The 144,179-nt window shown below is 42.3% G+C and overlaps 1 protein-coding gene across 1 annotated transcript; it reads left to right on the plus strand.

The window, feature by feature from the left end:
- Positions 1 to 12,599: 12,599 nt before the first annotated feature.
- Positions 12,600 to 115,300, plus strand: LG04H6orf58 (linkage group 04 C6orf58 homolog). Its single transcript, XM_073627226.1, has 6 exons — positions 12,600 to 13,024; positions 20,387 to 20,473; positions 47,395 to 47,579; positions 83,919 to 84,052; positions 100,260 to 100,498; positions 114,400 to 115,300. Exons 1-6 carry the CDS (start codon positions 12,715 to 12,717, stop codon positions 114,558 to 114,560), a joined length of 1,116 nt encoding a protein of 371 aa, XP_073483327.1. The 5' UTR covers positions 12,600 to 12,714; the 3' UTR covers positions 114,561 to 115,300.
- The last annotated feature ends 28,879 nt before the right edge of the window (positions 115,301 to 144,179 follow it).

The following is a 144,179-nucleotide window of genomic DNA, read 5'->3' on the forward strand; positions in this document are numbered from 1 at the left end:
AATGTTGTGCATAAAATGCCAGGACAGTTCAAAACCCCCCAAATGACCCCATTTTGGAAAGTAGACACCCCAAGCTATTTGCTGAGAGGCATGTCGAGTCCATGGAATATTTTATATTGTGACACAAGTTGCGGGAAAGAGACAATTTTTTATTTTTTTTATTTTTTTTTTGCGCAAAGTTGTCACTAAATGATTTATTGCTCAAACATGCCATGGGAATATGTGAAATTACACCCCAAAATGCATTCTGTTGCTTCTCCTGAGTACGGGGATACCACATGTGTGAGACTTTTTGGGAGCCTAGCCGCGTACGGGACCCCAAAAACCAAGCACCGCCTTCAGGCTTTCTAAGGCCGTAAATTTTTGATTTCACTCTTCACTGCCTATCACAGTTTCGGAGGCCATGGAATGCCCAGGTGGCAAAAAAACCCCCCAAATGACCCCATTTTGGAAAGTAGACACCCCAAGCTATTTGATGAGAGGTATAGTGAGTATTTTGCAGACCTCACTTTTTGTCACAAAGTTTTGAAAATTGAAAAAAGAAAAAAAAAATGTTTTTTCTCGTCTTTCTTTATTTTCAAAAACAAATGAGAGCTGCAAAATACTCACCATGCCTCTCAGCAAATAGCTCGGGGTGTCTACTTTCCAAAATGGAATCATTTGGGGGGGGTTTGTGCCACCTGGGCATTCCATGGCCTCCGAAACTGTGATAGGCAGTGAAGAGTGAAATCAAAAATTTACACCCTTAGAAATCCTGAAGGCGGTGATTGGTTTTCGGGGCCCCGTACGCGGCTAGGCTCCCAAAAAGTCCCACACATGTGGTATCCCCGTACTCAGGAGAAGTAGCTAAATGTATTTTGGGGTGCAATTCCACATATGCCCATGGCCTGTGTGAGCAATATATCATTAGGTGACAACTTTGTGCAAAAAAAAAAAAAAAAAAAAATTGTCACTTTCCCGCAACTTGTGTCAAAATATAAAACATTCCATGGACTCAACATGCCTCAAAGCAAATAGCTTGGGGTGTCTACTTTCCAAAATGGGGTCATTTGGGGGGGTTTTATGCCATCTGGGCATTTTATGGCCTTCAAAACTGTGATAGGTAGTGAGGAGTAAAATCAAAAATGTACGCCCTTAGAAATCCTGAAGGCAGTGATTGGTTTTCGGGGCCCCGTACGCGGCTAGGCTCCCAAAAAGTCCCACACATGTGGTATCCCCATACTCAGGAGAAGCAGCTAAATGTATTTTGGGGTGCAATTCCACATATGCCCATGGCCTGTGTGAGCAATATATCATTTAGTGACAACTTTTTGTAATTTTTTTTTTTTTTTGTCATTATTCAATCACTTGGGACAAAAAAAATGAATATTCAATGGGCTCAACATGCCTCTCAGCAATTTCCTTGGGGTGTCTACTTTCCAAAATGGGGCCATTTGTGTGGGTTTTGTACTGCCCTGCCATTTTAGCACCTCAAGAAACGACATAGGCAGTCATAAATTAAAGGCTGTGTAAATTCCAGAAAATGTACCCTAGTTTGTAGGCGCTATAACTTTTGCGCAAACCAATAAATATACACTTATTGACATTTTTTTTACCAAAGACATGTGGCCGAATACATTTTGGCCTAAATGTATGACTAAAATTGAGTTTATTGGATTTTTTTTAGAACAAAAAGTAGAAAATATAATTTTTTTTCAAAATTTTCGGTCTTTTTCCGTGTATAGCGCAAAAAATAAAAACGGCAGAGGTGATCAAATACCATCAAAAGAAAGCTCTATTTGTGGGAAGAAAAGGACGCAAATTTCGTTTGGGTACAGCATTGCATGACCGCGCAATTAGCAGTTAAAGCGACGCAGTGCCGAATTGTAAAAAGTGCTCTGGTCAGGAAGGGGGTAAAACCTTCCGGGGCTGAAGTGGTTAAATTTCCCCGTATTTCCACATCCGTGATCAGGTCTGTATTGTTGGTAATCAGTAGATCTAGTAAGGCTTTATTTCTTGTTGGTGCGTCTACCATCTGACCCATGAAATTTTCCTGCAAGACATTTAGGAACTGGCGAGCCTTAGACGAATGCGTGGTTCTCTCCACCTAGTCTATGTCTGGATAATTAAAATCCCCCATTATGATAACACTTCCCATCCTTGATGCTAATCCAAATTTTGATAGGAGGTCCGCCTCCCCCTCCTCCCTCAGGTTAGGGGGCCTATAGCATACTCCCAGTATTATTTTCTCCTTAGCTTCATCCCTTTGGAGCTCTATCCATAAGGATTCCACCTCCTCCCTAGCTCCCATAGTGATATCTCTCACATTCACATTATTCTTGATATACAGGCATACCCCTCCCCCTTTTCTACCCTCTCTAGACATATGAGTGCTGCCAGCATTGCTGCAGAGGTAGAAGGGGTGGGGGGTCAGCCTGTCAGTACTCAGACCATACGCTGCACACTGCATCAAATTGGTCTGCATGGCTGTCATCCCAAAAAGAATCCTCTTCTAAAGATGATGACATACTGAATCCAAGCATGATCCCCTCCCTTCGGAGACTCGGCGGCAGGGCAGTATTTCAACATAACAACCCCAAACAGACCTACAAGATGACCACTGCCTTGCAAAAGAAGCTGAGGGTAAAGGTGATGGACTGGCCAAGCATGTCTCCAGACCTAAACCCTATTGAGCATCTGTGGGGCATCTTCAAATGGAAGGTGGAGGAGCGCAAGGTCTCTAACATCCACCAGCTCCATGATGTCATGATAATATAATAATATGTGTATAAAAAGTCCAAACACAAAATAAATTCAGTAGTGCAAATTGTGAATAATAAAACAATGTATCAAAGTCTTCAGACAATGTATCAACTTCTTCAGATATTGTACACAATCTTCAAATCCCTGCTGAACAGTAGGTAAATTTGACTGAAATATCTTCCACCACCACCACCTGTCACACATCCTACTCACCAGACTTCCATGACCCTTAATACAGGTAGTCATAAAGCACATATGGGTATATTCAGCAGGAGTTGTGCATGATCCCAATGTTGATCCCAGCGTTTAACCGGCCTCCAGATCTGGATTCACTTTGGTGTGTGTGTCCTGGAGGTCGGTTGAATGTTTTGCGCTTGTGAACAGCAATCTTTAAGTCTGACCATATATTTTCTATTGGATTGAGGTCTGGGCTTTGACTAGGCCATTCCAACACATTTACATGTTTCCCCTTAAACCACTCAAATGTTGCTTTAGCAGTGTGTTAGTGGTCATTGTCCTGCTGGAAGGTAAACCTCTGTCCTAGCCTCAAGTCACACACAGAGTGGTTCAGGTTTTGCTCAAGAATATCCCTGTATTTAGCACCACCATCCATCCGTCCCACAACTCTGTTTCCCAGTCCCGACTGCTGAAAAACATGCCTACAGCATGAAGCTGCCACCACCATGTTTCACTGTGGGGATGGTGTTCTATTAATGATGTGATGTGTTGGGTTTGCGCCAGACATAGCGTTTTCTTTGATGGCCAAAAAGTTACATTTTAATCTCATCAGACCAGAGCACCTTCCTCCATACATTTTGGGAATCTCCCACATTTTGTTTTTTGCTGAAAGTAATGGCTTTCTTCTGGCCGCTCTGCCATAAAGCCCAACTCACTATGGAGCGTACAGCTTATTGTCGTCCTATGTACAGTCTCTGCTGTGGAACTCTGCAGCTCCTCCAGGGTTACCTTAGGTCTCTGTGCTGCCTCTCTGATTAATGCCCTTCTTGCCTGGTCCGTGAGTTTTGGTGTGCGTCCGTCTCTTGGCAGGTTTGCTGTTGTGCCATGTTCTTTGCATTTGGTTATGATAGATTTGATGGTGCTCCTAGGGATCATCAAAAATTTGGATATTTTTTTATAACCTAACCCTGACTTGTACTTCTCAACAACATTGTGCCTTACTTGTTTGGAGAGTTCCTTGGTCTTCATGGCAGTGTTTGGTTAATGGTGCCTCTTGCTTAGGTGTTGCAGCCTCTGGGGCCTTTCAAAAAGGTGTGTATATGTCATGACAGATCATGTGACACTTAGTTTGCACACAGGTGCACATAATTTCACTAATTATGTGACTTCTGAAGGTAATTGGTTGCACCAGAGCTTTTTATGGGCTTCATTACAAAGGGGATGAATACATACGCACATGGCAATTATCAGTTTTTTATTTCTGAAAAATAGTTTTATGTATATATTTTTTCTAATTTTACTTCACCAACTTAGACTATTGTGTTCTGATCCATCACATATAATTCAGATTAAAAAAACATTAAACTAAAGGCTGTAATGTAGCGAAATAGGTAAAAAGCCAAGGGGGTGAATACTTTTGCAAGGCACTATCTATATATATATATATATATATATATATATATATATATATATATATATATATATACATACAGTCGGGTCCATAAATATTGGGACATCGACACAATTCTAATCTTTTTGGCTCTATACACCACCACAATGGATTTGAAATGAAACATCCAAATCAGGTGAATGGTGTAGGAATTACAACAGTTTGTATATGTGCCTCCCACTTTTTAAGGGACCAAAAGTAATGGGACAATTGGCTGCTCAGCTGTTCCATGGTCAGGTGTGTGTTATTTCCTCATGATTCCATTTACAAGGATCAGATAAAAGGTCCAGAGTTTATTTCAAGTGTGATATTTGCATTTGGAATCTGTTGCTGTCAACTCTTAATATGAGATCCAAAGAGCTGTCACTATCATCAGTGAAGCAAGCCATCATTTGGCTGAAAAAACAAAACAAACCCATCAGAGAGATAGCAAAAACATTCGGTGTGACCAAGTCAACTGTTTGGAATATCCTTAAAAAGACAGAACGCCCCGGTGAGCTCAGCAACACCAAAAGACCCGGAAGACCATGGAAAACAACTGTGGTCGATGACCTAAGAATTCTTTCCCTGGTGAAGAAAACACCCTTCACAACAGCTTGCCAGATCAAGAACACTCTCCAGAAGGTAGGTGTATGTGTGTCAAGTCAACAATCAAGAGAAGACTTCACCAGAGTGAATACAGAGGGTTCACCACAGGATGTAAACCATTGGTGAGCCTCAAAAACAGGAAGGCCAGATTAGAGTTTGCCAAACAACATCTAAAAAAGCCTTCACAGTTCTGGAACAACATCCTATGGACATATGAGACCAAGATCAACTTGTACCAGAGTGATGGGAAGAGAAGAGTATGGAGAAGGAAAGGAACTGCTCATGATCCAAAGCATACCACCTCATCAGTGAAGCATGGTGGTGGTAGTGTCATGGCGTGGGCATGTATGGCTGCCATGGGAACTGGTTCTTATTTATTATTTATTGATGATGTGACTGATGACAAAAGCAGCAGGATGAATTCTGAAGTGTTTCGGGCAATATTATCTGCTCATATTCAGCAAAATGCTTCAGAACTCATTGGACTGCGCTTCACAGTTTTAAGGGAAAGAAGTGGAATGTTATGCAATGGCCGAGTCAATCACCTGACCTGAATCTGATTGAGCATGCATTTCACTTGCTGAAGACAAAACTGAAGGGAAAATGCCCCAAGAACAAGCAGGAACTGAAGACAGTTGCAGTAGAGGCCTGGCAGAGCATCACCAGGGATGAAACCCAGCGTCTGGTGACGTCTGTGCATTCCAGACTTCAGGCTGTAATTGACTGCAAAGGATTTGCAACCAAGTATTAAAAAGTGAAAGCTTGATGGAGGATTGTTAATCTGTCCCTTTAAAAGTGGGAGGCACATATACAAACTGTTGTAATTCCTACACCGTTTACCTGATTTGGATGTAAATACCCTCAAATTAAAGCTTAAAGTCTGCAGTTAAAGCACATCTTATTTGTTTCATTTCAATTCCATTGGTGGTGGTATATAGAGCCAAAAAGTTTAGAATTGTGTTGATGTCCCAATATTTATGGACCTGACTGTGTATATATATATATATATATATATATATTTATTTGTAGAACTACCCCCACAGGAGCCGCTGGTGTGTTGTCTGGGTCTTCCCACTTAGATTCACACAGCTGGGTGCACACTCACATCCGCTCGTCTCCAATGACCAGTCTAGGGAATTTGTTTTTGCTGTTTTATTGGGGAACTTGGATAGGGTAAGGGATATAGTGGGATACTTCCAAATTGAACTATTCACACCGAGGACTCTAACTTCCTCTCCTAGTGAAACTTGGCTGAAGTCCTTGCAGAAGGCAGATAAAGACTTCTTCACAGCAGCAGCACACTGACTGCAAAACTGAGCAATGTCCCTTATTAAAGTAGTGGATAGTCCTGGACAAAGTTTTAAGAACATTAGCCAGTGTTTTCTTGTGTGGACCCTCAGCTGACTTAGAGCACAAAAGGGGATTCACTTTCCAAGGCTACTTAGGGTGTCTGTACTCACAAGGTTCCTGAAGCATCACCAGCAGCCTTCTACCAGACCAGATTCACTGAAGACTTTGTCAGCTATGTTAGGACCAGGTTCAGCCACACAGACTTCAGGCCCTCAGGTCACCCACCTGAGGCCACATGGCAGCAAGTGCCGGGGGAGGCAGTGCCTCTCCCCCAGCCTGGTGCAATCCTCTGCTAGGAAAGACTAGGAGCCCATGTGCTCCTAGAATATAAATACAAGCACCCAGCATGCCTAGGGGCACCTTCCTTTCCAATTGGCTGGGGCTGCATCTATATTCAAGTTGTTCATCTGCTTAGTCTCCACCTATAGCCCAAATTTTCCCAGGTTGCTAGAACACAGGGACACCCAGACAGCATAAGCAGCACCAGAGCATACTGAGCAGCAGAACTAAATGATCACGGTTTCTGTTAAGCAGACAGCCCACATAAAGTTACCTAGCTGCTCCTCTGTTAGGCAAAGGAGCCAAAAATGATTCTAACTACTCTAGTACATTTCAAGGAGGTGCTACATACTGTATATATTGTGATAAGGTGGGGTTTCTTAGTTCAGTAATAGGGCCAAAACAGTGAGTTTACTCCACGCCAGGGAGTATTTTCAGGGCATTCCTGACCACTTTTAGTTAAAGGAACGTCAAAAGCTCATACAAGTATATTTTTTCCCATGCAGGGGGTTCTCACCATCAATGCAACAAACAGCTTTACTGCTCCAAGTAGTACCTCTTGGTCCTCCTGACCCTTAGTACCTTTTGGTCCTCCTGAGCATCAAGCACATCCCAGTGTTCATGGCAGATGCTGTACCTCAGCTCTGCATTTTTCTTGCAGCTACCCAGCCTCTCTGTCTCTTATGGACTCTCTCAGACTCAGGCCTCAGGCTTAGGGCACCTCTGACCTCCGGTTGAGACCCTGTCTCTCAGCTTCTTTGCCTGTCCTGTCCTGTCCTAGACAGCCTGGTGGAAGGATGTACCTCTCATTTCCCTTACAGACACTGACCCCCTCGGGAGGGTGGGGTCCCGAGCTTTAACTCTGACTCTCGTATTAGTAAAAAAAAAAAAATCTATCCCATAGTTTGTACACACTATAACTTTTGCGCAAACCAATCAATATACGCTTATTGGGATTTTTTTTTACCAAAAATATGTAGCAGAATACAAATTGGCCTAAACTGATGAAAAAATTAGATTTTCTAAAATTTTTTTTATTAGGTATGTTTTATAGCAGAAAGTAAAAAATATTGTTTTTTTTTCAAAATTGTCTGTCTATTTGTTTATAGCGCAAAAAATAAAAAACGCAGAGGTGATCAAATACCACCACCACTCTTATGGCTTAAGAGTTTTGAGTTCCCAGAATTCCTCTTTACATCAGAGGACAGGGATTACCGCTGGAGAATCAGAGGCCAGGGATCATCGCTGGAGAATCAGAGGACAGGGACCCCTGGCAGGTCATTTGGCAGAGCTCCTCTCCCATCCCAGCACTGTATACATCTCCCCCCCCCCCACACTACACAGGGCTGAAATCACATTCCTTTACACACAGTCTGTCAGTCTTCACTGGGTGTATCTGGCTTTTATGTTGCCCTTCTGACCTGTGAAATTCTCTGGTCAGAACGGCAGTGTAGCTGCAGTAGGCAGATACACCCTGTGCAGATCATGGCTAACTGACTGTGTTGTAAAGGAATGTGATTTCAGCCCTGCGGAGGAGGAAAGGTATAGAGTGCTGTAATGGGAAAGGAGATTAGCAGCCGGGCATAGCATGCAGGGTGGAGGGGGTGGTCAGGGGGCAACTTAGATCTGGGAGGACAAAGCCATGTGACACAAAATCTGGAGCCTGCAGCCCTTCAGGGGCCCCCGAGGTGTTAAGGGATTTGTTTTAGCAATTTCTGAAGGTTTCTCTGTCAGTGTTGGAAGGTGTTGGGGGAAGGCCACCTCCCAGAGGTGTGTGTCTTTTCCCCAGTTGTCAGGGAAGTTGGGTAAGTAGACATCCCCGGGTGGGGGGGGTACAGAGAATCCCAGCTGGTGACTAGGAGACACTGAGCAGTGTCATACCTCACCAGTGACGTCGGTCCCATCATGGCTACAGGACGGCACTCTCCTCCTCTTGTCTCGCTGAGCTTGGTTACTATTCCATGTTGCCAGCACACAGCACAGACACTTCCCCATCCTGGGCTGTTCTCACCTCATGCTCCTCTCCATTCAGAAAATGGCTCACAGCTTCTCCACAGCCAATGGGAACAGAGGGGTGTGGACTGTGGAAGGCAAAGTGGAAGCCCAGTACTGGAGCATGGCTGTGGGGCCCTAGGGCAGGTCGGAGCTGAATTTTGTGGAGGATAAGATAATATGACAGGGAGGCTGCAGGGGCCCTCTGGAGCTAGGGGTGGGTTGTAATTGTGACCCCTGCAACCCCTTATGCTATGCCCATGGCTATGGTTTTCTATGTTTGATAGTAATCCTAAATTCTGAGATTTTACAAGTTATCGCTCTTATACTTGTGTTACATACAAGTGCTTTTGCAGGGTCCAGGACTCAAAGAGAACCCTGAGGTGTACTGTGCTAAGCATTTCAGGGTGTCCACTGGGGGATTGGCATCAACACAGAAAAAGATGAGAAAGCATCTATTTTTCTCCTTTTTGTGGATATCACTGGAAAAATAATACTGCAACCTCTATTAGCCTGTGACCACAAGAAGCTGTGGACATTCATTTAACAGTGCTGGTCTTCTGGAAGTACTGGCAGTCCCCGGGTTACAAACAAGATAGGATCTGTAGGTTTGTTCTTAAGTTGAATTTGTATGTTAGTTGGAACAGGTAAATTTTTCAAGTGTAACTCCAGCCAAAAAAAATATTTTTAAGTTTTTGGATAGCATAGGGAAGGGTTAATACCCCTGTAACGTTTGTTTTTCTGTCTGTGCCCCTGTTCAGAAGATTTCACCTCACTTTCTGTCCCTGTGACAATTGGATTTTGAAAATTTGGGGTTGTTGTGGAAACAAGGATTGCTGATGCTTTTTCTCATGATAACTCTTACAGGAGTGAATTTCCCTTCCTAGGGGGTGATTTCATTTCACTTCCTGTTGTCTCCCTCTGTTTGTAAGTAGGAGTCGTTTGTAAGTCGGATGTTTGTAACTTGGGGACTACCTGTAGTGATGTTTGCCCTTCTCCATTAACATCCTTGATTGTAATAAGGCTAAAAATCCCAGTAAGTCATCCTTGGCAATGAAAGGGTTAAAAACCCAGGTACACCATCATTATCTTGAAATTATTACCAGAGGATACAGTTATTTCTTACACTGAACTACATAGTGAATGTAAATATAATGCTAAAAGCACAGGTATTTGAAAGATAAGCAATTGTTTAGATGCATATTTGTAATTAGGACTGGAATCTCTTACAGAGATTTAGCTTTTCATGGTGCTCCTTTAAAGTGAATAGTTACTGAATTTACATTATTTTTTGGTAGAAAATTGTACATTTTTTATCTAGAATCATATTAATAAATTGCACAGTTTTTGAAGGTTACCCTGGGAAGTAGGGGACCTTCTCTTTCTTGCAACACAGGCTTGCTGTTTGAGGGCTGCTCTGAACAAGTGCTCAATAAAACACTGTAGTCATTTGAACCTAAAGGGCAACTGTATTCAGCTCTAATGCCATTCAAGTATTTTCATGTTCATCACAAGCAGTGTAAACACCACATGAAAATGCCTCCACCACACGCTATATTAAAAGCTGACAACATTGTCAATATATAAAACCCCAGAGTCTGGACTCAGACATGGCAAACAGACCTTAACATATGTCACCAAGTGTCTATTACAATATGGCTCATTCTCCAGCTCAAAAAGAGCATAGAAAAATACTAAAGCACAGTCAGTGTGTATCAAATGGGGAGAGAACATTACAAAAAAAAGCACCAAAGGTGACTGCTCATGTTGCAATTAATCAACTCTCAATCACATAATTGTCAGATAAGGCAGAATTAAAGCTGGCCTAAAGTGCATGCAAAAATGTAAAGTATAATAATAATGATATTCAGCCAAGTTGATTGGCAACAAAAAAGAGTATTAGATTCAGAAGCAAATTGAGCTTGATATATTAGCAAGCAGGCAGTATAGGGTACTCCCATTGAGTTCTAATGAGCAAAAAGATGTAATATAAGTTACTGACTAATTTCGGATACTCACACATGCTGAGGTATAGAGCTACAGTAACCCTCTCTTAGAAGGGAGTGCTAACTACTGTCTGCTCTGACTTACTAGCAGTGAATTGCTCTATCTGGGTTATATGAATTTATTCTAGGCAATTACATGTGAATGACTTTACTTCCATGGAATTAAGACTCTCTCCATATTATAATGATCAAGTGAGCTGGCCATATCTTTTTGCTCATTAGAACTCTATGCTTCTTCTATCTCTCCTTCCTCACTAGGCAGATTGATAACAGTGGGAGCCATTGGCTCCTGCTGCTGTCAATCAAATCCTATGATGAGGGAGTGGAGGGAATGGGGGGTGGCGCCAAGCCCCACTGTTTGTGTCTATCCCGCACAAGTGCCCCCATAGTAAGCTGCGTTCTATGTGGGCACTCGCTGAAAAGGAGGAGCCAGGAGCACCGGTGGGAGACACCAAAATAGGAGGATTGGGGCCGCTCTGTGCAAAACTATTGCACAGAGCAAATGAGTATAACATGTTTATGAAAAAAAAAATATCCTTTAGAATCGCTTTAAGTTTAGCAATCTTGGTCAGCAAATTCTCCAGGATGCACAAAATGTTTAGTAGCTATCAGGCCCGGACTGGGACAAAAAATAGGCCCGGGCATTTTAAACTGGGTAGTCCAATCCCTGGGGGAAGTAGGGCGGAGATGTGGGGCGGCGGTTCGTGGGGTGGTTGGTGACCAGATATTCATTCTGAGAGACATTCCAATACAGCAAAGAGACATCCCCATATAGCAAAGAGACGGCCCCAGACCAGTACACAGACAGCCCCAGACCAGTAATGGAATGGATGGCTTTGTAAGTTGTTGTTAGTATTTTGAATTAGAATTTTATTAGTTGGGTGATAATTACCAATAACCCATTCATGACGAAGGTAAAACAAATCCTAATGCCTGAACACAATCTTGCAACTTTGAGATGCGCTAGTAAAATTGCACATATTATCACAACTACTTCCATTTGGTGGTGAATGGTAATGGATATCTCCTGATTTTATTTATTTTTTATTATCAAAGGAAATATGGCCCAAAAAAGCCCCTGTTGATTGAAGCAAAACCACATTTGTTGTTTGTACCCATAGTAGGGCCCAGAAACAATGGTGTGCATTTTCATTTTTTTAACCCTACCTAAAACACACTGAGGGGATTTATCAAAACTCAAGCACACAGAGTCTGGTGCAGCTGCTCATAGTTACCAGTTAGCTTTTAACTTCACTAAAAATAAAAACATATGATTTCCCCAACATCAGGAATGGCGTTAGACTATCAGTGCTCAACCACTCATGGGAAATATAAATGATGAAGTTAAAAAAAAATAACCCGTAGAATAAACAATGACAATGATACAGACCAAAATTGGTGGGGTGGGCGGAGGCAGAGAGAAGACTGAACGCCGTGATCTGCAGGCTGTAGCAATTAAAAGAAAAAAAAAAAAAAAAAACTTTACCCACTTACTCCATGTGTTTTGTTGTTGGCACTATAGCTTGTGAGAGCAACAAAGTATTTTTTGACTTACCTAAAAAGGGGTCAAACACCTCTGGTGAGTGCACATGCACTTTTTAAACACAAGCGCTGAAGGATTTGGAAAATTGCGTTGGAAGATTTCTTGGTGTTGGGATTACATCACACTGGACTGATTCATTCATTTATTTATTCACTTATTTTTTGACTGAATTATATGGATGATTGTATTAACATATGGTTATATTTCTATATGAGTGCCACACCTTTATTGTATTCACAATATGTCATAAAGGGGACTATATTATCTAACTATTTTCCCTTCCGCAGCTTCTTTATTTGCACTTTTAATTAGGATTTAGGAAGGGAAGAGGAGAACGCATTGAAAAATGGACTTTGCCTGAAGGATAGGATCCATTTAGGATGCACAGCTAAAATATTTACATTTGAAAAGTGCACAGATTTTTAAGCAAACATACAGTATTTACTTAAGGGCACTAAACTTTCCTAGTCTGTGCAACAGGTGTATACAATGTGGGAAAAGCAGCAGGTTGTGACGAACCAGACTACAGCGTATAAGAGTATAAAAGAGCTGGGAGGAAAAGCTGTAAGCAGTTTACTGCTGATTGGATGACGTTACATGAGATGTTTAGGTTATTTATTCTATGGCTTCTCTTGAGTTTTGGAAATGCTGATCCTAACATTTCAGAACACAATCAAGGTTTTCCACCTAGATGGGATCTGGTTCCAGGCAGCCTGAGTGATTTTAAGATTCAAAATGGCAAAATTGTCATCAATCCCTGGGATTACCTAGAAAGGATGGGAATGTATAAAATATTACTGAATGCTACTGAGCCGTATCTGGATATGACGAAATCGGGAAACCAAAGGAATATTCTTTGGGGATTACCGCTGCAGTTTGGATGGCAGTTCCAAACAGGTAATTTGAGCTTTCTTCATGAGGATAACTTGGGATTCATTTCTGCGGAAATCCACGAAAATGTAATCCTAAATTCCTTAGAATGAGTTTACAATATTCACTAGTGTTTAACATAGGTAATTATTAATTAAATGCTTTCTAAATTTGCATTATACAGGTTGCATTGTAGAGGTTCAAGGTTTTTTTGCAGCAGATTGACCATAGATATTCTTCAGATTCATGATATGGAGGAAGATGCTATTAAGCATTTGAATTCTAGTGAAAACACAGCTAAGTAGCAGTGGGGTGGATTTACTAAAACTGGAGCACACAAAATCTGGTGCAGCTGTGCAAAGCAACCAATCAGCTTATAGGTTTTGTTGTCAAAGCTTAACCACTTAACCACTTCAGCCCCGGAAGAATTTGCCCCCTTACTGACCAGGCTATTTTTTGTGATACAGCACTGCGTCGTTTTAACTGACAATTGCGCGGTCGTACGATGTTGTACCCACACAAAATTTAGGTCCTTTTTTCCCCACAAACCGAGCTTTCTTTTGGTGGTATTTGATCACCTCTGCGGTTTTTATTTTTTGCACTATAAACAAAAACAAAGTGACAATTTAAAAAAAAAAAACTCAATATTTTGTACTTTTTACTATAATAAATATCCCCCCAAAAAATGTAAAAAGACTACTTTCTTCATCAGTTTTAGGCCGATATGTATTCTTCTACATATTTTTGGTTTGTGCAAGAGTTATAGTGTCTACAAAATAGGGGATAGATTTATGGCATTTTTTTTTTTTTTTTTACTAGTAATGGCGGTGATCAGCGATTTTTATCGGGACTGCAACATTGCAACGGACAGATCAGACACTTATGACACTTTTTTGGGGCCAATGACATTTATACAGCGATAAGAGCCAAAAATAGCCACAGATTACTGTATAAATGTCACTGACAGTGAAGGGGTTAACACTAGGGGACGGTCAAGGGGTTCACTCTGTTCCCTATGTGTGTTTCTAACTGTGGGGGGAATGTGGCTGACTAGAGGAGGAGAGAGATTTTTGTTCCTAATTAGTAGGAACACACAATCTTTCTCCTCTCCCCTGACAGAACCGGGATTTGTGTGTTCACACACACAGATCCCGATTCTCGTTCTGTCATGAGCAATCGCGGGTGCCAGGAGGTAATCGCGCCCGCCGGGCATGCGCATCGGCACATAGGGGATGTGACCCCCCCAAAACTGAAGGGCTCTGGTGCGTCGGACTGGTGGCAGGCTATATGTGATAAGTGGCACACTGCATCTGGTGGCAGGCTACAGGTGAAAATGGCACACTGCATCTGGCGTCAGGCAACGGTGGCAAGTGACACGCTGCATCTGACGCCAGGCAACTATGGCAAGTGACACGCTACATCTGGTGGCAGGCAATGGGTGGCACACTGCATCTGGTGGCAAGCAATGGTGGCAAGTGACACGCTGCATCTGGCGGCAGGCAACGTTGGCAAGTGACAAGCTGCATCTAGGGGCAGGTGACAGTGGCAAGTAACAAGCTGCATGTAGTGGCAGGCAATGGTGGCAAGTGGCATGCTGCATCTGGTGGCAGGCAATGGGTGGCAAGTGGCACACTGCATCTGGTGGCAAGCAATGGTGGCAAGTGACATGCTGCATCTGGCGGCAGGCAACGGTGACAAGTAACAAGCTGCATCTAGTGGCAGGCAATGATGGCAAGTGGCACGCTGCATCTGGTGGCAAGTGACAAATTTGATCAGTGCAACCTATTAACAGCTGTGTATATCTTAAAATGAGTGTGTAAATATTTCTCTGTAAATATTGCTGTGCAAACAAATATCTATGTGCAACTTGATATGCTAGTAATCCTGTATGGGTAAATATGCGTAAACGCATGCAATAACAAATCCTATATATAAGGTTAATAATTTCTATTCTCAGTAACGAGTAATGAAATAATCATTTCCATATAATCAGATGATAATAAGGATATAATAGTCCATTAGCTCTGAAATAAAGGTGTGAGAGTGCAAAAAGTGCAACAAAGTATCAAAAAAGTGTATATAAATATACGTAAACGCAGTGCAATAACAAATCTTATATATAAAGTAAATGATAGGCTAGTCTCAGTATATGAATAATGAGATAATCAATGCCATATAATCAGATGATAATAGCGATATAATAGTCCATTAGCTCTGAAATGTAGAGGTATATATAAATATACGTAAACGCAGTGTAATAACAAATCCTATATATAAGGTAAATAATAGGCTATTCTCAGTATATGAATAATGAGATAATCAGTGCCATATAATCAGATGATAATAGTGATATGATAGTCCATTAGCTCTGAAATAAAGGTGCAGGAGTGCAAAAAATATAAAAAAAAATATATAAATATACGTAAACGCAGTGCAATAACAAATCCTATATATAAAGTAAATGATGGACTATTCTCAGTATATGAGTAATGAGATAATCAATTCCATATAATCAGATGATAATAGCGATATAATAGTCCATAAGCTCTGAAAAATAACAATAAAGGTGCAAAAGTGCAAAAAGTACTTATGTGCAACAAAGTATCAAAATAAAGTCTTCAATAGGTGGTTGCCGATGTGCAATCTTCCTGTGTTCCACTTAGTGCTCTCTATATTCTTACCTCAATATGGGTAATAAACGCCACAGAGATCACTGTAGTTTGGGGCCCCCCCTAGGTCCAGCAACAAAGGATGATATCTCTCATAATGGTGTATTACGAATGATAGCTTCCAATCGGTCCATATGGCCGTTCATTCACAGCAAGTATAAACAGGGGTAAAAAGGAATCTCCCATAGTGTAGTATGTAAAAACTCACTAGTTTATTAAACAGCCAAATGGGTACTTACAACGATAAGAGTTAAAAACAGCAAATCTGTAATTTACACGGCATTACAGGCGCCTCTTTAAGTCACTCCTGGTTTTCTCACAGTCCGGTTACTTCCCTATGGATTGCGTCACATCACATGACTTCATTAGGGGATCCGGATTGATCTACAACGCAGTCACTTTATAAGATGAAACAGGAAGTGCTCCGTCAACCATTTTGTTTTATACCTGTCTTCAACATGGAAGCGGCCATTATTGCTTGGTGAAAAAAACAAACTTGATATTATATAGTGTTAGTATCGGCGCCATGTTGTTGGTGGGTAAACAAATCAGATAGACTGATGTTTTAGTGATACAGCCAAAGATAAAAATATATAATTAAAAGGATATATGCGTGGGGTATATCTAATAAAGATACCTTATCCCCAAAATAAAGATAGATATATGTAAATATATAACAAGCCTAAATTTTGTTTAAATTCATATGGGTGGATAATAAGTAAAAAAAATATATAGTTAAAAAAACGAAAATCATGTATAGAGGTGATGAATATAAAATGGTTTAAAAATTGCTTAAAAAACAATTAAGATCAAATTCCACATTGAATCCATCTGGCACTAAAGTACGTAAAGAATGTATCCATATGGATTCCTTTTGACTAATTGTGAGGGATCCTTATTATGTACCTCTGTAAAGTGTCCACTTACATTATGTTTTGGGAAGCCTTTATATATGTTTTGAACATGTTCCCTCATTCTAACCATTAGAGATCTTTTTGTTCTACCAACATACTGCAAATTTCAGCTACATTGTATAACATACACCACCCCTTCAGTGTGGCAACTAATAAAATCTTGAATGGGATAATTCTGTCCAGTGTGAGTGGATGTAAATTTGTTTCTTTTAATTTGCGTTTTTTTGGAATGTGGGCATGCAAAGCATTGTTTACAGGGATAAAATCCCTTTCCTGTAAAAAATGTATAACCGCTTGCCGGTGGAGGTTCCACAACATTTTTCACTATAATTTCTCTCAATGTCGGGGCTCTTTTATATACCACATTGGGTTTATCTGGCAAAATCTGCTTCAAGTGTCTGTGGGAGAAGAGAAACATTGGAAAGTTTCCTATGCCAACTTAAAGATAATGATAAAAATGATAAAAATATCAAACTGGTTTGGAATATTATAATTACAAAAACGCACTTTAAAAATATAGAGGCTAATAGTTATATATCGATGAATAGTTGTCATTTTAAACCTTGGCTATGGAACATTCCGAAAGGCCAATTGGTTAGGATTAGAAGAAACTGTACAAATGAAGAAGATTACAACTCTCAAGCAGCCTTCCTAGGAAATAGATTTTTAAGCAAAGGATATCCAGAAGATTTTATTAATAAACAAATTAAAACCATAAAATCAATGGATAGAATAAAGATGCTACAAGGTAAAAATCCAAATCAATGCAATATAGATGCCCCACCTATAGTTTTAGACTTTAATATCCAGCACAAAGAAGTGGAAAAATTAATAAAGAAACACTGGCACATACTAAAAAGCTACAGACACTTGAAGAAGATTTTACCAGATAAACCCAATGTGGTGTATAAAAGAGCCCCGACATTGAGAGACATTATAGTGAAAAATGTTGTGGAACCTCCACCGGCAAGCCATTATACATTTTTTACAGGAAAGGGATTTTATCCCTGTAAACAATGCTTTGCATGCTGACATTCGAAAAAAATGCAAATTAAAATAAATTAATTTACATCCACTCACACTGGACAGAATTATCCCATTTGAGATTTTATTAGTTGCCACACTGAAGGGGTGGTGTATGTTATACAATGTAGCTGCAATTTGCAGTATGTTGGTAGAACAAAAAGATCTCTAATGGTTAGAATGAGGGAACATGTTCAAAACATATATAAAGGCTTCCCAAAACATATTGTAAGTAGACACTTTACAGAGGTACATAATAAGGATCCCTCACAATTAATTTTCTGGGGCATAGACAAATATAAGAAACCATGGAGAGGGTCCCATAAAATCAGATCAATTAGTCAAAAGGAATCCATATGGATACATTCTTTACATACTTTAGTGCCAGATAGACTCAATGTGGAATTTGATCTTAATTGTTTTTAAGCAATTTTTAAACCATTTTATATTCATCACCTCTATACATCATTTTTGTTTTTTTAACTATATATTTTTTATATATTTTTTTACTTATTATTATCCACCCATATGAATTTAAACAAAATTTAGGCTTGTTATATATTTACATATATCTATATTTATTTTGGGGATAAGGTATCTTTATTAGATATACCCCACGCATATATGCATACACACACGCATACTACATGCACACACACATACATGCACACACATGCACACTAGAGTTGCCACCTCATCCCTTCAAACCCGAACACATATTGATTACACAGGTTCTGTGGCTGATTAAGGTGGTAATTAAACTTACTTGGTGCCTTATCTGCACTAAATTAGTCTCAGAACCTGTGTAATTCATATGTGTTCAGGTTTAAAGGGATGAGGTGGCAACCCTAATGCACCCACATATAAACATACATACAGCTTTTTAAAAATCATCAGTCCTTTACCCTAGCTCTTCCTGCCGGGTACTGCATTGTAGGGGGAGACAAAGAGCACAGCACACACTGTTTTCACTTTAGGTGTAATCAGCATGACGAGCTCCCTGCAGTGTGGATTTACAGTTCGGCTGAGGATCGGGGAGCTCCTCCCATTGAGACATACAGGGGGCCGTGACTTCTGCAACCCCTATACGTCCGCCACTGGCTGAACCTAATTACTCATTGGATGTCTAATAATGACTTTATTTTGTGTTTAATTTTGTATGCATACTGTTATCCTTTAAAGATATCACTGATTAATTGGAAATACCTTAAAATAGAATCTGTAAAAAAGTAAAATGTCTGTTTGATAAGGCTCTGATGGGAGTTGTTATTTCCTTGATTGTGTGCAGCACACTAGTTCTACAGAACTGGAAAAGACACCTAAGAATGGCCATCTTTTTTTGTTTCAATCAGCCAGAAAGCTGATTGAAAAAAACAAAACACAAAAACAATGGATTCCCCCAACCACACAAGTGAGGTGAATGAGGAATCCCGCTTGATGTCCTCAGCTGTCAGAATACACTGATAAGCATTGCAGCCAATTGGCTGCAGGTGCTGATCAAATGAAACATTTCCAACATTCTCAATCAAGAAAAGCTGATCATTAGATCAACTTCTCTCGGGCAGGAATGGCCATAGATGAATCAAAATTTGGCTGCTCTCTGCTGAACAGCCTGCATTTTGATCCACCTACAGTATGGCCAGCTTAAGTGAGGGAATGGCTGCTTTCATCACAAACTAATTACAAAGGTGTTTTCATTTGTAACATGTAATTTAATGGAAATATTTTCTTAGAAAAAAATATAATGCCCAATTCCTGGCTTTCTCTGGCTAGAATACTTTCTTAATGAGTGTTCAGAACAGCCATTAACCATTGCAGCCAGTAAAGTCAGGTTGCAATCAAAACTCCTGCCCTGCTTGTTTGTTCTGGGCTGTTTGCTTATTCAGAGTTACATTTGGTTGCTTATGGCACACGAACGTGTAGACCCTGTTCACTCCTGAGTTATTTTCTGCTTAAGGCTAGGTTCACACTGCTGCGAATTTTATTGCGAATTTGAGCCGCTGCGATCGCTCAAATTCGCAAGTCATTTTAATAACATTGTTTTCCATGAGTGCTGTTCACATCAATGCGTTGCGAATTTAACCTGCGTAAAAAAAGGGTCCTGTCCGAGTTTGATCCGTGTGCAATGCGAATTCAGCTCCATAGATTGCAAAATTTGCAGTAGAATCACAAGAACACACAAAGAATTCGCAATGCAAATTTGCAACGCAATCGGATCAAAATCGCGCTAAATTCGCACTGCAGCAGTGTGAACCTAGCCTAAAGCTTGTAGCTCTAAAATGCTCAGCAAGCCAAATCACATTTATTTAAATGGCCCCTGTTCACATCTGAGCGTTCTGTTGCCTGATGCAAAACGCCTTTTACTCAAAAAAGTACATGAGCTTCTTTTTGGCAGATTACAAGTGTTTTTGGCCCTGTAGACTTCAATAGAAACGCCTGACTTGAGTGTTTTATTAGCATTTTGTCATGCCTTTTCTGATTAAACAGCAGGTCTCCACCCCTAATTTCCTCCCCTCTCCTCCCCCTAGTGCTTTCTATTGGCTAAACAAAAACACCTGAAGCTGTAAAACGCTTGTGATATGCTTGTAAAACGCTTGTAATAAGCTTCTAAAACACTGGTAAAACACTTCTAAAAATGCCAGTAAATCGCTATGCTCAGCTGTGAATGCAGCCTTAGGTTGACCACCAGTGAATAGGACACAAGATACTAACCAATACTAACTGACAGATTTAAATATTTTTGTAATTGTAATTGACTGTTTTGTTTTTTTAATCAAACCTAGGACGTTTAATAGCTGACTCTGGGGCAACCGGTGGACCAAACACTGAGAAGATCCAGACATTAATCTCTGGGAGAAGTTGGTGGGCTTGTAAGTATACCTGTATATGCTTTTCATAACTTGAGTAAAAGGTTTTGGAATACTCGTATTTTAATTTGTAAAACGTTTTATCAAACAAAGATTTAAAAGATCAATAAATAATTTCTGTATAAAATCAAGGATGAATCATCATATGCTTAAGAGTACAAGTACAGATTTCAAAGAAAGTCCGTTTTGTTAAAAGAGGAGCAAAAATTACTTTTCAAAATTTCCTTTACTTCAGTTAATTATTTGACAAATAATGGAGATCAGTGCAGAATTAGTGTAGCCTGCTTAAATCTTCAAATTCTGCATCCAAAATCTTATTCTTGCCTGTGCAATTGAGCCACTTTGCAGTTCAGGGTGGTCAACTTATTAGAAGTCTACAGTTTTCAAATGTGCATGCTCAATTAATGAAAATATTTTATCTGTGGGGTGTGATGATTGTGGTGGGCCATGGCATGCAGGTAAATATATACCAAGGATGAGAAAAGGTGGGTTACTTTAGATCAGCAGGGATATACAGAAGGGATGTGTGCATCCTTTAACCTAAATCTATCCTTATACCCATTGGCGTAGCTATAGGGGTCACAGGGGGTGCCATTGCGACCCAGCCCCATGCTCCAGGGGACCCTTGTGGCCTCCCTCTTTTACACCTAGAGAGGAGGGGCAGCATATACAGTGGGGAGGGGAAGTATTCAGACCCCCTTAAATTTGTCATTCTTTGTTATATTGCAGCCATTTGCTAAAATCATTTAAGTTCATTTTTTTTCCCTCATTAATGCACACGCAGCACCCCATATTGACAGAATTGTTGACATTTTTGCAGATTTATTAAAAAAGAAAAACTGAAATATCACATGGTCCTAAGTATTCAGACTCTTTGCTGTGACACTCGTATATTTAACTTAGGTGCTGTGCATTTCTTCTGATCATGCTTGTGATGGTTCTACACCTTCATTTGAGTCCAGCTGTGTTTGATTATACTGATTGGACTTGATTAGGAAAGTCACACACCTGTCTATATAAGACCTTACAGCTCACAGTGCATGGCAGCAGCTCACTTGTGGCAAGGCACAGATCTGGCCAAGGTTACAAAAAAATGTCTGCTGCACTTAAGGTTCCTAAGAGCACAGTGGCCTCCATAATCCTTAAATGGAAGAAGTTTGGGATGACCAGAACCCTTCCTAGAGCTGGCCGTCTGGCCAAATTGAGCTATCGGGGGAGAAGAGCCTTGGTGAGAGAGGTAAACAAGAACCCAAAGATCACTGTGGCTGAGCTCCAGAGATGCAGTCAGGAGATGGGAGAAAGTTGTAGAAAGTCAACCATCACTGCAGCCCTCCACCAGTCGGGGATTTATGGCAGAGTGGCCTGACAGAAGCCTCTCCTCAGTGCAAGACACATGAAAGCCCACATGGAGTTTGCTAAAAAAACACCTGAAGGACTCCAAGATGGTGTTAAATAAGATTCTTTGGTCTGATGAGACCAAGATAGAACTTTTTGGCCTTAATTCTAAGCGGTAAGTGTGGAGAAAACCAGGCACTGCTCATCACCTGTCCAATACAGTCCCAACAGTGAAGCATAGTGGTGGCAGCATCATGCTGTGGGGGTGTTTTTCAGTTGCAGGGACAGGGCGACTGGTTGCATTCGAGGGAAAGATGAATGCGGCCTAGTACAGGGATATCCTGGATGAAAACCTTCTCCAGAGTGCCCAGGACCTCAGATTGGGCCGAAGGTTTACCTTCCAACAAGACAATGACCCTAAGCACACAGCTAAAATAACAAAGGAGTGGCTTCACAACAACTCCGTGACTGTTCTTGAATGGCCCAGCCAGAGCCCAGACTTAAACCCAATTGAGCATCTCTGGAGAGACCTAAAAATGGCTGTCCACCAATGTTTACTATCCAACCTGACAGAACTAGAGAGGATCTGCAAGGAAGAATGGCAGAGGATCCCCAAATCCAGGTGTGAAAAACTTGTTGCATCTTTCCCAAAAAGACTCATGGCTGTATTAGATCAAAAGGGCACTTCTACTAAATACTGAGCAAAGGGTCTGAATACTTAGGACCATGTGATATTTCAGTTTTTCTTTTTCATAAATCTGCAAAAATGTCAACAATTCTGTGTTTTTTCTGTCAAAATGGGGTGCTGTGTGTACATTAATGAGGAAAAAAAAATGAACTTAAATGATTTTAGCAAATGGCTGCAATATAACAAAGAGTGAAAAATTTAATGGGGTCTGAATACTTTCCATCCCCACTGTTATAGAAGCAATCCCCTCCAATTTCTTACTGCAGCTGCTGAAAGCCTGCTTCCCCTCCAATCCCTGATGCCTACATTCAGCAGCTAAGGGAGGAAAACAGAGGGGATTGTTTCATGTATATGCCATCCCTCCTGTCTGATTTATTCATCTCTGCTGGCCAGGGTAAAAACATTGGAGAGGTATTTGTAGATCTCATGGAGCAAAAAGCCTGGAATCATTTAGCACCAGAACCAGCCAAAGTTCTGCAATTCTTATAACTGGGGCTGGAAAAGAACCTAGGTTGAAATACATTAAAAGTTCAAGTTTCAGCCTTGTCTGCACTCATAAGTATTCAATTGGCTCTTAACCCTGAGTGATGCAATTTCTAAGGGCTTGCATGAAATTAAGACCTCCCAGACAACCATTGTTCCCTAAGTGGGACTTGCATACGGTCCATGAAGCTCTATCGAGGCCTCTCTTCTATCCTACAGAGTTGGTTACACTCTGCAATCTAAACCTAAAGACCATATTTCTAGTTGCCATCAGCTCTGAAAAATTGTGTAAGAGCTGTAGGTTTATGTACACGAGGAGCCTCACCTAACGTTCTACCCTGACAGAGTGGTCCTAAAACCTTCAGACTGCTTTATCCCTAAGGTGTATTCCTCCTTCCACAGGAAGTCAATTTGCCATCTTTCTTTGTTAAACAGGTAACCACATCCCCTAGATGATGGCCTAACTCTGAAGGCCTACTTGGCAGCCACCTCTTCATTCAGGAAAGCTGAAATCTGTGCTTGGTCCCGCATGCTTTAAAGTGGATGTAAACCCTCACATATACCCAGTGAAGTGAACAGCCTCAGATGATACACAGAGATGAATCAAATCCTCCTACATAAGCTTTACATGTATATCTGCTGTCTTCAGCTTTATATACTGTTTAGAAAGTGCACGTCCTGTTAGCGTTTTCTCTTCCTGATTCACCTGTGGGTGTGGATTCTTGCCACACACTGTGAGACAGCTGATTGGAGGAAAGGCACCCCCCCCCCCCAACATAGGCAGAGACTTGCAGAGCTGTGCTGTGAATAGACCAGCTCTCTGCTAATCTATTTATAGCACCCACCCTGACACAAAATTCAGGCTGCTTTTATCACAGTTGACGGAAAACTTGTCGTACATACCCGGGTGGCCCTGCCCCCTCTGACGCCACGGGAAAGCCATTGGGAAGTCCCCGTGCAACAGAGGGGGACATGGTCACCCGGGTACATCACCGTGTGGCCCTACCCTCAGTTATAGAAGAACTGTCATCGAACTTAAGCGTCATAGGGCAGGTGCCTCCCATGGAGGCGGATCTTTTTAATTTTTTTTTCGGTTCGTCGGCGGAGCGAGAGAAGAAGATGGATGGACTTCGTGGGACATTTTTAATAAAGGACTTGTCCCAAGATGTGTCTTGTGGTTTTTTAACATTTTGACACTTTTTTTGTGAAATGGTAACGGGTACAATGTACCCGTTACCATTTCAAACGGGGGGGGGGGATCTGGGGGTCCCCTTGTTAAAGGGGGCTTCCAGATTCCGATAAGCCCCCCGCCCGCAGACCCCCACAACCACCGGGCAAGGGTTGTGGGGATGAGGCCCTTTTTCCCATCAACATGGGGACAAAGTGCTTTGGGGGGCTACCCCAAAGCACCCTCCCCATGATGAGGGCATGTGGCCTAGTACGGTTCAGGAGGGGGGGCTCTCTCATCCCCCCTCTTTTCCTGCGGCCTGCCAGGTTGCTTGCTCGGATAAGGGTCTGGTATGGATTTTTGGGGGGACCCCCACGCCATTCTTTTTTTAATTTTGGCACAGGGTTCCCCTTAAAATCCATACCAGACCTGAAGGGTCTGATATGGTTTTTGAGGGGGACCCCTAGGCCATTTAAAAAAAAAAAATTGGTGCAGGATTCCCCTTAATATCCATACCAGACCTGAAGGGCCTGGTATGGAATTTTGGGGGACCCCCACGCAATTTTTTTTTTTAATTTTGGTTCGCGGTTCCCCTTAACCACTTTAAGACCGGGCCTCTTTTTGAGATTTGGTGTTTACAAGTTAAAAACAGTTTTTTAGCTAGAAAATTACTTAGAACCACCAAACATTATACATTTATTTTTCTAACACCCTAGAGCAAGGATATGCTAATAGCGGACCTCCAGCTGTTGCAAAACTACAAGTCCCGTCAAGCTCTACCTCTGGGTGTCATGCTTGTGGCTGTCAGAGTCTTGCTATGCCTCATGGGACTCTTAGTTCTGCAACAGCTGGAGGTCCACTAATTGCATATCCTTGCCCTAGAGAATAAAATGGCAGTCGTTGCAATACTTTCTGTCACACCGTATTTGCGCAGCGGTCTTACAAGGGCACTTTTTTTTTTAAAAATACACGTTTTGAATTAAAAAATAAGACAACAGTAAAGTTAGCCCAATTTTTTTTATATTGCTCTACCGATCGCGGCGATACCTTACATGTGTGGTTTGAACACTGTTTTCATATGCGGGCGCTACTCACGTATGCGTTCGCTTCTGCGCGCGAGCTCAGCGGGATGGGGCATGTTTAAAAATTTTTTTTTCTTACTTATTTTACCTTTTATTTTTTATTTTTACACTGTTTTTTTTTTTTTTTTTTAAATGCGTCACTTTTATTCCTATTGCAAGGAATGTAAACATCCCTTGTAATAGAAAAAAAGCATGACAGGACCTCTTAACTATGAGATCTTGGGTCAAAAAGACGTCAGATCTCATATTTACACTAAAATGTAATTAAAAAAAAAATGGTCATGTCTTGTCAAAAATGTCTCGTTTTGACGTCGCTTCCACCCTGCAGTGTCATGGAGACAAGTGGCGGCCATCTTCCCCTCAGTTGTCTCCATGCACAGCCACAGGAAGGATCCGATCCCCTCCGCTGCTGCCAATGGCTCCGGTAAGCGGCGGAGGGCACCGAATCTGCCGCAGAGATCACTTTTATCTTGTACCGGATCGCCGGCCGAACACGGGGATACCAGGGTTATGGCAGTTAGCTGCTGCCATAACGATATCCGTCCTCAAATTAGGGACATACATCGGCGTGCAGCGGTCCGGAAGTGGCCAAAGGGCCTGGTAATGGAGTGGGGAGGATCCCATGCCGTTTTTTTGCAATGACTTTTTTCTGTAATGCCGAGACCCGACAATTCATTATAGCCGCTAGTAGTTTTAAATTACTTTTTTCCTTTGGGTCTGGTTTGAATGTAATTTTTTGCAGGGACTGTTGCGCCACTTTACAGGCGTACTATAGACACCCCCCAGGTACGAAATGTAAAGGAATATTTCACTTTTATTGTTTCACTTTAAGCATTATTAAAATCACTACTCCCGAAAAAACGGACGTTTTTAAAACTTTTTTTTTGCATTGATACATGTCCCCTGGGGCAGGACACAGGTCCACAAACACTTTTTATGAAAATAACTTGCATATTAACCCTGAAAATTAGCACTTTTGATTTTTCACATTCGAGTCCCATAGACTTTAGCGGTGTTCGCGTGTTAGAACAAATTTTTTGTCTGTTCGCATGTTCTGGTGCGAACCGAACTGGGGGATGTTCGGCTTATCCCTAGTCAGCAATATGGTCCTACCAAAACTCCTTCATTATGCTTTATTGGACTTTATTGAAATGAGCTCAACTCACTACAGTAAAATTTGGAAAAAGTGTTGTGCAGGTGCATACCTACACTACTGATCATTACACATTTTTTCTTGCTCCCTCCAGTATGGTGAGTTAGTTCCCATTGTATGCTGTCATGATGTGCCAGGAAAGCAGAAGATTGAATACTCACCTTTCCATAATTTTCTGCTTTTCTGCTGCATATTCATGGCAGCATACAGATTCCAACCCAATTGGTGAGAGTTACAGAGAATGCTGCGAGCTGGGTCTGTCTTTGATTTGTAACTAACCAGTCCTAACAGGTTTCGGGGTCGGAGCCACAACACATTGTTTGCTGCCATCAGGAAGCACCAGGAAAGAAAAATTACAGAAAGATGAGTATACAATTTTCAGTTTTTTTAATTGTATCACCAATAGGGTCTCTCCTTTATGGACCCAGACAGTTTTTTCTCGGTTTCAGAATAAATTATGCAGTAAAAATGTCAGGACCAGGATCTGAACCCATGACATCTGCTGTGTCTGGCAGAAGATCTTCCTGCTGAGCAACCTGAAATGCTGTACAGCTTCTTGCCAGATACCTTGGACAAATGTACTTTCTATCTTGTTTTTTGTGAAGCTTGAACTTCTTGCTCTTCCCATGAACTTCCTATTTAAACTTTGTCTTTGCACTTCCCATTTGCCAGATTATTGAGCTCTTCTCCAGCCAATATTTTGCTCTTTTCATAGTTACATAGTTACATAGTAGGTGAGGTTGAAAAAAGACACAAATCCATCAAGTCCAGCCTATGTGTGTGATTATATGTCAGTATTACATTGTATATCCCTGTATGTTGCGGTCGTTCAGGTGCTTAGCTAATAGTTTTTTTAAACTATAGATGCTCCCTGCTGAAACCACCGCCTGTGGAAGGGAATTCCACATCCTTGCCGCTCTTACAGTAAAGAACCCTCTACGCAGTTTAAGGTTAAACCTCTTTTCTTCTAATTTTAATGGCCATGTGTCTTATTAAACTCCCTTCTGCAAAAAAGTTTTATCCCTATTGTGGGGTCACCAGCAGGGCTGTGTTTTGGCCTAGGCCGACAAGGCCTAGACCTAGGACGGCACTTTGCAGGGGGCGGCAAGGAAAGCCTCCCCCAGCATGAAAGAAAGTCCCCCCACCCGATTCCCGGCTCCCGCGGCCACCCCCCACACACATGCAGCCCACGGCGGCTGCCTTGCTGTAGCGGCGCTGCTGTGTATGGGTGTGCTTGGCAGAGGGTGGAGGGGCGTGTGTATGGGCATGCTTAGCAGAGCTTACGCCCCTCCACCCTCTGCCAAGCACGCCCATACACAGCAGCGCCGCCCGCTACAGCAAGGCGGCCGCCGTGGGCTGCATGTGTGCGGGGGGCGGGAATCAGGTGGGGGGACTTTCTCTCATGCGGGGGCGGCTTGTGACTCGCGCCCCCATAAGCGGCCGGTGACTGGCGGAGGTGGAGCCTTATGCTCCGCCTACCCTCCTCCGCACTGCTTTCCTTAACGCTTCTACTCAGCACTGGGGCGGGGTCTGTCAGTGAAGTCAGGAGGAGAGAGAGAGAGAAGCACAAGGGAACCCCCCAGGACAGCAGGTAAAGTCATTTAATAAATTATATCAGTATTATGGGAACAGTGTTGGCATTTGATGGCACAGTGGCTACAATTGATGGGCACAGTGGCTGCAATTGATGGGCACAGTGGCTGCGTTTGGTGGGCACAGTGGCTGCATTTGGTGGGCACAGTGGCTGCATTTGGTGGGCACAGTGGCTGCGTTTGATGGGGCACAGTGGCTGCGTTTGATGGGGCACAGTGGCTGCGTTTGATGGGCACAGTGGCTGCGTTTGATGGGCACAGTGGCTGCGTTTGATGGGGCACAGTGGCTGCGTTTGATGGGGCACAGTGGCTGCGTTTGATGGGCACAGTGGCTGCGTTTGGTGGGCACAGTGGCTGCGTTTGGTGGGCACAGTGGCTGCGTTTGGTGGGCACAGTGGCTGCACTTGGTGGGGCACAGTGGCTGCATTTGATGGGCACAGTGGCTGCGTTTGGTTGGCACAGTGGCTGCGTTTGATGGCCCAGTGACTACAATTGATGGGCACAGTGGCTGCGTTTGATGGCCCAGTGGCTACAATTGATGGACACAGTGGCTGCGTTTGATGGGACACAGTGAGGCTGCAATTGATGTCTTTTTTTCTGAATTTTTTAGTTTGTTTGCACCCCCCCCAAAAATTTTGAGCATCAGCCGCCACTGGCATGTGTAAAGTGCTCATGCATGCTAAAATCAATGCAAACCCTTTAAACAGTCCACATTTAGTGAAAGTGCATTAATATGCAGATCATGATATTGCAATAAAGTGCTCCAAGAATGCTGAAATCAATGCAAACTCATTAAAGAGGAGTCCCGCCCCCACCCCATGAAAAAATTAAAACTCAGCAGCTACAACTACTGTAGCTGCTGACTTTTAATATTAGGACACTTACCTGTCCAGGGATCCCGCAATGTCGACACCTCAGCCGATTTTCGGATTGGCTCTCGGGTTTTGCCACCCCCTCAGGGGGGGGTGCATGAGTTTAGTCAGGCCTGGGGCAGCACAAAACCTAAATACACCATTGGTCACCAGTATGGTATTTGCAAATTGAAATCATATCCCCTCTCAAGTGTCTCTTCTCCATAGAGAATAAGTTCAGTGCTCGAAACCTTTCTTCATAACTAATATCCTCCAGACCCTTTATCAGCTTTGTTGCCCTTCTTTGTACTCGCTCCATTTCCAGTACATCCTTCCTGAGGTCTGGTGCCCAGAACTGGATAGCATACTCCATGTGAGGCCAGACCAAAGTCTTGTAGAGTGGGAGAATTATCGCTTTATCCCTGCAGTTAATCCCCTTTTTAATGCATGTCAATATTCTGTTTGCTTTGTTAGCAGCAGCTTGGCATTGCATGCCATTGCTGAACCTATCATCTACTAGGACTCCGAGGTCCTTTTTCATCCTAGATTCCCCCAGAGGTTCACCCCCTAGTGAGTAGATTGCATTCATATTTTTGCCACCCAAATGCATTATTTTACATTTTTCTACATCAAACCTAATTTGCCATGTAGTTGCCCACCCCATTAACTTGTTCAAATCTTCTTGCAAGGTTTCACATCCTGCGGAGAAGTTATTGCCCTGCTTAGCTTTGTGTCATCCGCAAATACAGAGATTGAACTGTTTACCCCATCCTCCAGGTCGTTTACAAACAAATTAAACAGGATTGGTCCCAGCACAGAACCCTGGGGGACCTTACTTCCCACCCCTGACCATTCTGAGTATTCATCATTTATCACCACCCTCAGCACTCGTCCCTTTAGCCAGTTTTCAATCCATGTACTCATCCTATGGTCCTTGCCAACGGACCTTACTTTGTACAGTAAACGTTTATGGGGAACTGTGTCAAATGCTTTTGCAAAATCCAGCTACACCATGTCTATGGGCCTACCTTTATCTAGATGGCAGCTCACCTCCTCATAGAAAGGTTAATAGATTGTTTTGGCAAGAACGATCCTTCCATGCTGATTACTGCTAATGATACCGTTTTCATTACTAAAATCTTGTATATAGACCCTTAGCATCCTCTCCAAGAGCTTGCATACTATTGATGTTAGCCTAACTGGTCTATAATTCCCAGGAATGTATTTTGGCCCTTTTTTAAAAATTGGGGCTACATCAGCTGGTACCATTCCAGTCAGTAGACTGTCAGTAAAAATTAGGAACAATGGTCAGGCAATTACTTGACTTCCCTAAGTACCCTCGGGTGCAAGCCATCTGGTCCCAGTGATTTATTAATGTTAGGTTTCCCAAGTCTAATTCTAATTCTGTCCTCTGTTAGCCATGAGGGTGCTTCCTGTGATGTGTCATGAGGACAAACACTGCAGTTTTGGTTACTGAAGCCTCCCGATTTCCTTGTGAAGACTGAGGAGAAGAATGAATTCAATACCTTTGCCATCTCCCCATCCTTTGTAACCAGCTGTCCCACCTCATTCTTTATGGGGCCAATATGGTCTGTCCTCCCTTTTTTACTGTTTATATACTTAAAGAATTTCTTGGGATTTTTTTTGCTCTCCTCCACTATGTGTCTTTTGTGTTCTATCTTAGCCGCCCTAATTGCACCCTTACATATCTTGTTGCATTCTTTGTAAAGTCTGAATGTTGATGATCCCTTAGCCTTGTATTTTTTGAAGGCCTTCTCCTTTGCTTTTATATGCATTTTTACATTGGAGTTAAGCCATCCAGGACTTCTGTTCGCTCTTTTACATTTATTTCCCAATGGGATGCACTGGCTAATGCCCTTATTTAATATGCTCTTAAAGCAAACTCATCTCTCCTCTGTGTTCTTTGTTCCTAAGATTTTATCCCAATTTATATCTTCTAGCAAGGTTCGTAGTTTAGGGAAGTTGGCTTTTTTTGTAATTCAGTGTATTTGTATTCCCCTTATGTTTCCTATTTGTGTGATTTATACTGAAGCCAATTGACCTGTGTTCGCAGTTTCCTAAATTGCCCCGTATTTCTACATCTGTGATCAGGTCTGTACTGTTGGTAATCAGTAGATCTAGTAACGCCTTGTTTCTAGTTGGTGCGTCTACCATCTGACCCATGAAATTGTCCTGCAAGACATTTAGGAACTGGTGAGCCTTAGACAAATGTGTGGTTCCCTCCGCCCAGTCTATGTCTGGATAATTAAAATCCCCCATTATGATAACACTTCCCATCCCATTTTCACTACTGCTGCCATCCGTATCTTCACTATCACTCATTACTAAACTTGGTATGTACCTTGACTCCAACCTGCAATCATTCGTTACTGACCTTGCCTTGTTCCTCGACAATGATTCTGCTTGACCCCAACGTGCAACCTCTTTACGACATTTGTCTGGTTTACTGACTACTTTTCGGCTTGATCCCTACCTGCGATATCTGCTACTGGTCCTCAGCTTGCTCATCTGCTGGTGGGGCAATCCTGAAGCCCACGACCTGGTACTAGCATGCAGCTAAATCCATCTTCACCATCAGGATCTTTGCTGAAAACCCATAAGTGCTTAGACCCTACGCTTCGGCCCACAGCATCCGCCAAGGTGACCTGCTGGTGTACTTATCCTGTTGGTTGGTGGGAGCCTTTCTACTGCTATAGCTGCTAGTCTCTGAACATGACCCCTAAACGTGACAAACAAGCTCCTCCACAAGTGATAATGAGCTTAAATTTAAGTAAATACCTAATATTTTAAAACCTGCTTTCTCCTTAGGTTCTGTTTTTAATTAGTGTCAGTATTTTAACTGGTACTTGCTTGTTGACTAACAGGGATAGCTGCTGTAAAATTACATTTTTTGCATTGTGCACACAAATACCGGTACTTAGATTTGCAGGCTTGGAGCATGCCTTAAAGCTGAACAGAGTGTTACAGAACAGCATAATTTTCATAGCCAGCCTCAGGGCCAGCATAGTCTAGCATCACATATTTGGCTGTGGAATTTTTTCTTGTACTATGTGCTTGCCTTACATGCAGCAGCAGCATCCCAATCGATTAATTTCAATTGGAAAAAAAAGGCTTTTTTCAGGTAGTTTTAGCAGGGACATATGCTTTTTCAACAGGGGCTACAAAGCTTGCTAGTGTAGAAGCTGCCACAGGTCTAAAAGGCATAGGAAGGTTTCTTCCCCAAAAAAATTACAGGTATTGCTTGATACAAATTGGCCAGTGATACAGAAGTTTAATTGAATGGTTTGTAAGCTCTTTTGTTAGCATTGCACCACACTGCATTGTCAATTAAAGGTTAAACAATTGAGGTAAATATAAAGCCTAGTTTTTGTTTATACTATGAGAATAGAGAAGTAACTTTGTGGTGCTTTGGTACTTTTAAGTTATCCCAAAGCATTGGGGTTGCCTGCTGCATAAAAAGCTGAGCTCCAACAACTGTTCAACAACAAGTATATACTGTATACCCCGAAACTCCCATGAGATAGATTTTCTTTTACTTCCTGTCCTGAAACACAGCAGAAAGTGGAAAGTGTGTGAAATTCCCATTTTGCACAGTTGTTACCAGAACAAGTGTCTCCATTGACAGATCCTCCTTCTATTTCTGTTCTGTTGACAACTAAACTATTAGCATTTCCCCTATTTTTTTATTACCTGTTATATTGGTCCGCAGGACAAACAGAAACTGTGAATCTCCTTAAAGGGGTGTTCCGGACGTTTTTTTTTTTTTTTTTTTAAGTCAGCAGCTACAAACACTGTAGCTTCTGACTTTTAATAAGAACACTTACCTGCCAAGCGAGCCCGCGATGTCGGCCCCCCGTGGCCGATCCGTCCATCGGATCGGCTGCTGGCGCCGCCATCCTAACTAAGGGAAATGGGCAGGGGAGCCTTGCGGCTTCACTGCCTGTTTCCTACTGCGCATGCGCGATCCGCGCGGCGCTTTGTGAATGGCCCCGTTGTTTCCTGGCTCACACACATGTCACAGACGACAACGGGGCAGCTTGTCGAGGAGGAGGAAACAGAAGAAACAGCGCAGCGGAATAGGAAGAGGCAGATTCGGAAGACTGCCTAGCAAGAGGGGTTTCTGGTGAGTAAAAAAAATGTTTTTTTTTCAAATGTGTTATTTTATATTTTTTTAAGAATATTAATGTAATTTTTTTTTTTTTTTTGTTAGGGTGACCCTAATAGGGACACCAAAAACATCTGGCATAGGTTATAATTCTTCCCCACTCTATCTGAAACAAAGGCTGAGACTGGCCCACTTCAAATATGAAGAAAAAAAAACATATATTTAGATAGCATATCTATAGTGGTATTAAATCCAAAACCAAAAATGTATTAGATTGCAGCTTACCAATTCCTTGATGTGACGGCTGCATTTGTTTTCTTTTTTTAGGCTTTTTTCTCTATTTTCACTTGTTGATCTGGCCAGCAAGTCTGTCATTTTTCAACTTCCTTTGACAGACCACGCTGTCCAGCAAAATTAGTAGTTAAAGGACTGAGACAAACTATTTAACATTGACAGGAATGCTTACGAGGTGGCCCCTAAGAGTTGCACATCTAGGTGTCCTGGAGTGGTGAGGAGAGTGGAAACCTCAGCCTGGACTCCAACCAGGCCACACCTGAAGTTGCAACTTTCCTCACCACTCCAGGACACCTAGATGTGCGACTCTTAGGGGCGACTCCATTGTTCTTTGAAGCCTAATAGGAACCAGGACGGGGTCCATCCCCTGTCAGCACTCTAGCAGCAGCTGCGGAAGCATTGATTACACACCCCTTTACCACCAAGCCTGCTCGTTACACACACATTTCCTAAGTCACAGGGATGCTTACAATGGCCAGCGTTTAGTCATTTATCTAAAAACCTTTATTCCAAAAGGGGAAAAAACAACCAGCACTACCACCCGCGTCCAGGGGCTCGCGGCACTGATGGCTGCTAGCACCCCCTGGGAGGTCTGGCACTTACTGGTTCGGTTCAGTGCAGGCAGCGGCGGTGTGCTCTCCTCTCCTCCTCCATGCAGGCAGCAGCGGTATGCTCTCCTCTCCTCCTCCTTCATGCAGGCAGTGGCGGCGTGCTCTCCTCTCCTCTTCCTCCATGCAGGCAACGGCGGCGTGCTCTCCTTTCCTCCTCCTCCTCCATGCAGGCAGTGGCCGTGTGCTCCCTTCTTCTTCTCCTCCATGCAGACAGCGGCGGCACCAGCACTTACTGGTTCTGTGCGGGCTACTGTGGTGTGGTGTGCAGCGGCGGCTCCAGCTCCAATGTCTCTCCTCTTTCAAAGCTCTAGGCATCCAATAGGATCGCCTGGCACTTTGGCCAATCGGAAAACAGGTCTCACGACCTGCCTCCTGATTGGCGGGGAGGAACTGTAGTTTGACCATAGCAAAAATGAATTTGTTATCGTCACACAACAGGGTGGGATTGGGACGCAGTGCTCTGCTCCTGGAGCCCACCCTTTTTTGAAGCCTATTAGAGCCTTTGGCTCTAATCATGTGCTTCAAAATACACACCCCCCGCCTATCCCTGCAATAGTAATTCATGGATAGGGAGGGTTGCGGAGGTGTTAGGGCCACCGCATCACATCAAAGAATGTCCTGAATTCATTGAGAAAAATACAAGGCATTCTGTAAATGATGCCTGTGTCAGGTGAGTGACTGTAAATGGTGCCTGTGAGTGAGTGACAAGCTGTGTTCACTATGCAGCAGGGCAGTCACTTGGCATGGGACCTAGAAGACATCAGCGATCACTGAAATAGTAATTCTCTACTATGGGATTCCACAGGTATAGTATAAGCATATTTACATTGATCTAAGCTGGAATAATATAACTATGAAAAAAAATCAATATCTGGATTTCAGTTGTAAAAAGTGTTTAGTGGAGTTCATCTTAATCAAGTCCAACTAAATCTGCTAGTACATCTAATACTGCCTTCTTCCCAGATTGCCAATGCTGTTGTCTAAAACGTGTCTCCATTGCTCCTCCAGTGGGATGGAGACACTCTAATAAAGGAAATGTGTTACTGGCTGGATAACCAGTTGAAAATAAGGGAAAAATAGATGAAAAAAACTAACACAGCCATCACATTTAAGAATTGGTAAGCTGCAATGTAAAATTATTTGTTTTGTGGTTTAATACCACTTTAAGGATGAAATGATAATCAAAGTTAATGAACTAAACCCTAAAAAAGAGGGATTTTTAAATTTTTGTTTTACATTTTCAGTCTAAAATATAAAAATATTTGATTAAAAAAATGAAAGAAACTATTGGGTATATAAGTTGTTTATAAAATTATTGGACACCTAGACATCAATGATTCCTGGGCAGAAGAGGTTTATTCCTGTATAAAATTGAATTTTAATCAACACAAGCTCAAACTATTTTGATAACAGCAGCAGGGATTGACAGTTTACTTGAATTTTGCTTTATTTTAAGCAGCTATTCTTTGTCATAAAATGATCTGTGTTTTAATAAATCTTATGGAAATTATTCTGGTTTTATGATAGCACTGTAATTTATAGGAACAGAGTGTACTAAATAAACATGCATATATCATGACATGTCAGACAAGCTGTCTAAATTAAAAAAAAAACGATGTTGGCTTATTGTGTAAGAATTTGCTTTTGTGCAAAAAATGTATTTACTGCAATTTTACAATATTACTAATACATTGAAACAGAATTTTCATCATTACTTTCTTGTCCATACTTGTCCATAGGATGTTAGTTATGAGGAAAGGTTGAAAGCACTGAACTTATTCTCTCTGGAGAAGAGACGCTTGAGAGGGGATATGATTCAAATGTACAAATACTGTACTGGTGACCCCACAGTAGGGATAAAACTTTTTCGTGGAAGGGAGTTTAACAAGACTCGTGGCCACTCATTAAAATTAGAAGAAAAGTGGTTTATTCTTAAACTGCACAGAGGGTTCTTTACTGTAAGAGCGACAAGGATGTGGAATTCTCTTTCACAGGCAGTGGTCTCAGCGGGGAGCATCGATAGTTTCAAAAAACGATTAGATAAGCACCTGTAGGACCGCAACATACAGGGATATGCAATGTAATAATGACATATAATCACACACATAGGTTGGACTTGATGGACTTGTGTCTTTTTTCAACCTCACCTACTATGTAACTATGTAATTATAGTTATACAATATGCCCATTACAGACATGGTGGAGAAAGCAGGTACAAGGGCATGAAAGGAAATGTTTAATTTTACAAAAGTATGTTTCTTATTCTATTGGATGGATTGTCACTAGAAAATCAGTTGCTTCTGCCCGTTTGTTCTACTACTGATACGCCTGGACTTTATATAAATTTCTGCCATAATGTACAGTTAGGAATAATGTCTGCTTGTTCACTATTTACCTATATATTGAGGATTGTCTGTAACTTGTTCCCACTGTTTTTCTTTAGATTAAAATCTCAATAAAAATTGTAAAAATTAAAAAAAAAGAAAATCAATTGCACTACATTTAAACATTTCATGGGGGCAATTTTTTTACTCATATCACATTTCTCTTTTTATTGTCTGGGAACAGGGCAGGTGCTACAACTAGGTGAACTAGGCAGCCGCCTAGGGTGCAGCCACGGCCCAGAGGCGTAGATAAGTGGGGAGTCAGGGGGGTCCAAACCCCTCCACCCCAAAGCATCCAACAACGGTTCAGTAACTAGGCTAATATAGCTGCAAGACTACCAGCTACAGAAAGCCGCACAGCCTGTTTTCCGTCACAGCCACAATCTGTCTCATACAAGTTGTATAGAAAATTAACATGCCACTGGGACTCGAGGGATCCCAGGTGATGTCAGAAGGAAGGGACATTTGAGAAAAGTTCAGCTACCCACTGACTGAGAAGGCAGCAGGGGGGCGGTGCAACCTCTAGCCTACAGGCTGTACTGCCTCCTTCTGCCTCCTCAGCCAATGGGTACACAAGTTCACTCTACATCACTGCAAGTAAATCCCGCAGGCTTCCTGTAGTGCAGGTGTGGGATCGAGCAAGCGGCAGCTCTGATGAGGGATAAGCCTGCACTCAGCTTGTGAACTGTGCAGTGAATATCTTCCAATGTTCGAGGTGAGGGAGAAGAAAGCAAACAGATGTTTTGCCCAGGAAATACAGGGAGCTGTTAGAAGTGCCTGTGCCCCCCTTTAAAAACAGTAATTTTAATACCACCCATGTTCCTGTCCTTTGTAACAGGGTGAAAGTAACCTAACACCTGTGCAGCATAGGTGTCAGCTTACTGTCACCATGTTAAAAGAGCAAGAATATTGGTGGCATTACGATGGCTGTACAATGGGTTCACACTAGCCAAAACTCTAAGAAGCAGTCCACAGTGGATCACTTCTTAAAGTGCGGTTAAGTGGCTGCTGTCAGGTGTTCAGGAGGTGCCTCTTATCACAACCACAAGCCAAGTTTCAAATTTTGGAAAGTTCTATTTTTTTTGGGGGGGGGGGGGTACAAGTTGCTGATCTTGCCTGGGGCGCAAAAAAGTCTAGTACCGGCCCTGTCTGGGAAACAACTCTCCGTTTTTAGTAGATTGCTTCAACAAAGGGCTGAATGTTTTTCTACATGCACAAACATTAACTGGCTATTGGTATTTATAAAAAATAACACTTCTGACTGTTGATCCATGGAGAGGGGATATGTACATAATGTGACTGGATACTAACATTTATAGTTAAAGCTGATTCGGAGAATATCCAATTGCCTCTCGGGGAATCAGGAAGGAATTTTTTCCCCTGCTGGAGCAAATTGGATCATGCTTTGCTGGGGTTTTTTGCCCTTTTTTTTTGTCCATTTATAAGTTGAACTAGATGGACTAGATGTGTCTTTTTTTCAACCTGACTAGCTATGTACCTATGAAAGGAAATGTTTCCCTGTTATGCCCCGTACACACGGTCGGAAATTGATCGGACATTCCGACAACAAAATCCTAGGATTTTTTCCGACGGATGTTGGCTCAAACTTGTTTTACGTACACACGGTCGCACAAAGTTGTCAGAATTTCCGATCGCCAACAACGCGGTGACGTCAACCACGTACGACGAGACTAGAAAAGGCCAGTTCAGAACCAAGCGCGGCACCCTTTGGGCTCCTTTTGCTAATCTTGTGTTAGTAAAAGTTTGGTGAGAGACGATTCGCGCTTTTTCAGACTCGTGGCTTTCAGATCGTTTTCTGCGGTTCAGTTTGTGCTTGTGGGTTTGTATCTGCTCTTCAGTGCGTGCAAGCAAGTTCCGCGAGACTTAGTCATTGTGTTCTTGTGCGTTCGTTACTGTTTTTCAGGTCGCTCTTCACAGGCCTTGCTGTTCTTCAGTGCGTTCTGTTACTTTGTTCTGAGCAGCCGACCGTTTTCTAGCCATGTTGCGTATACATACTCCTCGTAGAGTTCATGCTGTGCGGGGGCTTGGTGTTGGGGTCCTGACCTTGACACAAGTCCAGTCCATGAACAGGGTGGGGAGGAGTTCATGGACCAAGAATTGGTTGCGTCAGCGTGACCAGTTCTCTCATATGCCTTTGCTCCGTGAGATCCGTGAGAATAATCCTGATGATTTCAGGAACTTTCTCAGGATGACGGACCCCGTATTTCACCATCTGCTGGCTTTGCTGACCCCCTATATCAGCAGGCAGGATACCTGCATGAGGCAAGCCATCACTGCGGAACAGAGGCTCGTTGCTACCCTGCGGTACTTGGCGACAGGGAGAAGCCTGCAGGACCTCAAGTTCTCGACAGGCATCTCCCCCCAGGCTCTGGGTATCATTATCCCAGAGAACTGTTCTGCCATCATCCAGGTCCTGCAGAAGGAGTATATGAAGGTAAGATTTTTATCCTTTAATATCACATTTTATTGTATTTAATGTTTGCTAATATATTGTATTTCTCTCCTCATTCCCTAATTACCATGATTGTAATATGCTGTGAATGTCCCCTTTGTTCTCATTCATGCTGGATTTTTATGTAATTATTTTTTTTGTCCTTCATACATATTTGCCTTCACTAACCTCCCCAGCATGCTCTCCTGCCCTATATTCACCTCATGTACTCACTTAACAATGTATTTTATCAGCTCCATAGTAGTGCTTACCCCAAACACACCCTAAAATGTTTTGAAATGTGATTTGTGCTTTAAATTCAGGCAGAGTGCCAGAGGCTTTTTTTTGTGGTGTCCCCAAATCATTTTTATTAACCCTTCCTCCCCCCAACTGCTAAGTCGGCTGATCCCAATTCTCTATCTATCCTCAATCATCTATCTGCTGACTTTGCCAAACCCATACACACTATACCCACCTCTTTTGTGGTCAGATTTATGGATGAATTCCCCAAAGCATGTAGTGCAAGGGCCTGCCTGTATACTTTCAAATGGTAATGTTTAAAGTTTTTGTATCCTATTATTATCTTGATAGGTAATAGCAGAATGTCCAAATGTGCTCAAATGTGTACAGTGTGTATTTATATCTTTGTATTATGACACTTCTTACCTGTCCAGTGGGCTGCCAATAGTGTAACTAAGGAGGGGCTGTTCAAAGTAATACCCATTATTTAGGCATTCATCTCTCAATGAAGTGGAGAGGGTTACCTGTCCAAGATCCCCCCCCTATAATGTTAGAAATGGCCCATGGGGGGGGGGATATGATAGGTGTACCTTATACTTTGGTGTTGTAAAATTCCCCTTAATAAATGTTATCTGGAGGTTGGCCAAGAATATTTGTGTCTAATCTGCTTGCCATGTTTATGTTCAAAAATACTATTTTTTTTTGTTTTCCTCAATAGTTTGCTTCCATGCCACAGAAATGGCAGACTGTGGCCTCCCACTTTGCCCAGCGGTGGAACTTTCCTAACTGCGGAGGGGCAATTGATGGTAAACACGTCCACATCGTCCCACCACCCAACTCGTGGTTGTACTATTATAATTACAAGTGGTTCAATAGTATTGTGATGTTGGTGGTGGTGTCGGCTAATTACGACTTCTTGTATGTGGACGTGGGGAAGAATGACCGGATGTCCGATGGTGAGGATTTGCCCTTAGGAAATAACCCCCATTTTCACAGAAAACAGCAATTACATCACCACAAAAGTGTTGTAGCGTTGAGACAATAATCCATACATTCTTGAATAACAATCTTTTTAATACCTGCACAATCACATGTGCATTTAGAAAAGGTTTTAAAAACAAACCAACATGTTTGTTGTATAACAATTTTTGGGGTAACATTGTCAAAAATAGAAATGTCCATTTAAGATAAAATAGGCCTGTGTAAAACCAACAAGAAAGACAAAAATCTTGAACTTACAAAGTTCACATATGGTAAAGGCAATATCAGACATGAGTATTTAGGAACTGTGTTTGATATTGCGTTCAGATGGGGTGAAGTCACCCCTTGAAAAGTCAAATTTGGAAGATGCACACCAATTTACGAATGTCAACATGTGCTAGCTGCCATCACGGGGGATAAAGGGACGTGTTTTGGGGGAGCAACCCCTTCCTCACAGCTACTTTATTATTGAGGAAGGGGTTGCACCCTGAAAACACGTCCATCGATCTCCCGTGATGGCAGATAGCACATGTTGGCACACTGTGTGCATCCTCCAAATTTGGCTTTTCGAAACATCGCTAAAACATTTTTAAGATTGTAGCACACAAAAAAACAAAGTGATTTTGCAGGGTTTTAAATTCGCCCCAAAACATCAATGATGTTATTATTTTTTTGAATAACATCATTGATTTTTTTTCTTGAGGTTTTCCAATTCTAAATTACACCCCATGATCTCCCCAATCAGGATCTGGGCACTTTCTGATGTGAAAGGATCTCGATCCACAACATCACGGTCACCTAAAAAGAGAGAAACCAAACAAAAACAGGTATCAAAAATCTGCCGGCATCCATCTCTTACCTGAGCCTGTGGTCGCAGACACTCACCTGTTGTGGTGTCAATTTCCACCACGTCTTCCTCCTCCTGCTCAGCTTGGGTTGGGGGTATTTTCCCTTCTTCCAGAGGTGGGGGGTCTGTGGTCTCCTCGGATGAGGGGTGTCCTCCGAGTCTTTTCTCCCCTATGTAAAACAAAAATGGTATAATTAACACACAGATATTTGATGGCCGAAATCTAAAGATGAAACATTGCTTGGAAGTGGGGTACAATTGTCTATTTTGGCAGAGTTCCAAGATGTAGCATTTTTATTGTCCTTTGTCAAGCTTCAATACTTTATCTGTCTTGTACAGGCTTCACAGATGGAGACACCCCTATAGTATACACTGGAGCACCTGTGTGTGTAATAAAAAGGGTGTTCTTGTGTCCCACACTAGTGCTCCAGCCTACAGATGTGTAAACAGCTTCTGAGTGTCCTCTCCTTACACAGAATCTAGTTTGCATTTCATTCTAGTAACAAACCCATCTACACAACCAAATATTTTTCATACAAGTAGGCCCTAAAAAATGTTGGCAAATGCATATGGCCTAAAAAATGGTGTTTTATAGGCCGAATAAAAAAATGTTTGATACGAATGAATAATGGGCCCATAAACATTAAATTTGCCATTTTAAACTGTACAACACTTAAGAAAAGCATATGGAGCAGCACGAACGTAATAAACACAAAAAGAATAGGAACACAGCACAACTACTTACTTTTTTGCAGCACTCTCCGGATCTTTCTGTACTGCTCGGGCTCTCTTAATTTCAGGTCCGATCATCGCTTCCTGAGCTGATCTTTCGATCATCGTAACCCGAAATTCCGGTGCAGACTTTTGACCACTTTCGCCATGATCTTGGCATTTCTGATATTGGGGTTGGGGTAAGGTCCATACTTCCCGTCATAGTCGGCCTTCTTCAGGATGTCGACCATCTCCAACATCTCCCCAAAGGACATATTTGTGGCCTTAAATCGTCTCCTTCTGGATCGGGACATTTCCAGATCCGGGCTTTCCTCCTCCTCGTTGCTATAATTAGCACGCACCTGCTCTGACTCCGCCATGTGCGCTTCACCCCTTGCACCAAACGAAAAGGGGCGGGGAATAGACTAGAAAGAATGTCAGGGGAGGGCGAAGTTACACGCCTGCGCAGTGTGTATAAAGCGTAACACGCGTGCGTATTACGAACGATCTGTGAGCGGAGGAAGGAGCATTGGAGGCGCCAATCGTAATAACGAAGGTAAGAGACAAACTTGGGCCTATACTGCTTCTAGATTGAGGCCTATATTGTAACAAGATTAGGAGAGTTTTGGCTGACATTAGGGTTTGTCTTGTGTTGTGTCTTGCAGTTAAAATGGATATCTTGAATGATACAGACTTCATGGCAATATTCATTGACATGTTCAGGGAGCTGCCTTGTCTGTGGGAGATCAACCACCCACATTATAGGAACCAAACAAAGAGGAAGGCAGCGCTGGATCAATTGTTGGAAATTGTGAAGCAGGTGATCCCCACGGCAGACATCACATATTTGAAGATCCTAATTGGTGGCCTGAGGAGCACATATGTAAGGGAGCGCCAGAAAGTCCAGGATTCACAGAGATCCGGAGCAGCAGATGACATCTGTGTCCCCAGGATGTGGTACTATGACAGGCTGCATTTTCTGGCAGGCCAGACTGAACCCAGGCAATCACTCTCCAGTCTTCCTTCCATGCTTCCTTCCCCTCCAGCTGAGGCTTCTGACGCCCAACCTGGGCCTTCCAGGCAACATGTGGAGGAGCCCAGATTGAGCCAGGTATAGCATTCCTCTAAATAGTTCAGGTTGTCCAATCAATTATGTTAACTAGATGTTAGTTTGGAGTACTAATTTAGGATTGTGATTGATGATGCAAAACATTAAACCATGTCCCTTTTTCATACACAGGGAAGTCTCAGCCAGGAGGTGGCCGGGCCGAGCAGGCTGCCTGATATGCCGGTCCCTCCCCTACACCTGCAAAGAGAAAGTGGCAGGAAGAGGAGTACCCTAGAGGAGGCTGCTATAGGCCTCTTTTGGAAGGCTACAGAGGCCCTGGGAGCACCACACACTGTGGAGGAGGACTTTGCTGGCATAATTGCCTGTAAAATGCAGCGGATGGAGGAGGACCAACAACTCATGTGTGAGTCATTAATTTTGGAGGCTCTCAATAAGGGGTTGAGGGCCCAAATAACATCTGATACCCACCTTTGTGACCTCACACATGGTCCTCCTCCTCCTCCAGGTCCTACTAGTCCTCCTCCTCCTCCTCCAGGTCCTACTCCTCCTCCTGCCACATCTCCAACAGCAGAGCCACAGCCAGGAAGGAAGCGTGGAAGGAAGACCAGAAAGTGATGGCCCTGGGTTCAGTCTGGTCGGCCAAAAGATGCAGCCTCTTGTGGTACCACAGCCTGGGGACACAGATGTCATCTGCTGCTTTCCGGATCTCTGGGACTTCTGGACCAGACTGCACTTCCTTACATATGGACTCCTCAGGCCACCAATTTTGATGTTCAAGAATTAATGTCTGCCCTGGGGGTCCAAAGCTTCGCTAATTTCTCCTTTTTATCCAGCGTTGCCTCCCTCTTTGTTTGGTTCTGATCCCTTAACCTCCTTGGCGGTAATCCCGAGCGTGACTTGGGTCTGACTTTTACTGTCAGGGGCGGTAACCCCGAGTCACGCTCGGGGTAACATTGCAGAGCATCCAGCGGAGCCCTTACCTTCTCCTGGGTTCCAGCGATGCCCTCCACTGTCCTCGGCTGTGCTCCGCTGTGATCGCCAGCGCGATCACAGCATCTCACTTCCTAGTTCCGTTCCCTGCGAGTAGCAGTGGCGCACGGGAGCGGAACTAGGTGGGAAATTCAAAAAGTTCAAACACAATAACACACATATAAAAAGAGGTGATACAGTGTAATCTGAGAGGATTACATTGTATCATCTCAGATCTCACTGATACAGTGCCCCTTGCCCCAGTGCCCCTTGCCTCCAATAAAATATTGAGAAGATGGAATCCAAAAAGCGCCATTTCGCTACAAAATCGCCTTTGGAGCAGTTGAATGACAGCGACATGGAGTTGCTCCCAGAACTCAGCGATAGTGAGTTGTGGGGAGATTTGTCGTCTGACACTGATCTGACAAGTGACAGCGGTGATGATCCTGCACCTGACATCAGCGATGTGCGCACTTGGTGCCCTATTGAGTGCGATACGGACCAGGTAACGCCCCCAAGATTTCCCTTCACTGGATCACCTGGGATGAAGGTCGAAGTTGAGCGTGGCAACCCTCTGGCATACCTGCAATTATTTCTCACAGAGGAGGTAATTGAAAAAATTGTCATAGAGACAAATCGCTACCAACAGCAGCAATCCGCTACGCTGCATGCCAGGTTTTCCCGAAGCAGAAGGTGGGAACCGGTGACTAAAGAGGGCATCTGGCTGTTTCTCTGACTCATTATTCTTCAGGGGGTGGTGGGGAAAGCACGCCAGAAATGGTACTGGACCACCAACAAGTTGGCCACTCCGTTTTTTGGTACTGTGATGTCCGAATACCGTTTTTCCCTCATCATGAAATATTTTCACTTCACTAACAATGAAGAGTTTGATGAGGCCACGCATCCTGCGCCCAAGCTAAAAAAAATCTGGGAGGTATGCCAAATTATTGGGAACAATTTCCAGCGGGCCTACGTGCCAGAAAGGGACGTCAGCGTGGATGAGAGTTTGATGGTCTACAAAGGACGCCTAAGCTGGATCCAGCATATTGCATCCAAAAGAGCGCGGTTTGGCATCAAATCATACATGCTCTGCGAGTCATCCACCGGGTACATATGGAACTCGGTCATTTACACCGGTAAAGGCACGAAGTTCAACCCCAGGTACAGCAATTATGGGATGGCCACATCATCTGTCCTTACACTGCTGGAGCCATTACTGAACCAGGGATATTGTGTGACCATGGACAATTTCTATACGTCGCCGGAACTGTTTGAGGTTTTGATCCAAAACAAGACGGATGCCTATGGTACAGTTAGGCCTAACAGACGTGACATGCCATCTACGTTTGGAAAGAAAAAACTAAAACCCGGAGAAATGGTTGCCTGGCAGAAGGGTAAGATGATGGCAATACGTTGGCGAGACAAGAAGGATGTGTGTCTCATGAGCACTGTGCACAATACCTCCACTGCCACGGTCCACACAAAAGGTGGGAAAGATGTGCTGAAGCCGCAAGTCGTGATAGACTATAATTGCACTATGGGAGGTGTCGACCGAGCCGATCAGGCAATGACCTTTTATCCGACTATGCGGAAACAGCAGAAAAAATATTACAAAAAGATTTTCAGGCATCTTCTGGAACAATGCCTTTGGAACGCTTACATCTTGTACCGAGCAGGGAGTGACAGGCCTCTTGTTCATGCAGATTTTATCTGGAAGGTGGCTGAGCAGATTTTTGCCAAACACCAGATGCCATCAGTAGATGTGAACAGACCTGGACGACGTGCTGTTGGTGTTGCCAACCCAGAACGCCTAACAGGTCGGCACTTTATGGACTATATACCGCCAACCGCAAAAAAGGCAGCACCTACCAGGATGTGCGTGGTTTGCTGTTCACACAGAGATGACAAGGGAAAAAAAATCAGAAAAGAAAGCAGGTTCTATTGTCCGGATTGTGACGTGGGACTGTGTGCTGTACCTTGCTTTAAAATTTATCACACTCAGGATGTTTATTGAATTTTCTTTGTCTGACAAATTTCTTTAGTTTGTTTTACATTATTGAATAAAATTATATTATTTAAAAATTTAAAATCATGATTTGTGTTTCAAACTTTATCACATCTGGGATGTCTACTAGAGTCTTGTTTGGTCAGGTTTAAGTAATTACTAAGAATTGCAGGCCTATAATACATAGCATCAAATTTCCATGCAAAATAATTGTACCGCTTTCAGCACAAAATTCCAGACAGAATCATACCGCCAGGGAGGTTAAAGCGGAGCGGCACCGAAAAAATTTTTTTTAAAAGTCAGCAGCTACAAATACTGCAGCTGCTGACTTTTAAAACATGGACACTTACCTGTCCAGGGCGCCCGCGATGTCGGCACCCGAGGCCGAAGCGTCTCTCCGTCCATGGGTGCTGCCGCCTCCATCTTCGGTAAGGGAATCAGGAAGTGAAGCCGTGCGGCTTCACTTCCCGGTTCCCTACTGCGCATGCGCGAGTCGCGCAGCACAATACGAATGGTCCCTGCTGCCTCTGGGACCCGTGTGTTTCCCAGCAGGCAGCGGGGGGGGGAACAGGATGTGGCGTAAATACCCGCAGATTCTGCGGCTATCTACGCCGGAAGTGGGTACAGATACCTGTAATATACAGGTATCTGTACCCCCCTCCCCCCTGAAAGGTGCCAACTGTGTCACCGGAGGGGGGGAGGAATCTAATGAGTGGAAGTTCCACTTTTGGGTGGAACTCCACTTTAATAAAGGATTTTTGGTTTCAATTATACTTGCCTATGTGTGTTTTCCTTCTAAAAGGACAGTTTGTTTGTGAGGATTCAGGTACATTTCAAAAATACAATGTGAAATTAACAAGGGACACCAACAACAAACAATCTCCTTGAGATTAAATAATACAAGATAATAATGGTGTTGTGGTAACTTGACACACAAAACACACACAAAAATATTCTGGAGTAAAACTAAAAATAAAATAAAACAAAGATCAGCCTTTGAAAAAAATACAAACCTAAAATAAAAAATAAATCTGCCTTTAAAAAACAAAAAAAACAACACGAACATATTTTTGTGAGATGCGACAAATCAAAATATATTAAGGGAATCCCGATAAATAATAAAGAAATAAGTTTGTGAGAAGTCTGTGTGAATATGAGCAGCAAAACTACTTAATTCTTCTCACATTATAAAGAAGAATAGAGTGCGCTGTATTAAACCATTTTTTACATTGCTCCGTGACGAAAGTGCTGTATCCATTGCGAACGCTAAGTTTACCAGACCGAGCTGTTCCGTGTCGGAATTTCTTCTGAGCATGCGTGGCACTTTGTGCGTCGGAACAGGCCACACGCAGTCGGAATTGACGCGATCGGATTTTGTTGTCGGAAAATTTTATAGCATGCTCTCAAACTTTGTGTGTCGGAAAATCTGATGGAAAATGTCCGATGGATCCCACACACGGTCGGAATTTCCGACAACACGCTCCGATCGGACATTTTCCATCAGAAAATCCAACCATGTGTACGGGGAATTAGAGTTGGACCATGCGTTCATAAGCTTTTTTCACCCTTCCCTGAATCAGCTGTGGGTTTGGGATTCTAAAACCACTGACTTTTAATTTATGTATTTTTGTTTTTTGGTTGAACATAATGGGGATGTATCTATTTTTAACCAAACTCTGTAACTATGAAATGAGAAATCCGATCGATCTCTATAGCTAGCAGCTCTATTTCTGTTTTCTTTTCTCTACATTGTTTGACTATCCTTATTCCTTCAACTAAATGTATACATATCCGTCTATCTCCATGATGAACAGACTTGTGTTGTCTTACTCTTTACAAATATCACTAATATTTATAACCTTTTTATTTTATTGTTTTTTCAGGCATGAATTATTATTTGGCTGTTGTGCCATTTCTTGGAGCTTTGGATGCAGGTTTACTTCAAGGGTCCGCATATGATATAGACATATCCCACCCAGAAGAATTTGAATCAGATTTTTGCTACAGTGTTACAGGATGTCAATCAGTCACTCCTCAAGCAATGAAAGAATGGAAGACTTTTTTTGAGGTTGATATACCATTTATACCATTAGCAAGTACATTATATAGTAACAAAGCAAAAACCTGAGATGAAAGCCTTATGCTACGTACACACGAGCGGAATGTCTGTCAGAAAAAGTCAGATGGGAGCACTGTATCGTATATTCCGACCGTGTGTATGCCCCATCGGACTTTTTCCGTCGAAAATTCAGATGGACTTAGATAGAGAACATGTTCTATGTTTTTCTGACAGAACAAATTCCTATCGGGAAAACCGCTCGTCTGTATGCTGTTCCGACGTACCAAAAACGATGCATGCTCTGAAACAAGTAGGAGACGTCGTACGTGTTGTTCCGTCGTACATGTACGTCACCACGTTCTTGACGGTCAGAATTTGGTGTGACCATGTGTATGCAAGACAGCTTGAGCGGAATTCCGTTGGAATTCCGTCGGAGAAACCTTCAGAGTTTATTCCAATGGCAAAACCGCTCGTGTGTACGCGGCATAAGGTTTTCAAACATTGGAATTCATTATGATGTTAGTAGCTCATATAATTATTCCTGAATTCTGAGCAGTGTCCACTGCACTTATTTTGTACATAAAGTGCACGTATTGCGTGCCTAGTGAAATTACATGTAAATTACATGTAAATTTGTTGTGCAAGAATAGGGCAAAAAAATGAGTGGAGCTAAGTATCATAGATATTTCTTATAAAACTTAGCTCCTTTTAGTGGCCAAATGCAGTATTTTCCATTTAATCTCAATTAACATTCAAACAGAACAGGTTATAGCCTATTTACATTAATTGTCTTGCCCTATTTGCACAGAACAAATCTACATGTACTCTCAGTGGGCAAGTGGCCTTGCAAATTCTTTATAAATCAACTCCAAAGTGTTTGTTACTTGTTTTGCAAAACTCACTTTTCTTGAATACATGGTAACAGTGGAACAAAATCTTTTTTTCCGGTGATTTTCATCCTGTAGAAGATATTTTGCTTAATCCAAAAACAGTGTTTTTGAAAGCTCTCGATTGAAAAACATGCCAGCATCCAACCTAATAATCATTATGTTTGTGATTTCTAGTCTGAAAAGTTGCTTTATTTAGAAAAGACCATTGATTTACTGGGCCTGTTTTAAAAAAGGAAATAACAAAAACAGGGATAAATCGTCATAGTATTCTTGGATTATGATCTCACATGAACATGCAGATGTTTGCACGCATATCAAATACAATAGCTTAAACTATCTAATGAACCATTAATGGATGCTGTATAAGTATATGCAGTTCTAGTTTACTGTGCATTTTAAACATTAAAATATTGCAGCTTTTCTGTTCCAATAAGGTGCACTAAGGAATCCATATGTCAACATTTTAGATAAAAGTAGAAAAATACAAAAACAATGTGACAGGTCAGAGAAGTAATGTCTTGTGCATGCAACAAAGTTAAAATCATCTGACTCCTATGGTGTAACACTGACCATACAGTGGTAGATTTTTGTACAAATAATTGTATGAAACATCTTGTCAGTACATTCAGGAATACCTACAGAGGCTTTGACGAATGTCATTTTAAAGTACTTCAAAATCTTATTTGCTTTTAAGATTTGATTTAGAAATAAATGTAATTACCTGAATGAAGCCCATGCACACATTTAGAAACGCATTTGCTCAAGAAAAAATTTCCATCCTTCTTCCAATTTCCTCATAACAACAGACAAAACAAGACATCAATTTGACCCCACTAACAATCAGAAAATCAAACAAACATTCTGAAAATTAACACTTTAGAACAAAAATCTACTAGGGAATGGCCAGAATTAGAGAAAAAAGCCACTGTATGTACAAGAATTTAAAGATGGAACAATTCCAAGCATTAGTATAAAAAATCCTCTAGGTGTGCCTGCTGCAACCTCAGAGTGCATATTTGTTCTTTCACACCCAAACACAGGGGGCACTATAACTTTTTTTTTTAAGTTGCCCTTAAGGATACCATATCGAAGCATCATGACAAATGTAACCACTTCAGTACCGGGCACTTTTAACCTCATCCTGCCCAGGCCAATTTTCAGCTTTCAGAGCTGTAACACTTTGAATGTTTGTGTGGTCATGCAACACTGTACCCATGTGAAAATGTTATCATTTTTTTCACACAAATAGAGCATTATTTTGGTGGTATTTATTTTCAAAGTATTTTATTGATTTTTCAAAAGTATAAAAGTACAAACATAAGCAAACAAAATAATACAATAATACAAACCCATTCTCTTGGGTATTGTTCAGATGTTATAGATGAAGGGCAAAAAGCAGAGTAGCTACAAACAGATGGAACGGCTCCTAAAAGCCCTTCCCAAACAACCAACAGTCGCATATCCGTCAAGCCTGGAAATTAGACTGGGAGAGGCCTCGTAGAGAATCCGCCAGCACCCCGGAAGGATTCAAGCTGTGCTCGGCCGATTCCCCCCGAGCCCTTAGGCACAAGACATCAACAGACCAGACGGAAACCTGAAGAAAACTTTAGGGTTGCTAACACCTGAATTGCTAGCCCCAAAGGGGGCAGCCTCCCAGTGAATGAAAAATAATTATCTAGTATCGGAGGGATACTCTTTGTTTAAAGAGGACTCCTAGGAGGGTGGATAGGAAAGTGGGAGAGGGGGAAAGAAGAGGAGGAAGTAGAGAGGGGAAGAGAGATAAGAGCCTATCAACGGGAGGTGACCACGTGTACTCTGGTAACCCCAGAATCTCTAAGGTTGGACCCCCGGAATGAGGGAGATGCCCAAGTAGCGGGCCCATGGTTCCCAGGTGGCCTCAAATTTCAATTTGGTGTTGAGGAGGATGCTTGAGAGTTTCTCTTGGGACATAATCCAGGAGATTTTTCGTGTGGCCGCTTTAAAGGAGACCTTGGGTTGTTTCCACGCTCTGGCAATGGTTAACTTGGCACCCAAGAGTATAAAGTGTATTAATTTTCTCGTGTGTTTGGGAGTATTGTGTAGATTGTCGTTAAGCAGAGCAATGGCCGGGGTTTTGGGTATCTGGATATCCGTTATTTTACGGATCAGGGCGAAGATCTTGTTCCAAAAGGGTCTGAGTCTTGGACATTCCCACCAAATGTGGACTAGGGTGCCATTGTGTAGACACCCCCGGAAGCACCTAGGGTCTGCTGAGGGAAACATCTTAAATAGTCTCAGCAGGGTAAGGTATCACCTGGTGATTACCTTAAGGCTAGATTCTATAAGGGAGATATTACGGATACCCTTGAAAGATCTATTAAAGGAGGACCTCCACCTTTCTAAGCTCCAATTGAGAGATAAATCTTTTTCCCATTCTATCATGTACGAGGTCTTTTCAAATTGGAGAGACAGTGCCTGATAGATAATGGTGATTCCGCCCCTCTGTTCCATAGGCTGGCCACACCATAATTCGTACGGTGTGAATCTTGGAGGGGAGGGTTTCCCCACCCAGATATGATTCAGGAAGTGGCCCAATTGGTGGAATCTAAAGTGCTCCGAATTTGGGAGCTCTAGTTGATTAACACAGAAATCAAGGGAAATAGGACCGTTGGCAGAGAAAAAGTGTCCGATTCGATACAACCCCTTGTCCAGCCACCATTTAAAGGCTTTAATGTTTAGACCCGGAGTAAAGTCAGGGTTATTGAAAATATGAGCTAGAGGACGGGTGCTTGAAGTTAATGAAGGGTTAGATCTCATGTTGTCCCAGATTCTTAATGATTGAGAGAGAGTTGGAGATAGGATTGGAGGGCGGTGTTGTGGGGGGGTCCAGAGTAAGAAATCAAGGGTGTATGCAGGCACCGCCTGTCTTTCTATCTGTATCCAGTCTGGATTCTCAGCCCTGGAGTACACAGAGGAGAGTTGCGCTAGCCTGGCAGCTTGATAATACCAAAAGAACTGGGGAAGTCCTAGGCCTCCTTGAGATCTGGAGAGAAACAGGGTTCCTTGCTGGAGTCTGTGCCCCTTCCCTGCCCATATAAATTTGATGACTTTCCTTTGGAAAGCAGACAAGTGATCCTTTCTGATGTTTATTGGGAGAGCCCTGAATAGATAGAGGAGTCTTGGCAGTAACGTCATTTTTACAGCATGAAATCTGCCTAACCAGGAAACCACCCCCCTTGCCCAAGCCCCCAGGTCTGCCTCAAGCTTACGATATGTGGGTGGGAAGTTAGCAGGATATAGTTGTTCCGTTTTTGCCGTGAGTTTAATCCCAAGGTAGTCAATGGCAGAGTCACCCCACTTAAAGTCAAAGGAGCTTCGGAGGGAGGCCACTACTTCTGTTTTGAGGGAAATGTTAAGGGCGTAAGACTTAGTGTAGTTGACCCGTAGACCCGAGATCGCTGAGAACTCCTTCAGGAGTTTGAGGAGATTTGGAAGGGAGGTGGTCGGGGATGTGATAAAAAGTAACATGTCATCCGCAAAGAGACCGCATTTGTGGACTTGATCCCCACAAGACACTCCTTGAATATTGGGGTTATCTCATATTGCTATTGCCAGAGTTTCAGTGGCCATTGCAAAAATTAGGGGGGATAGAGGACACCCCTGTCTAGTGCCTCTCGCTATATTCAGGGGGTTGGAGTACTGGCCTTGCAAACGGATCACCGCCTTCGGAGTAGAGTAAAGGGAGCTGAGGACCCCTAGAAATCGGGTCCCAAATCCCCATCTCTCTAAAAGGGAAAATAAATAGGGCCATTCTATCGAATCAAAGGCCTTATGAAGGTCTAGTGATAAGAGCATTCCCTCTTGCCTGGTGCCCCCCACCCAATTAGATTGAAGAAAGGAGACGATGTCTACCGCTCTCCAGATTTGGTCTGGTCCTTGCCTCCCTGGGAAAAAGCCCACTTGGTCCTTATGAATATACCCTTTAATAAAAGAAGCTAGATGATTGGCTAGAATTTTTGTTAGGATTTTCAGGTCATTATTAATTAAGGAGATGGGACGATAATTTTCTACTTCTTCGTGGTTTTTGTTGGGTTTGGGGATTACGGAAATGAACGCAGTGTTGAGGTGGGGATCAAGTGGGGAACCTGATCTTGTGGAATTAAAAAATTGAGACATATATGGTGCTAAAATTTCTCCGAAAGTCTTGTAATAGGGGACTGACAGGCCGTCAGGGCCAGGTGCTGAACCAGGTTTGAGTCCTTTAATAACCTCCCTTATTTCTTCTACCATAAAAGCTTCCTCCATAATTTCTTTATGCTCTTGGGAAATAGAGGGTAATTGGATGTTCTGCAGGAAAGAAGAGGTTACGGAGCTGCTAATATTGTGGTTTGAGTTGTATAGCTTGGAATAAAATTCGTGGAAGGCAGACATAATTTTGTTTGGATTGGCAGTAGGGGGCTGTCCTGCAATACGCAGTTTAAGGAAAGTACGAGAGTGGAACTTGGGGGTGAGTTTGGCTGCTAACATCGGACCTATTTTGTCTTTTTGGTAAAAATATTTGGCCACACTCCATCGGATGTGTTTCTCCGCTTTGGCTGTTAATGCTAGGTTCAGTTCGAGCCTAATCCCGTCCAGTTTATCTATTAGGGCTTTCAAGGGTTGTTTCTTGTGTTCTGCTTTTAAGGCAACAAAAGTTGCTTCTAGTTTTTGAATGTCAATCATGCGTTCTTTCTTGACTTAGGTTGCTATGCGGATGATCTCTCCCTAATGGTAGCCTTGTGGGCTGCCCAAAGGGTCTCTGGAGATATGTTGTCAACATTGTTCAATTTAAAAAATTCTTTGATGGCGTCCGCCAATACCTTGGTATGAATTGGGTCGCTCAAAAGCGATTCATTGAGTCGCCAGAATGAGCCCCTTTTCCCAGATAGTGTTTCTTAGAGAAAGGATGACTAAAGAGTGGTCCGACCATGCTATGTCCAAGATAGAAGCTTTATTGGTCAGAGGGACAAGGTGTGATGGAATAAGTAAGTGATCGATGGGGGGTGGAGTAGTGTGTAAAGTCTCTACTCTTAGGGTTCAATTCCCTCCAGATGTCTACATGTCCATTGGAGTGTAAGATTTTGGCTATTCTGCAACTCTGTTTCGTTGGGCGCGTACGCTGGTCTTTAGGGGGCTTCGTTTTATCAAGACCCTGGTCAGAATCCCCCTCCCAAATGACTTTACCCTCCAGGAGGGGGCTCAGAGTTGTAAATAGGCTCTGGAAGAATGTGGTTTGACCCTTATTTGGGGCGTAGTAAGAGATTAGCGAGTACAGTATACCTTCCAGCATGCCCTTTACAAGAATGAACCTACCCTCTGGGTCCCTATACTCAAAGATGTGGGAGAACTTGCAGTTTTTGGAAAACAGAATAGCAACCCCTCTCGTCTTGTTTGGAGCGTTAGCCATGAAAAAGGATGGGTAGTGGGCGTGGAGGAACTTGGGGTTGTATCGAATCGGAAAGTGCGTCTCTTGAATCATCACGACATCCAGTTTGAGAGATTTGTGTTCAAATGCCACTCTCCTCTTCCTAGGGGAATTCAGGCCCTGGACATTATGAGATGCCACCCTGAGGTCTACACCCTTCACCATATTATCAGCCATGGGAACAGAGGGGGGAGAGATCGCCATTCAGGCAGCCACTTACCCTTCGACGACTTCTCCCTATGAGTGATGGATGAATAGGGTTGAGGCAACCACAACCTGAGTGGGTCCTTGGTAGGGTCATCTCCCGAAGATAGGCATGATGGTGTAAGAAGAAAGAAAAGGGGGAAAAAGAGGGGGGATAAGTACAAAAAACAACCAGAGACAAAGACATGGGTCCTTTAACAAGACCTGTGGGGAGTGGCGGGGGAAAAAATCCACCATCCCCAAATCTTAAACGCCGGTCACCTAAAGAGGATGACCCACGACCCATGCCGAAGAAACACTGTCGGTTTCCAAGGAATGGGTGGAGGCGCAAGGGGTCCACCCCAGACCCATTTAACAGATTTAAATTAAAACATAAACTATGCACACTTAATCAATTAATGTCTTGGGTGCGAACCAACAAATTATTAAAACATAAACTGATGAAGAAAATATATACCGTCATTGGCACTAGGCCAGGCCACCCCTTAAAGGCCCACCCGTGACCTGTCCACCTCCCCCCCACCTGGCAGCGGGGAGAAGCCGGAGAGGCCAGGGGCGGAGGGCTCAAAGGGCCCCAAGCCTCACAAAAAAGGAAAAAAAGAATGAGGGGGGAGCGGGTTACTTAAAGGAACTAAGATCACATTCCCTAGAGAGATTTGGATCCATCTGGGCCTAACGTCCTGTAGTCGACCCGGAGGGGGAAGACCCTCACCTCCCGGAATCGATGGGGCCAGTTAAGCAAAGTCCCCCGACTGAAGGTGATAAAGATCCAGTTCCCCGCTCCTTGGCAGTTTGTATAGTAGGCTAACAAACAGTTATGAAAGTGTCTCCTCTTTGGCTAGAGGCGCTTAGAGTCAGCTAAGCCATGGGGAACAATGATATTCAGGAAAGTGTGGACCATAACGAACCAAAAACCAGGTTTGGAGCAAAGCTCCATCAACAGAGGGGATTCCTGTCCCAACGGGAGAAACCCGTAAGCGGGTAGTGGAGTGAGGTGGTCAGGACGGCTTCGTAAGGCGGTCTTCCATCTTTGCTTTTCTTGGAGGGACCCTTGTTCCAAAGAGGGGAGACCGGACTGGCAGGAGGGGGACGTTTGGAAGACCACGAGGATGACATGGAGAAGTCCATAGGCGCCTCTTGCAAAATTAATTTCAGTGACAACAGCAGCAGTGACAACAGCAGCCTCTCGCCCTCATGTAGGTTGGAAAATGTGATTTTCCGTGTATTGAGAACTTCACCGCAAAAGGAAATGTCCATCGGTACTTAATGTCCCTTTGTGACAGGACAGTAAGGAGAGGTTTTAGGGCTCTTCTTCTATGAATGGTTGATGGAGACAAGTCTGCGAATATCAGCATCTGGTGCCCCTGATGCTGAAGGTTAGGCTTCAGGCGTGATTGGCACATGACCTCCTCCTTGACAGCAAAATAGTGCGGCTTCACGATGATATCCCTAGGGGTCCCGTCCTTTCTAGGGGGTCCCAGGGCCCTGTGCGCTCTGTCAAGTTTTAGCCATTGTGGCGGAATATTTGGGATGAGTTCGGAGATGATATTCTGAACTGTGAGGGGGACGTCTGTGTAGGATTCAGGCAGGCCTCTAATGCGAAAGTTGTACCTCCTGGACCTATCTTCGAGGTCGTCGATCCTGGAGAGGGCCATATCAAGTTGATCCTGGAGGGTTTGAATGTGTGCTGCATTTTGGTTGGTCTTGGAGACATTGCAGTCTATCTTGTCCTCCATAGCCTCTATTCTGGAACCCAGATTAGTGAGATCTGATTTTATAGAGTTAGTGATTTGGGTGGCTGTATTGGCTAGGCCTCTTTCTAGCAGAGTAGAGAATTTGGCAAACAGATCATCCTGTAGTGAGGTGATGTCCCTGATTGAAAAGCCCGGGTTTGCAAATGTAGTGATGAGAGGTTGTGTGGTCCCGGATGGAGAGAGAGCTTCTTCCTCTATGTGCACCCCCGGTAAGGACTCCGTGTGGGCTGGGGAGAGGGCCTGGGACCCCTGGAGGCCAAGAGGGGCTGCATGGGGCTTGTTGGAGATGCCCTGGGCCGCTTGGGCGTAGGTAAGTGTGGCCGGGGTGAGAACTTGCCTGCTCTCTGGCTTCCTGGCCTGTACGGCTGCATGAGGCATGTGTGAATCAATGCTGGTGGCCATCTTGGTACACCTGTCCTCCGCCGCTGTATCAAATTGCGGCCCGAGGTCCCGTCTGACTGGGGGACCGGACATCCCGGAATGTGCCCGTTAGCCTCCTGGACCTGTGGGGGGTAGTTGGTATGCTTCCACGTGCTGTGTAGCCCGTTCTGTGCCACTCGATGGGCCGAGGTGGAGCGGAGCTCGCGGCTCAAGCGGCCATTACGGAGCTCACGCGCATGCGCCCCCTGGTGGTATTTAATTACCACTGGGTTTCTTTTTTTTGCTAAGTAAATAAATAATAACCAAAATTTTTTGGGGGAAAAAAAACACGTTTTCCTTCATTTCTGTTATAATTTTTTGCAAATAGAAAACCTTTCTCCATAAATTTAGGCCAAAATGTATTCTGCTACATTTTTTTCGAGAAAATAACCCAAATTAGTGAATATTATTTAGTCTGTAGGAAAGTTATAGAGTCCACAAACTATTGTATATATCTGAAAATCGATCAATCCTGATGTACTGATGGTTTATCTAATTTCTTGAGGCCTGAAAACACCAGGACAGTACAAATATCCCCCAAATGACCCCCTTTTTGGAAAATAGAAAGTCCAAGGTATTTAGTAAGAGGCATTATGAGTTTTTATGTAAATTTTTGTCACAATTTTTGGAAAATTAAATAATGTTAATTTTTTTTTCACAATTTATGTTATTACATACTGTCACCAGTGCAGTACAGCATTATCATATAATGGGTGTGGCAGTGTTATGGGACACTGACTGGCGACAGTATGTAAAATTTTACCATAGCAACACTGTACTACTCAGGGGAAGTGATCAGTATTTTTTATTTCTTTTTACACATTAGGATTGTTTATACCAGTGAATTTCACTGGTATAAGCAACCATTTATACTGAATAAAACTGATTAATTCAGGGTAATTTGTTGTGATTAGCTGTGTTTGGCCACAGCTAATCACATAGTACAAATGTGCTGTGATTGGCCCTGTCTGTACCATGTGATCAGTGTGACCATGCACAGCTAGTAACACAATTGTATACAAAAGATGGCATGAAAGGAATTTATCCATTGTTTACAATTTTCATGTGATCTGCTGTGGATGGTCACAGCAGTCACATGGTATGGGCAGCAGGCCGGTACACTGATCAGTCATCGGCTGTGTTGTCATGTGACGTCAACCCAGTTCAACGAAAGTCCCGCTTAGCTGTCATCTTGCTATAGGCCGGGCGGGAACTAGTTAAATTTGAAGTTTATTCCTGAGCTAGAATAAAACACCAATAACATCAGCATGGTCCTACATGACACATGGCTTAGGAAACATTTAGGGAGAGGTCAACTTCTGAGGACAGCATGTTGATAAATTGCAAGATTATACCCGGATGCATATTAACACTTGAATTCATCATCATTATAAACTTATCAATATTTTTTTTTTTGTTGTCCCGAGTTTTTTGTAAATGAGTCCTATAATATTTCAGTATTAACATATATTTTTTTCTGCATTCAGCTTTGACAAGCTACTTGGCATTGTCACAGAGCTGTTCCAGAATGCTTTCTCTAAGAATGCCACAATGTACTAGTTGTTTTATTGTAGCTGTTATTGATTTTATGTCTTATTTCACTGAAATTGTATGTAATGTCTAACATATGATATCTGTAATTCTCTACTTGCAAAAATTCTGCTATATCTTTTGGATAGGTTAAATATGACAGATCAGTGCTGTTTGGGTTGAGGCACCAACTTGTCTCTAATTAGACAAATCAAACTTCAGGCCAATCAGATCTACAGTGAATTTTCCAAGCTATTTTTTATATATATGTTTCTAAATGTATGCCACTGCAAGGGAAATATAAACATAATGTTCTTTAAATATTGACTTATACCAGTTTATTTTTGGATGAAATACATTCTTTTCAGGAAATCTGTGTAAATATGCAGGCCCCCATATGAAATTATATTTACTTCTTAGTTAGATCTGAATCAGTTTTAGTTACAAAAATTATCAGTAAGAAATCTTGCAAATTAGCAAATGCATGTTATACTTATACACAATAATTTTCCATAAAATCGAATTTTGTTTGAAATAAGCATATGTAATTCATTGTACAGTTTCTAGGCCAGCATTACAGGGGATACATGCTGTAGATCATTTGCTGATGTCCAGTTGTTTGGCCTGCAAATGCTATAATGTGTAATGTAGTTGGGTAAAAGGCTGAAATTGAAACTATAAGTTCTCCTTGGTTTGCTGCCCACCAGAATGGAAGGAGGTGGTGAAAAATAGTTTTCACAACCATCTGGACCTGCTTCTACAATAGGAAGCAGAGGGGCCTGCAAGGAAAGTTTGCTGGTGTGTCTTATATGTTATTATAGAACTGTCTTATATGTTATTATAGTACTGCTTCTGAGGATCTTGTGGTTAGTTTGTTTTGTTTGCAACGTTTATTGTTATATTAAGTGGAATTTGTTAGGTCATAATTTTGCTTGTCATTATTTTGTTGCTGGTGATGGAGCTATGTTGGGATTATAATGCTGTAGATTTTTTATGCTGCAAATGTTGGCCCAGGGTGGGGGGGAGGGGGGCTAGGTCAGGACCAGGAGGGGTGTTTTTCATGCTGCTACCTTCCCCAAATGCCCATATGTAATAGTTTTCCATAAATAGAGATATGCCTCTATGGCCAGCTGGGCTAACCAGAACACAGTTCAGTGTATAGTGCTCAAGAGTCTGCTATGAGTCTAGTTACCGCTGCTTAGAATTTTTAGTAGTGTAGAGGTTGTCACTGACAATGTTATCAAAAGAATCATCATTTTTCTTCCCTGCCCCTACTTTAAACATATAACATCACAGGGTCAACATTTGTGTGTTAAACTCTACTCCCTTGTGTAGTTCCAGGCTTGGGTCTTTAAGCTTTAAGCCATTTACCCAACCATTGCAGCCTGCTGTAGAACATTTCTCTTTCCCTGCCAATGACTGATAGAGTGCAAGGAGAGGAAAGGGAATGAGGACTTTGATTAACCCAAATGGTGGCAAGAACTTAAGTCTCCCCGTCTTCCCAGCAATGGGGGGGGGGGGGGGCATTTTTGTTGGATGCTGCTGAGTAGTAGCCCCACTCACTGGACTTGATGGAGGTGAGGAAGAGAGAACCTGTGCTGGAGAGGGAGAGCCACTTTGGGAGTTGTTGTTGCTGTCCAAGAACTGAGCTGTGCAGAGGTGTGACTGGGGTGAGTGTTGCTGAGCAGGAACCTAGAGAGCAGCCCAGCAATATAAACGGCCACTGCCCTGACCTATAACTGGCCTTCGCAGCAAGGAGCACATGGAAGGGCAATGCATATCAAGCAAAACCAAAGAAAATTCCCAGCTCAACGTAATGACCAGTCTGCACCAACCAAATTATCCCAACAGTTTGCGTTAAAAACAAGGGTTTAGTTTGCACCCATTTACAAATACATGCGTAAGGTGCAGAGCCACTTCACAGCACCCCAGTATTATCTGCAGCCCTAACTCTATAGATTTTTGAGAGCCTCCATGGTGGAATTACATGCATAATAATGGATAGATAGAGGGTGGGTAGGCCTGGAGGGAGCCCATCCCTCCTTAACTACCTCAATACAGGGCACTTTCACCCCCTTCCTTCTCAGACCAATTTTCAGCTTTCCGTGCTCTCGTATTTTGAATGACAATTACTCAGTCATGCTACACTGTACCCAAATGAAATTTTTATCATTTTGTTCACACAAATAGAGCTTTCTTTTGGTGGCATTTATTCACCATTACTATTATTTTGAAAAAAAATAATATTTTCTACTTTCTGTTTTAAAAGAAATCCAATAAAAAAAGGAAAATTTCATGAAATTTTTATCATTTTGTTCACACAAATAGAGCTTTCTTTTGGTGGCATTTATTCACCATTACTATTATTTAAAAAAAATATATATATTTTCTACTTTCTGTTTTAAAAGAAATCCAATAAAAACGGAAAATTTCCTATCAAATATTTACTGTAATTTTCCATTCCTGATAGACTCCATGGCAGCATACGTGTGGGTTAACCCTGCCTCCACTCCACTCCTATAGGACCCCTCTCCCATAAATCTTTGCTCCAAGCCAGCAGCCGTGTTCTGTAACTAACCTACTTCAGACATTTGGGAGGGAATTCTTACTGCCATAGAGTCTATCAGGAAAGAAAAATTACGGTAAGTGTTTGATAGGAAATTTTCAGTTTTCCTGTCAGACTCCATGGCAGCATACGTGTGGGAAATAACTCGCCGTACACACCCGGGTGGGCAAAATGTTGAGCACAGAATGTTTAACACCGTCAACCGACGGTACTTGTAAACTAAATTTAACTGAGGATAGGGCAGCTGGTTCAACACAGTAATGGGACACAAACGTGTTCATAGACAACCAGAATGCCACCCTGCAAATGACTTCAGGAGCTACATGGCGCAAAGCTGCCCAAGATGTAGACCCACTCCTGGTCGGGTGAGCAGACACTACCTCCAAAGGAGCCAAGCCCTTGGCTCTGTGAGCCTGTTGGATGACCTAGGCAATCAGTGTTTGAAGTGATGTAAGTAAAGACAGCACAAGCCATTACTGTACAGAGGCCATTTTCAGCACAAGCCATTACTGTACAGAAGCCATGTTTATTGAATAATAACCAGGAACAGGAAACACCACACAGGAAGTGATAACAACAGAGATGCACCATAGATTTGCATTTAACCACTTCAATACCAGGCACTTAGACACCTTCCCGCCCAGCCCAATTTCCAGCTTTCAGCGCTGTCGCAATTTGAATGACAATTGCGCGGTCATGCTACACTGTACCCAAACAAATTTTTTATCATTTTGTTCCCACAAATAGAGCTTTCTTTTGGCGGTATTTGATCACCTTTGCGGTTTTTATTTTTTGCGCAACAAATAAAAAAAGACCGAAAATTTTGAAAAAAAACAAGTTTTTCTTTTTCTGTTAAAACTTTTTGTAAATAAGTACGTTTTCTTCTTCAATGACGGGCACTGATATGGCTGCACTGACGGGCACTGATACGGCGGCACTGATGGGCACCGATGAGGTGGCACCGATGAGGTGGCACTGACGGGCACTGATGATGGGCACTGATAGGTGGCACTGATAGGTGGCACTGGTATGTGGCACTGATGGGCACTCATAGGTGGCACGGATGGGCACTTATAGGCGGCACTGATGGGCACTCATAGGTGGCATTGATGTGCACTCGTAGGTGGCATTGATGGTTACTTATGGGTGGCACTGATAGTTGGCACAGATGGGCACGGATGGGCACTGATAGATGGGCACTGATGGGCACGGATGGGCACTGACAGGTGGCATGAATGGACACTGATGGGTGGCACTGATGGCATTACTTGTTTGCAGTGATGCCCCTAAGGGTGGCATTGCTGGGCATCACTGCAACATAATTGTGCCAATCAATGCCCATTTGTGGGCACTGATTGGCACAGATTTGGCACACTGGGCACATGTGGATGGCCATGGGGTACATACCTGGCCATCCCCATGTTGCCCCTTCCCTGGTGGTCCTAGTGGCAATCCCTGGTGGTCCAGTGTGGTGATCTGCGGGGGGGGGGGCTGCGCTGATAAACAATCAGCGCAGACCCCCCCTGCCAGGAGAGCCGCCGATCGGCTCTACTCTACTTGCGTCTGTCAGACACGAGTGAGGAAGAGCCGATCAACGGCTCTTCCTATTGACAGCATGATCAGCCGTGATTGGACACGGCTGATCACGTGGTAAAGAGCCTCCGCCGGAGGCTTTTTACCAAGATCAGTGTAGAGGTGTGTCAGACTGACACACCGCTCCACCGATCGCCGCGATGCGCGCCCCCGGGGGCGCGCTGCGGCATGTTATCCTGCTGGACGTCATATGACGTCCAGTCAGGATAACAGAACCACTTCCTGGACGTCAATCCGCTATAGGGCGGGCGGGAAGTGGTTAAAGAAACATACATGACTATCTGTGCCACAATCGTCCTAGATGAGACACATTTCTCTGTCTTTTCTGGCAAAAGAATGAACAGACATTCTTTCTTAAGCCTGAAGGAAGCTATAGCTTGTAGATATGACTTTGCAATATCTGAGGGATTCCTAAAATTGAAGGAAGGCACTGCTAGAAGTCAAATCAGGATTCCCTGTTTACTAGACATGAGCTTTAACCAACTAAGCCACAGCGCACTTTCTCCCACACAAGTTAGATCTCTAAGGTTAACAGAACAATTTCTTGTCTCCCGCAAAGACTGCTGCACCCTTAGGAATTGAGTCAAGCATAGGTAACAGAACCGCTCGACTGGAAAGAACATAGGAAAGTTATCCATGACCAGTGAACCAATCTCTAAGGCTTTTTATGCCAAAATGATAACTGGGAAAAGGCGAACTTGACAGAGAGACCTCTAATAGAGACAGGCCTAGAACACTCCGCTCCAATTCCCAAGGGGGAGTTGAGAACAAGAGGGAGACTCTATTGGAAAACCTCCGCTTACTCCGAAGTCTGAGCCTAGCTGTTTCCTTGAAGAATTGTTGGACAGGAAAAATGTCTAGACCAGAAAAAATCTGTGAAGGCTGATAAAGCTGACACTTGAATTCTGATGGAGCATATTTATAGAGCAAGAACTAAATCCGACTGGAGGAAGCCTAGAATATCTAAAACGTCTAAATCACCACATGATCTGTCAGCAGCAGACATGTATTGAACAACTTTGACAGATTCTCCCGTCAACTTTGTCTGCGTTCATTCTTCTAGTATTTAAGAGAGCAGAGATGACTCTGGAAGAGCAGCCGAGGACTTCCAATCTCGGGAACCAGACCGTCAGACACAACCGTGCCAGACATGGATGTAGAATTGTACTCTGGCAGAAGGCCTGACCTGAGGAGAAGATGAACTAGGTTCCAGAAGCTGAACTGTGCTAACAAGGGGAACCATGACCTAATTGGCTGATAAGGCATTACTGCCTCTAACAAATCCCCTGTTCAGTGTCTTTATAGGTTGACCAGAACTGGAAGAAATGCATAGGTCCTACTGCATTTCCAATGATCTATCAGGGCATCTGCACCTGAAAACCTCCACATGTAGAGACCATTCATTGTGGACTCTGGAAACAAAATCCATTAGAATATTTTGGACTCTGGGAACATACGCCGCTGAGCTGTAAGCTCGATTCGTCTGAGCCCAAGACATAAATGGCTCCACTTCCTGTAAAAGAGAACAGGCTGTGAGTCCCCAGGCTGTCATTTAATGTAGGAGACCGCCGTAGTGTTGACTAACCTAAGAGCACTGATGCTCCCTTTGTTAGATGGTGAAAGGCCTGAAATCTGCTTCCTGGCTCCCACTGCTGGAAAAACCCTTTCCAGAGAGGACGCCTTATCCAGCTTCCTCTTGATCCTCGGATCCATAGACACCATAGTAACAATCATTTTAGACACTGAAAGATGCGCAGGTGGGAAGAAGACCGAGCCAGAAGTATTCAGATCCAAAACATCGGGATCCAGAGCCAAAACAACGATTAAAGATTATATTAAACTGAGCCCCAATGCTCACAAGAGCATTTTTCATATTTTAAAATAAAAAACCCAAGAAGAGGGTTAACGCTGCGCTAGAACAGTGTAAAATAATAAGTGAATAATAAAAGCTGCCAGCACTAGAAGTCCAATACTAAACTCCAAAACACCAAAAAAAACGAAAATGAGTGCAGCGCTAAACCAAATATGAATAGTATATCATATCAGAAATAACCATGAACAAGTGAATGAATTATGAAATATACAAAAACAAGTCTCCCATAGGGGACAGAGACAAATGTATCACCATATATCATATGTGGGAAAAAGTAAAAAAGTGAAACAGTATTACAAAAAATCAAAACATCAAATCAAAAAATCAGAAAAAAGTCCATAAATGAAGTGAGTGGATAATCAAAATGCAAATAATCAGAAGAGGTGTGACACAGGTGAATCCAGTATCCAAAGTGACTTGCACCCAAGTGAGGTATGAGGCTCCTTACCAGCTCAAGATGACCACTATGATAGTGGTCTCACCAGGCATTTGGGAAGTTATCAGGTCACCCGCAACCTATACCGATCTATCCAGTAGTAATGTGGAACTCATAAGACAAAATCAAGAAAAAGCTCCATAGCGTAAAATTGCAAAACAGTGTAATTTATTTGAGCTAAAAGGTTACACTTACAAAAATCTTCCTTCAAAGACAGCGTGTAACTGAACAAAACGATCGCGGCGTCTCCACGAGCTTCCACCTACTAGCTATGTATGTCCCATCAATCACAGAGAAAACGTAATGACGTCAGCGTCACAGGCTCCTCCCTACGCGTTTCGTCACGATAGGACGTCGTCTGGGGATTGGCCGAGTGACGCGGTCATCACGTTTACGGTTTAAATAGTCCCGCAGCGCCATATTGACTATTGGCTACTCAGACCAGGAAGATGGGAACAAAACAGGCGCCACCATATTGACTTCTGGCAGCTACTATAAGCCAAATAGGGAACATATAAATAAGGAGAGGCATGGAATTTCCACCATCTAGTGGCAGCCAGTAGTAATACCAATGACAAGTATTTATAAAAAAAGAAAAAAGCGAATGGAACAGGGTTTTCGCCATCTAGTGGACAAAAACCATACCATTTATAAGCCGATGGGTCATACACACCAGCAGGCTGAAACCTCCTGGACAATACAAAGCCATACCGCAAGAAATATGTTTATATATTACATAAAGATAGTTACACTTGTAGAATAATACAGAATCAATTTAAAGATATATGGTCATTAGAAGGATTAAAAAATTTAAATTATAAAAAATTAAAATAAAAAATCAATAAAAAAATCAAATACAGGGATGGGATAAACTTAAGAATTGTTAATAAAACAATTTATGTCCCAGTCAACATTAAGGCCTAGGGGTACATAGGATTTCATCAAAAAAATCCATTTCGTTTCACACCTGGATATAGCTCTCACTTTATTGACACCCCTCCAATGGGGCTGGAGCTTATCCAAAGCAACAAACAGGGTCCCCTTAAGCTGTTTATTATGATATTTCGCATAATGTCTAGAGAGGTTATGTTTACTAAAGCCACGTTTAATATTCCCTATATGCTCAGAAAGGCGTACTTGCAGGGCTCTCTTGGTACGCCCTATATACTGTTTGGAACATGGACACTGGATCATATAAACTACACACTCCGTCGAGCATGTAATAAAGGACTCTATATTATACGATTTGTTTGTTTGAGTAGATTGAAAAGATTCACACCTACGTCCTCTAAAAGAATTAATATGGCATATTTCACACTTCCTGCAGGGGTAAAAACCCTTCATGCTCTGAAAAAAGGAGATGGTTTTGGGGGGGTCAACAACATTAGGGGCTATCCTATGGCGCAAGGAGGGTGCTCCTCTAAAAATAACTACAGGGCGGTCAGGAAGAACTGGACCCAAAACTTTATCGTTCTTCAGCAGGTTCCAATACCTCTTAAAGATCTTACTGACTGAGAAATGCTGGTTGGAATATCCTGTTACTAGGGAACAAGCAAATTTATTAGTGTCTCCCTGGTTCCTCCTGCTGGGTCCCTGAAGCATAGTGTCCCTGTTCATATTGCCAACACTGGTGATGGTTTCATTAATCTCCTTCTCATCATATCCCTTATCCAGAAATCTCCCTTTAAGGATCTGAGCCTGTTGCTGATAATCTGATAAATTGGTGCAATTGCGCCTAATCCGCTGGAACTGCCCCTTAGGAACTGCCCTAAGCCAAGAGGCATGATGACAGCTATTCAGCGGAATATAGGCATTACGATCAGTTTCTTTGAAGTGAGTAGTTGTAATCAATTTACCATCCTTGACGCAAATATTAAGGTCCAGGAAATGAATTTGAGTGTGGCTAGTCTCATATTGTAGGGAGATCCCTCTATCATTTGAATTGAGCTTGTGAAAGAAAGCCTCAAGAGAAGGCAGATCGCCCTCCCATAAGAGAAGGACATCGTCGATGTACCTTCTCCAGAGGCGTAGCTCTTTAGGGGGATTAGCATCAATTTCTTCACTCTCCCAACGGGCCATGAAGAGGTTCGCTAGGCTGGGCGCGAACTTTGCCCCCATAGCCACACCGACTGTCTGCCATAAGAAATCCCCCCCAAACCAAAAATAATTATGACTGGTAGCAAAAGTCAAAAGATTTAAAACAAATTCCTTCTGATTGGCTGGTAAGGATTGATCCTGTTCCAGGTAGAACTTAGCAGCTTCGAAACCATGTTCATGAGATATGACAGTATAGAGGGAAGCAACGTCGGCGGTAGCCAAAATGCAACCCTCTCTCCAGTCACACTCAGCTACAAGATTGATTACTTGAGTTGTGTCCCTCAAATACGCAGGTGTTTTAACCACAAGGGGTTGTAGAAAACTATCGACATAACGACCTATTCTTGATGTAATCGAATCTATGCCACTAATGATAGGGCGACCAGGTGGCTTTATTAAACTTTTATGGATTTTGGGCAGATAATACATTACTGGTACCCTTGGCGCTGAGGGCACCAGATGTAATTTTTCTTTTTTACTCAAAATGCCCATTTGAAATCCAGAATCAACCAGTGATAGAAGTGCTTTCTTATACCTGAAAGTAGGATTTGACCTTAATTTAGTATAGGTTACACTATCAGATAAAAGTCTATTCATTTCATCTAGATAGTCTGTTTTGTTCAGAACAACAACGCCACCACACTTGTCAGCGGGGCGTATAATAATATCATTACGTGCACAGATTTGTTTGATATTATGTTGAAGATCATAATTGCTGCCAGATCTTGGTGTCTTAAGAGCAATTAAATCCTTGATCACCATCTCTTTGAACACTTGAACAGAAGGGACTATAAATCCAGGAGGGTTGAATAATGAAGCATTAGCCAGATTAGTGTGTCTAACCTGAACTATACTTGCTTCTGCCAATCCACCAATAGATGTAAGATTAGCCTCTTGATTAGCATCAGAGGTAGTATTAGTAGGGGCCACATTCATATTATGATATGCATTAGTGGAAACCACCTAACTCCGATTGCCAATTGGATTTAGCAAAAAGTGTCTTTTTATGTTCATTTTTCGGATGAATTTATGAACATCTATAAATGTTTCGAATTTATTTAGTGCACGAGGGGGTGCAAACTTAAGTCCTCGACTGAGGACAGCTTGTTCCCCTTGAGAGAGTTGGGCTGAGCTTAGGTTAAAAACACCAGTAATATCTAGTATCTTCTTTTCTTTGGACCTGACCCTCCTCCCCCCTCTAGTGCCTCTTTTTCTTCGAACCTCCTTTTTGGCCTGATGTTGCCCATGGGAAAAAAACAATTTTGTTCCATCCGGTCAAGGCCATAAGGGGATTCTTGCTGTTCATTCCTTTGTACCGAATATCGGTCATTAGGATGTCTCAAAATGGCAGGTTCTGAGCCATAATTTTCTTCCCGGTAGAGCGGGGCAAACCTATTCCGTAGGGGTTGCCTCACAACCTGGAATTAACATGGATTGTTTGAGGATTTGCATCATTTAATTTACAGAACATGCCCACAACTTTGAAGATTTTTTTTTTTTGTTATTGTGAAGCATACAACAAATAGGCCAAAATAACAGAAAAAGTCAATGTGCATAACTATTCACCCCCTAAAGTCAATACTTTGTAGAGCCACCTTTTGCGGCTATCATAGCTCCAAGTCACTTTGGATAAGTCTCTATGAGCTTGTCACATCCTACCACTGGGATTTTTTCCCATTCCTCCTTGCAAAACTGCTCCAGCTCCTTCTAGTTGGATGGTTTGCGCTTGTGAACAGCAATCTTTAAGTCCGACCACAGATTTTCTATTGGATTGAGGTCTGGGCTTTGACTAGGCCATTCCAACACACTTACATGTTTCGCCTTAAACCACTCAAGTGTTGATTTAGCAGTGTGTTTGGGGTCATTGTCCTGCTGGAAGGTGAACCTCCGTCCTTCATGGCAGTGTTTGGTTAGTAGTGCCTCTTTCAAAAAGGTGTGTATATGTAATGACAGATCATGTGACACTTCAATTGCACACAGGTGAAAATCATTTCACTAATTATGTGACTTCTGAAGGTAATTGGTTGCACCAGAGCTTTTTATGAGCTTCATAACAAATGGGGTGAATACATACACACATGCCAATTATCAGTTTTTTATTTCTGGAAAAAAAGTTTTATGTATATATTTTTCTAATTTTACTTCACCAACTTACACTATTGTGTTCTGATCCATCACATATAGTTCAGATTAAAAAAACATTGAACTAAAGGCTGTAATGTAACAAAATAGGTAAAAAGCCAAGGGGGGGGTGAATACTTTTGCAAGGCACTGTAGGCAGGCGTATGGCCCTTGTTTTGACAAAGACTATAACAACCAACAAGACCCTGAAAACACACAGGGTGATGCTGAAAGCCCGAATGTCTGGAGCTGGAGATGGTCTTGACCTACAGTGAACTGAAGGAACTTGCAGAAGTCTTCTACAATGGGCACATGAAGGTAAGCATCTTAAGTCTATTAGAAACAAGCCAGTCACCTGACTGGACCCCCTATGAATCAGGGATGATGTTTCCACCTTGAACTTCTCCTTTGTTTAAAATTGTCTCAGGTGTGCAAAGTCTAAAACCCGCCTCCACAAGCAATTCCTCTTCATGATCATAAGAGGGGCGAACACCTGCCCTGAAGTCTCTCGCATTCAGAGACTGGCACAGCAGCACTTTGCGACACCAGCAACTTACGTAAAGCATGAAAATATGCTTTCTTTACCTCAGCATGAGGCAAAATCCATGGAAATGAATCAGAGAAGATGGAGGACGGGGGGCGTGACCGGATGTGATCGCGGCAGGAAGTGTTCTCTGAGAGCTCCGGTTTTCCTCCGCTCAATTATCCTGTTTGCAACCGATCGACCGCTCACCGTTTGCCAGTAGTGTGCTTATGGGGTTGCGGAATTGACAGTGATCACAACGATGCCTTCATCTGCCACTAAAAAACAAGGCAAGCAGCATAATCAGCCGGCATCGTGTCAGAGGCAGCTCCGCTCGTTAGACAGCATGGCGGCTAGCTCCTCCCACTTCAGCTCTGCTCCACAGCGCGCTGTCTGTGAAGATGGCGCAGCAGGCAAGTACAACACCTCAGGCACCTGTAAGTCCCATAAATGAACCGAATGACATTGAGATTGACGCCATGACGGGCCCCATTTTAGAAGCAATTGCAGCTTCAAAATCAGAACTAATGGGTCGCATAGACTGCCTAGTGTCTGAATGTAATCTCATCCGCCACGATCTGGACAAGATCAGAGGCAGGCTAACTGCTGCAGAGGATCGTATTTCGGAGGTGGAAGATACATCTCACACCAAGGGCTCACAATTAGCTGAATTAAAGGACATGGTCCGTTCGCTTCAGCATAGAGCAGATGACGCCGAGGACCGCCAAAGGAGAAACAATGTAAGAGTGGCGGGGCTACCTGAGGGGGCGGAGGGGTCTAACCCATCAACGTTTACGGAGCAGTTTTTTAAATCATTATTGTCGCTGGGTGATCTCCCCCCCACATATGTGGCAGAGAGGGCACACAGAGTTCCCACTGGTGCCAGACCATCTGGAACCCCGCCACATCTGTTTCTAGTCCGATTTCTCAACTACAAGGACAGAGACATGCTGTTGGCGGAAGCGAGGAAGCACAAAGAATTGAAATATGAAAATGCTCGCATTATGCTATTCCCTGATTTCTCAGCAGAAACGCAACTTAGGCGTCGCTCATTTACAGATGTAAAAAGGAGATTAAGGGAGAAGGAGCTGAAATACAGCATGCTATATCCCAGGCGACTCCGTATGCAGTATAAGGGCACAGTTAAATTTTTTGAAACGCCACAAGATGCATGTGACTGGTTGGATCAGAATCCATGATGGCAGATTCACGCTAAGCTAAAATATATGTTTCTCTTTTTTTATTTTTTCAATGTTGTTGAACAGTATTTGGTTCACTTCTGCATCGCGGATACACCTTCCTTTTTTGTTTTTATTGTCTCTTTCCATCATTCTGAGACTATTACCAGGACAGGGTGTATTCCATATAATGCTAGGAGATAACAGTTTTCCTTTATACCTGGGAACATATGTGCGCTAAGGAGCCAAGTTGTTTTTTGGTGTTACGCCTGGAGTATGGATATTTCATCCTTTTTGCAACCTCCTCCCATTTCTTTTCATTAAGCAGGCTTAATGCATCCGAAATTTAAGAATCGGTCGGTTGCAAGCTGTCCCTACTTGGACTACCGGTGGACGCAACGGAGAAAACACAGAACTTATTACAACATACAATGCCGAACTACCGTTTCACTAGCTTGAACTTCCACAGGTTTGTTGGTTATAGGGATCAAGCTGCATACCGGACAAGGTGTTTTCTTCTTTTTCTTTTTGTATTTTTACTTTTTTGGATTTTGGTATTTTTTTTAGATTCTTTTCAAATAGTTTTGCAGTTTCTGGTATAACAGCAGGGGTGGGATTATTTGACCAATGCTACGTGATATATATTAGTAGTGCACATATATTAAGTAGAATGTACATGTCCTCTTACGAAACACTAGGGCCTACTTCCTATTGTCTCTCTCACCTATTAGGATTGTTCGTTTATTATATCCTAAATAATGGATAATAGAATTAAGGTTTTGTCATGGAACATCCGGGGCTTAAATAATACATTTAAGAGAGCTAAAGTTTTTCAGTACCTCAGGCAGGTTAAACCGCATATCGTCCTTCTCCAGGAAACCCATCTGGAAGGCAGCAAAATACTATCCTTGCGTAAGCATTGGATTCAAAAGACAATCCATTCCACATATTCTACTTATGCCCGAGGGGTTTCTATTCTTATAAGCAAAGCAATTGCATGTACAATCCACCAGGTGTTCACTGACCCAGGGGGACGATATGTGGTGATACTGCTAGAAATGTTTAATACCAAAATCTTATTGGTGAGTGTCTACTTGCCTCCTCCATTTCAGGTCTCCCTATTGTATGATTTAATGGTAAAGCTGGCTCCATATACACATCTCCCAATGCTCACGATGGGTGACTTTAATGCTATTCTAGACCCAGTACTAGACTCCTCAAATGTGGCTAGACCCGCATCTGCGGACCTCTGCTCCTGGGTCAACTTGGCGGATGTAACTGAACTTTGGAGATGGAAGAATCCGGGCGCCATTTCTTATTCTCATTTGTCTTCCACACACAAGTCAGCAGCTAGAATCGATTTGGCGTTCGGAAACTCCTCTCTTCTAAAATATGTATATGAGGTCACATATTTATCAGGAGGGGTTTCGGATCATAATCCGCTTGAGGTCACCCTTGGCTTTCCATTGGGGGGAAAAAGAGGAGGATGGAAATTGTCACCGGACTGGCTGCTAGAGGACCAGGTGGTCACTCACATTAACAAATCCATAGACTCCTATTGGAAGACAAATGAGGGTTCCACTGATCCCTCTATTGAGTGGGATGCCTTTAAAGCGGTGGTGAGAGGCGAGTGCATATCTGCTATTAAATCAGTAAAGAAAGATAGTAGTCAAGAGGGTGAACTGCTCCTGGCTAAAGAAAGAGATGATGCTAAAACTCCTGTTGATTTCCCCACTGAGACAAATTACAGTATATCTCCCTATTAGAAACTAGACGATTAGTAGCCTTGCATTTTACGAATCTAGCCCACGCTGAAGTTAGGCAGAAGACTGAGACTATTTTTGTGGAGGGAGACAAGAATGGGAAACTATTAGCTAATCTGACTGCTGACCTAAAAACGCCAGTTAGTATCCCTGTAGTGAAAACTGAAGGTGGGTCCATGATAACAAATCCAGTAGAAATTTTGCAGGAATTTATTAGATATTACTCATCTTTGTACTCTCCCATCCCTCCGTATGATCCTCAAAAATTAGACGAGTTATTACACAATCTCTCCATACCAAAATTGTCTGATATTGATGCCACCTACTTGGAAGACCCTATTTCAACATCAGAAATAGAGTCTGCCATGCTTGCCTTCCCTCCACAGAAGGCACCAGGCCCCGACGGGTTCCCTGCAGATTTTTACAGGTCGTTCAGGTCTCATTTTGCCCCTAGACTAAATAAACTTTTCACTCATTGCTGGGAAAAGGGAGCCCTGCCGGCGTCAATGATGGAAGCATATATGGTGCTCCTTCTGAAGCCGGGTAAGGATCCCATGGAATGTTCCTCTTACCGCCCTATTGCGTTACTCAACATGGATCTGAAGATACTTACTAAGGTACTGGCCTCGAGAGTAGCTCATTTTATCGCTCCGGTGGTGGACATTGACCAGACTGGTTTCATGCCTGGAATGTCGACAGACACAAACTTGAGAAGATTATTTACACACCTTCAATTAGACACCTCTGACTCCCCGGCCAAGGTGGTTGTGTCCATTGATATAGAAAAAGCTTTTGACTCCGTAGATTGGCAATATATACAAAAAGTTTTGGAGGCGATGGGTTTCGGTCCTAGACTCCGTTGTTGGATCACGATGTTGTATAGTGATCCTCGGACGGCTATCCGCTTAGGGGTAGGGGTATCTGATTTTTTTAAAATCAGTAGAGGTACCAGACAGGGGTGTCCATTGTCACCTTTTCTCTTTGCCCTGATGATGGAACCCATGGCTAGAGCATTGAGACAATCTGACGAGGTAGGAGGAATATGAGTAGGGACAATTAAAGAATTGTAGCACTTTACGCAGACGACTTGCTCCTTTTCCTTAATGATCCAGGACTGTCTCTAAAAGCTGCCCTTAAGATTATGGACCAGTTTGCCTCTTTTTCTGGTTTACGGGTGAATTGGAGCAAGTCGTCCATTCTGCCGGTGGGTACTGAGGCACAGGCCCAAAGAGATGATACTCTGCCACTTAAATGGGTCTCCTCTTTTACATACTTGGGTGTAAAAATAACTGCCAATATTCATGACTACATGACCTTAAACCTTCTCCCGTTGGTGACTAGACTGAAACACAAAACCCAAGTCTGGAAGAGACTGCCTTTGTCCCTTCTAGGTAGAGTTAGCCTAATTAAAATAAAATTTCTATCTGTAATTCTCTATTTTTTGCGTCACTCTCCTGTTTGGATTCCAAAAACATATTATGACATGGTAAATGGAATTATAGGATCATTTATATGGTCTCCGCAATCACCCCGTATAAGTATTTCAATCTTACAAGAACCCGGGGGGCAGGGGGGTTTAGCGCTTCCAGACTGGAAAAAGTATTATTTGGCTGGACAGATGGTGTTTGCTATGAGATGGCTAACGGGAAATGATGGGGATTCTGCTACGGTGTTGGAGGCAGCCCTTTTGGGGTCATATGAGAGTCTCAGATTGGCTCTCTATAGGGGCCCAAAAACAAGCCTACCTATTACTGTCTCAATGGGGGCTACCATTAAGGCATGGGAGGTTTCCACCGCTTTGGCATCTCCCAGTTTTACAGGTTATACGCCCTTGGCCCCATTATGGATGAATCTGAATTTGCCACATTTCAATTCCCTTCCGGATCCGATATTATGGGCTAGTAGGGGAATAAAAGTATTGGAGGATATTACCAGAGAGGGAGAGCTGGTCACGTTTGATCAGCTGAAAGCGAGGCATGATGTTCCAAACTCCATTTTTTTTTAGATTCCTGCAGCTGCGCCATGCTTTTCAGGCGCAGTGTGGTGATCGGAGAGTGGAGATTCTTCCCTCCAAATTGGAAACAATTCTAAAAAATTAAGACCATAAAAAACCATTATCAACTATATACAAGTTATTATTTGCCAAGACTCCACAGGGAATGATCAAATGTAAAGAACGGTGGGAGAGGGAAATTCCTGACATCCAGGGTGAGGACTGGGAGGATATGTGGGATCGCCCTTTCAAATATCTGGTTTCAGCCAGAGATCGTCTAATCCAATTCAAATTTTTACATCGCATTTACTTTATTCCAGCAAGGTTGGCCCGTATATATACATCTGCCAATAGCCATTGCTGGAGATGTAATCATTCCCCAGCAGATGCAGAACATATTTTTTGGACATGCCCGCAGATACAAAATTTTTGGACTGAGGTCACAGGTTGTTTGACAGAGGTAATGAGCATCCATGTTCCTGTGACTCCCAGAGTCTGTATTATCGGACTGGTGGAGGAAGTGGTACCAACACTGGCTCGTCGCACTTTGCTGAATATAGGGTTATTCTATGGAAAGAAAGCTATTCTTTTAAAATGGAAAAACACTATGGCACCAACATTGTCTTTTTGGAAAGGTTTGATTAACTCGGTGATACCCTTATATAGAGCCACATATAGGGCTAGAGGTTGTCCTAAGAAGTTTACTAAAGTTTGGCAGGCATGGCTGGACTCCTCGGCAACAGTGGGTGAGATTGATAAGGACTAAGCATTTATACTTATGGGGACTGCTTGAGGTATAATATAATAATATAATACTATATAATATAGAATATGTTATGTATATATTATTTATGTAAAATTTGAACTCTGAGGAATGAGCGAATAAGATGTATAGAGGACATATTTAAGATCATATGAGGTTGGATGGTGCACACTATGATACATTCGTTTTGTAGCTATTGGTCGGGGTGAGGGGAGGGGGGGGTTTATGTTCTTTGAGCTGTGTGTTAGTGTTATTTTAGTTGGCCCTGCGTGGCCAGTCTCAGTGGGGTATGTTGCCCAACTGAGGAATGTTTTTCATTTCTGTTATGTATGTATCTGTTTTATAAAATCAATAAAAAGATTGTTTAAAAAAAAAAAAAGAGAAGATGGAGGACTTCTGATGGACCATGCATGTCCCGAAAGTACCACTTTGACGTCCCAATAGTCTGAAGCCCAACTAAGTAGCTTCTTGGATTCCGAGTTCAAGGTTATAGCATACTTCTGAGGGGATATTAGGTCCCTTCACCAGCTCTTCCCAAAATCCCGACCTGGTCTGTAAAAAATTGCGACCCCCGCACTTTGTTCTCTACACTGTCCTCTTCTGGCCTAGCCAGTGCTGGTCCTGAGGTAAGATCTACACTTGCTTACTGTGGCCCGGGTTACCATGTTATCTGGCTTGCCAAAGGATGAAGCTCCCTAAAAGGGAATGCTACACTATTCATATTAGAGGCAGGAGCAGCAAGCCCAGGCCCCAGTCATAGCACTCACTTTGCCGTAACTAACGAGAGCATAACTCGTGCCACTATGCGGCTGATGTCATTTGGAGCCTTAGGATGGAAACCGACACCAGCTCACACTCCTGAACTACAGAGTTTCTGAAAATGCTCCCTAATACTGCATCCACATTCTCCATCCACATTTCCATCCTTTTTGATATGGCCACAAGAGCCCAGGCCAACTTTCGAGCTATTCACTGCATCTTCCAAGGAAGAGCGACATGCTTGCCCACCTCATCAAGGCCTCAGCCATTTAGAGAGACAGCCTTTAGATGTTTCACATCCTTATCTCTGAATGGATAGAGCTTGGCCATCTTGCACAAAAGGGAGGGATGTCTCGCGACCTTGCTCCACTTATCCAAAATGATGTCCCCTAGTTCTGTTAAGAATGAGAATTTAGAACACTCTCTCTACGGCTATGTCTCCAAGTTGTGCGATTCAGAGTGTGACCCCCGATCCGAGTGCAGGCTCCAGTGGTGTATTTAGGTTTTGTGCTGCCCCAGGCCTGACTAAACTTGTGCGCCCCTAATTTAAATATGACCATCCCGTGCTGTCAAGGCCACACTCCTTCCTGTTTAAGACCCGCCCTATCAGCAAATATGTTTTAGCGGTGCTTTAGTGCTGTTTAAGCTGCGCTTTTCAGCCGCTAGCGGGGCTCTTTTAACCCCTGCTAGCGACCGAAGAAGGGGTTAAATGCACCCATGTAGCGGCACTTCTGAATTGCTTTTCAGGCACTTTGGAAGCACTGCCCATCCATTTCAATGGGCAGGGAGTTTTGGGAGCGCTGTATACAGTGCTCCCAAACTGCCCCAGAGATGCTGCTTGCAGGACTTTTCCTAAGGTCCCGCCCCAGTGTAAAAAGACAGACTGAATTGAATGGGAGGCAGTTTTCAGGTGCTATTTAGAGGCTTTTTCTAGAGCTAAAACGCATGAAAACCGCTTCAGTGTGAAAGGGGGTCTTAATGATTTCATAACTGCAAGAATGAAAGGAGTTGTAAACCCTCAAGGTTTTTCACCTTAATGCATTCCATGCATTAAGGTGAAAAACCTTATGTGCTGCAGCCCCCTCCCCCCACAACCCCCTTTTTCCTACCTGAACCCGATCGTTCCAGTGATGAGCACGTGCCCAGCAGCTCCAGTCGTTGTCTCGGGTCCTCATTGGATATATTGATAGCAGTAGGAGCCATTGGCTCCCACTGCTGTCAAACAAATCCAGTGACACAGGAGCCGGGGATGGGGCAGAGTCCTGCTGTCTGTGTCAATGAACGCAGCAGCAAGACTTGGGAGCCAGCCTGCACAGGTGCTCCCAGGGAAAGCGTCTCTCCGTGGGGGCAGGAGCCAGGAACACTGCCGGGACACCCCAGAAGAGGAGGATCGGGGCCGCTCTGTGCAAAACCCTTGCACAGAGCAGGTAAGTATGACATGTTTGTTATTTTACAAAAAAAAAAAAAAAAAAAAACAATCCTTTAAATCACTTTAACAATGAGAAATTCAGTTTTGAGATAATACCGAGTTTTGACATGGATAATATACATTCCACATTGTACAGTATGTTATAGAGAAGAAATATTTATACTACTGATCTTAGCTAATACGTAAGATATTATCTGGGACTTTATTTTAGGTAAACTAGGACCTGCTCGCCTATATGTGCTATCGCAATATGTCACTGGATTAATAGGATTACTCCTATCATGTACGATATTTGGACTTGTGTTTGCTGCCACTGATTGTAATCATAGAATTATTTCACTTATTTGTATAATGACTAGGAAGTCCCTAGTCATTATACAAATAAGTGCAATAATCAGCCCGGCCCATAAGACTGGCGCTACACTAAAAGTATAGCATAAGCAGGCGAGGATTCTTTTTGTGCGGGAGACGGGAGGAGGCCTTTTTGGCCTAGGCCACCATACAGCATTGAGTGCAGCCCCGATCCAACTTTACAGTCTCTGGATCAAAGTTAGGGTCAAAGTGTTGGGTGTCGGCGCCAAAATACAAAGAAACTATTTATTGATTATATACCAATGCTGCACCTAAAATTAGTGGAAAACTAATAACAATACAAAAATATATATATAAAGGGCGCAAAGGAAACAATACAAAAATCAAATATCAAATTAATAATATACACTGTGTATCTGATTAATAAAGTGCACAATAAAATAAACCAGCAGGAATGTCCATGATAATCATATGTGAACAAATCTTCTTGTGTATGCTCCAACACCGTGAAAAATAAAATGCTGGATCCCAATCCACTTTGCAGGTATACAAATGTAGATGTCTTCACCTTATAACATCTCTCCACTGCATATATCAACTTGCATTCACTGTATATATCAACTTGCATCAAGTAGGTCTGTGAAATAGCTCCCCAACAAAGAGTCACAGAAGGCAGGATATAATGTAATACCACTTTTATGTTTTATTGCTTAAAAAGAGTACTTACATAGTCCACCATGAAATCACCAACAATCTGCTCAGGGGAAAGCAGAAACCGGTCCGACGCCGGTATAAAACTCGCAATGTGCGTGGTGCATCTCAGCTGTGTCGGAACGGTTTCTACTTTCCCCTGAGCGGATTGTTTGTGATTTCATGCTGGACTATGTAAGTGCTCTTTTTAAGGAATAAACATAAAAGCAGTATTACACTATATCCTGCCTTCTGTGGCTCTTTGTTGGGGAGCTATTTCACAGACCTACTTGATGCAAGTTGATATATGCAGTGGATGCAAGTTGATATATGCAGTGGAGAGATGCTATAAGGTGAAGACATCTACATTTGTATACCTGCAAAGTGGATTGAGATCCAGCTTCCTCCATATATGATTGTTTGATTGGAATGGGATGCATAAAGGAGCTACAGCATTGAATGAAGGAGTCCTTCCCATTAGTCATGCTTTGAGGTCACTAGTGAGCGCATTTTGTTATCACTTCGGGTGAAGCACTTTAAGCAAGTTTACTGAAGCACGTGTGCATTTTATTTTTCACGGTGTTGGAGCATACACAAGAAGATTTGTTCACATATGATTATTATGGACATTTCTGATGGTTTATTTTATTGTGCACTTTATTAATCAGATACACAGTGTATATTATTAATTTAATCGTTGATTTTTGTATTGTTTCCTTCATGCCCTTTATATATATATATATATATATATATATATATTTCTGGATCAAAGTTGCATCAAAAGTCACATCAAAGTAGCGCAGGAACCCCTCAAAGTCGCTGCAACTCTAAGTTGCATAGATTGGAATGGGTGCCATTGAACTTAATGGGCTGTGACCTGCCATGCGACCCCATGTGTCCAAAGTTGTATGACAAGTCGCACTAGTGCAAACGAAGCCCAAAGCTGCTTACAGAACTTCCTCTTGCTTTGCAGGAGACTCTACCTTGGTTGTGACAGTTCCAGTTCTTCCTGGTCATCCTAGTGGGAGAACACGCCGCAATGGCTGTGGTGCTTCATGTGTGGCTTGTATCTCACTCTTTAAGGGATCCTTGCGGCACGTGCCTCACTAGGGATTTCATTTGCTGGAAAACACCACCGCCTGGGCTTAGCATAACACAGACAGAGACCCTCTGGGACCGGAGTGCCACATCCCCAGCAGGCTCCCTCCTTGGAGCAGCTGACATAGCTGTGGGTACATACAGGAGGATTCATAGCTTCTGCTATGAAGGCTAGACCTTGACGGTGACCTATGCCAAGTATGTATGGAAGAGGAATGTTGTGGCCTAATGAGGTCTTTATCATCTTGTGCCATGTATTGTTAATCTGACCTAGAAGGACTCAAAAAAGCAAAATAGGATGGAAAAGAAATGGTTAGACAACCCAAAAAGAGTACCCAGTTCAGCAAGGAAAGAAAAGAGTTAAACCCACTCTCTTATACCTACTACACAAGGGCTGGCCACACAAGGGGGCAGTGATACATCCACAGTGTGAACCACACAGACAGACAGACAACTTGCACGGGTGATCAAATCATAGCAGAAACACGCAGAGGCAGCATACCAGGGTGTTAATGCAGAGCATATACCTGTGATGATTGCACACATCATTTAGGGAAACTGCTGCAAGCTGCACACAAAGAAATCCCAATATCAACAGTACTGATCGCTGATTGAATTTCTCCTCTGAAATGACACCGCCCCCAGCGCCCATGCAGGAGTAACCCAGGGACTACTGGCTGGAAGAGGAAGCAGCCGCTTGGAACGCAAATGCGCTCCAGCTGCCATAGACTCGAAGACACTAGAGCCAGAGAAGAAACAGACAAACAAACACACAAACTGCTGCCATGGAATGTGTAATATAAAAGTATACATCACCACACATGGCAACTTCAATCCTGCTTCCACGATCAGAATGGGCCAGGTAGGTTGATCACACCGGGCTTGGGGCAGATAGGGCCACCTAACAGCTAGGCTCCGCTTGCCTGCCATTGGCCAGGCTTTAACTCTTCCAGCGCCTCCTTCGTTTGCCCATTCCATACCCAGCTAACAGCCAAGGCTTATCGGAGTATCGCGACCTGTCCTCCCAGTGCTTGCCGCTAGACGGTCTTGATCGCTGAGAAAAAAAACTTCAGGTAGATGAATAACCAAACCGGTCCCTATGAGGAAGACAAAAAAGGAACACGGCCGCTGGCTTGGAGCAAAGATTTATGGGAGAGGGGTCCTATAGGGGAGGAGTGGAGGTGGGTTTACCCCCCCACGTATGCTGCCATGGAGTCTGTCAGGAAATCAAATTTCCTCATTAATTTAGGCCAGAATGTGTTCTGCTACATTTCTTTGGTAAAAAAAATCCTGATAACTGGTTTAGTGAAAGTTATAGAGTCTACAAGCTATGCTACATATCACTGAAAATTGATCAATCCTGATTTACTGACTGCCTATCTCATTTCTTGAGGCCCTAAATTGTCAGTACAGTTCAAATACCCCCCAAATGATCCCTTTTTTTGTAAAGATGACAGTCCAAGGTATTTAGTAAGAGGCATAGAGAGTTTTTTGAAATTGCATTCTTTTGCTCACAATTGTTTGGAAAATGAAGTTTTTTTTTCTCCACAAAATTGTCATATTAACAAGTTATTTTTCACACATGGCATTGGTAAACTTGCAATTATACCCCACAATATATTCTGCTACTCCTGAGTATGGCGATACCACATAGAGAGACCCAACATGCAGGGAGTACCATCAGGTGTTCTAGGAGCATAAATTACACATTTAGTTTCCTGATTACATTTTTGAAGGCCCTGGAGCACCTGGACAGTGGAATTACCCACCAAATTTCCCCATTTTGGAAAGCAAACACCCCAATGTATATTCTATGAGGGATAATGAGTCTCTTAAACATGTCATTTTCTTCCACAAGTTTTTTGAAAATGTGGAAAGAAAATGAAAACTTTTTTTTAGCCATGTTGACAGATTACTGGGACAGATGTGACAGATGTGTGACAGATGATCATGGACAGATGTATGCAGATGTGCACTGGGACTGGGACAGATGTGTGCAGATGTGCACTGGGGCAGATGTGGCAGATCACAGACAGATATGTGCAGATGTTTACTGGGACAGATGTGGCAGATATTTACTGGGACAGATGTGGCAGATGATCATGGACAGATGTGCGCAGATTATCACGGGCAGATGTGCGCAGATTATCACGAGAAATGTGTGCAAATGATCATGGACAGATGTGTGCCAGATGTGTGCAGATGATCATGGACAGATGTGGCAGACGATCACGGACAGATGTGTGCCAGATGATCACTGGGACATATGATTTTACTGGGACAGATGTGAGGTGTTTTTTTACTGTGTGTGGACACTAGCTGGGTGATCAGTGTGTATATAGTTGTAAAAAAGCTCGCACTACAGATCCGCTCTCCTACTCCTCACTGGCAGGCTCCATGTGAGGAGAAGGGGAGCCGATCTCCTGGCAACGGCTCTCTGTTTACATCACATGATGGCTGTGATTGGACTGTACTGTGTACACCACCAGAAAAGTAGTAGCAACTGCACTAGGGGTGCACGGTATTGTGTACACCACCAGAAGTCTAATAGCAACTATGGGTGCACTGTATGTATTGTGTACTGTGTACACCACCAGAAAAGTAGTAGCAACTGCACTATGGGTGCACGGTACTGTGTACAACAACAGAAGTGCAATAACAACTATGGGTGCACTGTATGTATTGTGTACACCACCAGAAAAGTCATAGCAACTGCACTATGGGTGCACGGTACTGTGTACACCAACAGAAGTGTAATAACAACTATGGGTGTACTGTATTGTGTACACCAACAGAAAAGTAGTAGCAACTGCACTATGGGTACAGCGCCTGAAGTATATTAGAAAAAGTACACTAGGAATGGCCTGCAGTCAGATATAGGATTGGCTACACTGGATGCAGTGTGTGTGTATATAGATATATATCTATATCTATATCTATATATATATATAGATATAGATATAGATATAGATATATATCTATATACATAGATATATATATATCTATATATATATATATACAGTGTAGATATATATATATATATATATATATATATATATATATATACATGAGACTGACTTTATATATATTTTAAATGCACTGCAGCTAACTGAATAACCTGCCTGCCTGAGGTATATTAGAAACACCAGGAATGGCCTGCAGTCAGATATAGCTAAACTGGATGCAGTGTGTATATATATATATATATATATATATATATATATATGTATGTATATATATATACTGTATGTATATATATATATATATATATTAAATAGACTGCAGCTAACTGAAAAACCCGCCTGCTCAATCTAAATTACACTCTGTCTCCATCCACGCCAACAACACACTACATGGGGCCGACGTGCAGGCAGCCTTATTTAGTGTGGGGCGTGGACTTAGTCCCCCTGATCCATGATTGGCGAAAGGCACCCTGCCTTTGGCCAATTATGGCTCTCTTAGCTGAGGGCGAAAAGCATGCAGGTCATGGTGCATGCTTTGGCCAATCATCATACAGCAATGCACTGCGCTCATGCAGTGCATTATGGGGCGTTACGCGATGCTCGAATTTGGCGCGAACGCCCCATAATGTTTGTTTTTCCGCGAACACTCAATGCTCATCCCTATTAGTGATTCATACTCTGAATGGTCTAAGGTTATCAGTGGTGTACCCCAAGGTTCAGTGTTGGGACCTTTACTTTTTCATATCTTTATAAATGATGTTTCCACTGGTTATGGCGGCAATCTGTGATTTGTAGCGAGACTGCAACATTGTGGCGGACAAATCTGACCCCAAATTACACTTTTTGGGGACCAGTGACATTATTACATTGATCAGTGCTATAAAAATACACTGATCAATGTAAAAATGACACTGGCAAGGAAGGGGTTAACACTAGAGGGCGATCAAAGGATTAACTGTGTTCCCTAGGTGTGTTCTAATTGTAGGGGGGATGGACTGCCTGGGACATGACAGAGATCACTGTTCCTGATCACTGGGAACAGTAGATCTCTTACATGTCACCTGTCAGAATGGGGATCCGCCTTGTTTACAAAGGCAGATCCCCATTCTGCCTCTGTACTAGGTGATTACAGGTCAATGGCAGGCATCAAGTCTGCCCAAACTGCGGGCACGCACCCGCAGTTTGCAGCCGGCATGAGAGCATGGTTGAGCACGCCTGCCCGCACCTGCGCGAGCTGACGTACAATGACGGTGATACGTGCAGAAGAGCCAACCTGCTGGTCGTTAACTGGTTAAAAAGATACTGGACAATTCAATACAATTAACAATATATTTATACTGTACCTGTGAAAAGAGGCAGACAGCGCTTACCTCACCACCCACCATATGCTTTAGGTCAATATGTTTATGGATGATGGAAACCCAGATTAGTGCCAAGCCAAAGGTTTATCTACAAATATTATTATTATGTAGGAGCCACAACAAAATTTAAAGAAGTATCACTTTTACAATATTCAGTTCCAGATGGAAACTTTTGGTGAGTATATTCCGTTCCTAAGACTATTCCCTACCTGTGACCCCTCACCTTCCTCTGCATTCCTCTTACCCGTGCTTACCTTGGGCAAGTGCTGTGAGCCAAAGACAGGTACTCACTAGCACAGCAGTCATATTCTTGCTTGCTGTGGGGTCAGGCAGCCTTGTGCCAACTGAGAGAAACCTGTCTGACATCACAGCTAGCATTACAGGACACCTAGGAAGATAGGACGAAGTACTACATGTACTTTGTCCCATCAGGAACTGAATACTGTAAAGAAAAAAGTGATGCTTCTTCTTTAACACTATTCTCATTAACGAATTATCTTGTAGAGCTGTATTGGACGGTACAGAAAGAAACAAGTCATATTTAGCTTTATTACTGCAAAAAATAACATTTCCATTTTTTTTAACTTAGGTTATAAAAACATCAAGCCAAACATCTGAAACTTCAATACCACCATTATCTAAGGAAGAAGAGCAGTTTCTGGCATACATGTGGAGAGCTCACGTTGAGTCAATTAACACAGGACTTCCACGCTGTTATAAAAGGTAACAGAAGACCAAAGTAATTAAAAACACAGTATATATCAAAATGAATAAGTACCGGTATTTTTATTAAAGATTAACTCCAAGCAAGCACGTAAATACATAGTTAAATTATATGTGAACTGCCTTACCAGCCAAAAAGATTTGTAATTCTGGTCAGTTTCTCTTGTAAATTAATCACCCCTGTCATACAGTCTTGCCAACACTTTCACTGCATTCTGTACTTCAGTTACATGAAACAGCCTAGTTTAGATAGATGCCAGAGCTTCAAGCAGATATCTTTAGTGAGTACTCAAAAAGCAACCAATATGAGGTCACCTTCATATAGGTGTAGTGCTACCCCGCAGGAAGGTAAGTAAATGCCAGGATCTTTTTTCCAGTAGTTTAAATGCAGCCAAGCACACAATTATGATCATTCTTCTGACTCAGTAACCAGTCTAGGGGTATGCTTTTTGATGCTTTAACCACTTCAGCCCCGGAAGATTTGGCTGCTCAATGACAAGGCCATTTTTTGCGATACGGCACTGCATCGCTATAATTGACAGTTGCGCGGTTGTGCGACATTGTACCTAAACAAAATTGATGTCCTTTTTTTCCCACAAATAGATTTGTTTGGGTGGCATTTGATGATCTCTGCAGTTTTTAATTCTTGCACTATAAACAAAACAAGAGCGACAATTTTGAAAAAAAAAAACACAATATTTTGTCATTTTTGCTATAATAAATATCCCCAGCTTTTTTTAAAAAAAAGCTAATTTTTTCCTTAGTTTAGGCCAATATGTATTCTTCTACATATTTTTGGTAATAAAAATCGCAATAAGTGTATATTGATTGGTTTGCGCAAAAGGTATAGCATTTACAAAATAGGGGAAAGATTTATGGCATTTTATTATTATTTTTTTTTTTTTTACTAGTAATGGTGGTGATCATCAATTTTTATCGGGACTGCAACATTATGGCGGACAGATCGGACACTTTTGACACATTTTTGGGACCATTGGCATTTATACAGCGATCAATGCTATAAAAATGCACTGACTACTGTGTAAATGTCACTGGCAGGGAAGGGGTTAACAGTAGGGGGTGATCCAGAGGTTAACTGTGTTACCTAGGGAGTGATTCTAACTGTGGGGGGGGGGGACTGCCTGGGTGAGGAGAGCGATTGTTGTTCATACTTAGTATGAACAACAGATCGCTCTCCTCACCCCTGACAGCACAGAGATCTGTCTGTTTACATTGACAGATCTCCATTCTGTCTCTGTGTGGAGTGATCGCGCATGCGCACGCCCCCTAGTGGTCAAAAGGCGAGCCAACGTATTGCTACGATGGTTCGCCCAGGGAAGCCAACCTGCCGCAGTATAACTGTGGCTGCTGCTCAGGAAGGGGTTAATAAGAACTTGGATAGGTAGTGGGTAATGGTAAGACACTTCAGTAACCCTTAGTAACAATTTGAGGACACTGAACTTTCTCTTCAAAACTATGAGCCAAAAACCTTACACAAGCTGATCTTTGTAGTAACACTTTGAAAAGATCAATCTTCCTCCTTGGACATCTGAGCAAAGTCCTTTCACTAAAAATTAAATAGACTGAGCTCTTTAGGACACCAGACAAAATATTCCCTTTAAACCCGCTGACTCTAGGATAGGCGGGATGGCAACAACAGTCTCTAGGATCACTCACACCAGTCTGTACTCACTAATGTCTTTGGAAAATTTGTTGCCTTTTTCCAATATCCTCCAGACACTCTCACCCCGTGGTACCAGACTAGATCTTTAAACAATAGCCCCTCAGTCAGCTTCAGCAACTCAGCAAAATAGCCTCCACCTAGCTCCACTGAGACCTCGATAACCCACAGGCACATGGCAGAAATGCATACGGGGCTAACAGCACCCTAGGCTGTGATCTTCTCCTCATGGAAAAGGGCCAGGCTCCTGGTCTCAGAGTATTTATACACACTCCCAGTTACCATATGGACACCTCTTCCCAGAGATTGGACAGGGCTGCATAAATACTTAGCTGTTGATTAGACTCTTCCTGCCCACTAACTTCCAGAACATTTCTGGACAACCAGGGGGAAGCAGTCAGCCCTGCAGCCACTGAAACAAAGGACAGACCAGAAAAATCAAACACAGCTATACTGGTTACAGTGAGAGTGCATGTGATTAGCACAGGGCCAATCAGCACTGTCCAGACAGAGAGTCAGGGGTCATGCAGCCTCATAGGACAGTCAGAGGAGAATGAAAACTCCTCCTACAAGCTTTAACCAGACACTGATAGAAGTCACAAGACTACTATATACTGCTGATGAGAAAAGGTATTTAGCAGTTTAGATTCACTAATAGACATGTGCATGACGAAAAAATGTGTTTAGTTTTGTTTCGTTAATCTAGTTATTTTGTTTAGTTCAATTCGGTTCATTCATTCAATTCGTATTCGGAATTCGTATTCATAATTTTCGAATATACTGATTTTTCCGATTCGAAACATTCAAATCGATAAAAGTTCAAATCGGTCAAAACAAAAATGTTATATTGTTTTCGATTTGAATGCAGCAAAGTGAACAAACAAAAGAAAAATCTTCATCAAATTATTACAGTGACTCTTTAAATCACCTTTGGCTTAACAAAAACAGCATTATTTTGAAATGGTACTTTAATAACACACACAGTCTTTGATTTCAGCATTATGTGTAATTAGAATTCGACTGGAGTTTAATGAAAAATTTGATTTGAATTTCAGTCCGAATTTCTTATATGTTATTTGGAGCATTCAGTAAAATTTGTTTATGTTGTAATTCGGGTATTCGGATATATCCGAATAACAAAAAATTTGTCTGAATAGCAATTCAGAACGAAACGAACCGCACATGTCTATTTACTAAAATAATTGCATTTCCATGTTCTGTGTACTGTGCAAGACCAGATATAGTGAATGCAGGGTCCTGGGTTTAGTAACACTTTAAGGTAACACTAATAAGTGCACATTATGGCAATTTGGCAATGCATAGTTTTTTGTTGTTGTTATCGTTAGAAATTTTGTTACAGGAAATTGTTTAGCTCATTACTACAGTAAGTTGGATTCACTCTCACAGTCAAACAACATCCTAAACCAGCTCAAGTCACAGTTTCCAGAGAGCTAAAACATTGCATTTATTAGCTCAGGATTTTAGCTACAAAATTTCCAGAACCCATCAGCTTCCACATTATAGATACATTATTTCTTAAAGCGGTATTAAACCCAAAACCAACAATGTAATATATTGCAGCTTACCAATCCTTGGATATGGTGGCCTGCATTAGTTTTCTTTTTTTTTTTTACGGTTTTCACCTAGTGATCTGACCAGTAACACACCTCCTGTATTAGGCTTCATGTACACAGGACGTTTTAAAACCTCTCCTGAATGATGGAACTTAACAGCTAGTAACTGACTAGCTGGTTAAAAATGTCTGTTGTGCCGTGTTTAAATGGCGCGTTTAGACGCGTTTGCGCTTAGAAGCATTTTTTGCATTGTAAATGGTCAGAAATGTATGTCCATTAAAAACTCCTATAAACGAAACGTGGCTAAACGTGAGTTACTGCGTTTAGATGCATTTGTACGCTGTTACAAGCATTTGCCATTTCAAACGCCAATAAACTTCCGTCCTGAACGCATTTTTTTGCTTTTAAAAAAAAATGTCTCCAAACTAAACTGCCTCTGAATGACTTTAAACTACTCAGTGTACATGCACAGATAAAATAACATAAAAGAGAGTACAGGGGCTGTTGAAAAAAACGCCCAACTGCCCCTAAACATCCGTTGATCAGCAGCAGTGTACATGAGGCCTTATGCCCTGTCGGACTTTGTTCGGACATTCCGACAACAAAATCCTAGGATTTTTTCCGACGGATGTTGGCTCAAACTTGTCTTGCATACACACGGTCACACAAATTTGTCGGAAAATCCGATCGTTCTAAACGCGGTGACGTAAAACATGTACGTCGGGACTATAAACGGGGCAGTGGCCAATAGCTTTCATCTCTTTATTTATTCTGAGCATGCGTGGCACTTTATCCGTCGGATTTGTGTACACACGATCGGAAATTCCGACAACGGATTTTGTTGTCGGAAAATTTTATATCCTGCTCTCAAACTTTGTGTGTCGGAAAATCTGATGGAAAATGTGTGATGGAGCCTACACACGGTCAGTCTTATCACACATTTTCCGTCGGAAAATCCAACCGTGTGTACGGGGCATTAGCGTACCCCCACTCTGGATGAATGAGCACAGGGGAACCTTTGAACAGCAGCATTGTCAGTCTGGGGGGGGGGGGGATTGTTATATGTACTAGCAGATTTAGATACATTAAACAAATTGAAGCCAAACTCCAGCTAATACTTTATAAGCAGTTACAGCAAACTGTTTTTTTTTTCTTTTTGGATAAAGGTTTTACAACACTGAATAAAAGCTGATCATTGCAAGCACCCCTGTCAGTGTTAAATGGTTTCCCTCATCCCTGTAACTGATACAACTGATACATCTATAACAGAGCTTTGAAAACAACAGACTTACTGGCCAGATTACCAGGTGAAAATAAAGGAAAGAAAGCTTAAAAAAGAAAACTAATGCAGCGGTCCCATCCAAGAATGGGTAAGCTGCAATGTAATACCGGGTTGCTTTTGGGTTTAACCACTTGCCAACTGCCCCATAGCAGATTTACTACTACAAGGCGGCCACGCTGTGCAGGATCACGTATATATACATGATCCTGCACTTCCAAGTATCGGATATGGGTGTGCTGTGCCGATGGCTTACTCCCATTGTGATATTACACTGCAGGAGCTGGGTCCCGCCAACCCCATGTCCACCGGCACCCACTGATCGTTCAGTACACTGACAGATTGGCAGTCTGCCTATGTAAACAAGGCAGATTGCCGTTCTGTCAGGACAGAAGGCATAGATCCTGTGTTCCTGTAAAGCAGAAACATTGATCCATGCCTTCCACTAGTAAAAGCACCTCCCCCACTACACTGAAACATAAGCTAGCCACACAGTTAACCCTTTGATCGCCCCTAATGTTAACCCCTTCCCTGCCAGTGTCATTTGTACAGTGGCCGTGCATATTTATAGCACTGATCACTGTAATAATGTCACTGATCCCCAAAAAAGTGTCAAAAGTGTCAGTTAGGTGTCCGATTTGTCAGCCGCAATATCACATACCCGCTATAAGTCGCTGATCGCCACCATTACTAGTAATGTTTTTTTACCAAAAATACGTAGCAGAATAGATATTGGCCTGAATTGATGAAGAAATTAAATTTTTTACATTTTTTTATTGGGTATGTTTTAGAGCAGAAAGTAAAATAAATTTTTTTTTTTTCAAAATTATCAGTTGTTCTTTGTTTATAGTGCAAAAAAATAAAAAATGCAGAGGTGGTCAAATACCACCAAAAGAAAGCTCTATTTGTGGGGAAAAAAGAACATACATTTTATTTGGGTACAGCGTTGTGCGACTGTGCAGTTGTCAGTAAAATTAACACAGTGCTGTATCTCAAAAAATGGCCTAGTCAGGAAGGGGGGCAAATCTTCCAGAGCTGAAGTGGTTAACATTGCTTTAACTTTTAGAGACAGAGACTTTTCAAATTTTATTTTCATTGGTGTAACCAATTTTAATGAATTTCAGTGTTCAGAACAGTTGTTCAGTTCACTATAGCTACTGCTGTAAGTAATTTTCTTCAGTTGATTAATGTAAAATGCTTGTACAATCTGTTGGGAAATGAATGACTTTTAAAGTTTGAATTGCAAAGCATATATGCTGGAAACAACAAACAGAAACACACTACAGCAATAGCTATAAACCTGTGTTTTTCCCCTTTGTAATAACTCTTTTGACTTTTGGAAGTAACCTTATGCATTTCTGAAGTATAAGAAAAACATGAACACTCTTTAGTCTTGCTTGAGTTTATGAAGAGCTTTGAACACTTTATGAATAAAGGCTGAAAGCAATTTTCTTGCTAAGGGGAGAGAAACATTATGAGAAACAAGTGAAACTGTGGCTTTTGAAGTTTTTCCTTTTATACCTATAACAAATAGCATAGTTTATTGCAAGACTTCTGGATATGTGCCACTATGCATTGTAGCAAATTAGTATGTTAATCAGCAAACTTAGGCATGGCAACAGCTGAAAATGACATTTGCACTACAGATGGATATTTTGTCCAAGCATGATCGATCACCTTGACCAGATTGCCATCTGAGCAGTTACCACTGCTATAGGAAACTGTATAAAAGCTTTACAACTAGGCTTATCTTAGATATCTTATGTAGCACTACCCCCCGTAGGAGCTGCCAGAGTATCGCCCAGATATTCCCCACTTGTGTACTGACAGCCAGGCACAAGGTATTTCCACAGCCAGCTGTACACACACACTTCTGCTCCTTGGAGTCAAAGACCAGTCTAGGGGTATTTGTTTTGTAGTTTTATTTTAGAGGAATGAAGCAATGGCCCAGACCCCTAGAGGTCTAATGGTGACCTCCAAAGTCAGGGAAAGCTGACATGCTTCTTTCTAAAGGGGGTTACCAGGCATGGTGGGTGTGATGCAAGAAGAAATGCTGGGCGTCAGTCACTTTTTGCATGCGAACAAGAGATTTATTGTCTCTTATCAGAACTGTGGGAAAGAGGGTTAGGGCCAGCATACCCTTGAGTAGATGCAATGCTAATTGGCAGACTCCGAGACTTCTATAGGAAGACAGTTATACAGTGGAAGGCCTCCAGCCGGATAACACTTCTGTATAGGTAGGACCACTGTCTTCTTTGGCAACTAATCTTGCAACAGTCACTAACAGTAGTTGTACATAACTCTTGGTAACACAGAACAGTCCTTTTCTTATCTCACAGTATCTCACTGTAGATCTTCACTCACTGAGCTCCCAGTCTCTCACTAGACTTCCAAATCCCATTCGTCACTGGATCCCCTGAGCTCTTCCTCAGCTATCCTGCTGGGTCCCTCAATTGGCACTTGCTGAAGCTTTCCCACTTCTTCACTGTCCCTGGTTGGTGAGAAAACTGCTCTGGTACTTGTTCAAGCTTACTCACTGTAGTCTCTGGTATAAGACGGATGGTCTCCTAGTGGCGACAGCTTGCCTTCTACCTCCGACCACAACTGGTTCACCATCTGGCTGAACCTCGCCAACTTGGTTGGACTCCAATCCTGTAGTCCCAACCCTACGCTGCTTCTCCTGCTCCTGGATAAGCCTCAGGCAGGTGTCCCAGGGATAGGCCTCAGGCTTCCGGCCTACATGTCCACCTAGACAGCCATCCAGGTGGCACAGAACCCCAATCACCGGACTCCACTCAAATAAATAGGCTCACCAAGCAGGCCAAGGGGCTTAAAGAAACCCTTGCCTATTGGCTGAGATACCCCATCCATTTATACTCTGACCTTGCGAAGCCCCCTGTCATTCTGTCACCAGCCACAGTGCCACCTAGTGACAGAAGAGAGAAGGTGCAGCAATACCAGAATTAGAGGGGAATCAATTGATCTTCTAACAATTAGCCAGGAATATTACCACCTGGCAACTAAATTTATTAGCAACCCTGCCTAAACACCAGGGTGCTACAGGAACTTAGATAGGGTTAGGGAATTGCAGTGGGATACTCCGATAAACAAAACTATTCACAACGTGAGGACTTTAGCTGATCTAAGATGGAGCCTTAGGTGAAGTCCCTTGCTGGGAGCAGATCGCAGTTAGATAGAGCTCTTCGGATCACTAGCCAGTGAACTCTTTAGCTGGGCCCTTGGGCTGTCTAGAGAACAACAGACGGGGCTAATCCCTAGTCCCTGAGATTCCAGAAGTGTCTGTACTCACTGGCTTTTGTAGAGCAACTGGCAGCCTCTCTCAGTGATATCAGACAGATCCTAAGCGAACTTCCTCCTCAGTCAGATTTAGGAGAACCAGGGCCACTCTTTAGTTCCAGTTCCAGTTTCAGGCCCTCAAGTCGCCCACCTGAGGCCTCTTGGCAGCATGTGCCAGAGGAGGCACCCGGAATATAAATGCCAGCACACAGCATGCTCAGGGGCATTCTCTCCTATAATTGGCCAGAGCTGCATTCATATTTATGCTGCCCAAGGTGCACAACGCATGTTGTGCTGCAACACAGGTGTTTTGGTAAGGTGCATTGGAATGCTATTAAGAATGAATGGCAGCACAATGAACCAATGTGCATAATGTGTGTTTTGCTCATTGTGATAACATGATCATTGCTGCAGTTTAATGATGAACAAATGGCAGCGAGGAAGGGCAGGAGGCGGAACCTAGCGGAGCAGACATGCATTGTTAGAGCTCCACACCGCTGAGGAGAGAAGAGAAGGACAAAGCGGAGCCTGCAGGCTCAAAAGGTATCCATTTGAACCTTTTTGCCCCAGGGAACAAACTGTGAAAGTTTGGGCAGGAAATATGGTACTGGGAGGAAACCGTGGCAGAAATAAAAATCACCTCACAAAGAGCTCACAGGCACTCACTGCAGCTGAAGCAGCTCCAGTCACCTCACAAGATACAGCATCAGGGCGCTCTCACAGACAGAAAATGTCACAGCAAGACTCTCCATTTGAGTCAGATACAGAACAAATCCTCTCACAAACTTCTCCACAAGCCTCCTCAGTATCCCCAGTAATATTATTACAATTTGAAAAGATGCTTCATAAGGCTTTAAAACAAACCTCAGACCAAATAACAAAAAGCCTAACCAAAGAAATAAGAGAGCTGGGAAACCGCACCGCAGCCTTAGAAATAAAAATTGATGAAATTGAAATTACAACCCAAGAAAATATAACAGAATTGGAACAATTAAAAAAAGAGAATTTAATACTTCAAACTAAGCTCGAAGATTACGAAAATAGAGCCAGACGTTCAAACTTACGCATAAGGGGAATACCTGAAACTGTGACAGACCTGCAATCTACTATTACTGCTCTATTACAAGAACTAAAGCCAGATATCCCTATTGAACGTTTAGAACTGGACAGAGTACACAGAGCCCTCACAGCCAAAAAGAAAGATGGACCCCCACGTGATGTAATCACAAAATTTCATTATTACAGAACGAAAGAACAAATACTAATTGCTGCAAGAGAAAAAAAGGAACTTAATTTTCAAGGACACAATTATCAAATTTTTGCTGACCTATCCCAACTTACTATTACTAAAAGACGATCCATGAAACCCCAACTAATGGAACTGCAACGCCACAACATTATGTATCAATGGGGCTTCCCCTTTTCAGTTAGATTTAACTACCAAGGTACAATTTACAGAAGCAGATCAGCAGATGAACTACAACAAACCCTTTTAAAATTAAATCTGACAGAACCCACAAGCAGCAACACTCCCACACGCAGAAGAATGGCATCATCTTCACCTTCAGGCAGCACCCAGAAAATTTCAGAACAAAATGAGAATCACCATTCTCACAAAAGAGGCCGTTATACCACATCATCCATGGACCAAGAAGATTCAATGGACTGACATCCTAATTCCTGATATCTCTTCATTTATTATACTAAGAGATGGTTCTCTATAAAAAAACCTATATTTATAACTGAATGTAACTGCATTCTGATAGTCACACACTGTGTGGGATCATGTTACATTCCAGTTATATTTCTTATTACTTCTGATTCATATAGCCTTAGAATATATAAGTGAAATAAGGAAATTCTTGTTCAGTTATATATTATCAGGTAATAACAATAGATTTATTACTTTTTAGGACAAATATGTTCAATAATCCAGAAGTAATGGAAGCTTTTTCTTTCTTTTCTTAAAACAAATATATTATTACCTAACTAGTTCCTAGAATTATGTTTTTGTTTATTCTAATCTGAAGCAATACAACCTCAATTTTATGAGTTAACATATCTAAACAGTTACGTATGAATAAAATATGTAATTGTTTACTCTAAAAGGGTTAAAATCCCAAAATAATTCAAACTATCTTCATCAATACCAAAGTTATTAACAGTACCTTTCTAACTGAATTATTTAGCCTAGGGCAAGACTAACCATATACAACCACCCTGGAATAAATAATTTCAACAAAAACTATATTCTGCACTCCAATTAATGAAACATCATTTTGATGTCTTTTGACATAGCACTTCTCTCCTGTAAGCGGAAGATCCGTGTACCCCCATTAGCCCTCCTCATTCTCCCAACCATATTATGTGGGAGTGTGACGAAGGCACTTATTCCCCTGAGAGAGATATTTATTCTCTTTCACGGGTAAATTGTGATTACTTGCAAAAAATAATTTATACAATGTATCATCTAATCTCGTATGTTTTTTGTTTACTCTTTACTCCAGAATTCACTGGTTTCTTTTCTATCTATTCATCTCTTCAGTCCACACAGGTTGATCTGCGCAGTCAGCTCTGCATAACAAAAAGTAAGTCAAAACTATTTGATCTATTGCCATGGCACCACTGAATATACTTTCCCTGAATGTTCAGGGAATAAATGTCCCTCAAAAAAGGACCAAAGCCTTCCGTACTTTCCATAACAAGAAGGCTCACATAGTATGCCTCCAAGAAACACACTTCACCAAAGATTCTACCCCAAAATATATTTCTCCTTTTTATCAACAAATTTACACGGCTTCTGCCTGTACCAAGCAAAGGGGAACTCTAATTGCATTTCACCGATCCACACCATTCACCTTATCATCAGAAATTAAAGACCCAGAAGGTAGATACCTGATACTCATGGGTTATATAATGGATACAGCAATCACGGTGATTTCCTACTACGCTCCTAACAAACAACCTACACCATTCCTCTCACATATATTACAAGTGATTAATACACACAAAATAGGAACAGTGATAATGTGTGGGGATTCGAACCAGGTCCTCCTCCCATTTCTAGATAAATCACCTTTTACACCATCCAAAATAACCTCTAGATTACCTTTTTCTCAACTTCTTTCCAAATACAATCTGGTAGATTCATGGAGAGAAAGTAACCCAATGAAAAAGAAATTCACTTATTTCTCGCACCCTCATCAAACCTTCACCAGAATAGATCATATTTTTCTAACAATAGGAATGATACCAGAAATTATTGCATCAGATATAATTCCGATTCCGTGGTCTGACCATAATGCAGTATACACTACTATAGCCTCAGCCATACCAAAAGCGCATGACCCAACGTGGTACTTACCGGACATAATGCTCAAACACCCACTACATCAGATGGCCATTGAACAAGCTTTAAAGGAATACATATCAATTAATAATACAACAGACATCTCCCCAATAACACTGTGGGAAGCTCATAAGCCTGTCTTGCGTGGTACAATACAAAGACAAATGGCACTATTTAAACGGGAACGCAAAAATCTAGCAAAAAAACTAGAACTCAATTTTAATGCAGCCTACATATCATTTCAAGATAATCCATCTCAGAGTACAAAATCTCATCTGGAAAAATCTAGATTGGAATACGATCTATTTCTCACGGAGTCAGTTGATAAATCCCTCAAACGCTCCAAACACAATTTCTACATGAATACAAACAAACCAGGTACATATTTGGCTCGGGCATTAAATTCAACTAACAAATCTTTCAAACCAATACGTTTGAAATTATCAAAAAATGTTTACACTTGTAATCCAGTTAAAATAGTCCATAAATTTCACTCACATCTCGCAACTTTATACAAGACAAACAATGAATTTAATCCTACAGAGGCCGAATCCTTCTTCTCAAAAATAACCTTACCTGATTTATCTCAGAATCAAAAAAGCAGTTTGGATGAGCCTATAACTATAGATGAAGTTGCTAACGCCATAAAAGACCTAAAACTTAATAAAAGACCAGGCCCAGACGGCTACTCGGCTTTATACTATAAAACATTCTCAGAAATACTCTCTCCCATTCTCACTGAAACTTTTAACAAACTTCTAGATGGACATTCTTTTCGGCAAGAAACACTAATGGCAATTGTTTGTATGATCCCAAAACCCCTTTCTGATGATACTTCCTGTGTGAATTATCGGCCTATCTCTCTGTTAAATCTCGATATTAAATTATTAGCAAAAATAATAGCAAAACACCTCAATAGCATTATAGGAAAATTAATACATAGAGATCAAGTAGGCTTCATGCCAAATAGACAGGCAGGCGATAATATACGCAGGGCAGTGTTATTGGCACATATTGCTAAAAAACGGAAAATCCCTTTATGTTTTCTATCTCTCGATATTAAGAGGGCATTTGACACAGTATCCTGGCAATATATGCAATATTCATTACAAAAATGGGGTTTTGGACCCCACTTTTTAACATGGATCAAAGCATTATATAATAAACCCAAAGCCTATATAAAATATGCTGGATACAAATCTGAAGCCTTTAATATCGAAAGAGGTACCCGACAGGGTTGCCCATTATCTCCCTTATTATTTGCCCTTATACTCGAACCCATGGCCCAATACATCAGAACAAACCAAACTATAACTGGCATTGAAGTAGGAGGTATTACACACAAATTATGTATATTTGCAGACGATATATTACTTTTTCTATCATCACCACAGGTCTCTGGTCCTAACTTAATACCAGCTCTTGATGGGTTTGCAGCCCTATCCGGCCTTATGATTAATCCTAAGAAATGCCTAGTGCTTAATATTTCACTCACAAACATGGAATTGATCCCGGCTAGGGCTGCACTCCCATTCACATGGGCAGAAAAATCAATCCCATATCTTGGAATTCATTTAACAGCATCTCATTCTGACTTATTCTCAACCAATTATCCTCCTGTATTAAGACAGATCACAAATCTAATAAAACAATGGTCGCAACTTCCTTTATCCTGGATAGGGAAGATTAATGCAATCAAAATGACTATTCTACCCAAATTGCTTTATCTATTCAGAGTCCTCCCTATTCCAATTCCTTCCTATTTTTTGAGAATAGTACAAAAAAGAGCAACTTCGTTTATATGGGGCTCTTCTAAACCACGTATACCTATACACACACTACATCTTCCCAAAAATAAAGGAGGCCTGGGATACCCTAATTTTACTAACTACTACAGAGCAGCACATTTGGCCAGTCTGTCCAAATACCATGCAAAACAGGAAATCCCATTATGGGTATTTATAGAGGCTTCAGAAAATGACCCTCTATTAATATCAAATTTATTATGGCTTGATCCTAAAGACCGCTTTAAAATTCATAATCCCATAACTAAACACTTCTTATCTCTCTGGGATAAACTAAAAACCAAATATCAGTTACAATCTCCACACAATCCTCTCCTTTCTTTTATCAGAAATCCGGCCTTTTATCCGGCATGGATCTACCCAAATTCTTTTAAAGCTTGGACAACATCAGGCATTCAGACACTAAATGACTTCATAGCATCTAAATCATTCCTTTCATTCCCATCGCTTAGAGAAAAATATGATCTACCAAACTCTGAGATATTTAGATATCTCCAAATCAAAAATTTCTATACACCATTTCTAAAGGGGGATACACCATTATCCCAATTATCCATTTTTGAATCAATCTGTACAAAAGATCCATTTGCTAAAGGTACAATTTCATCACTTTATAATCAATTATATGGAGTAGCAAATCTTAATAGACCCTCTTACGTTCAGAGGTGGGAGGAGGACCTGGGACGAACTTTAGAAGACACGGACTGGTCTAACATATGGCTCACATCTAAGTCATCTTCACCCAACATCTTAGCACTGGAGACAAATTATAAAGTCCTAACTCGCTGGTACCTTGTACCCGCTAGAGTGGCAAAATATTCACCTAATACCTCAGCTCTTTGTTTTCGAGGATGCCCAGAAATAGGCACATATTTACACATATGGTGGACGTGCCCAGTAATCCAAACCTTCTGGAAGGAAGTCTTCGTGATTGCATCTAAAATATTTAAAAAAATAATACAACCAGATCCATATTTAACTTTACTTAATCTAAAACCGGAATGGTTAACACTCTCTCAATTCAAACTTATGATCCAACTAATAACGGCTGCAAAACAAACAGTGGCCAAGGCATGGAAATCTCCTACATTGGTACTAGCAGAAACAATTCATAGAATGAATAATACAATGTCCCATGCTAAGATGGTAGCCATCGATCAAAATCAAATTCCAAAATTTGAAAAACTTTGGCATCCTTGGATAAAACAACAGTTCTTGTCAAACTTCAATGACTCTGTCCTGTTGCCATGGTAACAGATTAAATGACTTCCAGAGACACCCATTCTAAGGCTTCAAAGAGAACTAAAAAGAATAATAAACTGACGAGCGGGACAACCTTGTGGACCATACCTCTACCTTTCAACCCTTTTTCTTCTTTCCTTTTCTCCACCTTACGATTAAAGCTCATTATCAGAATTTATTTGACCTATATACACTCTACTTGTAAACAAAATGTATAGTAGGTATAAATCATTTAAATACCTACAAAAGTAACTAAGGAAATGATATATATCTTTAATTTAGGTTTACGTGAACCCAATGTTTAATATTTGAAATTTCATGATATTTACCTATATAAACCCTACTGTAAAACAATGAGCTTACTTTATAGATCCTTGTAAACTTACTTTATGTATCTTTATAACATTGTATACTCAATAAACTTCTTTTGACAAGGAACAAATGGCAGCATAGTGTACCAATGTACATAATATGCATTTTTTTAATGTGCTGCTTGTTGATGTGTGATGGTGTCACAATTGCCAGTATGCTTATGTCAGCTCTAAACTGAACTTTCAAGCCTTCAAATAGCTGGTGCCTTAGCTGCTTACATTTGCAGCACCATGGCAATTACAGATCCAAATAGAACACTAGAACTACAGTGTAAAAAAGACTTTATCTGTACTTTTTCACAATTTTTGGGGTTTGGAAATCCCTTCACTGTGGGAACAAAAGGACACGCTTTACAATAGCCACACTGAAAGGAGCCATTCTGTTCCTGTGGTACCCATGTTGACAATTGCTTGCCCCCTCTATACTGTGCAAAATGACTATGCACCAGCATATCTCTTAAATTTCTTGCTCACCGATAGGTGATTGATGGAGTAGGATATAATCAGTCTCTCAGATTTTTATTATCCAGGAGAACCAACCAATATTTCTGCAAGATGTTATTCATTTGGCCAGATTGTCAAGAATAGGTGCCCTTCAATCACACCACATTATTAAAAATACAGATAGTCTTTTTCAACTGAGTTCCAGTGGGCTTACTTTATATATGTGGCCAGTTGCCCTTGCCCACTATACCATGTTGGGAAAACAGTTAGACAACCAAGACAACATGCCCTGGAACATGAAAATGATATACTTTTGAAGAAGGATAGACCAGTAGTGTAAACCCGATGGTCAGAAATTTTGGGTTGTGCAGGACATTAAATTGGGACAGAGAAAATGTGATTTGGATAGAATGCTGCTGAGAGCTGAAGCTAGATGGATCTTTAGATTGGGATCTAGGGTCCCTTCAGGCCTTAATGAAGGTTCCTTGTTTCTGCTATTTACACATGAATACATTTATTATGCTTGGTGTAGTCTGATGTTTCTCTCTACTTTGGTGATTCCCTAATAAATAAAGTTATATACTTAAAATGGTTAAAAGTTGTTAATAATGTGAAAATAAAATTGACAGCATTAATCTAAATATGTATGGTACAATTGATAGTAGACCACATTACATGTTATGTTTTAGGGCTTAGTGGGTTCAGTGCGCAGAGAGATTGACGCAGCTCCCACGTTGATTTATCAGTTTAAATGTATTGGCAACAGACCAAGTATAGAGCAACTATCTTTTAATCATCCTAATACTGACCATTTTATTATATATATATATATATATATATATATATATATATATATATATATATAGGGTCTGTAGGTGATATGCATTTTAATTATGTGATATGCAAAGCTACCTATAGGTAGGAAAAATATCATCATTATAAACCTGGAAATCCTTTACCCAACTCAGTTGTTTCCACTAGACCTTACTCAGCCTTTTAAAGTGGTATATACAGAACTTCTGCTTTATGTAACCATGTGTCATAGTAGAAATAACTCCAATATTATTAAACTTTGTTAGTATTGTTATTTGTAAAATGATTAATATGCTCATTATTTTGTAGTTGTATGACATGTCTAAAGTTTAATATTTATATGTGCACTTAGGTTAGGCTATCTTTCAGTGCCTGAAGGAAACTTTGGAAAAGACTGGGCAACAACCGTTGAATTCTTAGCAGCCGTCAATTTCCCAACTAATTTCCAAAGCACAAATGATTTCCAGCATTTCCTTCCACATAGAAAGCTGGTTGATGGTGATAAGGTCCCCAATGTTGCTGACTTCACTGAACAGCAAAACAGGGTTCTGTCCACATTGCAGCTGATCAATAAAGTCAACACTTACACAGGTATGTTTAATTCCCACATTTCATGTCTGACATACTTTTAGGTCAGTCAAGATGAGAAATGCATAAATGAGCATTCTAGCAGTTAAGAGTCTGAAAGCAAGAGCAAAGAGTTTGACAGCAGGTGAGCAGAAGAATGTTTGTGTAGCACAGGAAAACGTGAATTGCTTAAATTGAAAGTCACAGGCTGTAAGTGCTGTTAGCTGCATGAGGAAACAGGCAGGATGAGAAGATTTATATAAATATATTTTGTGAAAGGAAAGGTAAAAATAACTATTGGGCAAAATGAGTGCCTTTATAACACTATATTTAATGGCAGAGCTACTGACCTGCCAGACTTGCTGGTTAGAAGCTACACTATGAGAACCTTGGGTGGAGAGTGTGAACAAGTTTTACTTTTAACTGCTGGTGATTGCTGTGTTGCATTTTTAGTTTTTTGGGGGGTTCCCTTACAGCTTTTTTTAACACCCTCTCTGTCACTTTTTAAACAGCCTTTTTTTTCCTTTCCTTCCTTTAGCCTACTAATTAAGCGGAGTGGTTAATTGGTCACAGGTGCTTGAGGCCTATATAACTTTCTGTAGAACTCATTTTGAGCCTGCTCATCTTTGAACTTGCTGGAACCAAGTGGAACTGGACTAAGTGGGGAGTTAAAAACCAGAGTTGAAAACAGGAGGTTATAACAGGGTTCAAAGTACCTGTGTAATGTGAGTATGTGAGTGTTGTCTGAGTAGTGTGTGGATCGTTAGTACCTGTGTATTGTGTATACTTGTGTATTGTGTGTACCTGTGTATTGTGAGTGCACGTTGTCTGCGAGTGCACGTGGGTCTGCGAGTGCACATGGGTCTGCGAGAGCATGTAGGCTGAGAGTGCACGTGGGTCTGCAAGTACCTGTGTATTGTATTGTTGAGTAGTAGAGTCAGAAAGCTAGTTGTTAGGTAATTTGGACAGGGTATAATCCCAATACTCATTAAATTGGTAGGTACGATGCCTGGTGGGTGTGGAGATGTAACTCTGTGTACATCTTGCGACATGTATGCATTCCTTGATTATCTGATCAAGGGCGAATACTGGTGTGCAAAATGTAAGCACAAAATTTCCCTGGAAGTCCAGGTTCTGAATCTAGGGAAGCAACTGTCAGCACTGAGAAGACCCTCCATACTAAATAAGAGCCAGGAATGTACCCGGCAGGTGCCGGTGTCTTGCCGAGAAAGTTCCCCCGGCGGATAAGGACCCCCCCTCTACTGCGCAGGCGCAGTGCTTGCGCAGTAGGAACAACAAGGGACCCGCCGAAAAGAGCCGAAGCTGAACACCTGAGTCAGCTGTACACGGCGCCTGTGCACTACATTTTACCCTATGTCCACGTTAAAGCCCCACCATCCAAGTGGACATAGAGCTAGAATAATAATATGCCGAGTGCAGCGAGGCCGTCCCCGAAGCATGGCGAGCATAGCAAGCCCGCGAGGGGAGTGTTACAAACTATTTTTTATTAAAATAGTCTTCACACGCAGGCGCCGTGTACTGCTGACTCAGGTGTTCAGCTTTGGCTCTTTTTGGCGGCTCCCTCGTGGTTCCTACTGCGCAAACGCTGCGCCTGCGCAGTAGAGGGGGCCCTTATCCACCGAGGGGAACTTTCTTGGCAGAACACTGGCAGGGGCCAGCACATAGGCGGGTGGAGACCAAGAGGTGGAGGCACCAGAAAAGAGTAGATGGGTGACAGTCAGGAAGGATAGAGGGGGAAGTGCCAGGGAGGCCGATCCTGTGCTAGAGCATCCCAATAAGTACGCTCCATTGAGTGATATTGGTGAAACCAGTCAGAGACAAGCACTGCTGGAGCTGAGGGCCTCTCCTAGCTGCCAGGGGAAGAACTCCTCCAGTAAGAGTGGGGAGGAAGCAAAGAGAAAGGATAGACAAATTCTGGTGGTAGGGGACTCAATTCTTAGAAGGACAGAGAGGGCAATCTGTGACAAAGACCTTAAGTGCCGAACTGTATTCTGTCTACCGGGCGCTCGGGTTCAGCACATCACAGATCTGGTGGACAGATTACTGGGAGGGTCTGGGGAAGACACGGCTGTCATGGTGCACATTGGCACCAATGACAAAGTCAGAGGCAGATGGAGTGTCCTAAAGAACGATTTTAGGGACTTGGGAGCTAAATTGAGAAAAAGGATCTCCAAGGTAATATTCTTAGGAATACTACCGGTACATCGAGCCACACCTGAAAGGCAAATAGAGATTAGGGAAGTAAACAAGTGGCAGAGGAGCTGGTGTAGTAAGGTGGGGTTTGGGTTCCTGGAGGACTGGGCCGACTTCTCAGTTGGTCACCAGTACTATAAAAGGGACGGACTGCACCTAAATAAGGAGGATGCTGATGTGCTGGGAGTAAAGATGGGCAAAAAGTTAGAGGGGTTTTTAAACTAGGCGATGGGGGGGGGAGGGTCCAGAGGTAGAGATAGTCAGCATGGAACATAGTCCAGAGGGTAGTATTGGGGGCATTAGTGGTAGGTTGACTAAAGCACATAAACCCAAAGTATAGTAACATGTCCTAGTTGCAATCTCGGAACACCCAATAAGAGGATAGTATACAACCAGTCTAAACTATGTGGCATGTTCACCAATGCCAGGAGCCTGGTGGACAAGATGGGTGAACTAGAGATACTGTTGTATGAGGAGGATTTGGATTTTGTGGGCATTTCAGAGACTTGGGTCAACAGTTCTCATGATTGGCTGGCAACCATTCAAGGGTATACCCTTTATCGTAGGGATAGAGAAGGTAAAATAGGGGGAGGAGTATGCCTTTATATCAAGAATAATGTAAAAGTGTATGTGAGAGATGACATCACTAAGGGAGCTAGGGAGGAGGTGGAATCCTTATGGGTAGAACTCCAAAGGGATGAAGCTAAGAGGAAAATAATATTGGGAGTATGTTACAGCCCCCCTAACCTGAAGGAGGAGGGGGCGGTGGACCTACTACCACAATTTGGATTAGCAGCAAGGATGGGAAGTGTTATCATAACGGGGGATTTTAATTATCCAGACGAAGACTAGGCGGAGGGAACCACGCATTCGTCTAAGGCTCGCCAGTTCCTAAATGTCTTGCAGGACAATTTCATGGGTCAGATTGTAGACGCACCAACTAGAAATAAAGCGTTACTAGATCTAGCAATAATACAGACCTGATCATGGATGTGGAAATACGGGGAGATTTAGGAAACAGCGATCACAGGTCAATTGACTTCAGTATAAATCACACAAATAGGAAACATAAGGGAATTACAAAGACACTGAATTTCAAAAGAGTCAACTTCCCTAAACTACGAACCTTGCTAGAAGATATAAATTGGGATAAAATCTTAGGAACAAAGAACACGGAGGAGAGATGGGTTCGCTTTAAGAGCATATTAAATAAGGGCATTAGCCAGTGCATCCCATTGAGTAATAAATTTAAAAGAGCGAACAAAAGTCCTGGATGGCTTAATGCCAATGTAAAAATGCATATAAAAGCAAAAGAGAAGGCCTTCAAAAAATACAAGGTTGAGGGATCATCAGCATTTAAACTTTACAAAGAATGCAACAAGAAATGTAAGGGTGCAATTAGGGCGACTGAGATAGAACACGAAAGACACATAACGGAGGAGAGCAAAAAACATCCCAAGGAATTCTTTAAGTATGTAAACAGTAAAAAAGGGAGGACAGACCATATTGGCCCCATAAAGAATGAGGAAGGACATCTGGTTGCAAAGGATGGGGAGATGGTGAAGATATTGAATTTATTCTTCTCCTCAGAGGATGGCTTGCACCCGAGGGTACTCAGTGAAATAATTGCCATACCATTGTTCCTAATTTTTACTGACAGTCTACTGACTGGAATGGTACCAGCTGATTGGAGAAAAGCTAATGTAGCATCAATATTTAAAAAGGGCCCAAAATACATCCCTGGGAATTACAGACCAGTTAGCCTAACGTCAATAGTATGCAAGCTCTTGGAGGGGATGATAAGGGACTATATACAAGATTTTAGTAAATGAAAACGGTACCATTAGCAGTAATCAGCATGGATTCATGAAGAATTGTTCTTGCCAAACCAATCTATGAAGAGGTGAGTTGCCATCTAGATAAAAGAAGGCCCGTAGACGTGGTGTAACTGGATTTTGCAAAAGCATTTGACAGAGTTCTCCATAAACCCACAGGGTTCTGTGCTGGGACCAATCCTATTTAATTTGTTCATAAACAACCTGGAGGATGGGCTAAACAGTTCAATCTCTGTATTTGCCAACAATACTAAGTTAAGCAGGGCAATAACTTCTCCGCAGCATGTGGAAACCTTGCAAGAAGATCTGAACAAATTAATGGGGTGGGCAACTATATGGCAAATTAGGTTTAATGTAGAAAAATTTAAAATAAATTTAAAATAATGCATTTGGGTGGCAAAAATATGAATCTATACACTAGGGGAGAACCTCTAGGGGAATCTAGATGGAAAAGTAGTAGTAGTAGTAGATGATAGGCTCAGCAATGGCATGCAATGCCAAGCTGCTGCTAACAAAGCAAACAGAATATTGGCATGCATTAAAAAAGGGATTAACTCCAGGGATAAAGCGATAATTCTCCCACTCTACAAGACTCTGGTCTGGCCGCACCTGGAGTATGCTGTCCAGTTCTGGGCACCAGTCCTCAGGAAGGATGTACTGGAAATGGAGCGAGTACAAAGAAGGGCAACAAAGCTAATAAAAGGTCTGGAGGACATTGGTTATGAAGAAAGGTTGCGAACACTGAACTTATTCTCTCTGGAGAAGAGACACTTGAGAGGGGATATGATTTCAATTTACAAATACCGTACTGGTGACCCCACAATAGGGATAAAACTTTTTCCCGGAAGGGAGTTTAACAAGACACGTGGCCACTGATTAAAATTAGAACAAAAGAGGTTTAACCTTAACCACTTGACATCTGTGCTATAGCCGAATGACGGCTACAGCACGGACCTGAATTCCTGGGAGATCGTCATGTGACAGCCTCCCCTGTGCACGCGCCCTACAGGGTGCGCGTGGAGCGCACTGTGATCACCGAGTCACTGAGACTTGGGTGATCACCGATCCGAGTATGGGGCTGGGGCTGGTCCGGACCCTTACCATGTGATCAGCTGTCAGCCATTGTACATGGGGAAATCCATTTTTTGTTCTCTCAGCCATCTATGGCCAGCCTAAGAATGTTTTTATTGTTTCACAATTTCTTAGTGTGTCTTTATTGATCTAATTTTGGTGCAATGTTATAGCCAGAATAATTTTAATTTGTCTAACATGTTTATTTCCTTGGATCATCGGCTCCAACTAGTGGCAATATTGCAGCATTTTCCTTAACTATATCAGTAAAATACTGCATAGTTTCCACTAGATGGCATTGATGATCCTAGGGAATAAATTCCAGCAAACTATTGTGAAGATTTGTGATTGCTGCATGAATGATTGCCATGTTTGCACAGCAATTTCATTTTATAAATAGCCTCCTCGGTGTGTGTGTGTGTTCACTGTAAATCTAAATTTCGGGCAAAAAGTGAAATATTCACTTGGAATACGTATTTGTCATATTGTTCAGGTAGGCTTGTTTTCCAGGCCCTCCTTTCAGAGGGCACAACCATATTGGAGACTACATAACAGTTAAGAAGTACAACTTTGCGCTCTTCCCTCTGTAAATGTGATTTCATTCTACTTTCTGAGTGATAGTAATGTATAAAACAACTGAGCTCTTTTTGGCTAAAAGTGTTACCTCTCCCAAACTTTTTTGTGCAGGGGTTTGAAGGAAGCTGATACACAGTCAGTTTCAGACACTTACGCAAGTTGTAAATGAAAAACATACAGTGATTTTAATGGATTACATAAGTGATTAAATGTTTTTTTTTGTAGCTTCCAGAAGCACAGGGTTAAAGTTGAAATGTTTTAGCATATAACATATTGATTAGGTATTAGCACCAATAAGCTTTGTTTCTATTTCACACATCCTGTGGTTTAGTGAGTTGTCATCATGTGAGCCTTACCACATTTTCTTTGTTTTTCATGATAATAGATGCTTGACATTAGAAATTATAATTAACATGCAGCAGAACTCTAATTAAATTCAGCCGTCACACATAATTTTAGGCAGGATTTACTATTTACATGTTTTTTTTGACAATAATGCATGCCAAGCTTTATGTACTCTGATGGATAATTGAATGCTGTGTTTCCAGACCTAATTTTACAAGATGAATTATTGAATGCTTTCACTTCAACTGTAATATTCAGAATTGATTTAGTCAAATATGCTTTGTACAAACTTGAAAGTAATACCAAGTGTATTCTTGCAATATTTCCATGCAATTCACATTTCCCTTCATATTCATTGGTTACTGGAAAAAATCATATTCATTTTAGCATATATATAGCATGACAATAAACTGTATTTTAGTACACTTTTTAAAGCAACAAGCAAAATGTAAAGTACAGCAACCCGAAACAACCATTCAGAGATGATCTTTCAGTGACCTGGCTTCAGTAAAGTAAAATTTGGTTGACTGATATGAGTATTTGCATTTGAGCTTTGCTATTTGCATAACTTTATTGAATAAAACCAACAATGTATACTACATATATAATATGTTGCCAATGTTATAATTGAGTTGTCTTGATCAAACTATAGGCTATTGTCATTTATTAGACAGTTTGTAGAATGACTGTGTGAATATTGGACTGTTTACCTGAGACTAATTTCTGATGCAACTAGCAATTTTTCATGCATGCTATTAACTTTGTTCACCCCTTCATGATTGAGGATAAAAAAAAAATGTTATTCCTGAACTCAGTTTTACAACTTTGACATGTGTTAGCAAAACTGTACATGTCATCGCAACTACTTAAGGTGCATTCACACCTAAGCATCCTGGGAACATGGGCAGAAAGACGTGTTTCTGCCCACATTTCCAGAAATGCATGATAAGCGCTTGAGGTGCCATTATTTCTTGATGGCACCCCAAACTTGGGTAGCAGTGTTTTGTTCAAAAAATGCAGCATAATTCACAGTGTAAAACGCACTTAGCTCAGTGGGCTACTTTAGCACAATTGTCACATGTAGGGAACCCTATGCAAGTAAATAGGCTGCCCTATGCTGGCACATGTCAAACATGACAAAAAAGTGGGGGAAAAAAGCAAAGCATTGCAAAGGTGTAAATGCAGCCTTGAATTATACCTTGTTTTTTTCAGGTCAAATTGGGATTTCATTTGGTGGTCAGTGATAATGGATATCTCCTTATTTTGTTGTTATCAAAAGAAATTTGGCACATACTTGTAGTAAAAAAACAAGTTTTAAAATGTAGCTATATATTTCCTGCTATTACTATAATTTGACACCAAAGAACGACCCAAAAGAAATGTCTCCAGCACCTGACGATCACAGCGATAACACATAATATTATTATTAATATATACCTAAATACACTGACATTGACACTGATTCTAAATTAGAAAATAATTTTTATTCTCTTCCTTAAAAAACACTTATTCTGACCCTTGGCCCAATCCAAACCCTACACTGACCCAGAACAAACCCTGATCTAGCCATTTTATTCTTTCTTTTGTTTTTTTTTTTGTTTTTTTTTTAGGGCTCCTGTGCACAGGACTTAAACAACGCCTCTTTTGCAGGAATTTGGGGTTTTTGATTTTTTCAGCCGTAAAAGGACCTCTATGTTAGTATATGTGTCCATCCACACCAAAGCATTTACAATCGTATTTGAAGGGGAGTGTTTGCAGGCAGATTAAAAAACGTCACCATCAGAAACTTCAAGGAAGATGCACAAACGAGTTTGTGTGCATTAAATACAATAATATTCTGGCCAATAGAGTGCAATAACGCCAAACACGTTAAACGCGCATAAACTCGCATGCAAAGTGTAGCTTTAGGTGCTTTTTCCTACCAAGAGTAAAAGGTGTTCAGAGGGAAAATTCAAACACCCAGTGTACATGAGCCCATACACACACTTCATTGTTTATACTTTTCTCCTCTAGTAAGGAGAAAAAGATACAGTACAATGTATTTTCTTCTCCAGTGAAAGAGAAAACAACATAGGAGCAAGCTATACAGTGAGTGATCACTGTGATAGACAATCAGAAGCTATCGCAGGGATCAGGTGATCTGGAACGGTGCCTCCCAATTCCCAATCTTTAGTAGGAGCCAGTAGGAGCCAGCACAGACAAAGCAGCGCATATATGCGGCCCCTGGATACAGACTCACTTCTGTTTGGCTGCATACAGTTGTGCTCATAAATTTACATACCCTGCCAGAATTTATGATTTCTTGGCCATTTTTCAGAGAATATGAATGATAACACAAAAAAAATTTCTTTCACTTGCAAGTGGGGAAGGAAGAGGGGATTTTTACGGTGCTTACAAATAATAATGGAAACCAAAGTATAAAAAGGTATACATTTAATAGGATTATAGTTAAAAATCAAACAGAGACAAATATTCAATAATGTTCAACATTTCAAGGTCGAAGTGGTCATAGAGGCACATGTTCAAATTGAGACAAGAAGATTCAAGTTCATATATTAACCCGTCATGTTTTGCCTAGTAGCTTAATCAGGGGATATACGAATTACAAAATGTCTTTGAACTGTATAAAACTCACAGAGAAAAACAAAACATAATGAGTATGAAAAGAACAGCAAAAATATATTACATTGTGTACATAAACAGATTTAACAACAATTAGCAACAATTGCCAATGCTATCCCCAAAAGAGGGGGGACCTACCCCCTCAAAGCTCCCGAAGGGGCCACCACCAACAGAGGACCAACCGACCAAAAGGGGGAAATGAATCCTGCATGGCCACAGAGGGCACAAAAGGCCCAGGTTGAAAAGTACAATAGAATATATATATATATATATATATATATATATATATATATATATATATATATATAAAGATCTAAACAGATAAGTAAAAAAATATATATAAATGTATACATAGATGCGGCCCCAAAATCATGGAACAGACAGAGTACTTACTTAGAAGCAAGTACATGCAGAGCATGGGGTGAAGAGCGGCTAGGATATGGGATGAATTATATCCAAAAAAAACAAAAAATGGATATATCTGTGATGAGAAAAGGAAAAAGAAACGGTAGCAGGATAAAGCCATATATGGAGGAAAAAAGAAGAAATAGACCTGACAAGTAGGGGTTAGATGGCAGTAATACCTATTGAGGTCAGAGCCCATAAACATTTATAAAAGAGGTCAATAAAGTTATAAAGTAAGGATAGAGAAAATATAATAATTAAACTAAGTTTACATGTTAATCTATATAGTCATATAACTGAATTGCCAAAAATCAGCAAAGAAAAAGGTGCTTCCAAATTATGGAATACACCAGGACAAATGTTTCAATGTTCTTTTAAAAGGGTATTTGATGTTCCCGCACGCTCCGCTTCTGCTGCCAAGTGCCTCATGTCTATCGAACAGAGTACGAGAACTGTTGCCGATTACGCCATTGAATTCCGTACTCTGGCAGCAGAGGTTGCTTGGAACAATGAGGCCCTCGTAGCTGCTTTTTCTCATGTTTGCCATCCTCATTGACTCCAGACTCAGAGAAAGACTCCCTTTTAAGGAGCGCTTGCAAAAGCCGAACTTTACAGTCCCACCCTTGCCTCCCTCATCTCCCATGCCTCCTGGTACCGAGTCAGTCTGTGAAGATGAACCCATGCACTTGGGCTTCACGCGTCTTTCTGCGGATGAGAGAACCCTTAGGAGGAGGGAGAGATTGTGTCTTTATTGTGGCCAGGCAGTCACTTTTTGAAGTCTTGTCCTACCTGTCCAGGGAACACCCGAACATTGAGGTCCTGTCACGGGCAGACCTTAGGTGGCATTGTTTCGTCCTCAGTTATCCAGAAGGATAACCCCCTGATTTTGGCTACCCTTTTTTGGGCTGAGTCGTCTGTCGAGATACAGGCCCTAATCTACTGCAGGCCTGTTCATTGATGCTGCCTTTGTATCGAAACACTCGATTCCGCTGCAGCTGCATGACACTCCCCTTACCATTGAGGCTCTTGACGGGAGACCTCTATAGCCTGCCCATGTGACTCATGAGACTGTTCCATTGTCTATGGCCGTAGGGGATCTTCACCATGAGATAATCCAATTCCAAGTTATTTTCTCACCTAAGTTTCCGCTGGTTATTGGTTATCCTTGGTTACAGAGGCACAACCCCTCTTTTGATGCTGAGGTTCTTTCCTGGTCACCACAATGCAGTAAGACATGCTTCCAGAAGGTAGCCAAGGTCCTGTGCACCTCTTCACTCTCCTCCCTGCCGGAGGAGTACCGTGATTTTAGTGATCATTTTAGCCCTGAAAGAATGGATACATCTCCTCGGAGGTACCACTGTGCCGGTTCTCATTCTTACTGACCATAAGAATCTCACATTCTTGTCTGAGGCTAAACTCCTTTCTCCCAGAAGGGCACGATGGGCTCTTTTCTTGTCTAGTTTCAATTATATTGTGTCACTCTTACCCGGTACTAAGAATGTGAGGGCTGACGCTTTGTCGCAACAATTTTTCTCCACTTCTAAGGTGGAGTCGGTTCTGGTTCCTGTGATTTCTCCTGATCTTATTCTGGCTGTGGTTCGCACCAGATTCACTTCTCCTTTGGGGGAAAAAATTCTTGCTGCTCAGGTCAATGCTCCTCCTGAGAAACCTTGTGACTGCTGCTTTGTCCCAGAGAGTCTCCATACTGCTGTGCTCCAGACTTACCATTCTTCCAAGGCTGCTTGCCACCCTGGGAAGAATCAACTCTTTTGGTCCATTTCCCAACAATTCTGGTGGCCTAGTCTACGTACTGATGTAACCACCTTCATAGCTGTCTGTTCCGTGTGTGCTCAGAGTAAGACTCCACGACACCTTCCATTGGGCCTCCTACAACCCATACCTAATGGAGAGAGGCCCTGGACCCACCTGTCTATGGATGTCATTGTGAAGTTACCCAACTCCCAGGGCAACACAGTTATCCTTGTGGTGGTGGTATCCTTATTCCACTTAAGGAGTTTCCCACTTCTAAGGAACTGGCTTCCATTTTTGCTCGGGAGATCTTTCACTTACATGGGCTACCAAAGGTGATTGTCTCAGACAGGGGTAGTCTGTTTGTGTCCCGGTTCTGGTGAGCCTTTTGTGCTCAGTTGGGAATTCAGCTTGCTTTCTCCTCTGCGTATCACCCGCAGTCAAATGGGGCCGCAGAACGAGCCAATCAGTCTTTGGAGCAATTCCTACGTTGCTATATTTTTGACCATCATAACAACTGGTCAGACCTCTTACCGTGGGCAGAGTTTGCTCACAATAGTGCCTTGAATTCTGCTTCCCAATTGTCCCTGTTTATGGCGAACTATGGTTTCCAACCTTCCATGTTGCCTGACTCATTTGTTCCACAGAGTATTCCTGCGTTAGAGGAGCATCCAGGAGACCTAATGATAGGTACAGATTCCATGCTGACCACAGACGCCTGCCTGCGCCTTCCTACCAGGTTCGGGACAGGGTCTGGCTGTCACCTCGCAACCTCCGTCTTCGTGTTTCCTCTCTGAAATTCGCACCTCGGTTTATTGGGCCTTTCCGTATTCTTCGCAGGATTAACCCTGTGGCTTATGCATTAGACCTTCCTTCTAATATGCATCTCTTGAATATATTTCATGTCTCCTTATTAAAAGCTTTGGTCTGCAACCGCTTTACCACCTTGGTACCTCGTCCACAACATATACAGGTTGAGAACCATGAGGAGTATGAAGTACAGTCCATTGTTGACTCCCGTAGGTTCCGTAGACGCATACAGTACCTGGTGCATTGGAAAGGGTACGGTCTGGAAGAACACTCTTGGGTCTCATCCTCTGACGTACATGCCCCTGTCCTCCTCCGTGATTTCTATAGATGTTTTCCCCTCAAGCCTGGTGGTCCTCCGAGAGAGAGGGGTCATTGAGGAGGGGGTACTGTCAGGGCTGAGCTCAGCGCTTCCTTCTCAAAGCTGGCTGCTCAGCTGTTGGCTAATTGCCAGCTCCTATCTCTCCACAGTGACTCACATGTTGATGATATCCTGCTTGTCAGTCCTGACTACTTAAGCCATCCAGGCCAGATGATCTCTGCCTTCGCCTTGGTCACATCTCTAGAGATGCTCTCCTATGTTTCTGTTAAAGACTTGCTTGGCTGACATTCCTTCTGGGTCCAGATCCTGCTTACTGTTCTACTACGCTCCTCTCTGGCTCCCTGACATTTTGGCTTGTCTGACTATCCTTTCCAGTTCCTAAACTCTGGCTATGTTTTGACTAGGTTTACTCTGTAATTGTGATTTAACTGTACTTCTGTCTCAGTCTGATTCATGGTTTCTGACACAGCCACAACTGCCAGAAAAATTGTTTGGGATGCCAAGAAAAACTCACAAATAACTTCAGGTTAAATACAGGACTCTCTGAAAACATGTGGTGTGGCTGTTTCAAGATGCACAATAAGGAGGCACTTGACGAAAGATGGGCTGCATGGTCGAGTTGCCAGAAGAAAGCCATTACTACGCAAATGCCACAAAGTGTCCCACTTACAATACGCCAAACAGCACAGAGACCAGCCTCAAACCTTCTGGCATAAAGTAATTTGGAGTGATGAGACCAAAATTTTGCTTTTTGGCCACAACCACAAATGCTACATTGGGAGTGGAGTCAACAAGGCCTATGATGAAAGGTACACCATTCCTACTGTGAAACACGGAGGTGGATTGCTGATGTTCTGAGGATGTGTGAGCTACAAAGGCACAGGAAATTTGGTCAAAATTGATGGCAAGATGAATGCAGTATGTTATCAAAAAATACTGGAGGAACATTTGTATTCATCAGCCAGGAAGCTGCACATGGGACTTACTTGGGCATTCCAACATGACAATGATCCAAAACACAAGGCCAAGTCGACCTGTCATTGGCTACAGCAGAATAAAGTGAAGGTTCTGGAGTGGCCATCTCAGTCTCCTGACCTCAACCTCAATATCATTGAGCCACTCTGGGGAGATCACAAACGTGCAGTTAATGCAAGACAGCCCAAGAACTTACAGGAACTGGAGGCTTTTTGCCAAGAGGAATGGGCAGCTTTACCATCTGAGAAGATAAAGAGCCTCATCCACAAATACCACAAAAGACTTCAAGCTGTCATTGATGTTAAAGGGGGGCAATACACGGTAATAAGAACTGGGGTATGTAAACTTTTGATCAGGGTCATTTGGGTAGTTTCTGTTGTCATTATGATTTAAAAAAGAGTAAACACAGTCTATTTATAATAAATGGCTTCAGCCAAACACTAACCATGAGTAAAAGAAAAGTTTTTGTGTTATCGTTCATATTCTCTGAAAAATGGCCAAGAAATCATAAATTTTGCCAGGGTAAGTAAACTTACGAGCTCAACTGTATATGCGTACACTCATCGGTAAGGGTTTTTGCAAAAGTTTGATAATGGGTACAGATATGTGGACTTGTGGATTTATGACAAACTGACGTTGATTTGCTAAAACTGGAGAGTGCAAAATCTGGTGCAGCTCTGCATGGTAGCCAATCAGCTTCTAACTTCAGCTTGTTCAGTTAAGCTTTGACAATAAAACCATGAAGCTGATTGGTTTCTATGCAAAGCTACACCAGATTTTGCACGCGCTAGTTTTGGTAAATCCACACCTGAGAGTCATAGTAACAATAAGCAGGTTTTGTATACTCCTGAAAATTTCTCCAACCGTTTATGTGCTCAGTTAATATGCTGTATCACTTTTCTTTGCATAATACATTTAAATAAAAAAATAGCAACTGTTCATAACAACTAATATTGCATTTGGCTCATCAACAACCTCTTGTTTAATTTTGTCTTTCATCTAAGGTGGGTTTCTTTTGAAGTTATGGAAAAAAGCCATGTGTTCAGATGAAGCAAAAGCTGAAGGTCGAAATCTTCTTCAAAACCTGGTGAATGACCCACACCTAGCACCACAGACTGTGATCAAAATTGTAATGAAGATAGTAACAAATCCTACATGTAAATGAAGGAAGATGAGACACAGATAATGCAGTCATCATGTTTAGTTTTATTTTACTTTTAGAGAAAACCATATCTGACATGTATTTAAAACATAAATGGTGGTAGGCCTCATTTTCCAGTTAGTAACTCTCGTTTGAATCATCCCCTCCTTGTTAACAAACATCTTGCTGAAAATACATTTGAGGGTTCCCTTAATTAGTCTTCTAGTGGTTGTACAGAGGAAAAAAGCCAGGTAATAACTGGACTCCTTTTGCATTCTTTAGTGATGACTGGCAGAAATTGAAGACATAACATAAAGGATCCAAATGGTTTAAGGCAAACACTGTGCCATAATTACTGAATGCAATTTCCCTCTCTGAATTAATGAACTGTTTTGTGTTAAAAACAATAGAAGCAAATAACGATTTCATTAAAGCCACCTCAGTGAACTGTGATGACGAGACCACAACTAATCTCATAGATTGTACGCATTAAAAGACAATAATAATTTTCACTTCTTTCCTTTGCTTCTGGATAAGGTAGAGTTGAGAATTAACTTAAGGCACTAGTCAATTGCTCAATATTAATAATAATAATTAATAATAATAATTAAAATCGTTACCACGTTACTTTTTTTTTTTTCAGAAAAAAAATTCAATTTCATGCTTTTCTTATATATTTACAGCAATCATTTTTTAATCTTATAATTATGTAACTGGTGTTTAAAATTATTTTCTCTAGTAGAAAAATAAATAAATGAATGGGAGTTTTTGGACCAAGTTTGATTAAATGTTGTTTTGACCTTTTAATATCTCTAGACACAGCTTTCAATTATACAGTGTCACTCAATGGATACACTTCTAATATGGTGTCATTATTTAACAATTTTCAAAGGAAATAAAGTAATGAGCTTTAAAGAATTATGTTTTTTTTCTTTTAATTATTTGGTTCATAGATCAGAGTAATTATATTTTAACAGATATCATGTATTATAATCTTAAAGTAATTACTGCAGCTGCCAGCTGTTGAATAATTAGGTTAATTCACCCAAGAAATGTTATGACACAAGCACTGTTTGTATCATTAACAACATACATACAGACAGATTACAAGGACAATGGAACAACCAACACTGATTGGGACATCTGTGTGGCAGCATTTCAAAAAAATCTGGGACGTGTTATATTGTCTCAACACAGTTGGAAGTCCATGATTCAGATTTAAGTATTTTTAAATTAACCTTTATGTCCTATATAAAAGAAAACATACTGTATCTGATTATACTAATGTGACATATTCCACTCTCAACTTCATCCTGTGAAGTGATTTTCCAGTTCATAGCAATATTAAAGCCAGCAGACTGATAGTGATTATCACTTGGATAGGTTAACCTTTTTCAAACACACACACACCATTCACAACATCTGCTGTTGTAATTATGAATTTTAAGAAATGTCTGTGATGCCCGCTGTCACACCCAGACAGGAATGTAACGTGTAGAAGTCCTCACAAAGAGAAAAATGATTTCATTTCTAATTAGAGCATTCAGATATTCATTGTAAATAGTTTAAAATATTGTTTTAATGAACATAAGAGAAAAATAGTGCAAGAAAATATTTACAGAAAAGATATTACAAAACGGACAATAACAAAATTTAATTAAACAAGATTAAGGCCTCTTGCACACTGCAGGTTGAAAAAGCTCAATACAGCTTTTTTTTTTTTTTTTTTTTACTGAGCTAAAATACAGCCCATTGTTTGTTATGTGGCTATGCACACGTAAACAAGCGCTGTGCATTCTTCATTAAAAAAAATAACTAGAAAGATCTGCTTTTTTGGTCAGTAATTTATGCCTCATGAGCGTAAATACGTGCGAATGTGCACAAATACACACAAATGGCCATCTACATATCGTGCAGAAGGAGAACACGAAAATAAATTTCCGCGCATTTGCGCGACAATGCACAAGCATGTGCGAAAATGCTTGTAAATATGCCAAATACATACAAAAAAGAAGTCTGAAAAGTAGATGCTCAAACAGAAGTATCATGTGCAAGAGGCCTAAAAGTGAAGATTAATTTGCATTTTTTAAAAGAATAAAAAAAATAAATAAATAAGTGCAGAAACAATGTGCACCTAAACCACATTATATCACTCACCCCACCACACCCTCAAATCCAAATAGATAAAATAAGATTTAGGCATACACTGGTTAGGCCTATTATCACTTATTAAAACTGCCCTACTGCTGTACACTTTTACACTGCTGTATCTTGTGCAATATCTTATTCTTTTATATAATAAATTGGTCCTGTACCTGCTGGTTCAAATTGTCTTGCTGCTGGCCAGTAGGGATGGGCGACCATTTTGGCCCGAGCATGAGTTCGCCCCGATGAAAACCCTGCAATGCACTGAGCTCTGCTTTGCCCAATCAGGGTGCAGTGTAAGCTGGTTGTTAAGGAGCATGGCTAGGAAGCCGGCCACGGCATCCTTAACAACTGATGAGCCATCAGCTGTCAATGTCCATGGTCAATCACGCCGCCTGCCATACCCGAAAAATAAAAATAAATCAAAAACTCTACCACCTCCTGGGAGGCCTCCCGCCGAATGTCTGCTCTGCACTTTGACTATGTACTAATTACAATGTACCCGATACCCATTCACATAGGGGGTGCCGGATCTGGGGGCCCCCTTGTTAAAGAGGGCTTCCAGATTCCGATAAGCCCCCCACCCATGGTTGTGGGGATGAGGCTCTTGTCCCCATCATCATGGGTACAAGGTGTTTTGGGGTGGGGGGCAGAGCCCCCCTGCCCCAAAGCACCAGCCCCCCTGGTTGAGGGCATGTGGCCTGGTTTGGTTCATGTTTTATGCATGCTACAAATGCGTCACTTTACAGGCACATTAAGGGGAGCCCCCAGGCACTATATTTTTATTGCTGCACTTTAAGCATAATTAAAATCACTGCTCCTGGAAAAAAACATTGTTTTTAAAAAAAAAAAAACTATTGTTTTTAAAAAAAAAGTTATTAATACATGTCCCCCAGGGCAGAACCTGATGCCCCATACCCCCCCCCCCCCCCCTTTTATGGACAATTACTTGCACACAAGCCTTCAAAATGGACACTTTTTATTTTTTCTGTTCGACTCCCATAGACTTCAATGGGGTTCGTGTTTGGGTTAGAACATTTCCCTTGTTCGGGAGTTCTGCTACGAACCGAACAGGTGGTGTTCGGCCCATGTCTGCTGGCCAGTTTTACACTGCTGTGTCATCTATGGTCCCTTAATTCTCATAGAAAAACACCTGCCTGTATTATTTTATGTTGATTTACTATTGGCAAATAGACTATTCACTTTGCATGGAAAGTTGCACTTTGTTGACTTCCATCATCCAATTGTGTGCAAGCAAAAATGCATTTTTTTTTGTTGCCTTGCATACAATTTGGTATTCTTTGCAAAGCGAAATTTCACTGCATTTGCTAAATTCTGGGGAAAACCCCCTTACAAAGTGAACAGCCTAATTGTTTTTCGTAAATTAACCATTTTGTCTCTAGTACTTTTCTGACAATTCTCCCTAATTAAACATTTCCTGCTAGCCAGACTTTTTTAGAATATAGTTTTTAGCTTGAGGCCATTAGAGTGCATCAGACAGTTGTTGTTGACCGTACAAAAGCTGCCTTTCTTGTTGCAGCACCTCACTGCATTCTTTGAACGACAAATGCAAAAAACTTTGTGCACTCACAACCTCACCTTTCCTTAAGAAAATGGGCTTATGCTTAAAGAAGGGGGGAAGAGGTATTTTGGGGCTTTCAATTACTGTACTTTCAGGGTATATTATCGTTTCAGGTTGTCAAGGCCTTTATTTTAGGTTCAAATGCTTTTTTGCAGCAAGGCTTCCTTTTAAAAAGTGCACTCTTGTTTCATGGGTGTTTGAGGTTCATATCATATTCATAGATTTTGGTGTGTTTTTCAGTTTTTTATTTTATGTTGACATTGCCTTTTTTAAGTTCCTCAAAGATGCTCAAAGTGCAGCATTCACTTGTTACTGGCCATTTGTTCTTGGACCTGCCTTAAGTTGCAGCTCATCACTGCAGCAACAAGTGTCTGAGCTGGTGGCCCTTAAGGATGGGCCAAACCGACCCCTGCTCGGTTCGCACCAGAACTTTTGAACACCGCCAAAGTTTGGACCCGAATGACGAACCCCATTAAAGTCAATGGGACCTGAATGTCAAAAATCAAAAATGTCCATTTTGAAGGCTTATATGCAAGTAATTGGGCATGCAATGGTTATAGGGGTCCGGGTCCTGCCCTGGGGGACATGTATCAATAAAAAAAAAGTTTGTGAAAAACGTCATTTTTAAATGAGCAGTGATTTTTTTGATTTTTAAAGTGAAAGCATAAAAATTAAAAAATCCTTCCAATATAGTGCCTAGGGGATCCCCTTAGTCTACCTGTAAAGTTGCAGATCTGTACCATGTCTAGAATCTGCTGCAGCAATAGTTGCATTTATAAAGCCAAAAAAATGACATTTTCCCTGCAAGCTGCCTTTATTTTGCTCAGAAACAGCTGGGGAGCCAGTGTGGAGTATGAGGCCATAATTTAGTACACCGGGAACAAGTTTAGAGAATTTTTGGATACATTCTGGTATCACTTTGACTTTGAATAAAAGTAACGGGTACGTAAAAATTGGTCTTTGGGTGTCGGTGGCGCCTTCCCACTGTAACCTTATAGAGGTAATCTTGATGAAATCAAGAATTGGCCTTGCTGTAAAAAATTGCAATGATATACACCTGTCAAACAGGTGCTGAAAAATTGGTCTTTTGGTGTTAATTGTGCTCATGAAACCAATACAAAAAACATTCTTCCAGATGAAATGATTGAAAACTCTCAAAGCTAGGCAGCCTTGAAGTCCTGCAGAGATTCCACGTCCCAAAAAGACTTAATCAGTGATATCGGCATCAGGGGCTTCATTGCTGGTAATCCAGTACTGATTCATTTTTATAAAAGTCAAATGGCCCACGTAGTCTGTGGACAGACGCGTTCTATGATCAGTAACGAAACCTCCTGCAGCACTGGATGCCCGTTCTAAAAGCATGCTGGATGCAGGGCAGCCCAACAACTCAATAGCATACAGGGTAAGTTCTGGCCAGTGGTCTATTCTCATGCCCCAGTAAGTCAGTGGATCATCAGCTGGAAAGCTCTCCATCTCTGTTTTGGCTCTGAGGTAATCATCCACCATGTGATGCAGACGCTGCCGATGGGATGTGGAAGCTGACAGACCTGGGCAGCGAGGACTAAAAAAATTCTGAAATGCCTCACTTAGGCGGACGCCTTCTCCAACGCTCCTCTCTTGACCAACAGAAGACTCTAAACGATGTTTTCCACCACACTAACCTACGGGAGTCAGGAAAAACATTCAATAAAATCCTCTTTAACGTGATTTTATCTTCTGCACTCTCTGTGGGGATGGGATGAGTTCTGAGACCTTCCCCTTATAACAGTGGTCAAGGAGGGTTGCCAACCAGTAATTATCCTTCTCCATTATGCCACGTATTCTTGGGTCCTTTTATAGGCTTTGAAGCATGAGGTTGCCCATGCACCTCAAATTTGCAGAGGCTTGAGAAGCAGACTCCTCGGGGTCACTCAAGATGACAGCCTCTGGAGCTTCCTCCTCCCAGCCACGTACTACTCCCAAGGGTCCTGGGGTTGGAAAGCCATCGCTTACACATTGATGTATGTCTTCCTCTTCTTTGAAGCCTATGAAAGTGCCAGAATCCTCCTCCTCATCCTCCTCCCCTCTCTCCTCCTGTGTGTTCTGTGACATAGGGTGTCTGGATAAAGTGGGCCTTGAGAGGAAAGGAAGTCCTCCTCTTCCTCCTGCTTCTCTGCCTTCAGTGCCCTTCCCATAATGCCACACAGAGTCTGCTCCAGCAGGAACACAAAAGGGATTGTGTCACTGATGCATGCACTGTCACGGCTCACCATGCTTGTGGCCCCCTCAAATGGTGACAATACAGTGCATGCATCCTTAAGGATCAGCCATTGGCTTGGGGGAAAAGCGCAGAGGTGGCCTGAGCCTGTCGTCGTGCTGTACTGGCACAGATACTCATTGACGACCCTCTGCTGCATGTATAGCCGCTGCAGCATTCCCAAAGTTGAGTTCCACCTGGTGGGCATGTCACAAATCAGGCGTTTTACGGGCAGGTGGAATTCCTGCTGAATTTCAGCCAATCGAGCACTGGCTGTGTATGACCGCCTGAAATGGCTACAGAATCTTCTGGTCTGTTTTAGTACATCTTGCAACCCTGGGTACGTACTTAGGAAACGCTGCACCACCAAATTGAGGACATGTGCCAGGCATTGCACATGTGTCAACTTTCCCTGTCTAAGGGCGAACAAGAGGTTTGAGCCATTATCGGACACCACCATTCCTGGTTCCAGCTGGCATGGTGTGAACCACCTCTGGGCCTGTCCCTGCAGAGCTGCAAGAATCTCTGCTCCAGTGTGGTTCCTGTCCCCTAAACACACCAGCTGAAGCACTGCATGGCACCTTTTAGCCTGACTCTGGGAATAGCCCTTTTAACGCTTAGGGGGTACCTGATGTTCATAGGACAATTCTGCAGAGTAGGGCATGGAGGTGGCAGAGGAGGAGGGGGTGGAGCTCACAGGTCTGGCATCATCACCACCAGCTGTATGGAGACGTGGGGGCACAACAAGCTGCAGCACCGAGCCGTGTGCTTTAAAGTTGCAAGCAGCGTGTTGTGAATGAAATATATCGCCCCTGCCCATGCTTGCTGGACCATGTGCTCTCTACTGTTTCTTGATGTCGGCCTCCTATGCTGCCTCACCTTCAGTTTCCTCCTCTGCTCTATCTGGCACCCAAGTCGAATCAATGACCTCATCATCTCCATCTCCTCCAACTTCATCATTACCACTGAAGACAACTTGGCAATACACTGCGGCTTGAGAAACATGAATGCCAATTTGTCTACCAGTGTTCTTCCCTCTCTCTAGGCTCATGTTCCTGTCATCCTCAACCTCAAAACAAACATTTGAATCCAGTAATGGCTGGGCATCAACAAGGAGCATATGTCTGTCGCTGTGGTCAAATAACTCAGCTGACTCCTAAATGGCTGATGTTGGGGCTATGGCAGGAATAGATATGGACAAGGAGGTAGGTTTATCCACTCTGGCAACTGCAGGGGAGTGCACACTTGTCTCTACTTGCGTGACAGAGGATGAGGCGGATGAGGAAGGTTTAATAAGCCAGTCCACCACCTCCTCTGCATGCTGTGGCTGGATAGCACAGGCAAACTCACTAAATGATGGAAATGATGCCCTGCCTGAGGACTGACCACCGCGTCCACCTTTGCCTGTGGACACATTTGTTGCTGGCCCCCTTACAGTGCCAAGGGAACGTCTGCCTCTCCTTGTTGTCCTCTCAGACATTATTGGGAGGGAGAGGCGGTGCTTATAAGCAAATGTTGAAATAAGAATTTGAAATCTGACAGTAATGCACACAAAACTATATGGCATTAAACTGGCAGTAACACACACAGAACGATATGGCATTAAACTGGCAGTAACGCACAAAAGTATATGGCGTTGAACTGGCAGTAACACACGCAAAACTATATGGCGTTAAACTAGCAGTAACGCACACAAAACTATATGGCATTAAATTGGCAGTAACACACGCAAAATTGTATGGTGTTAAACTGGCAGTAACGCACACAGAACTATATGGCATTAAACTGACAGTAATGCACGCAAAACTATATGGCGTTAAACTGGCAGTAACACACACAAAACTATGTAGCGTTATACTGGCTGTAATGCACGCAAAACTATGTGGCGTTAAGCTGGCAGTAACGCACAAAACTATATGGCGTTAAATTGGCAGTAACGCACGCAAAACTATATGGTGTTAAACTGGCAGTAACGCACACAAAACCATATGGCGTTAAACTGGCAGTAACGCACACAAAACTATATGGCGTTGAACTAGCAGTAACGCACGCAAAACGATATGGCGTTAAACTGGCAGTAACGCACACAGAACTTTACGGCTTAAAACTGTCAGTAACGCACGCAAAACTATATGGCGTTAAACTGGCAGTAAAGCACACAGAAGTAAATGGTGTTAAACTGGCAGTAATGCAATCAAACAGACGGTGTTCAACCGTCACTACACTGACGCTATCTGAACTTCCCTACTTTAGCTATACACTAATGTCAAGATTACTGACATGGTCTCACTACACTGAAAGTATATGAGCTGTCCCTACTCCACACTAATGTACAGTCAGGTCCATAAATATTGAGACATCAACTTAATTCTAATCTTTTTGGCTCTATACACCACCATAATGGATTTGAAATGAAACAAACAAGATGTGCTTTAACTGAAGACTTTCAGCTTTAATTTGAGGGTATTTACATCCAAATCAGGTGAACGGTGTCAAAATTACGACAGTTTGTATCTTGTGCCTCCCACTTTTTAAGGGACCAAAAGTAATGGGATAGATTAACAATCACCCATCAAACTTTCACTTTTTAATACTTGGTTGCAAATCCTTTGCAGTCAATTACAGCCTGAAGTCTGGAATGCATAGACATCACCAGATGCTGGGTTTCATCCCTGGTGATGCTCTGCCAGGCCTCTACTGCAACTGTCTTCAGTTCCTGCTTGTTCTTGGGGCATTTTCCCTTCAGTTTTGTCTTCAGCAAGTGAAATGCAGGCGCAATCGGATTCAGGTCAGGTGATTGACTTGGCCATTGCATAACATTCCACTTCTTTCCCTTAAAAAACTCTTTGGTTGCTTTCGCAGTATGCTTCGTGTCATTGTCCATCTGCACTGTGAAGCACCGTCCAATGAGTTCTGAAGCATTTTGCTAAATATGAGCAGATAATATTGCCCGAAACACTTCAAAATTCATCCTGCTGCTTTTGTCATTAGTCACATCATCAATAAATACAAGAGAACCAGTTCCATTGGCAGCCATACATGCCCACGCCATGACACTACCACCACCATGCTTCGCTGATGAGGTGGTATGCTTTGGATCATGAGCAGTTCCTTTCCTTCTCTTCTTCTCTTTATACTCTTCTCTTCCCATCACTCTGGTACAAGTTGATCGTGGTCTCATCTGTCCATAGGATGTTGTTCCAGAACTGTGAAGGCTTTTTTAGATGTTGTTTGGTAAACTCTAATCTGGCCTTCCTGTTTTTGAGGCTCACCAATGGTTTACATCTTGTGGTGAACCCTCTGTATTCACTCTGGTGAAGTCTTCTCTTGATTGTTGACTTTGACACACATACACCTACCTCCTGGAGAGTGTTCTTGATCTGGCCAACTGTTGTGAAGGGTGTTTTCTTCACCAGGGAAAGAATTCTTCGGTCATCCACCACAGTTGTTTTCTGTGGTCTTCCGGGTCTTTTGGTGTTGCTGAGCTCACCGTTGTGTTCTTTCTTTTTAAGGGTGTTCCAAACAGTTGATTTGGCCACACCTAATGTTTTTGCTATCTCTCTGATGGGTTTGTTTTGTTTTTTCAGCCTAATGATGGCTTGCTTCGCTGATAGTGACAGCTCTTTGGATCTCATATTGAGAGTTGACAGCAATAGATTCCAAATGCAAATAGCACACTTGAAATGAACTCTGGACCTTTAATCTGCTCCTTGTAAATGGGATAATGAGGGATTAACACACACCTGGCCATGGAACAGCTGAGCAGCCAATTGTCCCATTACTTTTGGTCCCTTAAAAAGTGGGAGGCACATATACAAACTGTTGTAATTCCTACACCGTTCACCTGATTTGGATGTAAATACCCTCAGATTAAAGCTGGAAGTCTGCAGTTAAAGCACATTTTGTTTGTTTCATTTCAAATCCATTGTGGTGGTGTATAGAGCCAAAAAGATTAGAATTGTGTTGATGTCCCAATATTTATGGACCTGACTGTATGCATGAATGACACGGTCTCACTACACTACAGTGAAACTATCTGAGCTGTCCCTATTTTAGCTGCACACTATGCAAATCTGAATGATGGTCCTCCTCACTACACTCACGCTATCCCTAGCCTGACACTAAACTAATATTCTACACTGTCAATTGAAGCAAAATAGCACAGTATAGCACACTAACTGATAGCACTGAACAGAGCCCTGTTCTATCTCTCTCCACACCGAAATCACACTGAAAATTGCTGCCATTGAAAGAATACTTTTATACTGTGGGGCGGGAATGAGCAATGATTGGATATAGTCATGATGACAGTGTCCAATCATGCCTCTGACAGTGCTCTGTGCCCTGATTGGCTGAAGCTTTCACTGCTTCAGCCAATCAGGGCTTGCAATGCACTGTCCAGCGCCACAATGCATTGTGGTCCATTCGGGGGGGCGAACAAACGGCCAAATGACCCATTTGTTCGGCTTTTCAACGAACAACCGAACAAATAAAGTTCGGGCCGAACCGTTCACCCATCCCTAGTGGCCTTATATTGCAAGGAATCCTTTTTTATTTTTACAAGATGAATGGTTTTTAGTCCTAGAACTTCCGGCCTGCCCAAAGTAGCTTGGCCAAGGCAGAAAAAGCTTTACAAAGAAACAAAAAATGTTAAAAAACTAATAAAAAATGAAATCTGTAAATTATTTTGAAGTAGAACTACAGGCAAAACTTTTTTTCCATTTTGGATAGAGCAAGGGAGGGTTTTAACCCGTGTCAAATTTTTTTTCGCCATCTGTATCCCATTGTGGAGATTTCCCTTCACTTCCTGTCCCATAGCCAAACAGGAATTGAGAGGAAATCCCTCCAAATTAAGGGAATTTCTTGGGTACCCCCAGATCACCAAAACTAGTGTCTCCATTGGAAGATGCCCCCCCTATTTTTCTGGGGATAGCCCAAAATGTGAGATTTTCTTTTACCTTTTTAATGGTAAACCAGACAAATAGAGAGGGTGAATTTCCTTAAAGGGGGCACGGAAAGTAATGAAAACTGACAAGTGTCCCTCTCCACCCTATCCACAACTAAAAAAAAGTTTCGTCTTTAGTTATACTTAAAAAAAAAAAAAACTGCCTAAAAAACAACAGCCTTCTCAAGTAGAACCTTTGTCTCTCATTCTTGCTATTTTCTATTGAAAAAAGAAAAGCAAACCTACCAAATTTATAAAACATCAAATAACAGCAAATTTTCAACTGGTGTTTCAGTTCCTGTCAATCAGGTGTAGAGCTAGATACAAGAAACAACAATAGTTCTATTTATCTTCACCTACTTCTAAAAACATAAAAGATACGAAATATACCATTGAAGTGAGACAGACATTTGATGGCAATTTTCATATCAATATTTTATAATGAAGCCTGATTCACAATAGATGAAAAAAGCAAGAGACTGGACAGTCTTGGGCAAATTAAATTTTTTGTAATAGTGAAAGTGTCTGGGCAAAACAAAACACAAATTCTTAGTACATCTCTGCAATACATTCACACCTCCCCAAGTTCCATCCCCCAAAAATGCCACAAGTACAGAAGAATAGCTGGTGATATGCTGGAAATCCAGCAAACTCCCAATCCACATGGTAAGTCAAAAACACGGCCTGCTCTATGCAGAAATCCCAAGCAGAGCTGCCAGCCCTGTTTAGCTCCTCTCTCCTCCATGGACCAGAGAACACCTCCCAGTTATTTTATAGAGATAAGGAGAGAGGGAGCAGATCTGAAGTTCAGGAAAGGAGACTTGGGCAAAAAGACCAACAATACCCCCGGAGCAGCAGAAGCTTTGTGTTTCTTCACAAGAAGCTCACTGGACCCTCAGCAGACCAAGAGGGACTCTCCACACTTAAAGCGGAGTTCCACACAAAAATGGAACTTCCCCTTTTCGGAACCCTCCCCCCCTCCGGTGTCACATTTGGCACCTTTCAGGGGGGAGGGGGGTGCAGATACCTGTCTAAGACAGGTATTTGCACCCACTTCCGGCATAGACTCCCATGGATATTGTGGCTATTTAGTTCCAATAAGGATAAACCTGATAAGATTTTGGGCTAATTTCGGAACCCCCGGGATGAGGAAGTTTAATAGTGCATATTGTGGTGTTTTTGGAATAGGTAAATTCGTTATTTTCCTGATAATCCGGAATATTTTGTTCCATAGATCCCTTATTTTGGGGCATTCCCACCAGGTATGAAGCATGGAACCAGTATGTCCGCAGTTACGGAAGCATAAGGGGAATGCATTTGGGAAGATTTTAGCTATCCACAAAGGGACCATATACCATCTCATAAGAATTTTTAAGTTAGCTTCAACTAGCGCAATATTGAGAATGCCTTTAGAAGCAGTAAGGGAAACTCTGTGCCACTCAGACAGGGTCCATTGTTGTTGTAGATCAGTCTCCCATTCCCTCATGAATAGTGTTTTAGAGTCAGCCCTAGCAAGTGCTCGATAAATCACCGTTATTCCCCACCTCTGCTCCACGGCCTGACCCCACCACAGTTCATATTCCGTAATGGTCAAAGGTTTGTGAACGGAGCACCCTAGAGATCTAATAAGAGTGGGATATCTGTTGGAGTCTGAACCTTTCTGACCCTGGCATGTCAAATTTACTGGTGCAGTAAGAAAAGGTGAGAGGGCCTGTCGGGTGAACAAAGTGACCAATCCTATAAAGCCCCTTATCTAACCACCACTGAAAGGCTTTAATGTCCTGTCCAGATGGGAAAAGGGGATTTCTGAAGATGTGGGATAAAGGGCACCAATGGGAGACCAAGTGTGAGTTGAGTCTAAGGGAATCCCATAGTGTCAAGTAGTGAGAGAGAGTGGGTGCTAGTATGGCCAGTCTGGTCTTGGTAGAGCACCAAAGTATGTAATCTAGAGTGTAGTGAGGAATAGCTTGTCTTTCCATACAAACCCAATCAGGGTGAGCAATTTTAGAATTTACAGTGGATAATTGAGATAGTTGGAGGAGGAGCTACGTCCCGACGACACCGCGTTCTGTACACCCGGAAGACACGGGGAGTCTATTAGCTGGCCGGCGTTTTTGATGCTTGTTTTTTACAACCATTGTGTAAGTGCAATCTTACTCTTTATTAAATAAAGTCGTGGTTTTTATGCTATGTGGAGCTTTTATTTCTTTTATGGGGAGCCATCTTATTCTATTCGCTGTGTGTGACGGAGCGAGTTCCGGGTCCCGGATGACAACAAGTGTCTGCTGTTCTAGATCCCTGGCTGGGGTTGCAGCCATCCGTTCCATAGGTCTCCTATAATCTAGAGACCAACTCTATTTGGTAAGAGGCAGTTGTTTTAAACGGTGGAGGTCTGCCCATGCACCTGTGTCACTTCAGCAAGTCTGTCTCTGCACTTCTCCTAGCACTGGGGGATATCTACTTGTCTGTTTTCCACAATATGCAAGAACTTCAATAATTACTGTTTTTCTGGACTTGGATTTTTTATGGACTTTTTTAGTTTGGTTATAATTTTTATTGCTTTATTTTTTGCTTTTCACAGGGTATATGCTCAGTATCTTCACAATATTTCTTTATATTGTTGCACGTGGTAATAGTGTTCTGGAAATTAATTTTTGTCGTTCACATTCAACTATGTTAATTTATTTCACTATTTATTTTTCACATAGAAAATAGTCCTTTTTGTATATCATTTATTCTATATCATTTATTCCATCTCATCGTGGAGTTTATATACATTGGGTATTGTTTCAATTATATTTTTTATTCATATTTACCTTTTATCACTTTAGGCACTAGATTGTTGCTATTCTCAAATAATCTTTTTTAGCGCGACTTTTTTTAATTACATAAAATTGAGATAGTTGTGCTGCTTGATAGTACCAGAGTATGTTTGGCACACCCACCCCTCCTTGATCTCTACTTCGGAAGAGAGTCCCTTTGGCAATTCTATGCCCCTTGGATCCCCATATAAACTTCATGATGTTCAATTGGAAATTCCGTAGATGGTCCTTAGGGATGGGGATAGGTAAAGATCTGAAGAGATACAGGATACGGGGCAGTAGGGTCATTTTCACCTAATTCACCCTGCCTAGCCAGGAAAGGCCCAGTTTGTCCCATGTGGATAAGTCATCCTCCAGTTTGCGAAAAATCACAGGATAGTTGGCTGAGTAGAGTTTGTCTACGGTTGCGGTCAAGTTAATCCCTAAATAGGGGAGCGCTGTCTCTGTCCATCCAAATCTAAAGTTGTTTTTAAGCTGAGAGACCAACTGGTCTGGTAGGTTAATGTTGAGAGCCAGAAATTTGGAATAATTGACCCTAAGTCCCGATACTTTGCCAAAATCATCCAACACCTTGCATATACTAGGAAGTGAGGTAAGTGGTGAAGATATAAAAAGTAAGATGTCGCATTGTACCCCTTATATGTTAGGGTTGTCTCTGATGGAAATGGCTAGGGTCTTGATGATCAAGGCAAAGATTAAAGGAGATAAGGGACATCCCTGTCTCGTGCCACGGAGAATTTGGAAGGAATTCGAGTGATATCCCTGCATTTTAATTTTTGCTTCCGGAGAAGAATAGAGCGCACCAATTATGTTCATAAAGGATTCACCAAATCTCCATTTTCGCAGGGTAGGGACCAGAAAGGACCAGGAGATGGAATCGAACGCCTTCATGAGATCTAGTGAGAGCAGGAAACCCTTTTGTTGGGGGCCCCCGTCCCAACCTGATCCCAATAAGGAAACAATGTCGACTGCCCTCCTGATCTGATCCGGCCCCTGTCTCCCGGGAATAAAGCCAACTTGATCCCTATGAATATAAAGGCCAATAAAGTTGGAAATTCTGTCCGCTATAATTTTTGTTAGGATTTTAAGATCATTGTTAAGTAATGATATAGGCCTATAATTGGAGATGCAACTGGGGTCCTTTCCTGGCTTAGGAATAACTGTTATGATCGCCGAATTAGAAGTCTTGTCAAGGGGCGTTCCAGACCGAAGCTGAATAAAAAAGCGAGCTAAGTATGGGGAGAGTAATGGGGAGAAGTGCTTATAATATGGGACCGAGAAGCCATCTGGGCCCGGAGCCGAATTATTTTTGAGGTTTTTCATTGACCCGTGCTACCTCTTCAGTTGAGATCGGAGCTTCTAATTCGTCCCTATGCTGTGTTCTGATCTGTGGGATCTTCACAGATTCCAAAAAAGAGCCTATAATGTCTGGGGAGGGTTCCTTCTCCACCTTGCTATATAGAGAGCGATAGAAGTCGTGAAAGGCTTCCATAATTTTTTTGGGGTTCTGTGTGAGGGAACCGTCACTTAATTTAATTTTAGGGAGTGCATGTGTTCTAATTGTAGGGGTCAACCGTCTTGCTAATCTAGAACCAAATTTGTCAGTTTGGTGGTAAAACTGACCCCCCTCCCATCTGAGGTTCTTTTCTGCTATTGCAGTGAGAGCCAGGTTCAGGGCCGTGCGGGATGATTCTAGCCTACTTGCGGAGTCCGAAGAGGGTTTGGATTTATGCAATAAGCTTAGAGATGCGAACTTCCCTTCCAGCCTGTCAATTTCCAATTTGCGAGCTTTGCGAATTCTAGACGAGATCTGTATTAAGCTACCCCTGATTGCTGCCTTGTGGACCGCCCACAGGGTGGAAGGGGAGATGCTGTCCACGTCATTCAGACGGAAGTATTCCTGAATGTGTTTTTCAATTTCACAAACGTGAGTGGGATTGCTAAGGATGGAGGCATTTAATCTCCAGTGAAATCCTGAGCGTTGAGACGAACCTCCGTTCAGAGTCAGTAGGAGAAGGGAATGGTCCGACCAGGCAGAGTCCTTAATATCTGACCTTTGTATCAGTGGAACAAAAAAGCGATCTATTCTAGAAAAAGATTGATGTGGGTTGGAGTAGTGCGTATAATCCCGTGCCTTCGGGTTCATTTCCCACCAGACATCAACCAAGCCATGATGGAATATCTGTCTGGCCACATTCAGACTCTGCCTGGTGGGACGGACCCGGTTTTTGCCTGGGGGGCGTGATTTATCAATTCCCGCATCAAAGGCTAGGTTGGAGTCTCCCCCATAAATGACTAGGCCTTCAGTTAGAGAGGAGAGGGTTTGGAAAAGGGACTTAAAGAACTTTGCCTGCCCCTGGTTTGGTGCATAATATGAAATAAGGGTGTAAAGTTGTTCGTCAATGAGTACCTTTACCAACAATAATCTACCCTCCGGGTCCTTGAATTCAGAGACCAGGGAGAATTGAGTCTTGCGACAGAAGAACAGGCCTACGCCCTTGGTTTTATTGTCAGAGTTAGCTAAATAAAATCTGGGGAATTTGGCATGAATGAATGAAGAAGTGTATGATTTAGGGAAATGTGTTCCCTGTAAGAATAGTATATCTATTTTTTGTGCGTAATAATGTTGGAATATTTTCCTACGTTTCGTAGGGGAATTGAGTCCTTGAACATTGTGGGTGGCAATGCGTAGAGCCGGTCTATGTAAGAAGTGGTCAGCCATGGAGCAGCTTAAGTGAGAAAGCGGGCGATCCCCGAGCACTTACCTTCGTTGCAGTGGCCGGTCTTAGTATGCATGCCTCAGGATAGAGCACTAGGACTTCAATCCGCTTATTGTGAAGGAGAGAGACCACATCCGTCGCTGAAAGAAAAAGTCGAGAGGTGAGGAAGAGAGGAAAGAAGAAGAAGACAGATCAAATAATAAGGAGAAGAGAGCTCCAAGATAGAGGTGAGAACAATACCACCCCTCTCAGAGAAACAAACAGGTGGACCCCCCAATGAGGGGGGGATTCCCGAACCAGGAGCAGCAAGACCACTATGGTTAACTACTCCGAGTGCGGGAGCAGGTGCATTGGACCCGCTCCGTCCTCCGCACCCTGAACTAATATCTTAAAATAAACCAGAAATAGAATATATACATATATATATATACACACACACACACACACACATATATATATATATATATATATATATATATGCATATACATATATACATATATATACATAAATAAATATACATATCAAAAAAAAAAAAAGGGAAAGGGAGAAATACAATCATTTAAGAAATAAGTCCCTTATAGATTAAAAAAGGAATGACCGAGACTTGGGGTATAATGAGAGATGGGAGGGGAATGGGGGGGAGTATCAAAAGTGCCAGCTTAGGATATCTGGGTCAGGAGCGCTGACTGGGGGGAAGGGAAGGAGGAGGGGGAAGGAGAAGAAAGGAGCCTATTGGACCCGACCAGACCCCAGCCTAACTTTGGGGTGGTGGGCTAGGATAGTTCCCTCTGGCAGCATCATTAGAGGCGTATCTGGTTGTTCAGGCCAGCAATTTGAGCAGAAAGACTCCAAAGTCCAGTTGGAAGTCCATGCAGACTCTGAGAAAAAGAGAAGAAGAAAAAAAAAAAATAGAAAGAAAAATGTTGAAGGTGAGGGGGAATCGCGCCTGCACAATTGAAGTCCCGAGATATCACAGAATGGCTAGGTACTTAGGTAGGGGGTACCACCAGTACGGCCTGGGTAGTAACAGTCCCAAAAAATCATACAAAATAGGAGAAGAGTCAGTTGGGCATAAATGCCATGGGTCAAGGAGGATCCCGACCAGAACAAAAATAGGAAGTGTATGGTGGAAGGGAGGGATTCCCTCATGATCATGGGGGGAGGCCTTCCTTAGCCTTCTTGTTTTTGGGTGTCATCCAGAGAGAGGACAATGGGCTAGACGGAGGTGGACGTTTGGTCATGCCTGATGATGCGATCTGCATAGGGGAAGGTGGATCCTTCGGAAGAAGTCCCAATTTTTGCATTAGTTGTTCACCTTCTTGGAATGAGAAGAATAGAAAAGATTTGCCGTTGAGATCAAATTTCAGGCAGAAGGGGAAAAGCCACCAATACTTGATATTCCTTTGTGTAAGAACCGTCAGGAGGGGTTTGAGCGCCTGCCTTTTCTGGATAGTGAAGGGTGAAATATCCGCATAGATTTGTATCTGGTGTCCCATCAGCTGGATCTGTGGGGCGGTACGGGCTCTCCTCATGATTTCCTCCTTGACACTGTAGTAGTGTGATTTGACCACAATGTCGCATGGCAGGCCATCCTGGCGGGGGGGACCCAGTGCTCTATGCGCACGATCGAGCTCCAACCTGTGTGCTTGGATGTCAGGGATAAGATTTTTAATTAGGGAATGGACTGCATCCGGGATATCCGTGACGGACTCAGGCAGACCCCTGATCCTAAAATTTAGCCTTCTGGATCTGTTCTCCAGGTCATCTATTTTCGCCATGGCGCCCTCAAGTTGGTCATGCAGATCCTGAAAGCAATCGGTGTTTTGATTGACTCGATCGACCGTAGCGTCAACTTTGTTTTCAATGTTTTCAATGCGGGAGCCTAGGAGTTGGAGGTCCGCCTTAATGTCAGAGGTGATTCTGGATGCAGTCTGAACAAGGCCCCTATCCAGCATTTCTGCAAATTTAGAGAACATAAATGCAATGTCCTGGGGCTGTGAGGCAGGCGGGCCTGTCTCCTTATATGAGACATTAGGCCTGGGGTGATGGGCGCCTGAGGGGGACATTAGCTCGTGCATTTCATCCAGGGTCTGGTCCAGGAGGGATACCGTGGTGGCCGGTGACAGTGGGCCTTCGCTGGCTGCGTGTGAGGGGGCCACTCCACATACCTCCTCATGCAAAGCGTCCCACCATGTATGAGAGTCTGAGCTCCCTGTAAGGGCCTTGTGAGGCGGCCGTTCCGCCGCCATCTTGGGATTTTCGTCTGCCCCTGTAAGCGCTGCAAATTGAGCTTTGAGGCCTCTCCTTGCTGCTCCCACAGGCATCCAATCGTGGCCGTATGATCGCGATCCCCGCCGGTCCCGGTCTGGTGTCGTGGGGGCTGATAATGTCGCTGCAGGGTGCGCTTAAGGGGTGGAGTGGTGCGGAGCTCTGTGTTCAGGCAGCCATCACAGAGCACCGCACATGCGCACCCCGTAACTATTTTTTCAATAACCTCATCGGTCAAAAATAGTTGGAGGTATGCCAAGGGGTTGTCATCTTCGACATCCACTTTGATACCAGGTGCTCCAGTAAATGGGAATCTTGGGGGTGCTGCGTGATCCGTACCGCAGTCAATAGAGCACACCACTGAGGTCAGTCGCAGGATCGTCGCAGAAATCACTTTCTGTGTCTGATGAAGAAACTTCCCCACAAATCGCTATCACTCAATTCTGCAAGTGATTCTGTATCGCTATCGCTATTTTCCAGCAAGTTATAAACCGCTTTTGAGGTAGAGGGGCGCTTTTTTGATGCCATGGTCATTCTCCAGTTTCCCAGCAGAAAGTACAATAAACTGCAGGTAAGGGCAATGGACAAAGCACTGGGGGGCAAACGGAGGTCAAATAATTTTATACAGTAATGTAATCCAATATGATTACAATGTATTGTGCGTGTTGTGGCTTATACTTTTTTGAATCTGCCACCGGTTCCACCCCCCTGCGTCGCAACGCTCGCAGGGAAGGGAAGCTGGAACACACAGAGCATCGGGCAGAAGGTCCGGCCACCGTACACAGCGGGAGTTCATCACGGGATCCGAGGGACAAGGTAAGTCACCTCTTCCAGGATCCAGTGATGCAATCCCGAGAGTGGCTCTGGATTACCGCTAATGGTACTGAAATTTCACCCGAGCCACACTCGGGAATACCGCCAAGGAGGTTAAATCATAATAACAAAAATCACCCAAAGGACCCTGATTAAAAGTTTACATACCCTGAAATGTTTGGCCTTGGTACAGACACACACAGGTTAAAATGGCAATTAAAAACTACATTTCCAAATCTGTGGGTTGTTAAATTGCAACTTGTGTCTGTGTATAGTCAATGAGATTGTTAGGTCTCACGTGGATGCACTGAGCAGGCTAAATACTGAGCCATTGGAGAGCAATAAAAGCTGTCAAAAGACCTGCGTAACAAGGTAATTAAATTGTATAAAGATGGAAAAGGATATAAAAAGATATCCAAAGCCTTGAATATGCCAGTCAATACTGTTCAATCACTTATTAAGAAGTGTAAAATTCGGGCATGTCTTGATACCAAGCCAAGGTCAGGTAGACCAAGAAAGATTGCAGCCACAACTGCCAGAAGAATTGTTCAGGATACAAAGAAAAACCCACAGGTTACTCAAGAGAAATACAGGCTGCTCTGGAAAAAGATGGTGTGGTTGTTTTAAGGAGCATAATACAACAATACTAACAAAAATGGGGTGCATGGTTGAGTTTCCAGAAAGAAGCCTTTACTACACAAATGCCACAAAAAAAAGCCTGGTTACAATTTGCTTGACAACACATTGAAATGCCTCACAGCTTCTGTCACAGATAGTCTGGAGTGAAGATGCCAAAATAGAGCTTTATGGTCACAACAATAAGTGCTATGTTTAGAGAGGGGTCAATAAGGCCTATAGCTAGAAGAATACCATCCCCACTGTGAAGTGTGGTGGGGGTGTGTGAGCTCCAAAGGCACAGGGATCTTGGGAAAATTGAATTCAGCATTGAAGAAAAATATTGTATCAAATAGATAGGTAGTCACATGACTTACACTAAATCTGCTGCTAGATAGCTTGCAATACAAATAGGAATTAGACATAATAAATATACATAAGATAAATGAGTAAAAAAAACATGTATTATAGAAACAGGTAACTTTGGGCATCTAGTGGCACTTAACGCGTTTCCTGGCATTACAGCCATTCATCAGGAGTGTTATGAAGTAATATACTGGAAAGGAGATGGACAGGGGTTAATGATAATGCCCTTCAAATAAGGGAGGACAGAAAGATTATATCCCAACAAGGTGGAAATAAATTGGGATACTTACTACACAGGTTACCTTCTTTGCTGGGAGATCACTCCTTTTTTGGTATGTTTTTTTTTTACCCTCTACTTGGTTTTATTTCACATACACTCCTTCATGTAGTCCCCCATTGTGGGAACACATAGATATTTGCCACATTATTTTTACACTTTTACACATTAATTTAATCCCTTTTTGACATATTTTTTCTAGGAACACTGTGCACTTTTCATGCACACATAGTCTATTGGATCATGCTGTGACCATCGTGTTGGGCTCCGGGCACTGTTCTCCGTCCTTGGAGGGCTCCCCTGTCCCAACCCCGGGGGGAACATCATGCCTGTTAGCCCTGTCTTCTCTGGCTGATACCGGACCTGGCTTTGAGGCTGTGTAGTAAGTATCCCAATTTATCTCCACCTTGTTGGGATATAATCTTTCTGTCCTCCCTTATTTGAAGGGCATTATTATTAACCCCTGTCCATTTTCTTTCCAGTATATTACTTCACTCCCGATGAATGGCTGTAGTGCCAGGAAATGCATTGAGTGCCTAGATAGATGCCCAAAGTTACCTGTTTCTATAATACAAGTTTTTTAACTCATTTATCTTATGTATATTTATTATGTCTAATTCCTATTTGTACTGCATGCCATCTAGCAGCATATTTAGTGTAAGTCATGTGACTACCCATCTATTTGATACAATATTTTTCTTCAATGTAACAATAAATCATGTACTGTAATTTCAACTTTATGTTGCTTTTGTCCATATCTGACATGGCGGTCGCCTCATTTAAAGTCCCATAGCTCTCCTTTTCTATAAACTAATTTAGGGATGGAGGTCGCCATGTGTGCTATAGTGTGTGCCAGGTCACATCCAATTCACTGTTTGATGAATTCAGCATGTTATCAGAAAATACTGGCAGGCAACTTGCATGAGCCAGCACAAAGGGACATTAGAAAAAAGGAAAACACCAACCACAGATAGAGACCCAAATTTGGGGCAATCGGCGCTGTTCCACTAAACCCTGTCTAATATACAGAAGCTAGTAAGGTGCATAAAGTGAATGAATAAATAAATAAATAGTGAGAACTAAAATAAATTATTATAAATTATTATATATATGGGAATAGTAAAATTCCAACGTGTGTGTGTGAAAAATACCCACAAATATATAAAGTGCAATGTGTGTTATCACCTTACTAAAATAGAAATGATCCGGAAAAAATAAAAAAGTAAAAAAGATAGTGATAAATTGCCCAAATCTTAAAAAATTCTTAAATAAAAAACGGTGTAAATGTGTGCATCAAAAAGTGCTAAACCATATAAATGTGGGTAAAGCAGCGCGGTGCGGCATGCGTTTCACCGCTCGCTACTCCTGCGGTGGAACGCACGCCGCACCGCGCTGCTTTCCCCACATTGTGTTTGACTGTCAACCGGTCAGTGGAGCACTGTCTGCTTCCTTTTATAATTTTACTAATAAAGAAAAGTTTTTTACGGATTTACGCGATGGGGCTTATTCTTGTTTCATATGGATGTTACTGCGGGGAGTGACGGGAAGTGATCGGGACACCAGGAGAGGAGATCCGAACAGAGGACTGTCACCAGGGACCATTGCTGCAGGATACGGCTTACAGGCTTGATACCCCTGCAGGGGTGAATTCTTCCGGTGAGTGAGGGCACATAGGGGGCTCCTTTGGAAGGCTGGAAGATTTTATCTTATCAAGACTATTGCTAGATGTTTGAAGAGACTTATTATTGCACTTTAAGAAGAATGTTCTATGGACTTTCTTCCCTTATTTTCTTTTTGGGACATTTTTATGGATTGATAATTTAAAAATCAATTTTCAAGCACTTTCATGTGCACGTATGACTATATGGTTTTTATTTATATGGTTTAGCACTTTTTGATGCACACATTTACACCGTTTTTTATTTAAGAATTTTTTAAGATTTTTGGGCAATTTATCACTATCTTTTTTACTTTTTTATTTTTTCCGGATCATTTCTATTTTAGTAAGGTGATAACACACATTGCACTTTATATATTTGTGGGTATTTTTCACACACACACGTTGGAATTTTACTATTCCCATATATATAATAATTTATAATAATTTATTTTAGTTCTCACTATTTATTTATTTATTTATTCATTCACTTTATGCACCTTACTAGCTTCTGTATATTAGACAGGGTTTAGTGGAACAGCACCGATTGCCCCAAATTTGGGTCTCTACATTATTCAGAATTTCACTTAGTTGTTTTTCTGTGCTGGGGGGGCTGCAGTTCCTTTATTGCCTAAGCGCGGAGCTAATAGTCTCTTATACCAACCACAGATAATTTCAAAAAAATAATATATTTATTTTTATTTTGGCAATTTAATTAATGGCCATGGTGTTATCCAAGGGGTAACCTGATAATAACTCAAATTTAAAATGAAATATGATGCCATCCTGGCTGAAATGCATTAAACGAAATTTCACAGTGTCCATCCAGACAATGCTGGACGACTACTCCCCCACTGAACAACACCATGCCTTCCTCAGGAAATTAGGGAGGGTGGGTAGGAGTCGCGGTCTGGTCAAAACGGTCGGTGAGTGACGGTCCTCAGCTCCCTTTTATCAGCTCCTTCCGTGCGGGCTTTGCGCCTGCCAATTTAGGACAATCGACTGCTCGATAATTCTTACCAATCCCATGGCTATTGCTGCCCAGGGATACCGCTGCAACCAATGGCAACCTGCAAATAAATAACAGGCAGAAGAAATCTGCAGACCCCCCTTTGCGTTATCCCATGAGAGCCCCAGCATATTGCTATGACCTTTCATGGGCCAGCACAAAGGGACATTAGTAAAAAGGAAGACACCAACAACAGATAATTTCAAACAAATAATATATTTATTTTTATTTTGGCAATTTAATTAATGGCCGCGGTGTTATCCAAGGGGTAACCTGATAATAACTCAAAATTAAAATGAAATATGATGCCATCCTGGCTGAAATAAAGTAAACAAAATTTCACGGTGTCCATCCAGACAATGCTGGATGACTACTCCCCACCGGCTGAAGCCAGAAGAGAAGCTACTGGCTGAAGCCCCCAACACCATGGCTGCCTCTATCAAATTCTGCAGGCCCATATTAAAAATGTCCAGTCCTATTGCAGATAAATTAACCAAATCAGGGTGAAATAGACCCAGAACAAAACCCTCCAATTCCGTATGGCAAAATTAAATTCCACCAGACAAGACTAGGAAGTTATGAATAGTTCTATTAAGATGTCTCCTTATCCTATCCACGTAAAATAAGCTACCATAGGGAGACCATATGGGCCTAGGTATCATCTCAGAGAACGCCAAAATGCCATATGGAAACATAAGCTTAATGGAGGAAAGGTCTCTCTTTATTTCGCAGAGCAGATCCCATGTCCTGACCTTCCCAAGATCATTAGCCCCAGTATGTACACAGCTCAAATTAATTGTACATAGTTTATTTGGTTCTGTTCTAAATTTGACTGTGTTGTGCATTTCCCACTGTTGCCAGTAGGCGTCACTGGTACCACAGGACAGTGTGAGAATTACAACTAAGTTAAGCTGTAATGAATATCCTTTTACCAGAAACAGCCCAGTAGGAGGTTCCTAGCCGCTGTGCATTCTGGGAAGGGGTATTTATTGAATAGATGCCATGTGCTTTAGTCAGTCCTCACCTCGTGGCCCTTTTGGCCTGAGGCTACGCTGCTGCAAGCTCTGTAAGTAGGCCCAGAAGCCTGTATGGAGGCTACTACTCCTGAGGAGGTCCTTAGGCTGTCTTGTCTGAATGGAAGAACCCGAGCCAAGCTGAGGAGATCCAGGGGAGGACCCTTGCTGGAGAGAGTCAGGATGAAGGCTGGTCTCTCAGAAGGGCCTGGTAATTTGTTTGGAGGAAACACCTACATCTAACTACCCTCACAGTACTGCCGGGTTGGCTTAAAGGTTCTGGTACTGTGAAGCTGTTCTACAATCCAATCAAGGTAACAAACTCCTGGCTGCTAAGTTTGTGAGAGAGACTTATCCAGGCATCTGTTGTCTGCTAAGTCTGTGAGAGAGGCTTATCCAGGCACTTACTGGTTGCTAGGTATGTGTGAGAGACCTACCCAGGTATTCAAGATCTGCTAGAAGAAAACTGCTTTGTCCTTGGATTCAAGGCGTCTGTAAGTGATCTGCTAAAAAAAGTATCTGAAACCTCCCCTCAACCTCTTTTCTACAACCTTTCTCAAGTTTCAATTAAAGCATTGAAAAGCACCTAAAGTGAGGTGCTACACTCCTTTTTAGGAACAATACCCAAAGGGGAGAGCCTAAAATTTAGAAATGGAGGGTGAGGAAAAGGACCAGCTATCCTACCTTCCTCAATTTCTTTGGATATTTTTTTCTGAACCACATCAGCATGTATATAGGCTGAATTTAAATTCCTGACCATGGTACAGCCTGTTCCGTTGAAAGAGGGAACTAAAAAACCATCTCTAAAGCCATCAGTTAGCAGAACTGCCATACTGCGATCGGGATATAGCTCTAACCAGGGAAGCATTCTTATTAGGCTCACTGGATTAGAGGCTTTTCCCACTAGTGTCCCTGGAATTGATTGGAAAGAGGCTGCGGAAGATCTCCGAAAGCACCTACTGGCTAAATGGTTCCCATTACAGTATGAGCACTCGTGCCTATATCTGCAATTAGAGAGGAACTTGCATTGCCCTTCATTGAAGGCAAAACAAAATCCCTTCCGAAATGTAGTCTGCACATTAGACACTATCCTTGGGGTGAATTGAGGCTTTTGCGTTAACGTGAGATTCAACCACAGGCCTATGCTCTCCTCCTATCCTCTTCTGTCCGCTCCCCGGCCTGTTTGTCAGATTTAGCTAGAAAATCTTTTGATGCAGGTAATAATGACAATATGTCTATAAATTCACCTTTCCAGATTTTGTCTTTGACTGATTTAGCCAAGTGAAAACCTAGAAGCAACACGTCACATGGCATGGCCTCCTTAAAAGAAGATTCACCAATCATACCCGCTGAGGGCCTCCAAGGCAGGGAGTGATTACCAGATATAGAAAAGTCAAGGGGCATTCTAGAGTGGAATGAAATTCCATTATCCAAAGTATCATCCTAAATAGCAGACTCAGTGAAACCCTGCCATACATTACCAACATCTGTTAATGAATTGTCAGAATTAACTTCCACTTGTGCACCATAAGAATGTGCCCCTGTAACACCTGTGACATTAGTAGACATACCCAATGCACCAGGTACCTGTGCTCCTACAATTTCAGTATTATCAGCACCAAATGACTGTGCCCCTTTAAATTGTTGTAACACATTAGACAAAGATGCAATTAACATTGATAGTTCAGAAACATTATTATTAGAACAGGTCTCACCCCCAGTATTACTTGCTGAATGCCCAGTGCTAGCCGCCACAAGGGCAGGTGGAGTAGCACTGCTCTGCCTCATTCTAGGTGCACTCTGCAGCTCAGCACTGTCAGCTCCCTCCTTGACTCTGGGCTGTGTAGTAGCAGCAGTTCTCTGACGCTTCTTCTTCCTTCCCGACTGTTGGCATGTTCCGCTCCTGGCCGCGGCTGTCTCCTCTTCTTCATTAGCTGCTGCAAGGGCCACCCTGACAGGTGGAGCTGCACTCTGTCCCTCCTCCAGACAGTGTAGCAGCCATTTTTCTCCTCCCTCTCCTTCGGCTCTTTTTATCAGATGGCATAGGAGGCTCTCCCGTCTACCCGGCGAATGGTGCTTCATTCTACAGGACACCGCAGTCACGATCCGGTCCAAACGGACGGTGAGTGACGGTCCTCAGCTCCCTTTTATCAGCTCTTTCCACTCTGGCTTTGCGCCCGCCAATTTAGACCAGTCGACTGCTCGATAATTCTGACCAATCCCATGGCTGTTGCAGCCCAGGGATACCGCTGCAACCAATGGCAACCTGAAAATAAACAGGCAGAAGAAATCTGCAGACCCCTTTGCGCTATCCCATGTGGGCCCCAGCATATTGCTATGACCTTTCATTCTTCTACACAAAAGCTGCACATGGGACGCTCTTGGACTTTCCAGCACGACAACAAGGCCAAGTTAACCCTCCAGTGGTTACAGCAGAAAAAGGTAAAGATTCTAGAGTGGCCATCACAGCCTCCTGCCCTTAATATCATTAACCACTTGCTGCCCGCCATATAGCAAAATGATGGCGGCAAAGTGGTTTCAATATCCTGACCGGACGTCATATGACGTGATCAGGATATTGGGGCGCGCATCGCGGCGATCGTTGATGCGGTGTGTTAGTCTGACACACCGCAACTTTGATCTAGGTAAAGAGTCTCTGACGGAGACTCTTTACCACGTGATCAGCTGTGTCCAATCACGGCTGATCACAATGTAAATAGGAAGAGCCGGTGATTGGCTTTTCTTCACTTGCGTCTGACAGACGCGAGTGAGGAGAGCCGATCAGCTGCTCTCCTGACAGGGGGGTCTGTGCTGATTGTTTATCAGCACAGCCCCCCCTCGGATCCCACCCAGGACCACCAGGGAAGCTGCCCAGGACCACCAGGGAAGCAATCCACACTGGACTACCAGGTATGCCCCCTAGACCCCCAGGGAAATACCAATCTGTGCCCAGCAGCTGCCAATCAGTGCCCATTCCAATGCCTACCACTGTCAGTGCCACCAGGGATGCCTATCAGTGCCTCATATTAGAGCTGCGTATCAGTGCCCATCAGTGCCACGTATCAGTGCCCATCAGTGCCGCCTATCAGTGCCCATTACTGCCGCCTATCAGTGCCCAGCAGTGCCACGTATCAGTGCCACCCATACGAACCCATCTTTGCAGCCTTTCAGTGTCCATCAGTGTCGCGTATCAGTGCCCACCAGTGCCACCCATGAGTGCCCATCAGTGCTGCATATCAGTGCCACCCATCAGTGTCGCCTACCAGTGCCCATCAGTTCCGCATATCAGTGCCCATCGTCAGGGCCTGTCAGTGCCCGCTCATTGGTACCACCTCATCGGTGCCGCCTTATCAGTGCCTGTCAGTGCCCATCAGTGAAAGAGAAAATTGCTGAAAATTGGTCTGGGCAGGAAGGTGTATAAGTGCCCTTTATTGAAGTGGTTAGGCCATCTGGGGAGATCTCAAACGTGCCATTTATGCAAGATGACCAACCACTTTGCATAACCTGTAAGCATTTTGCAAAGACGAATGGGCAGCTATACCACCTGCAAGAATTTGGGGCCTCGTAGACAACTATTACAAAAGAATGAGCACTGTCATTGATGCTAAAGGGGGAAATACACAGTATTACGGTAAGTAGTAAGGGTATGCAGAATTTTGAATAGGGATCATTTCATTTGTTTACTTGTTGCTATAATTAGTTTCATGATTGTGTCATTCTGTTATGACCTACAGTTGAATTTGAATCCAATAACAAATAAAAGAAATGTGCTTACTCAGGTTTAAATTAAAATTGGTACATACTGTATATTGCCAATTCTCCAAGGGTATGCAAAAATTTGAGTAGAACTGTATGTACTAAGAGGGTGTCCACAAACTCCTGTTTGCACAATTGTTTACTCTGTCAATGTTGTTCTGTACTGTATGTATACTCTTTGCCCTCCTGACCCTGCTTGTTAATTCTAATCTGCCCCTACTGTATTTAACTTTAGATTAAGGTTGCCCTCTGTCTAATTTCACTTCCTGTTACAAGTATATAATATTATTATGAACATTGTGCAGAATAATTTTTTCCTCTTAGTTCATCTATGGAAGTCCTTTGAATGCCTACTTCTTCTACAATATTATTTTGTAATATAATTGTATTCTCCCTAGAGTCCTGCAGTTTTGGGTTTTTATTTTCCCTGTATTTTGGGTGAATTTTGAAAGTGAAGGAATTAAAACCTAGACTATATAAGCAGTGCTGGTACAAGGTCATCTGATGTCCAAAGCGAAAATGACAAACTGTGCCCCCTCATTCATTACTAAAAAGGTGTGGGTACATGTCATAAAATCCTGCTATATTTTTTACTGCAAGGCACACTTATAGGGCGTACACACGGTCGGACTTTGTTCGGACATTCCGACAACAAAATCCTAGGATTTTTTCCGACAGATGTTGGCTCAAACTTGTCTTGCATACACACGGTCACACAAAGTTGTCGGAAAATCCGATCGTTCTAAACGCAGTGATGTAAAACACGTACGTCTGGACTATAAACGGGGCAGTGGCCAATAGCTTTCATCTCTTTATTTATTCTGAGCATGCGTGGCACTTTGTCCGTCGGATTTGTGTACACACGATCGGAATTTCCGACAACGGATTTTGTGAGTGACCCCCCCCTGGAATCGGCAAGGGTCTGCCTTGGCTGCATATGTAGCTGTGCTGGCTCTCTGGGTTTGTGCGAGTCAGCTCCACAGCTGTTGCAGATAAGTGTCATTGAGCCTACAGAGCTCTTTACTGCCACCTCTGGCTGCTTCATGTATGTGCGCCCTTGTGTTTGCTTTGCTGCCTGTAATGTATTTTCAAAGGGACATGTGGAAACAGGACCTGGGAGAAGGAAGACCACCGTGACCTTACAAGTGGGGACTGTGAGTACAAGTGAAGGGAGGAGGCTGTTTGTGTACAGGGGAGGGGGGGCAGAGTTGTGTGTGCTTACAGATTTGTGCGTGGGGGCCTGACATATATAAAGATGAGGGGGGCAGCTGAGTGCATACATGTATGATCAGTGAAGGGGGGTGCCAGATATAGTAAAGATCATATCATCTGTCCTGTCTACAGCTATATACACCCATCTTCCTTCCTGTATTCCTCCATCATCACTGACTGCAGATATACATCATCTGTCCTGTATA

The sequence above is a fragment of the Aquarana catesbeiana genome, linkage group LG04, assembly GCF_042186555.1.
Source record: "Aquarana catesbeiana isolate 2022-GZ linkage group LG04, ASM4218655v1, whole genome shotgun sequence".
Lineage (NCBI taxonomy): Eukaryota > Metazoa > Chordata > Amphibia > Anura > Ranidae > Aquarana > Aquarana catesbeiana.

Bases quoted from the DNA above. Each gene is read 5' to 3' on its own strand.
- LG04H6orf58 (XM_073627226.1), top strand. From the start codon at position 12,715: ATGACGTTACATGAGATGTTTAGGTTATTTATTCTATGGCTTCTCTTG. The intron at 20,474-47,394 runs GTAAGTATACCT...TTGTTTTTTCAG, and splicing joins TGGGAGAAGTTGGTGGGCTT to GCATGAATTATTATTTGGCT. The intron at 100,499-114,399 runs GTATGTTTAATT...CTTTCATCTAAG, and splicing joins TAAAGTCAACACTTACACAG to GTGGGTTTCTTTTGAAGTTA.